This window comes from Phocoena phocoena, chromosome 13 (genome assembly GCF_963924675.1).
Source record: "Phocoena phocoena chromosome 13, mPhoPho1.1, whole genome shotgun sequence".
Classification (NCBI taxonomy): domain Eukaryota; kingdom Metazoa; phylum Chordata; class Mammalia; order Artiodactyla; family Phocoenidae; genus Phocoena; species Phocoena phocoena.
In genome coordinates, this window is record NC_089231.1 from 50,066,924 (window position 1) to 50,210,833 (window position 143,910).

At 41.7% G+C, this 143,910-nt stretch overlaps 2 protein-coding genes across 6 annotated transcripts in view; both read right to left on the minus strand.

Annotated features, from left to right (window-relative positions):
- Positions 1–16,285, minus strand: part of CABYR (calcium binding tyrosine phosphorylation regulated) — a 20,948-nt gene extending 4,663 nt beyond the window's left edge. The window contains exons 1-4 of one of the 5 annotated variants that reach the window (XM_065889814.1): positions 16,250–16,285; positions 13,631–13,803; positions 13,485–13,538; positions 205–552 (exon numbers count right to left, since the gene is read on the minus strand). In XM_065889814.1, the coding sequence (XP_065745886.1) occupies positions 205–552; positions 13,485–13,538; positions 13,631–13,778 (550 nt within the window). In that variant the 5' untranslated portion in view covers positions 13,779–13,803; positions 16,250–16,285. Of the gene's footprint in view, positions 553–13,484; positions 13,539–13,630; positions 13,804–16,249 lie in introns of those variants that run through there. The other 4 variants (XM_065889816.1, XM_065889812.1, XM_065889815.1 and 1 more) reach the window with 4 other exon arrangements.
- A 5,486-nt stretch (positions 16,286–21,771) lies between these two features.
- Positions 21,772–120,678, minus strand: TTC39C (tetratricopeptide repeat domain 39C). Its single transcript, XM_065889897.1, has 14 exons — positions 120,527–120,678; positions 73,985–74,033; positions 72,475–72,603; positions 70,097–70,211; positions 60,859–61,213; positions 58,850–59,018; positions 39,237–39,330; positions 36,790–36,897; positions 32,218–32,327; positions 31,078–31,201; positions 25,278–25,375; positions 24,043–24,147; positions 22,713–22,751; positions 21,772–22,161 (listed from the first exon to the last, which is right to left on the minus strand). The coding sequence occupies exons 1-14, from the start codon at positions 120,676–120,678 to the stop codon at positions 22,072–22,074; spliced, it is 1,737 nt and encodes a 578-aa protein (XP_065745969.1). The 3' UTR covers positions 21,772–22,071.
- Positions 120,679–143,910: the final 23,232 nt, after the last annotated feature.

A 143,910-nucleotide genomic window follows, 5' to 3' on the forward strand; every position in this document is an offset into this window, starting at 1 on the left:
TAGGTTCACAACCCAAATCTACATGGACAGATGTCTCGCTCAGAACCTGCACTGCGGCCATCTCTCCAGAATGCACAGGAGTGCCCACCACATCATCTTCAGCAGCCTCTGAGCTCAGCACCTCCTCGGGAGAAACGGGCATACTTGTTGCCACGTCCACCATTAAAATTTCAGAGTGATCCGAGTGAACCGAGGAAACATTACCTAACATCTGAGCAGCAAACTGAGCTGGGTCCACGGGGACATAGGCCAGCTCGGGCGAGACAGCTGCTGGCGACGGCGGTGAGGCTGGGGTGGCGTTCTCAGGGGCGGTCAGTTTCGAAGGAGCACGAGCTACTTCAGGGGCGCCCTCGGGCTCTGAGAGCAGCTCAGCATGAACTGACGGGAACTGCGTGGTTTTGTTGCTAAACTGCAGTGCAGTTATGTTGTCCTCCTCTGTGTCCGTAGATTTTTCCATCCATTTAGGTTCCTGGGAAACTGTAGATGTTCTTTCTGGCTCTTTCATGCATTCTGGTTTCTTCTCTTGTGCCATTCCTTCTGACCACTTCTCCCCTAAAAAAATGAGAGTTAGATGGGTTAATAAGTACTTATTCCCCAAAAAAGGAATTATGAAGAAAGCATAGGTTGAGCTTTCAAATGTCACTATATACGCAAGTACAAAAGAGTTTTGCTTTAGTTTCCAACATCTGTAACTTCACTGTGGGCAAAACAAAACCTTCCTGTCCTTATCCACTCAAAAGACAACTTGGTTCAGTTCCTTAGAAATAAATGACTCTAACACTCAGATACCACCTTGAGCTGGTCAGCGTCAGGGGAAAGATCATAACTGCCTAAAAGTAAGCAGAAAACGTCCATGGAAAAAGCTCCTGATCCAGACTTCCACACGAAACTGGGGAAAGAAAAAAACACTTCGTAACTTGGTAATGAAACAAATGCTGTCGTATGATTAAAGGCATTCTTCAGTTTAAGAAAATTGGTATATAAAGTTCAACTTAATGAACTGGAAAACTAGGGGACTATAGAATATTTTTACATTAGGAAACGTCATGTTTTCTATTCTAAAAATGGTAGCACCTGCTGGTAAGGTGTGATAATGCAGCCGAAGTACTGACCCAGAAGAGCAGCAGATAGACAGCTCTGGTTCCAGAAGTAGGGCTCAGTGAATCCTCAGGCAGGAGGAAAAAAACCATGGCTTAGAAGGTCAAGACAACTGATGACATCCAGAAACCCCTAGAGCTAGAAAACTGCTGTAACACCATCTTCTGGACTCAGCGTTCTGCTTGTCACACGTCTAACCTCATCAGACGTCTGTCACAGCTGCTTACTCTACTGAGGAGTCTCTCTTTGGGGAAGCATTTACCTAATATCATGAAATCTGCAGGAAAAGGAGAATTTGCCTTACAAGAACATACTTGCTTCAAGTCAAAACTTTGGAAACATGTCTTCATGGGTCCAGCTCTTTTCCAAAAAACAGTGTCCTCCAGGGTCTCCTTCTACATTAGCGGCTGATTTTTTGTAAACTCGAATCAGGTGTCTAATTCTGGACATGGATGCCACACAAACGCTCACATGCTAAGAAAAGTTTCAAAAAGACAGAAAAGCCACATCTACTCTTACCTCCCTCTGCTTCTAGAACAATGACCTCATTTTCTAACCAGCCACCTCCTCAGGACTTCCCCACCCATTTCCAGTCAAAGCCCTTTACCCACTAATACACTTGACTGTTTGTGCTGTGTGTAAAATACACTAGGCATTGTTGAGGATGGAAAAATTATTAGGACAAGACCTCATAAAGCTTAGGGGAAATAAGATATACAGATATTACCGGTTAAAAGTGCAAGTACTTAACAAGGGTACCATTTAAGACCTATGGAAGCTCAGAGGAGGAAAAGATATCCTCTGGCTGGAGGAATAAGGGAAATTTTGTTTAAATAAGCCTGGCCTTACGCTTAAGACTGTGTGCCCATCACAATGAGGAAAAGCCAGATAAACGTCAAAATGATAACTGTGAGCCCATCAGAGAGCAGAGTCACAAGGCAGTCAAGTGATCTGATTTCCAAAGAGTAATCAGCCCAAGGAGAGAAGGGCCACAGAACTCTCTCATCTGTGGCAGGGCCTGGAAACGTCACCACCATACCAGCTGGTAAGGTATCAGCTAAAATCTTAATGAACTGATGAAAGCCAAATGTGGGCTAAGATGTCTGTCTGGAATAGTCTGGGACTCCAGACACAAGAAGTTCACACTCACAGGCACTTTTGTGGAAGATAGAAGCAGGGTAGAAGGCCAGAGGGGAATCCTGTATCAACAGCAAACAGAGCGCTCCTTCCTACCCCTGGGGCAGAGGCAGGAAACACTAGCTCAAGACTGACCACAGATACGAGGCAGAGATTGCCGCAGACAACTGACAGGAACACTGAGAAAGCCCCATCCTCAATGCCTGGTGCAAAGATCACCTAGGTCAGAGAATCCCTGCCCCGAGAGCCCAGGACCAGCAAAGAGGAACAGCAGCTGCCCCAGGAGGGAGGGGCAAGTGTGGGGAGAGATGCCCTCAGTGAGGCCGGCTGGCAGGGAAGGCCGAGGGCAAGGTCAGGCACCCACCGCTAAAGGAATTTGAGGCCCGTGGAACAGTGAAGGTAGGAGAGCCACCACGAAGCCCAAGCCCAACTTCTCACTAGACTCACCTAGACACCTACACAGCAGTTCAAGGCCTCTACAACACTCTTTTCCCCCACAAGGACCTAAATTCCCCAAGTAATGATTTATTTCCCCTGAGAGTTTTCAAGAACCCAACCAATTTAGGGACTAGATCACTGCAATCCCTAGATTGCCTGCGTGGGACTCATGTGATACATCACTTACACGATAGGAATTCAGCTTCTGTGGAAAGGGCCACTTAGCCTTTTCAAAGTATCTCACAGGCTTGTCATACCTAGAGTTGTATCTAGGAGCTTAATCTTTAGGTTTAGTATTTTTGCCTCTAGAAGTCCCCTGTTAAATAACCATTCTGGAAAGGTAAAGCATTATATAATTAGGAATCATAACTCATCAGAGAATTTATGATGTTGCTTCCTTCCCCACAACTTTTTCATAGTAAAAAGGTGTATGAGAAGATCTGGGTTCAGTCCTGTGATTGAATAGATGCATGGCCAAGTCAACGGTTCTGAGCTTCAACCTCCTGGTGTGCAAAATGGGGATTTTAATTCTGACCTCACTGAGGTTTTGTAGAGATTAAATGGAGTCATTCACCTAAAAGTGTTCTATAAACTGTAAATCACATATAAATGGGGAAAGAATAAATCAACACCTAGTTAAAAAAGTTTTGAAATGTGATATCAAATTAAAAATTATAAGCCTCACATCTTTAAATCAGCTTTGATTAAAATTAATTGGCAATTTCATAATCTGGATGATAAAATGCAGGGTGTTTTTTCCCATTTATAATATATGTATTTGTTTATATACATATATACATATATGTCATATATACTATTTTTAATAGATATATTTCATCACTGTAACATTAAGTTGAGATCAAATACCTTAAGCTTTAACAGTGTTTTTGAAAATGTAAAGCACTAGATGAACCATTTGGTTTTGTTTAGAATACATGACAGAATGTTAGCAAACATACACAAACAAGTTATCACATAATTATATTGCGTTCCTGTTGATATCTATTATTACAAAAGGTAAAGAGCTTTTCTCTGATGTTTTAAGGTCTGTTTAACAGTTCCAAAGATTGCCGACTTGTAACACTGAGATTATGTTTGTGTAGAAAACTATTTCTTAAAGTTGTAAACTAGGTTTGCTATAGGTTGATCTTACATGTCAACCTCATGAAGATGAACTCAGTATGACGTCAGTAATCTGGTTTTACTTGAACTACAAAAAAAACAAAAAACTGCATGAACTCTCAGAATTACATACATCACTGAAGGCACTTCTTCCTCTAAAACATTTCTTTCTAAGTTTAATAAATGACTGATTAAAACTCACTGTAGAATCCTGATTTTCCATGAAACCAATCAGATAGATACATTCCAAGCATACAGTATTTCTTGGAATAGGCAGAACTCACGTGGAGACTTGGGGTGCTTGGGGCATGATCAGGGAAGAATAAGGAAAAAAGGCATGTCTGGCACTGAAGGGAAATCTGAAAGCTGTCCCAGACAAGAGGAGAATATGAAGCAGGACATAATAGGAGATGGGAGAAGTGATTAATAGGAGAGGGGAGAGGAGAGGACTGCAGGAGGGGAACTCACAGGAGTGCTTGGACTCAAGAATTTGAAGTAAGTTAGGTACATATAGTTTTAAAATTTTAAAAGAGAAGAAGATTCCAACTACTGTGTGTTGGAATAATATATGTATATATACCCCTGGGGCAGAGGCAGGAAACACTAGCTCAAGACTGACCACAGATACGAGGCAGAGATTGCCGCGGACAACTGACAGGAACACCAGTGACTATAAAGTAGGTGGTCTGTTTCTTTTCTCTCCTTCCTCTCTTCTCTTCCTTGTATTCATTCTTTAGTCACCAATCCTTAATTCCTATTATGTGATAGACACTGGAGAATCTCCTAAATAGTACAGTCTGATTAGGGTTAGAGGCACATAAACAGATGACAATGTGATCAGTGCAGTGACTGAAAGATGTATTGGATACAGTGGCTTTTAGGTAATTTTTGTTAAGCTTAAATGAGAAGGGGCAGGTGTGAAAGGGGCCCCGCACAACTGCCCCATCCAAGATGCCAAAGAGCCCCTGCAGAGTACAGGTGTAAACCAGCCCTGTGCATTCTGATTTCCCTTATCAGAAAATTTATCAGTCTCCCTTGGCCAATGAGACAGAAGTGGAAGTCTGCTAGACTTCTTAGATTTTACTTTTTTAATGAAAGAAAAAAGTATCATTGATGCCACCACTTCCTCCTCCTTCCTGATTTATACATGGATATAATGCCTAGAGCAGTGGCATAAGGCTACAAACAAAATATGCTAAGAATGATAAAGCAGAGAACCTAGATAATTGATGCTTTATTATTATAATATCAGCAGCAGAATGAACAGCACTTCCAGATATCTTGTTTTTCACTGCTAATCGGTTTTCTGTTACTTGCAGCTGAGTACTTTCCTAATATGAGGCATAAGTTAGAAGTTATAAAGCAGGGACTTCCCTGGTGGTGCAGTGGATAAGACTCCACCTGCCAGTGCAGGGGACACGGGTTCGATCCCTCATCAGGGAAGATCCCACATGCCGCAGAGCAGCTAAGCTCGTGTGCCACAACTACTGAGCCTGTGCTCTAGAGCCTGCAAGCCACAACTACTGAAGCCCGTGTGCCTAGAGCCCGTGCTCTGCAACAAGAGAAGCCACCGCAAGGAGAAGCCTGTGCACTGCAGCAAAGAATAGCCCTTGCTCACTGCAACTAGAGAAAGCCCACGCACAGCAACGAAGAACCAACACAGCCAAAAATAAATTAAAAATTAAATCTTAAAAAAAAAAAAGAGGGCTTCCCTGGTGGCACAGTGGTTGAGGGTCTGCCTGCCGATGCAGGGGACACGGGTTTGGGCCCCAGTCCGGGAGGATCCCGCATGCCGCCGAGCGGCTGGGCCCGTGAGCCATGGCCACTGAGCCTGCGCTCCGCAACGGGAGAGGCCACAACAGTGCAAGGCCCGCGTACCGCAAAAAAAAAAAAAAAAAAAGTTGTAAAGCAACGTGAATGAGGGGGATTGTGGTGTATGCTGCTTTTTAGATACCATGTCTGTTTTTATTCTATGAATTATGTATCCATTTTAATATCCATTTTCTCATTGGGTATTTAAATATGTTATCTTAAGATTTATCAAGGTGATCCGTTTGGATTTTCTATATCATGTCATCTGTGAATAAAGTACTTTTACTTCTTCCTTTCCAATATGTATACCTCTTTTTTCCCCCGACCTTATTGCACTGACTAGAATCTACAGCACAGTGTTGAATAGAAATGGTGATGTCAGACATATCTATTCCGGTTCTAATCTTGATGGGAGATCAAAATTCACCATTTAGTATAACATTAGCTGTAAGTTTCTATGCATACACGTTATCAGATTTAGGAAGTTCCCTTTTTATTTCTTGTTTGCCTATAAACTTCTTTAGAAGTATTTCTTGTAGAGCAAGTCTGATGGCAGTGGATTCTCTCAGCTTTTGTCTGCCTGAGAATCTCTTTATTTTGCTTTCATTTTTAAAGGATATATTCACTGGATATATATTCATTCTAGGTTGGCAGCTTTTTGCTTTTAGCACTGTAGAGATGTCATTCCATTGTCTTTTGGCTTCTGTAGTTTGTTAAGAAATCTGCTATTTGTCTGATTTTTCCCCAGAAAGTAATCTGCCTTTTTGCCCTGCCTGTTTTCATGATTTTGTCTTTTTCAGCAGTTTGACTATGATATACTGAAGCGTGGATTTCTTTGTTTTTATACTGCTGTGGGTTTACCAAACTTTTTGAATCTGTAGGTTGATGTCTTTCAATCAAATAATATTTTTCCATCTACTCTTTTCTCCTCTGAATCCAATTACATATTAGACCCTTTGATCATGTCTCACAAATGTGTCTTACACTCTTATTGTTTTTCTTCTTACTTCAATTTGGATATTTTCTATTGCCATGGTTTTTTAGTTTCTAATTCTGTCTTCTGCTAGTAAAGCCATCTAATAAAAATTTAGTTTGCAATTGTGAAATAACCATTTGTTTCTTATTTTAAGATTCTTACTCTGTTGAAGTTCTCCATCTAATGTAGTCCTTATGTAGTAATTCTAATATTTGGATCTTCTTTGGGTCTGCTTCTACAGAGTGTTTTATGTTTTAGTTCTTAATTATTAGTCACTTCCTCCCACTTCTCTGAATGAATGGTAGTTTTTAATTGTATGCTGGAAATTGTAAATGACACATTGTAGAGACTCTGACTATATTGTTTTCTTCTAAATGGTGTTGGTCTTACTCTAATAATGGCAAATCTGATCCTCCTGAGACTTCATTTTACATTTTGTTAAAATAGACATATTTCAGCTTTGTTCTTACTCCTAGCAGATTGTCTTTATTCCTAGGGTGTGACCTTCCTGGGGTCTCAACTGGATTGCCAGGGTTTCAGAAAACTCTCTTCATTTTGGCTGGGCCCAAACTCCAAAGCCTCCCCCAACACTGTACCACTTCTGAAATCCCTACCTAGCTTTCAGTCTTCCAACAGCTCTTCTCTGCTAAGCCTTCACAAGCCTTACAGTCCACACATGAGCACTTAGGAAATTGCCCCCCCACCAAAAAAAAGGAAATATTTTTGCAGACTTTTGGGGAATCCGTCTCTGCAAATGCCTCCTCTCTGGTGCTTTGTCACCCCAATCCCAGCCACATTAGTAGCTCCAAACTCTGCTTCTCTGTTCTCTCTTCCTGGAGAGACTTCCAATCTCTGCTTGGCCTCTATTTTCCTGCCCATGAATTTGAAAAATGACACTGGGGTGAATATGGGGCTCAATTTCTGTGAACCCCATTTCCCAAGAATCCAGACTTTGTTTTATATAATTTCTTCAGCTTTTACGGGTATTTATGATAGGAAGGTAAGTCCAATATTAGCTACTTCATCATAGCTGAAACTGAAACCTCTCAATTCCTCCTAGCACAGTATCTGGCAATGGATAGGAATTTAAATATTTGTTAAATGAAATACTGAATTGGACTTTAAGGATATATAGAATTTGAAAGAAATGGGAGGGAAAGGAACTCCTGGAGGGAGTTAGCATAAGCCAAAATCAAATGATCAAAATCAAAATTACTTTTTCAAAAAATGACAAGTTGTCAGTCTGGTGCATAAGGTCTGTGAAGATATGAAATAAGAGATAATTGCAAAGGTAGGATAGATTTAGCTCATAGAAAGCTTTGCATGCCATGGTCTTATAAAGGGATCAAAAGTTACCTACTATAACTTAGACATGCCAGAAAGCATTACTTTACTTTCTCTAGCTGATCTCAAATTGCATTAAAATGCTTACTTCCCAAAGGCAAAATTTATTTGGTCTTACTTAAAAATATTTGTCCCTTCCAGTTTAAAAGTCGCTTTGGGTTTATTATTCAGTCTTTTTGGGTATTGCTTTTTTTCAAAGGTTCTCCCCACTTCTGAAGAGGGGATCTGAGTGCTGTGGTGAGCTCTGGCTCTGATCCACATGTTGTCCTTCTCTGCTGGCTCTCAGTTACCTCTGGTAGAGGCATAACTCATACTGCCTGTGTTCTGGGTGCTAGTCTCTGACTTCACTGTATTTACTACTCAAGTTTCTACTTTGTGAAATGTGTGGCCTGTGTGCTTATTTCACTGAAGGACTGAGAGATTCCCTTCCTAATTTGGTCCTTTAGCAATTAAGGCCTAGCTGAAAGTTTATTTTATTCCCAGCTTCAACATTTTGCACTTAGATCTCTATTAGTGGGTTGAGTCACTTCACTTTTTCCCATCTGGATTACTTGCTGGTCAGCACTCTGGGACAATCTAAACACATCTGGATCCACTAAAAGCCACACACAGGCCATAGGACACAAGAAATATTATCTCAGTCTCATCTGAGAAACACTCTCCATTATTTCTAATCCATTGCTTCAAATGTAATTATTTTATTCAACCAGTATTTACTGAATGTCTGATCATGACAGTTACCACAGTGCAGGAGCTGAATGTAGCAGGTGATGTGCTAAAGGCAGTACCATGCTAACCACTCAGCTTCTGAGAGGCATGCATTCTTCTAGACAGCACCCAGGAATGCAGAGAACAAGCCACCTGCTTGATGAGTCTTAGGGAATTCTGATCATAAATTCCACCTACCTTCCTTATCACCAGTTTCAATGTCACCTAGCACTTTTCATGCACTACCCACACCCCAGCACCACAATCCCATTGTCAAGAAGGACTTTCCATTTCCCTTTCCTGTGCAGCAGGAAATGGCCTTATATCTTATCTTTTTTCCTCCCTCCTCTATGGCTTATATAAAGTAAAAACTTGATTCTGGTCATGTTAAGTCTTAAATCAAAACTCAGCTTCGGAAATTCCAAGAAAAAACAGGCTCCTGCAAAACTCTAAAGTGTTAGCTTTTTTATTACGAACTTTGGAAACTCAATACTGAGTAATGACTTCCTTGCTCCAGACTATATTTACCTTTTCCCTACAGTAAATTAATGCTTCAATGGGTAGAGATCAGCAGAGCAAACAAGAAAAAAATAGAGGTTATCTGAAATCAAGAGTATAGTAATTTAATATTTTTTAGAAGTACCCCTACAACACTAAAGAGTCTGGAACAGTATGGAGCTATCAGAGTTCCTGGATAGCAGAGTCAGATACTTAAGGAAGAAAGGTGTCCTTCCTTCATGTAACTGACATCTACTTGTGGCTCCTGACCTCACCTTGGCAGCCTGGTTTACCATCCTAGCTTTCCTGGTTTTACTTATCTGCTTCTTCCCCGGCCCCCTCCTCTCTTAATCCTGACCCTGTGTTTCTGTCCGTAGTCTGACAATCTGACCCCAGTTCTTGACTATACCATTTGCTCAGTGATTTATTTGCGATCTTTAGTATGGACAACTCCCCCAAGTGATTAATCTTACCACATCATTAAAGCACGAAGGACCTAAGCCCCACTCCCAACAACATCGCCAGATAATCACTACAACTTTTTTTTTAAGTCAAAAAAAAAAAAGTGAAAATTCTTAACCTTGATACAAATTACCACCCTGCCAAGGCAAACACAAGACTTGCAGAAATAAGAGGGTCCTTCTGACACAATACTCATCCCTGTTTAGGGAATCAGTATAGCCTTACTTGAAAAAAATGCCCAGGAAAGTACAGAGTACACCAGAGCCTCATAAAATTTAGTATGGATAGTCCTGAAATAGATTTCTTGTTTTTTTAATGAGTCGATAGCTACAAGTATGTGTAATGAATCCTATAAGGCATAAAAATAGAATTTGGCATAAGAAACTGAAAACATATGACTATCTAATATGAATATATAACTCAAGATAATATTTAATGATATGCATAACTGTTACGGTGCTACGTAAGGATTGAAACTGGGCTCAGTGATGAGCAGCAGTTTGTGACTCTAATTACTACTCTATGGCCATGCCAAGAACGTCCAGGGTCAGTTAGAAAAGTTAACAGGTAACTCAGTTGGGGATCTAGGTGGGCTAGGCCTTCTTGATTCTTCAAAAGAGGTGGCTATTTCCTGCCTCTTTTGGAAGCCAAGACAGGAATAACACTAGAAACTAGACTCAATTAGGCTTAAAAGGACGGAAGGTGATAGTGGTGTTGAGATCTCACCACTCTCGTGGAGAAACCACTGCCCTCTTCGTGGAGTGGTGAAAAGATCAGAATTAGTACACTCCTTCCTGACAGGAGGAAGAAGTGAAAAGTGGGAGATAATGTGGGGAAAGAGAACTGAGATTTCACTCCGAGTTCAAAAATTAAAGGTTTTTCTAGAGGGCTCCTAGTGATCCCTACTAATGAGTCCTACTACTACTAGGAAGATCTTCATGCACTAGGAAGATCTAAGTTTAGATCCCAACTCTACCGATTAATATTTTAGAAACTTACAAGTTATCTAATTACTCCCAAGCATCAGATTTCTCTTGAGTAAAGTTGTAGTGATGTTACCTACCTTATAAAGTTCTCTTAATTGACAAAACATATTGTAAATGCCTAGGACAAAACAGTTACTCAAAAAATTCCATTCCACTTCTTCCTTCTTTTCCTAGATATACTAAGTGGTAGAACTTGAGACAACAGTTTTGCCTTAAAATATTGCCTGAGTTTCTAAAATCCCCTCAATGATTCATGTGGATTAGTGAAGAAGCTCTCCTGAGAAGACTGAGAAATAGAAAAGCTTTCACTGATTCATCCAGTAGTAAGACCTATTTAATCAAGTTGCAGAAAAATACAAGAGGAGGATCCAAGAAAGTGTTTTACATGAGCTGCTTTGGAAATGAGCACATGTGGGTGAAACGCCACAATGGAGGCCTGGATAGAGCCAGGCTCTGGAAAATGGGAGAAAAGATGAGAGATGACAGAGAAGTGAGAAAAGCTGCTCTCGTGTCTGGTTCTTTTCCTCCTCCCTCCTTCATCACCTGCCTTTGCAAGAAAGTTTGAATGCAATGGGGAGATGGGTAAACACTATTGGTCCTATGATGAGGCCTACCAAAAATGGGGCTCCTTCTAGGAAAAATCCCAGAATGGAGGGTTTAAATAAAATAAATGGTATGTGCAGGATATACTTATCTCCATACTTTCCATGCATACGGGCAGCTTGGTAGTAATGCTGCTAGGCAGCAAACTAACCAGCTGGAAATAACTTTGGGGGATACATCTGATATCTGGGAGATGAGTGGGCACCAATGCATCAGGGATGGTAGTTTAGCTCTTGCTTCTATCACCAAGTTCTAATAACTGGTGCTGTCTTTTTTTTCCTGCTGTACAGCAAAGTGATTCAGTTATATATTATTTTTATATTCTTTTCCGTTATGGTTTAACACAGGTTATTGAATATAGTTCCCTGTGCTATTCAGTAGGACCTTGTTTATCCATTCTATATATACTAATGAAGAAGTCCATTAAGAAGCCATTTGGCATGACAATAAAAGGCAGACAAAATGAGCCCAATTGATACTAGACCGTAACACTGAATATATTTTCTGGTTATACCTTGTGTTACCTTCCCCAGCTCTCTGGGGAAGAACAAGCAACATTCGTTTCTACTCTACTGTCTAAAGAGCAATCTGTTTCTACAGCCATACTGTGAGTCTACACTATGTCAATTTCTTTGATATCTACAGTTACTGGAGGAGAAAGGCAGCAGTATCTCCTACCCCTTACCTCCATCGAAAGCATGGCTGCTCCATTAGTTCAGTCTGTTAATTTTGAACCCTGAGATTCAAAGATGTTACCCTAGCTGGACCAAAATCCACGTCAGTTTAGTCTACTTGCTAAGCTGAATGGTGGGTATACTCTTCAGTAAACAGATTAGCCACAAAGGCTACCACTTAGTTACTTACAACCATAAAGAGTCAGTGATAGAGTCACTGACTTTATCACCATTCTCAAACACAGCAAGCCTGCACAGCCAGTCCTCTCAAAGATAGCTCCTGGTATAAAGGACACAAGTACAAAGGCCATAATAACTTTGACCGCCTGGAAGATCAGGCTCATGGGAAGGGGGAGAGTGGTCAGTGTTCCAGCATTTGTCTGTATATCCTGCTGGTGGTAAGCAAATCTCAGACCTCTTTCCTTTGGTAAGCTGAGAATGCCATCAGGACCCTGCAGGGAAGCACCCAGACTAGACAATAAAATATTCCTAAACCATGGCGATTCACTCTCCTGCCCCTTGAAATGCTGACTCTTGCTATTCTTAATCTTGTTTTCTGTTTTGGGAGTCTCTTTCACTGTAGATCCAAACCCTCATGATTTTTACATTTTCCTAGGTCTACCCCTAATTTCTCCCTATCTTGGCTATGTTATCGATTAACATCAGTGGCAGAGAATAAAAGTGGCCAAAACTCACTGATCCTACCTTTACTTTTTCTATGGTCACTTCACAATGTTGGTCAGCCAATGTAGCATTATTTAGTTATTTCTCACACTCACCTTAAGTCACCATTTTCTCCACAAAATTCTTCCAAAAGCTTTTCTTACCGTTCTTTTAGATATGTGTGCCTGTCCTTGGGGTTTAACTAATATATCCTCTTCTGCTTATATTGATCTTCCCAAATGTTCATAGTGTAAACGTTGCCTTTTTCCTTTCTCCCCCCCTGACTTCTTCACTGCTCCTCCATCAACTCAGTTTCATGTTGTTATGTTCACATAAGATAGACATTTACACATATACACGTAAAACAAGTTTTTCTAAGCAGACATACAGCCTTACATCACAGGGACAGGCCAGAGACCACCTTCTGTGAAAAACTTATCTCTTCACTACATAAAGAGACTCTTGGAACAGAAAAGATGGTTAGTGACACCTAATCGATGTCCTGTCCTCCAAGCTGGACTGCACTTAAACCATCATGGGGAGAAAAAAAAAAGGGTGATTAACCTTTTCTACTAAAATAATCTTCCAAGAATAGTGTTTCTACAATGTTCCTAAGTGATGTGTCTCATTATAATTTGAGTATTACCACAAAATTCAATTCAAAGACAGGCAAATTGGAAAGGGCTTGAGTCATAGTTGACACACACTCTTCTAGGTCTCACTGTACCAAATGGTTTGCAAAAGAAGAGTGTTTCCTATTTTAAAATTTAGAATCCTCCAAAATGTCAGTTCTCAGATTTTTAAAAAAACTGATTCAATAATAAAAATAAAGCATCAGTGTGATTATTTAAACAGACAATATTTGTAAGCATCACTCTTAAGCTTAAATGTATGCTATACATTTAATGATGCAATAATTTATAACTAGATTTTTATTAAACTCTTACTACTTACTGTACTTACCTTTTATCTGATGAAATTGTTTAACAAGATCTTTTACATCCAGAGAATTATTTCCTAAAGAAATACAGGAAATCAGATACATAAAACTCCCAATTTAAAATGCTTTCTTTTTCAAAGCAACAAATATATAAAGCAATATAACAAACCTTCTCTAAACACAATAAGTTCTTTGAAATAAACTGCTGCAAACTGGGTGATGTTTGGTGGATTGGTCTTGAGTATGGCTCTGCTAACTCCCTCAAGCAGAGTCTTGAGGCCATAAGGTACGACAAGTCTGGGCCTTGCAGAAATCATTCTGGCGGGATGTCTGTAATCTCAACTATAATGAAGAAACACAAAGTCTTATAAATAGTATATAAGGTTTTTATTAAAAATTTACAAGTTAACTATAGCTTCTAAGAACAAATCTATCTCCTATGAAAATCACTAGCCTTAGTTCTAATCTCTAGGTATTTATTCTAGTAAAATGGGCTAATGTTAACAGTAGTTTTAAAAACAGAACTATACTACCGACAACTTATTATGTGCAGGTGAGCAATCTAGTACTGTTAAAGGAATCCAGGGGAAAAGCCCTGCCAGGAACTCCAGTATGATATTAAAAACAAAGAACAAAAACAAACCAAACAAAACCTGTTTCTATAAAATTCAGTAAATATTTTGTGCAGTAAAATGTCAAGAAATATAAATCGAGCTCATTTATCTGTGTCCAAGAAACAGCCTTCCAAACCATATGGGAACTGGCTTTTCTATACATTCATCAAATAGAGTTACAAAGTAGAATTTCTACAAGAAAATGTATTTTTTTCTCACTTTTCTAAATACATCCCCAGACACAGATCATCCTTAAGTATACATGTTTTAACTTTAATTTTGTTTTTAATATTCATCTGAGTAGTAACTTGTGGTATTATACCACCCACCACCATCCATACCTCTTTTCTCGTATCTTCCCTTAACCTCTGCCATAGTTTTCCTCTCTCCCTTCTTTTGGCTTTCTGGATTTTAAGTGGTACCAAGGGCATTGCACAGTCTTACCCGTAACTCTTAGCAGCAGAGATTGCCACCCTAAACTGTGTCAGTGTATGTGTGTCCTGTTTCATTCTAAAAAATTATTTAAGAGGGCTTATAAACATACACAAAGTAGAAAATTAAATATTTAAGGAACTCAGTTCAGTGGTTAAGGGGAAAAGTATGGTAGGAAAAATAGGATGAAGCCACAGGTAGTGTCCCAAGACAAGCCCCCTGAATTACCAAGTAGCCATCACATAATAGGAAATGGTTGGTTAAATAATTCAGGTTTCCTGAGATAAAAAACCAAATCAGTTGCTTGGGAGAATCACAGCTCTTCTGGGCACTGAGACCCAGGAGAAATTTCTCCTATGGGTCCTCATAAAGAGAAGAATAGTGTGATATAATGAACCATGTCCTCAACAATATCTCAATATTGTTGGGGCCAAGGGGCACTGTTTAATTACAGCAGTTATACAAAAGGCCAACCTCTAATTAAAAAGCAACTAATAGCAAAATGCTGAATATTTTAAAAGCACATTTCATCTTCCTAAAGGTCAGGAAAAAATGAATATCGCCAGAGCAAAACCTTTGAGAATTAAGGGCACTGTATTCGATCGCCTAATGAAAACTTACTATCAGAGTATCATTCAACAGGAGATTTACTGAATTAAACCATCTTTAAAAAACCAGTAGTGCACCTGTAGCAGGGCCCCATACTAAATGTTAAGGGACATAGGCGGTAATTATATGGATGATACATATTCACTTCATTTATATTTTATATATATATATGTGTGTGTGCATATGTACGTATATACGTGTATATATATGTCCATATATACATATATACACATATGTATTTTTAAGTACATCCGTTGCACCCCAGTGCACGTTGAAAGATGGGTCATGATTTGACAGTGGCTTACCGGTAGCCACGACGGAGCTAACAAAACACCCATTCTGTAGTCAGCAGTTGGTGCTACCGACCATGGGGAGAACGCCCACGCAGAGATCCTCGATTTGCCGCACCCCTCCCCCTCCCCAGGCTTTGTGAATGGTGCGGAGCCGTTTAGGGCCCCGGCCCCAGGGATGCGGAGCATCCTACGACGCAGCTCCTTACAAAGAGCTGTCCTCGACAAGATGAGACACGCTGTGACACCGATCCTCAACTACATCAACGGATAAAGTCACGAGTACAGACGCTGAGGGTTGTTTCAAATGACAGCTCACTAATTCTGCTCAAACTTCTCCTTGTGTGTTTGACAAAAACACATTTGTCAAACACTAACAGATTTTACATTCCCCACACCAAACCCGCTAACCTAGGGGTAACGCCTGAGCAGGAAAACGGTGCCTCTGGCTGAAGATGCGAGAATAGGGGCTTCGGGGCCACAGAAAACGTCAACGGCACCCACCACTCACTTCCTAAACACCTACGCTGGGGTCTGTGCTTGTTTTGCCGTTTGGCTGGCTTGGTGGAGGGGGCAGAAAGACCTGGGAGAGCGGGCGTCCAGATTCCACACCGACTAGTTCAGCGGTGGTGGCGGCGGACCCGCCGACCCACACCCCGTACCCGAGTCCCCCACACGCGCATTGGCCGAAGGTTGTTGCCTCACTGGCCGGTGTGGGCACCCGCCGACCTCCCACTCCGGGGGCCGCCACCCTTCCCGACACGTGAACCGTCCACCAACCCCTCCACTGCGAGGGCCTAACTGCCGCTGGGCCGGTGGGCCTTTTCTCCAGACTTGCCCCACCTTCTCCTTTCCGGCTACGCTCTAAATAGCTTCCTCCTTGCCCCCTTGCGGGTGGCTCCTGGAGAAACCCGCGCACCTGGCAGTGTCTTTTATACCTCTGGGGGACGTCACGCCTACGTCACAAAGCCCCGCCTTCTCGCTGAAGGCTCCAGACGGCCTCGGAAGGAGGCGGGGACTCGGCGGCCCCAGCCAATGGGGAACCGAAAAGGACAAAAGCCGGAACTCGGCAGACCACTGTGGTGGGCTTCGCCTTTTCCGGCAGAATACAAAGGGGCGTGGGAAACTGACGTTTCCAAACTGCCGGGAGTCAGTCCAGGCGACAGCCTCTCCGCTTTGAATCTCTCAGTCTAAAATAAGAGCTGGCTTGGAAAGAAATAGATTTACGGCAGTTCTATCTTACTGCCACCGCATAACACCACTCTTGCCACCCCCCCCTATAATCTGTTGCTCTCTAGTCACCTTTTTGAAGAATAATTTCTGCCACCATGTACACCACACTAGTACAACATCATGCAGCGCAGTACTTCCCTTGAGAAACTCGCCTGCCGAAAGAGAATCTGGCATTGATCCTGAGTCTTTCTGTCTCTCCGTAATTCTGGATCTTGCAATACCTCAGGCACGATGTGTCCTCCCAAACCATACCATCAGGGGCAGGTTGCAAAGTCGACGAGGACTGTGTATAACTTCAGCTCCGTTTCACCAAAGTAAAGGAACGCTGACTCCTTTAAAATACTCTGCTTTTTTACCCATTCAGGTTCTTATTTGTGCTGGGCATTAAATACCACCACAGTCACGATGATCAGACTCGTAAGCAGCTTTCATTGTCATCCATTTCCACATGTTTAAAAGGCAACAAGAATCACTGTAAATCAACCGTTAAATAACATCAGGGCATAGATCTGACAAAACATTTTTACGTTACAAAAAATTAAGACTTCCAGAGCACTTTGCAGCAATAGGCAATGTTGAAGCCCCAGCCTACATCTATGCCGCACACGGCATTTTGAGGATATTGATCCGTCCATTAATTATTACCGAGTGCCCATTATGTGGCAGACAAGCCCCCATTTCTCATGAAGGTTACGTTTTAAAAGAAGAAGGGCTTCCCTGGTGGTGCAGTGGTTGGGAGTCCGCCCGCCAATGTAGGGGACACGGGTTCGAGTTCTGGCCCAGGAAGATCCCACGTGCCGCAGAGCAGATAAGACCGTGCGCCACAACTACTGAGCCTGTGCTCTAGAGCCCACGAGCCACAACTACTGAGCCCACGTGCCTAGAGCCCGTGCTCTGCATCGAGAAGCCACCGCAATGAGAAGCCCGCTCACTGCAACGAAGAGTAGCCCCCACTCACCGCAAGTAGAGAAAGCCCGCATGCAGCACCGAAAACCCAACTTAGCCAAAAATAAATTAAAAAAAAAAAAAGTAAAGAAGAAATGCTCTCTTTTAGACTTTTAAGTGTGATGTTAGAACTGCAGATGGTATGCTTTTCGGTCCTCATCACTGCCCCCGCACCACACTTTGGTAGTGTAAACAAAAGTGAAATGAGGGTTTGGTTTATAATATATTTAACTATCAAAGGTGTAATGAAACTGAGCTAAGAACCCCAAATACAAACATTAGACATCCCATGTATGGTGACTTCTGGAATGAGACACACATACCCTTGTGTCACCTAACCAACCTTGGTGCGTCATCTTGAACGCCAATTAGATGTTATGTGCTGTGCCGAATACCTGTTACTCAGAAGGCAAGCCTGTACTCTTTCCACATTTCTGCAATGACTGTTCTGTTCAAGTTGCTCTGAAATGCAAACTGTTAACAGTGAAAACATCTAACAAAAAATTTTCAAACCACTATGTGCTGCTTTGATTTCTAGAACTCCTAGTGATTTGATGTGACTTTACAATCTTCTGGTCCTTGTGTTCAATCTCTTTCAGTCACTAGGGATCTAACTAAATTGCAAATCTACTTCGTTCTCCATTGCTCCCTGACCCTCCCCCCTTCAAATACTTACTCTATAGAAGTCCAAGGATCACGCTGTGACCTCTGTGTAACTACCTCATCTTACCATTTGGTTTCCACTTGACTTTCTAGAGACCTGGCCTGAATACACATGCTACCTGTCACCTCTGTGCCTTTGCTCATCAGATCCAAGGCCTGAGACATCCTTCCAGCCATCATTTTAACTTGACTGCATCCTTCTCCTCCTTTAAAAGTCAGCTCAGGAATCTCCTACTTTAGAAAACCAATGGGTTAGAAGCCTTTTTTTCAGTGGCCCCATAATATGCATAACCTTGCCATATGTTTGACTCTTCTCTCAGATTTACTAGATACTTACCAAAAGATGATAACCTAGGGCAATGTCTCTCTAATGTAGACCACCTGCATTAGAATTAGCCAAGGGCCCGTTAAAAATATCTTCCTAAGCCCTACCTAGAGCCTACTGAATCAGAATCTCAGAGTACAGATAATTTGTAAAACTAAAACTTGAGAGACACTAGCCTATGGGAGGAGAAAGTAAGTGTAATCCAGAGTTCAGCTAAGTTACAAGTGTGTTGCTTCTATTGAATACCCCAGTCAACTAGGAACTAGAGCTCAGCTCCCTTGCTAGTTTTCACACGTTAGCCAATTGTGTGATTTTTGCTCACTTTAACTGAAGGGGCACATTTTTTATGGACCAACTTTCCATTCTCTTGCTCCCCCCTCCCCTGTCCTTTTCTTTCTGTATTTCCTCTTTCTAGCTTCAAGTCCCCTCCCTCTACTATGTATCTTGTTGGGAGGATCTGGGCTTAACAAGATTTTTTTCCACAAAATATACAGGAAGGAAGGGAGGGAGGGACGGAGGGAAAGAGAGAGAAAGAAATACCAAACAGTACATTATGACTGTGTGACCATATACCTTCATAGGTAAATGAGCCATATTTGAATACCTGCCACCACAATCTGCTTAAGGAAGCAACCAACTAGGAAAGTTTACATGGCAAAGGCATATATGTATGCACACACACACGCGCGTATGTGTATATTTTAAAAATCATGTATGCATTGTCCTTTGAGTTGGCAGAAAGATAAAAGTGCAAATTCTCTAAATAATTGACATACGAGACAATAAATATTCTGATTTTCTGTGACATCTGAAAGTAATAACTCTTTACTCAAATACTTAGCTATCGTGCTGAAAAAGTAAAAGTAAAATCTTAAACACATTAATCACAAAGATGCATATTACATGATTAGTACTAGATGATGCCTCAAAGTGCATCAAATTATAAATGTGTTCCGAGTACATAAAATATACGTTAGAGATTTCTCTCATAGGCACAATCTAATACACAAATACATCTGACACTTATAAATTAGAAGATCCATTTGACAGCCTCCAAAACAGGAAAAGGGGAAGAAGTGATGCCAACATAAAAAAGCACACATAGATGCAAATAGTTCTGCTTATATGATTATTTTCTTCATCAGCGAGGGGTAAAGAGCAATTTACACCAAACTAGGTTTCCAGGCAGATCACAGTAATTCACAGGTTGGATAAGTCATAGCACGAAGGCCAGAACCATTATGAATTACTCAACTAAAAAAAATGTACTCAGATTTCAGTGAATCTAACAGTACAGTGTACTCACAGCGTGGTTTTGTTATTTTAGAGTCTTCAGAACCACTGTCTACCCCTTCCCTTCTCCATGCTTTACCACCAGGTTCCCAGAAAAACCACAGGGGCTATCCTGCATCAAACCTAGAAGAGACAGTTTATAAATGCACCTGTCCTATAAACATACTATTAACAAAGACTTACTGGATGGTGTTCTAATGGTGTGTGTTCGGTTAAGTGAACTGAACACAAACTTATTTGAAATCCTGAAATCTCTCTGGAGAAATAAAAGTTTTTAAAGCAGTTAATATAGGAATTTTTTTTAAAAAATTCTAAAGTATGGGGCCTTATGTAATCTCTCAATACTGAAAAACAGTTCAAGCAACATTTGAACTGAAAATTCAATTAAGTATGAACTCTGGAGCAAAAACTTCATGATTCTAAATGTTCCACAATCATAACTGAGAAGTTTGCCACATATACTATAGCCAAAAAGACAACAAAATGGCAAGAGGCATATTTTAAAGATTCATAACATTCTTCCCTTCAGCCTTGATGAAACCAGGTATCTAACATTTTTAGACGTAAATTTTTCCTTTCCGAAGGCATCTACTGATACCTGACTTCTGGGTCTTCCCGTTCATGAAAGTAGGACAGAAATCTTTTCTCTCTGGCTAGCATCTAAAATCCCTGCAGCAGTCAGGCTAGAAAGAAAGTCAATGTTAATAAGCATTTTGGAAGTGAGAAAACATGAAGATAGATTAGCCAAAATCAATGAGGAACAATCATTTCTTTTGAAGAAGTTATTATTCCCTCAAAACCAGATGAAGTAGATTAAGGCTGCCAACATTCTAGCTGCTCCTTCCATGTCTGTTTTGAAGAGAAATATTTTAAAGTACTGACGTCGCGTGAGATCATACTTCAGCTAAAAGGATATGTAAATAAATGACAGCCCAAGATGATATTCTTTATTGCAACGTAAATTTTAAGAAATAGCTAACCTTAAGATTTGAGCCAGGTTAGGCACACAATTATGACAGAAATTCTTAAGTGACTGAGGTATTTAGAGTCTTCAAAACCACAGGTGTGCAGTACTGAACAAAGAGGTAAATTAGGTGACAATAAAAATTAGCAACGAAGGATTAAAAAATAACTTTGAACTCTGTTTCCAATATCAATCACCTGAGCTAAGGGGAAAATGATTAAATCCTGGCGATAGACAGTCCAGTGAATCCTTCATCAGCAAATATTCTGAGGCAAAAGAATCGATGTTCATTCAAGAATAACCTTTTCAAGTAATTTGTTGAAAGATTTCCAAAAATTGGTAATTAGACAATTTATCATAAAGAAAAGGAAACACGAAAAATGTAGGTATTATTTATCCAGTCTATAGACTAGGTCTTCTAATAAATTAGCAAAATAGCTATACTTTCGGTTGTAAAACAATCTTCTGTTTGCTTTCACTTGACTGGCTGTCAAAGGAATAAAAGCGTCTGTCCTTTGAAACATTTTTGTAGACAATCTGGAGATAAGGATGACAACTTCAGCTGAAGAGTATTTGTATTTTAATAAGAAAACATGGAATCCTGGTTATTAACATATATATATATTTTACAATGAAAGAATATTCGGTCTGTGGTCAGAGACTTGCATTCTATTCATTACTCCATAATAACAGGAATAATTAATTGCGATAAGTCAATTAGCCGTTTTTGTGCCTGAGTTTCATTGTCTGGACAATGGAGACATCTGTGCTATGTCATTCTCAGAAACAGTTTGAGGATAAAGTAAAACACTAGAAAGCACTTTTATTTTTTCAAAACACGATATAAGTGCTATGTCGTGATACTGTTAATAATTTTACAGGTACCTCTTCGTGTTACCCAGTCAGATGTGTGCTTCAAGTAGGCATTCCTACAAGATTGCAGGTTGAATATTTAGTTGAATTTTATTTAAAAAATAATAAATCACAAAACTAAAATGTTTGAACAAGGTCACTTAACCCTCTCCCCAGGTGGTTAGTTATTATTACTATTATCATCATCATTATTACTTTTTAGCTATGTGTTTAAAAGAGGAGATCTTTAATACGTCAACCTAACTGAGAAAATGTGTCCCAGGCCCAGGTGGTTTTCAGAAGAAAAACTGATCTTCATAAGAGCTATGTCCTCTACTTTTAAAGTGCAGAACCTGTGTGGGGAGGGACAGAGCGGGAACTTCGGGTCTGTCACTGAGGAACCAATTCCCTCATCGAAGCCAGAGCAGCATGGATGCGGACGTGCAATCTGTTTTCAAAGTCGTAGCCAGAGAAATCCTCCTGAAAGACAAGAGAAAGAGAGTATTAGCTAAGCTGTCTGTAATACTGCAGTATTAATCACACCAAGCTTTGTACTGCCCCAAGTAAGATTCCTTACACTCCTAACAAAGGTTTCGCATTCACTTGATTTTTCTTATTTCCCAAACCTCAAGCTTTGTGTCCGTTTTTAAAATGTCAACTGAGCGTTATTAATGCTGTCTTTGGAAAATTTCCCTCATGTTATTCCTGGGACAGCAGTCTTAAGCTGGGCTCAGTGGAAGTTGCTGTTAGAACTTCTTAACTCAAGAACACAGTTATGAAATCAACAGTTATTTTCCCACTCAAATGAGAAGAGTTTTTATAAAGCAGGATGAGCAATTTCATAGGAGCTTCATGTGTAATTTCACTTAAAAATCGACTGCTCACTGATTCAGTTATCAGCTTCCCCTCCAGAAATACCAACCAAGACAATCATTTCACAAAATTTCTTGAATTCAGACTCCAGAGTACACTACAGAGGATAAGAAGGGTCACTGGAAAGAGAGAGATTGAGCATTTTTAGGCATTTTTACCTTTGCTTGAAGAAGGAGACTTCTGCCTCTTCCTACAGTCTATGAAGGTAAGAAAAACACATTATCTCTTAACATCTATATTTATATACACTCAAGCAGAAAATGTTATAATAGGAAGATATATTAATTCAAAAAATTCAGTGACATAGAGGGGAGTCAAGTGCTCATTCAAGCATACTGACTCAATTTTTCTTTAATATAATGCTGTTTACATGTTTACATTAAGGCATTACTTGATAAATAATTTTTCATAATCTTCATTATTATTTTATAAAGGGCTGTCATACTTTAGAAGAGTATAATAGTTTAAGATCTTACTAAAACACCCAAAATTGATGATAATTTAAGTTTATTTGAAGTCAGTAAGTTTTTTTGACGGCATTACTGATTGAGAATATCAACTTCATTTTTCAAGAGACAGACCAGTCTTCTTGTAGTTTATGTATATATTTTAAGGCTGCATTAAGAGTAAAAATTTCCTTAAAGAATATGGTGTTAGAAGTTTCTACCAAAATTCATAAAAATTGCATTTTCTATTTTGGTAAAATTAGAAATTCAAATGAAAAGAGTTACCAATTAACAGCCTATCTTTGGCAAGATAAGCTACATATTTAAGGATTAGGCTAGAATATTTCTGTTGATTTAGCTCAACTTTTAAAAAGTCCATATATTTGAAGGCTGACTTGAATTTACTGAAAATTCTAATTTTATACAGTCAATAGTATGTAACTGAGCTTCTAAAAGAAGGTACCAAGCAAATCCAGCATTATTAAAATTCACTTTTAAAAAAACTGCCCCACTGTGCTTAAAAATATGCATCTCAATGATGACCCTCAAACTTATAAGGTATTCTAAAAATTTTACACACCATCCTCATTTATTCTCACTACAATCATTATTGAATTGGCAAGGGAGGTATTTTTTATCCTGTTTTACAGATTAGGAAGAAGGTATGTGGTTAAATAACTTAACCATATCATACACTAAATAAAAATAAACGGCGGAGCTAGAATCACAATGCAATTCTGTTCTCTGAATAAACCACATTACATCATACCAGACCACTCTAGAAAAGGCAATGATTTTGCCCCAAATGAATTTTTGTCCCCAAAGTTACATTTATCATTCTAATTCCAGGAAAGAGATTACCTCCTTAAACACAGTGAGATAGGATTAATAGCTTCTTGGATTCATCCTATGTGAAATCAAGGAAAACAAAAAAAAAACCACTATGTTCAATTAACTTACTTTAAATGAAGGATGTTTTGTGCCTGTTCACTTGCACAGTTTTGCTGATGAGCATAATTTAAGAAAAGAGATAAGATCTTACCTCTGGTTTGTCTAACAGAAGACAGCCAAGTTCATAGCAAGCATATGGCTGAACATATAAGTTATTCTGACGACACAACTCATCTTTAACAGCTCGCTGAAAGAACTGAAAGTAATACGAATATTTTTGGAATTAATTCATTTCTCTACTTAGGCTCATTTTCCTACTTTTAAGCCTCATCACATCTTTAGGAGCATGTCTATTCTGTATCAGATTTTCTCCTTTTCTGCATCTTTGTTCCTTCCCATTTATTCTCATCCATATCTTATAAGTCCTTTACACACCTGTCTGGTGAACTTGCACCAGTATATGTTACCCATCAGTCAGCCCAATCTGTGCTATTTATTTTCCTAGTTGACACACCAGCCTCTTTTGACTTTATTGCAGAGAACATCTTTATCTGCATCTCCAAATCTGAACATTCCATTTTAATATTTAAGACAGAAAGTATACAAGCCAAGAACCATCTCTTGACAGGTGTCTTGACTGTATCTTACTGATACTTAAGCATATGACCTAAAATAAGCTATTTAGAGCTGTGTAATAGCTATTATACCCCACACTGAAAATTAATTTAAAATTATAATACAAGTGTATCAACACCCTAGCATTTAAAAGCCGAAGTCTGTTACTACAGTACATGAACTCTCTCAGAGAATAATCAAAATAACACCTGGATGTATGTTAAAAAAAAAAACAACCAAACAAAAAACTCAGAAAAATCCCTCCAACTACATTTGAAGACAATGAATGGTTCTTTTTCATGGAGTACGTTCGCAGAATATCTTAAGCTAACAACTTTCTAGACCTCACCTCAGTAATGCATCAATAATCTGCAGTTATAGAGGGAGGAAAAGTGGACACAGGCTGACATGCCTGATCATATTTGTATTTACCTAGCTAGGAGGCTTCACTCTGCTCCTTCAAAATTGTCTGCCTCCTCATTTCTTCCTCCTCCAATTGAGGCTGTCATCTTTGATAAACAGCTAGTGCCAGAAAAGAAGCCCATAGGTGAAGAAGTATTCTAAGGCTCTGAAGTCACATTAAAAACTAGTATGAACCGTCATCAACTTCTGGCATCTGAGAAGATGACCGTAATCAAATAAAGTGGATGAAACTCACTGCAGTGGGAGATTAGCTTTATGCAATGCTTTCTCCTTTTTCTTATTCCCAAGCGTATATGTAGGTTTTCACAGTTTAGTTTCCTTAGCCATGACACCACATGAACAGTTTACCTGGACAGCATCTTCTGAGTTCCCTAGACATTTGTGTATGGCACCAAGAAACAAATACTTTAATCCAACGACAGATGAATCATCCACTTCATGGCAAGCTTAAAGAGAAGCGAAAACAGCAGGAAGGAAATACATTCACTTAATTCCTTAAGTATCATCAAGAGTTAAGCATTTCATTGTTTAGAAACGTATTCAAGTTCAAACTGAGAACGTTTCCCTTCCTCATCCATCAGTGAGTATCTTTAGTCAAAGAAAGACAAGATATCAAACTTCATGGTGCCAAGAAGGCTCAAAATTGCATCATATTATTACTAGGTCAAAGAAGCCAATGTGAAAAGGCTGCATACTGTACAACTGCAACTACATGACGTTCCGGAAAAGGCAAAACTGTGGTGAGTTGCCAGAGGTCTGGAAGGTAGAGCACAGGGGATTTTCAGGCCAGTGAAACTATTCTGTATCATACTATCTGTAAGAGCGGATACATGTCATGATACATTTGTCAGATGCCATAGAATGTACGAAACAAAGCATACACTCTAATGTAAATTACGGACTTCCGGTGATAACGCCGTGCCAGTGTTGCTTTATCAGTTGTAACAAATGCACCGCAACAGGGGGGATGTTAATGGTTGGAGAGGCTGTGTGGGTACACATGGCGGGGGGGAGGTTTGAGGTGTGTAGGAACTCTCTGTCCTTTCTGTCCAATTTTGCTTGAATCTAAAACTGCTCTAAAAAATAAAGTCTATTGGTATCTTTCAGTTGCATCATATTAATTCAAAAAACCATGCAATGAGCACCTTCACATGTTTGTAGGAGGTACTGCACCAGTCTCTGAGAGGGCATCAGACTTGATCCCTCCACTTCGAGAAGCTTGCCATCTACTGCGGAGGATGGGCACACATGTTGGGAGGATAACATGGAAGTTTTCCAAGGAAATGAAAAGAGTGGAAATTGGAAACAGAGTGGAGCTAATACAGGAGGAAAAATAGTAATTACTTCTATGAACCAATAAAGATACTGAGATTTGAAAAGATTTTATAGAAACATACACATACTATATGTACACACATACACACATGTATATCACACACAAGTGTATGTACATGTATATATGTACATATGTGTGATATATGTGTATGTATGTGTATATGTAGGTATATATATATATATAGAGAGAGAGAGAGAGAGAGAGCACGCGCGAGCGAGAGCGCTCAAGGTTCCAGAAAAAGTTTTGGAAGTTATTGGAAGAGCTGGGTAGACTGACAAAGAGGTAAATGTGAAGAAGAGTCTAAACCTACAGAAGCAGGAGGTGCCTCAAAAACCTAGGCTGAAAATACCTCCACAGAAAAAGTATTCAAAAGATATTAAGGCAGTGGCAGTGTTAAGGAAAGGGGAATGTACTTCATTCATCCCCTCATTCATTCACTAATTCTACTCATTCATTCAATATTTATTGAGCAACTACTATATGACAGCAGTGACCAAAGAGAAAAAAATTCCTGCCCTTAGGAAACTAACATTTCGTGGAGGAGAGAGATAACACAAAAGACAGATAGGTAAAATAAGTGTATAAAGGAAGTGTACACACTAAGGTAAAAAATAAAGACAGGAAAGGGGATAGCGGTATGCATGTGTGTCAGAAAGGTACAGGTTAAGGCCCATTGAAAAAGCCACAGGTGGGTAAAGACCTGAAGAAAATGAGTATGAAGGAGCCATGTGGATATTTGTGGGAAGAGCTTTTGAAGGCAGAGAACAGCAAGTGCAAAGGCACTAAGGGCTGCACGTGCCTGGTGTGTTCAAGATCAGTAAGGAGTGCGGCTGGAGCCTGGTGAGCGGCGGGAAGTGTGGTGAGAGGCAATGGCAGTGGGGGCATGTGTACAGACCGTAGGCCACTCAATGGATCCAGACTTTTACTTTGAATAAGATGAGGCCACAGAAGGTCTCAGAAGTGAACCACCACCACATGACTTAGGTTTTAATAGGAGCACTCTGACTGCTGTGCTGAGAATACATGGTGACATCCTTAAAACGCAGAGGAAGAATGCAGTGGAGACGGGCAGGTTGGTGAGGAAGGGAATGAATGAAATTACAAGACAAGGATATAAGAATCCAGCTAGCTCTGCTGATGCAGGGAGTCACAGACTGACTGTGATAAGCTGAGTGCACAAAGCTGTGTGGGCCTGATGGGAAGAGTGTAATCAATGCAGATGACCTCTATCACCCACGATCAGGTGGTTTTTTTTCTCCTGGAACTTAACTATTTCTCTACAAAGATCTTCACCTGTTTTCTATATGACTGAGTCGATTTGGATCATTACTGCTTAACACTGGAGAATGAGATAATCTAATTAACAGCTCTCTTAACTGGATTTTTAGCAAAAATATTAGAGAATTATCTCATATTCACTCCAGAGCCCACCTCCCTCCCCAGGGCCACATCGTTGTTGTTTATTTTGACAGCGGGAAAGGAGCTCAGAGAATATTTAGTCACATTAAGTGATGATCGTTCGTGTACCTGACAATTACCATTTTATATTTGCATGTCTGTTTTAATTATCTCTAAACACATGATCCTGCACTTGTGCATTAAAAAGAATACCTAAGGGGCTTCCCTGGTGGTGCAGTGGTTAAGAATCCACCTGCCAATGCAGGGGACACGGGCTCGAGCCCTGGTCCGGGAAGATCCCACATGCTGCGGAGCAACTAAGCCCGTGCGCCACAACTACTGAGCCTGTGCTCTAGAGCCTGCAAACCACAACTACTGAAGGCCGCACACCTAGAGCCCGTGAACCGCAACGAAGAGTAGCCCCCGCTGGCCGCAACTAGAGAAAGCCCGCGAGCAGCAATGAAGACCCAATGCAGCCAAAAACTAAAAAATGAATAAATAAAATAAATAAATAAATTCATTTTTTAAAAAAAAGAATACCTAAAATTCCTTACTGGTCTTTTGAGTTAGACATTGGTAGATATTCCAGACTTGCATCAACAACAAGGGATGGGTTTAAAATTATGAATCTTTTTAAACAGAGCAGAACTTGAACATCTGAGAAAATTCTGTTTCCTTTCAAGTAATTCCCTTAGGAGGGTTACACACTTACCCTAATACAGGGCCTTTGCACACAACTTCTTTTGGAGTTGCATTACTTTGCTCTGGAATATCAACACTGACCAATTTTTTGACCTTTGAGAAGGAACCTTTTTTTTTTTTTTTTTAAATAAGCAACAGGCATCTGCAGGGAATTCTGATGATAAAAGTATGTGATTCAAGGGAAAATGCTATATTTGATCAAAAACAAGTGTGACTACAAAGAAATATGACAAATTTTATACAGCCACTAGTTTTGAATAAGTCCAAAATATTAATACTAAATCACTTTTGGAAAAGAGCAGCATATATGTGAATAAGAGTACATTTCCAAAGGTAACTGCTTTCTATAAAACCATCTCTTTGGATGAACAGTCAGTGGCATTTCATACCCACGGGTTCTGCATTCACGGATGCAACCAACTGTGGATCGAAAATATTCTGGGGAAAAAAGAAAATTCCAGAAAGCAACTAATTACATACTATTTACATTGTATTTGCAACTACATATATAGCATTTACATCGTATCAGGTATTACAAGTAATCTAGAGATGATTTAACGTAAACATGGAAAAGTGCATGTAGGTTATATGCAAATACTACACCATTTTATATGAGGGACTTGCACATTCGCAGGTTTTGGTATGTGTAGGGGGTCCTGGAACCAATCCCCCACAGATACACAGGGATAACTGTATGTGTGTGTGTGTTTTTTTTAATTAATTAATTTATTTATTTTTGGCCGTGTTGGGTCTTCGTTGCTGCACGTGGGCTTTCTCCAGTTAGGGCGAGAGGGGACTACTCTTCGTTGTGGTGCATGGGCTTCTCATTGCAGTGGCTTCTCTTATTGCGGAGCATGGGCTCTAGGCACACGAGCTTCAGTAGTTGTGGCTCGCGGGCTCTAGAGCACAGGCTCAGTAGTTGTGGCGCACGGGCTTAGTTGCTCCACGGCATGTGGGATCTTCCTGGACCAGGGATCGAACCCGTGTCCCCTGCATTGGCAGGTGGATTCTTAACCACTGTGCCACCAGGAAGTCCCTGTGTTTTAACACAGCACTCTCACCATGTAATCATTTTTCCAGCTGCATGGTTTAAATATCTTCATGCTCCCAGGAAGATGAAGCTGTGTGTAGAGAGCTGAAAGCTTTGCTAGTCAATGTGCCATCCTCAGACCAGCAGCAGAGACACTTGCTACTATGGGAGCTGGGCAAGTCACCTAACTGTTCCGAGTCTTGCCTTCCTCATTATAAAATGGGCACAACAATGCTGTCCGCCTTTTCTACTTCCCTGTGTTCCAGTGAAGAGCAAAGGAAATAATCTGCCAGACTATAAAATATCATTCAAATGTCTGCCATTATACCTTTAGAAGAAACGTTACAGTATTTCTTTTTTTTTTAATTTATTTATTTTTATTTTATTTATTTTTGGCTGCACTGGGTCTTCGTTGATGCACGCGGGCTTTCTCTAGCTGCTGCGAGCGGGGCTACTCTGTTGCGGTGTGCGGGCTTCTCACTGCGGTGGCTTCTCTTGTTGCGGAGCACAGGCTCTAGGCATGCGAGCTTCAGTAGTTGTGGCACACGGGCTCAGTAGTTGTGGCTCTCGGGCTCTAGAGCACAGGCTCAGTAGTTGTGGTGCATGGGCTTAGCTGCTCCGCGGCATGTGGGATCTTCCTGGACCAGGGCTCGAACCCGTGTCCCCTGCATTGGCAGGCAGATTCTTAACCACTGTGCCAACAGGGAAGCCCACAGTATTTCTTTAATAACCAGTAAAGCTTTATTTTACTAAAAGACTTATTCTCTCCATGAACTTCTCCTACAACTATAATAAAAATGACTTTATGAAGGTTTTATTACCATAACTTATAGTCTTATGATTTTTTAAACATATGAATCAAAAAGGTAGGTTCCCAATTATACTCCTTGGTGTCTACTCAAGAGAAATCAGTATGTAATTCCACACAAAAGGTCAGTACACTTATGTTGCACACTTATGTTTGTAGCAGCTTTACGCACGGTCGCTAAACACCCAGAAAAAAGCCAAGTGTCCCGTAGGAGAAGGAATAAACAAATCGTGGGACAGGTATAGCCATACGATGGAATTCCACTCAACAAGTGAGCGGAACAAACTACTGACACAGATACACGTGGGTGTCACAGACACTAGGCTGCACAAATGAAGCCACGCACTGAAAAGTACACACTGTCTGATTCCACTTGTACGAAGTTAAAACGTAATCTGTGGAGAGAAAAATCAGGACAGGGGTTGCCATGGGTGGGGCCTGACTGAGAAGGGGCGTAAGGGAAATCTCAGGGGTGGAAGAAATGTTCTGTGTCTTGATCATGGGGTGGATGCCACAGTGTATATATTTGTCAAAACTCACTGAACTGCATGTACGCTTAATATCTGTGCATTTTAATGGATGTCCATATGAAAAAAGAGGCTTCATGGCGGGGGGCTGGTGGAAACGTATGCTTCCAGCCACCCGCATGGCTTTAGGATTAACAACCCTGACGATCAGTGTGCATCGCCACACACTGCAGACAAGGCAAGTACATCTGTCCCTTCCAGTGCCTCCTACTTCCATCACCTAAGTGACAGAACTTTTTCAACCATCGCACCATTTGTCCAAGAATGACAGATTTGTACTCTCTGAATCAGAGATTAGTGACACACTGAAGGAACAAGCTGCCGTGCACAGTTTTGTTTTGTTTTACCTTGACTCATCCTCTGTAGGTTGGGGAGGGAGCAGTTGGGGAGGGCTTTCCACAAGTACAACACTTCAATGGACGCCAGCACGCACAGCGCTTTGGTTGGGGTTTGTTTCCGAAATCTCTCTGCCTGCAAGCAGTTGGAATGATTAGGCAACATGAGAAAAAAAGCAAATTCAGATAACAAAAGTATTTCAGAGACATTAAAAAATACATGGTTCATATCTGATGTGAACGGTCCCCTCCCGCAAAGTTAAAAATGAAAATTTCTCTCTAAATTTTGCTCTCCGGTTTTTAATATATTGGTAGATATGCCTTTCTCTTATTCAATTCAATCTACTATCAAGATCCAGGATATATTTTGAAAACTTTAAACTGAAATGAATCTAGTTTCATTCTAAGTCAAAGAAATTTATAAAAGCTGGGTGACAAATAATAACTTGATGGGTTTATATGGAGGATATAATACTAGATGCCTTTTAGTTGCGGTCTTATTGACGTTTTAGTTTTCTAATTAGTCCCAGTCCTCTCAGGGCCATTCCACATTACAATCTAGTTTATACTCACACTAAATCATTCAATGTTCATTCAATAAAAACTTACAACTAAACACATGGAAAATTCAGGATATAAGTTGTCAGGTAACCCATGGTAATTCAGCTAAACTGTATTCTTAAAAGTACAGAAGTAAATTAGGGGCTTTGTCCCTACAGTCCTGGGCCCTTCTGCTGGTATATTTGATGCACACTTCTGTTTTTTATTAGGGCAGAACGTGATGCTTTCACTATATGAGAACTAACAGTCTGTATCTCTTGCCCAGGTTCTGCTGATTTGCATTCTTCTGAGACTACCTAGCTCTTCAGACAGATGTTCTTCCTCTCTGGAGGCTCAGGAGCTCCACAGGATCTGTAATGTCTCTATCCATTCAAAGAAACAACTGCTTTAATGATCTGCAACCACAAACAGTACTTTGCATTCAGAGCAGAAGAATGACATGGGAGTACATTCTCTCCACAGTCGTGAACTGCATTTTGCATGGCATTAGGTTGCCAGCTATGCATACGATTTCTTAAAACCTGTCCAAGGTGGCAATGGTTGCAAATACCCATCGTAAATGACACACCAGATCAACAGGTTCCAACATACCTTTTTCACTGAGAACTGTTCAATCTGATTGTTCTTCCTTTTGAAGAGTTTCTGAACTTCTTTAAAGACAATCTGTGCCCCGTCCACATCACCGGTGGCTCCCTGACAAACTGTGAGAAACCATCGTTGTAATCCTTAAGTATTAGGGGGAAAATGCCACTAACGGATACCTAGGTTGATGATACTTGGAAAACGTTACCAAAGGAAAAAACGGGAGCAAATATTTTTAAAGACTGTTACACATGGGACTACACCACCCTGCTGATCGTCGTTCCACCGATTCAACAACTATTTCCCGGGACTTCCCTGGTGGTGCAGTGGTTAAGAATCCGCCTGCCAATGCAGCAGACACGGGCCCGATCCCTGGTCCGGGAAGATCCCACAGGTCTCGGAGCAACTAACCCCTGTGCCACAACTACTGAGCCTGCTTGCCTAGGGCTCGTGCTCCCCAACAAGAAGCCTGGGCAACGCAACGAAGAGTTGCCCCCGCTCGCCGACTAGAGAAAGTCTGCACGCAGCAACGAAGACCCAACGCAGCCCAAAATAAACAAAACAAAAAAAACTATTTCCCTGGCGCTAGGTTCCCTGAGCTTTGGGGTGGTGGTGGGGTGGGGACAGGTGGGAAAACTACAGTCCTAAGTCATCTTTGGGGGAGATAGTCTAGTCTTGAACATTAACAAAACCCCCAGATATTATCACAGACTACAGTCCATTTAGAGCTCATGTACTCGGAAAGTGGAAGAAAAAGGAATCTAGGCAAGAACACTTAGGAGCCAGGAGGATTGTGAAAGCCTCATGGTAGTAGAAGGATACCTCTGCACCTGGCAAGAAAGTCATGAATTAGTCCTACACGTTTACTGGGCACCTACCACCTACAGCCGCCAGGAAGAATGTGAAGAAGACACACACACGTTTACACCCAGAAGAAACTTAAATTTCAGCTGGAGAGAGAAGACACACAGTCCAGAGCTACAATGTATATAGTGATGAGAGCCTTGGGAGTCCTGGCACCAAAGTACTTTTGGAAAAGCTCAACAAGGGAAGGGATGGTTTCTTTCTGGAGTGATCAGGGCAGCTTTGAGGAACAAAGAGTCAAGCTGAGCCTTGGAGGGGGGTAAGATTTTGATGGTCTGCATGCTATCTTCATCCCACCCAGAGCCCCTGGCAAAGACGTAGTCGTATTTCCTTTGGTTCACCTGCTCGCTACCTTCTCCAAACTTCACACCAGGCTGCAGTCCCATCCCTTCATTGGAACTTTATCAACTACTCTTTGCTGTCCTCTTTTCAACTCCCATGAAGATGAATTCACTTGTTAACTTTTTGTTGCTTTTGTCTTTGCCACATATCGTTTTTCAACCCCCAGTTGGAATGTCCATTGATTTGCTAGTTCTTTCTTCTTTATTCGAGTAGTCCTACAACTGGGTGGTCCCATACTCGCATTTTGGGGCTTGGTCAAGCCAGGCACAGGGCTATGGCATGTCAGAGGATGGGCAGCTAACGGAAGGGTCAAAGAAGCACAAGCAGCAAGGTTTTCAGAAAGCTGAGGTCATCAAGGTGATGGGAAAGGCAGAAGATTTCTACTGGGAATAAGTGGGATTAGGCTGAATATTCAAAAGGAGAGATCACCCCCAGTTATAAGAGCAGCACTGCTCCAGATGTGGTGGCCTGAACCCATCCAAAATGACCTCATCGGTTGGGTTATAACATTTCAAAACCAGGAAGAAGTTCAGTGATCGTTCTGTAAAACAACTCCAATATATTATAGATCAGAGGATGTAGAGGTCCAGGAAAGTAAAAGTCTTGCCTGAGGTCACACAGTAGATCAATTAAAAAGAATAATTTCCGCTGCCCCTAGCCTGAGGTCTCCTCAGATAACTGATAACATTATTATATAGTCACATAGTATTAAAAAAAGAATGAGCAACTGTGGGTACACAAGAGAGTCATAAACATCAACGGTAACAGGATCTGAATCGCCTTTGCAGTTCTACAACACTAATACCTCAGATCCTGAAGAATATACACCACCTCCTCTCAGTACAGTTACAGACAGTTGCTTTAAAAGACGCAGATGTTTGAAAGCATGACTGTCTCTGATTTACCCTAAGTCTGAGACCTACACAGAACTTAGGATGCTTGGCTCATCCATTAAGACTAAGCTTTTCGGTTAACTTCTTCTGGGTAACATACCCAACAGAATTGAAAGCAGGGTCTCAAAAAGAACCGTGTCCACAGCAGCAACACTCACAATGGCCAAAGGGTGGAAACAACCCAAGCATCCACTGACAATGAACGGATAAACAAAACATGGTCTGTACATACAATGGAATATTATTCAGCCTTAAAAATGAATGAAATTCTGACACATACTACAATATGGATGAACCTTGAGGGCACTATGCTAAGTGAAATAAACCAGCTTCAATCAAGTCCACTTACCTAGAATAATCCAATTCACACAGACAGAAAGTAGAGCAGTGGTTGTTAGTGGCTGGGAGGGGGGAGTTATTGTGTAATGAGCATAGAGTTTCAGTTTGGGACAATGAAGTTGGACAGTGGTGATGGCCGTGAAGGAACTTAATGCCACGGAACCACACCCTTAAACATGGTTAAAATAGGGACTTCCCCGGCGGTCCAGTGGTTAGGATTCTGGGCTTTCTCTGCTGGGGGCCTGAGTTCGATCTCTGGTTGGGGAATTAAGATCCTGTAAGCTGCGTGGTGCGGCCAAAAAAAAATTTTTTTGTAATGGTTAAAATACATTTTATGTATATTTTACCATAATAAAAAAAACCTCTCAGCCATAAGATGAATAAGGTCTGAAGATCTAACGTATAACATGGTGACTATATGTGATCATACGGTATCGTAAAATTGAAATTTGCCAAGAGAGTAGAACTTAAATGTTCTTACAAAAAAAGAGATAAATATAAAAAAAGAAAGCACAAGGAACTAAGCCCCGAATGGTAGTGTTTCTGGTGGCTGAATGCCCATTTTCTCCGACACTGCCTGTAACACGTACCTGTCCTTCAGGCCAACTCAAATGACAGCTCCTGCAAGGAGCCTTCTCTGAGAGCTTGACAGAGTGACCTTCCCTCCCCTCCCCACGTACTCTTTAGGTGGAGCTCCTCACACATCATCTGCACGAAGCCCCCATGGAGAGGTGGCGCCTAGAGTCTTTCACGCTTTATCATCTGCTGCAACTGGTATGATCCTGGGATTTCCAATATCTGGAGAATAAATGCTCCTCTATACACCCACACCGTACCATTATTTCTTCATGTTCTATGCTCAACAACGATTAAAAAGAAACAGTTGCCCACAGTGACTACGTGGCCCCATTACACCCTAACGACCGCTGGGGGGTGCTGCAGCCTCTCTGTTTTCGTTCATCCACGTGCTGCGCACACCAAGCCTGTTACTTTCATCTGAGATGCCTGTGAGTTCTGTAAACCAACCCTTCAAGTATCCTAAGCAGCATACTGAAAATAATCCTATTCAAACATCAGCTATAAGAGCCATACGAAAACGGATTAATACCTGCGGGGCTTGCAGGGAGGCCTGTGAGTATAAGGGCCTTCCGTCCTGACTGCTCACGGACTGTAGTTTCAGAACATCCAGGACAGACACATTAGTCACCATCTTCTAATTCTATCTTATTTTAAAGAGACCAGTTAAGGGGATGGAATGACAGGAGACGTTTTGTTAAATCCAAGTATTCAGAGAAATAAGAAGATATTGAAAATAATGTTTGGATTAGCCTTAAATTTTAAGTGAAAGAATCACTTATATGGGTGTGTAAGGAGAGCTCATTGTTAGAGGCCGAAAATGTACAACTACCTGGGTCTCTTCAATCTCCACCGGGACCCTTCTGCATCACAACAGCACTTCATGTATTGTAGCTCAGGGCACAGACAGCTGTTTTGTCCGCCAGGTGGCAGCATGTCTCTATCTCTTCATTTAAGGGTTAAAAAGGCAATACACACTGATATGCCTATCAGACATTACAGTTGTTTCTGCTATAATGACATGCAGTGTTGAATTACCTTGTGTTCTGCAAAATCACACTGTAATTATAATAGGGTTAATAAGTAAAACAAGGTTGGAACAGACTACTCAAAATCCGTACAACTCTGTAACCAGGGCACTAACAATCTAAACAAAGACGTTAACACGATTTAAAAGACATGTTAAATTCTTTAAATTCCTAATAAATCAAAAATAGATTTGAGAAAATAAAGGAGAGCGGTAAGGGTAAGTTGAGGCTGTTTAGGACAAAAACAAAAAGCTCACAATAAGCATTTCCGGGACCCAGCATGTGACCAGCCCAGCCCTGAGGGGACGTGGGGAGGGGCAGGGCGAGCAGCACCGAACCACCCGGCTGTTCAGATGGGCTGGGGAGAGCTGCTCCTCAGCTGCTATTCACTTGTAGCCCAAAACAACACACGCTGTGGGAAACTGTGAAGAACACAACTTCTGCATCCTCTGCCATCACTCTCCCACCGGCCAACGCACGTCAGCTAATCTGAGACAGAGAAGGGCGCGCTGCGGCCGTGCAGACCGTGGTCTACTCACCAGCGGTTAAATAGGCGTAATAGCACTGGGACCACCGGGACTCGTTTTTTAGCCTCTCAAAGGAGTCAAATGCATCCTTGAAATTCAGCTCTATCATGCTGCACCAACCTGTGAAAGAGATATTTCTAGTACGGGACCCTAAGTAATATGCTCTACAGCCCATCTGTACGTTACAAACGTCTTATTCTGCTGACTTTCTCTGTGAGGGCTCCACGTCAACAGCCTGAAAACTTCCTAAGTATCTTTTCCCTCGTAAATATTTTCAATATGATGTTTTGAGTACACAAGGCATCTCTGATTTCACAACCAATGAAGCAGTAATAGAAGGGAGGAAAGTAAAAATTTCTAGGGAAACCGTCCAATTTGCCTCCCCCGGCTGGAGATCAACCCAAGCACAGTGGTTCTTCTCTCCCAAGAGCAGGCACCGGCGCAAAGAAAGAAGCGATGCCAGTAGATTACATACACAGTGACCATCTCGAAAAGTCTCACACGCTCACCTGTGCATTTATGATCACAGTCAATTAGCAACCTTTTCTGAGAATTGGAGAGGAAGCCAGTGAGAAATCAAGTACTTGCCACCCTTCCCTCTGCAGGGGCAGAGAAAGGACCCCACCTCTCCCAGAGCAAAACACTGTTAGGGTGGCATCCTGGGTGGGGTGGGGGGGGCAGCAGCAATAAGGAAACAAGGAATTTTATCCCTCGTTGTTACTAACGGTATCTCCCACCCACGGAGCCATCCCGTTGTGTGTCAGGCAGGCATCTGATGTAGTTCTTGTTAATCCTAGTGCAGTCTTGGAAAGGTGGCTGACGGCGTCCTCACCTGCCCAAGGAGAAAGCCTAAGGCATGAAGAGGCTTCGGGACTTGCTCAAGGTCACACGGCTAATAAGAGGGAAGAACTGAGGGTCGAAGGCCATTGCTCTCTCCTGCCCACGATTTGCCTCCATAAAAAAATTCTGTTATCCGCTGCACCATGAAGAAGTCGTGTCACCTTAGACCTACCATTTGAACTAGAGGGATGAAGGGGAGCCACACTTCCAGAAAATTCAGTGTCAAATTCTATGGGATATGATATGAAGTTGACATATTTTAGAGTAAACATTGGGGCTAATTCTTTCCATCCTAAAATGGACATCGGGATAAGATTTGAATTAAACGCCGCAACAGAGGTGGGAGGCAGCACCACAGCTGAATAAGGAGGCCAAGTCCTGACTTTGCTATTCCCACTTCCCCCCACCCCAACCCTGAGTTAACCTTCTGAAGTCCTTAGTTCTGGGTTTCGATATTTCCAAGATTCCTTCCGTTCTGACATTCTACCCTGCCACAGACCCGGAAACAGTGCACACATGAAAAAAGGCCACCATAATCATTTCACAATATATTCAGGTATCAAATCTTCATGTTGTACACTTTAAATACAATGTTACGTGTCAAAGGTATCTCAATAAAACTACAAGAAAAAAGATAACAGTGTCCTAAACAAGAGAAATAAAAGGACATCGAAGCTAGTCCCTTCAAGTCCTATACTGTTTCATCGGTTGTGAAATCAGAGATGCCTGGTCTTACTCAAAACATCACATTGATAATGTGTTTCACATTCCATTCCACATTATGGCTACTAACCAGAGCTCCAGCAGAGTTTACAGAAAAATACATTTCCCACTGGATCATACCTCATCTCCACTCCCTAAGCTACAACAGGCGTTTAAAACATAATACTGATTATTGGGCAGTTCTCAATCTTTTAGTTTGCACTCTTCTTTAAAAAAAGATTCAGGAAGACAATTATGTCTACAGCAGGCAAGCAAGTGGCAAACAAATGCCTCCAAGTCTGTCTATAAATTCCCCTCCAGGAGAGGAGAAGCAGGAGGAAGCAGCTAACATATGTGGCCAGGCATCCTGTCTGATGCTCATGGGGTCAATTTCATCTTAATTACACAGCTGCTCCCAGGGCAGGCGCCTGAGCTCCAGGGGCTACCACGAGGGTGAGGTCTCCAAGTTAGCTGGCAGAAGAGCTGGAATTGGAATCTAGGTGCCCAATTTTCTCCTAAGCCGTAGTTTTCTTCTTAGGTAAACATTGGTGGGAGGGAAGAGAAAACAGTCCTGAATTCTAATATCCAGTCCAATAAAATATTCACAAATGGTTTTTACTCAATTAATTTAAGTTTACCTATCATCCTAGAATCTAAATGTTATAAGGAGCAAAATATTAGAAAGAAGAAATGAGAATTCATTAAGTACCACTACTTGCGCTATGGTAACAAAGTCCTATTATTACACAAGGCGGCAGGCATCTCACAAAGACACAAACTGAAGAGCATTAACAATGAAAACGTGCACAGGAATGCGTTACCACTGCAGGACAAGAAGCTGGACGTTCAGCTGGACATGAGCTATTGCATTAATACTATTTCAATGACAAGGGGCCGGACAGACATTCGATACTTACCAATTTCATACAGACACACGTGTTGGATTTCTCTCTGGTCTACTGCAAGTTCCAGAGCAGTATGGAAGGAAGTCAAGGCACTGTTGATTTGACACTAAGGAAAAAACAACAACAGTTACTGGCTAAGATCTGTCATTAACATTACGAGCATCCTAGTTCACAAGCATCCTTTCCCTTGGTAGTCAAGCAGATTAAGCAGTAGAGAAGAGGGCGATGTAAAGGTTTCTGGGAAAACGCCCCCTTTCCCCTCACATGGTTGTGAGCTGAACAGAGCGCAGGCCACTCCTCCTTCTGCTCCGTCAGAAGGACCCACCAGTGAGGGCTCGGCTCACACCACCCTCTCCCACAGCGGTCTGTGCACACGTGCACTAGAACTTGGTGTGTGATCAATACAATGATTGGCTGATCTGGCTCCATGGTACAGGTAAGCTCGACAGGAGAGGGACTGCATCTCACCCTCCTGCAGACACCCACCGGGCCCAGAGACACTGGCAGTCAGCACTGCCTAGGGCCAGTCCATTAGCCCAGCCCCAGCCTCTCCCTGTTCCGGGAGCCCCTCACGCTCTACCACACAACTCGGTGATGTTCTCCGAATGCTTCTGGTCATCAGCCCTCTTCTCCCAACACTTCAGAAATTCTCTGAGGGTCCAGATTACACTTTCGACTTCTGCATTCATCTAGCACTGTCCAGAACCCCAGCAGACTCTCAAATGCCCGTCCCACCGTTTCCTGGTTAAATACATTTAGTGTTTCTTCCATGAAAGATCTCGTTCAAAGTCTGCTGATCTGATGCCACAAGCACCTGGCAAGAGCACCTAAAAGGCACCATCAGGATAAAAGGGAGGTAAACTAAACCGTAAATACAGCAACGACAGGCGTTAAGTATCACACATCAGCGATAATATAAATCCTAAATGTCCCAAAGATGCGACACAGCCTGCCCTCGCTGACACATGCCCAGGAGCGCTCCTTTCTCCCTCCCGCAGGTGCCAGCGCCTCTCTTCCCGCCCTCCACTCAGCCCTCCTCTCTGTGCTTCCCTGTGTGCCTCCTGCTGCTCCCAGGCGACTCCCTTTCCAAGGCCCCTGGCTGCCTCTTCTCCCCCAGGGCAGCCAGGTTGGGGGCATGAAGGGTCTTAGAAGAGGGGCTGCTGGTTTCCCTGAGACCAGACCCACCACGTTCCTCAGCTCCTTGAGTGATGCACGGTCACTGCGGGAGGCCCCAGGACTCCACACAGGGCACAGATGAGTCAGCAAGGAGATCGGCAGGACAGTCTGTGACTCAGGAACTCTGGAAGCCAAATGACTCAGTAACCACGGCCATGGCTGGACCAGTAACTGTTCGTGCCCCACAGTAACACTTCACTCTGCTATCAGCAAGGTTCAGACTGTAGCGTTCAATCCTGTATCACCACCCACAAGTGCTCGGAAGATACAGAAGGTAGCCACGGAAGATACACATCACTGTACCACTAATTCCTGTTCTCAACTAGCTCAACACCTAGTTGAAGGGAACCTCACAGGAATGAAACAGGCCTCCAGCTCTTAAGTCAGACATTTACACTGATTGTGAGCACACAGCCAGATACCAAAGGTAAAAGATCAATCTCTAATGAAAAGCAAGTATGTGTGTAGAGAGATCTGGACACTCATTACTCCCAGTTCTAACTTTCCCCTTTCTGGATCAATACTTCTTTCCCTGCATCACACATGCATTCAATTTAGCCTATTTGCACAGAAACCACAGGATTAGGGATTCTGCTTTTGCATGCACCTCCCCAGTTTCCCAAGTTAATGGCATTCAACTATCACCCCCAGGATATTTCCAGATGGGCCATCACTACCAAGCTGACCCCAGCTGGGGTTCAGTGCACGGCAGTGCAACGCCACGCTGCCCTTCAGAGGATAGAAAACTACTCGGTGAACATTTATCAGGCAACTACTGGGTGCCCAGGATGGAACTGGACTCTGAAGCCACCAAGATGAGTCAAAACTAAGCTCTGAATGCAAGAACAGAAAAAAAGAAGCCAAGTAATACTTGAATCAACGTTATTTCTCTTAACCCTTTCAAAAACTCTGAGATAGGTATGCATTAGTTCCATTTTCGGATGAAGAAACTGACGTTCAACAACTGTAAGTGCTCAGTCAAGCTCAGGGAGCTAGTAATTGACTAGTATTCAAATTCTGCTCCAACTGCATGCTTTCTTCAGGGAGAGGGATGCAAATGTGATTAAGCTAAGAATCTGGAGATATGGGAGAGTCCCTAGATTATCCAGGGGGCGTTAAATGCGATCAACAAGTATCCCTATAAGAGGGAAGCAGAGAGAGGGTTGACATAAGCAGAGGAGAAGGCAATGTGAGAGGATGGAGGCAGAGACTGGAGTGATGTGGCCGCAAGCCCAGGAATGCAGGCAGCCACCAGAGGCAAGAGGCAAGGAATGGACTTTCCCTAGAGCCTCCGGAGGGAGCGCTGCCCTGCTGACCACCTTGATTTGGGCCCAGAGAAACTGATTTTGGACTTCTGGACTCCAGAATTGTGAGAGAATAAATCTCTGTCATTTTAAGCCATAAACTTTGTGATAATTTGTTACAACAGCCTTGGGAAACTAGAACAGTATACTTCCTTAAAGATGAAACTGTGAAGAAAGTTCCAGGCTCTTTGTGTCACAAGCACTTGAATAGAACTGGGAAGTACTGAGACCACTTATGGAGCTTAAAGGCATTACCCCAGGAGCAAGCATAACTACAAAACTAATTCTACTTCTAGGCTGATCACTCATTAAGGAAGTACAATGAACAGCCATTAAATTAGTGGAAATATAGTTCCCTTTTCATCAAAACAATTCAGAATAAAAATGATCTATGGGAGTCTTTCTGGTTACAAATTAAAACATCCACAACCCAGCAGAGAAAAGAGGGTTATCCTCAATTTGATACTCGATTCCCAGTTTAATTTTTAAAGAAATACACATACCCTGAAGAAAATATAGAAAATGGATTAGTATGAAACCAAGAATTACTCCTATACAGGCTTTTTGTCTCATGAATTGTGCGCTGATACACTGTGTCACAAAAACTACTTGAAGCCTCAGTCTCCTTGCTGGTAAAAGGAGAAAAAAATGTTGGCAAGCTTTTATCTGCTTCCAGAAGAAGCCATGAAGAATAAAAGCACAAATCTTTGCCAAATTAAATGGAGCATATTTACTGCCAAATTAAAATCAGCAGGACTTACAGCTACAGCACTGTCACTACAGGGATACTGTGTGTTTTTCCAGTTACTTGGAACTTCCTGATAGGTGTATTCTTAGGCATTTTATAACACTTGTGGCAACTGCAAAAGGGATTTGTTTCTCCATTTTATTCTCCAAGTGAATGTTGCTGGTATGTAGGAAACCTGTGGATTTTTTCAAGTTGATTTTGTACATGTCACATTATTATACTCAGGGATTTTTATAATTCTTAATCTCTTTTTCTCTCGGATTTTCCAGGGAGATATTCAAACCATTTGCAAGTAACGATAGTGCTGTCTCTTCATTTACAACAGACAATTGTACTTGGGTAGGACCTCCAGTTAAAATACTGAATATTAAGCAAGCATAGCACGTATCCTTGGTTTATGCTAATACAATCGATGTGTATATGTTATTATACAGTATATAAAAGAATATGAAAAAGAGGATGTTTTAATGTTGCACCATGAAATACAGCTTGCTGCACGTTTTCAGTAGATGCCCATTTTTACCAAATAGAGAGATTTCCTTTCTAATTTGCTAGTCGTTTGTTTGGTTTTTAAAATCTGGGTTGGGTAGTGCATTTCATTAAATGCCATTTGGGTATCTATTCATAGGAGGGAATGGTTTTATCAATGACTTCCTCAATGCAGCGGATAACAGGGATACAGTTCCTGAGGCTGAACCACGAGTGCCTTTTTGGAATAAGCCTTACTAGGTTGGAATACAGCATTTAAGAAATACGTTGCTGGATTTGATTTGCTAATATTTATTTAGAATTTCTATGTTCAGAATGAAGTGGCGTTTGTTTAGGGCTCTCCCCTGCAAGTTCTGGTGTCAGAATAATGCCAGAACTTGGAGACTGGCAGAAAGTATTTTCATATTCTCTGTGCTCTGGGACTACGTAAATAAATAGCTCACTCTAGAGCCATACCTTCCAACTGAATAATTCATTTGTTTCAATTACTGTAATATAAATGTTTTCTTTTAATGGGCACACAGTATAATGAAGAATGTTAAATACTGGTCAGTAGTACCAGATTTCAGCGCCAACTTCATAACCTACACAATTTTGGACCTTAGGAAGTAATTTTTGTTTATACTCTCAGGGATGCTGAAATAAATGAATTCATGTGAATAAAATGCTCTTAGGAAAGGTACATTGTCTTTAAAACATAGGTATTGTCTATAGGTACCTTGGCTCCTGTTAACAGCATTGGGAAATAAATCACAATATTGTTTTCTAACTTTTAGGACCAAGACTTGCCGTAAGTAGCAATTCAGCTTCTCACAAATTATTTCAGAACCCTGGGAGAAATTCCAGATTTGTTTTTAATTAGTAATGTTTATTTTTTAGAGCAGTATTAGGATTATAGCAAAACTGAGCAGCAAACTCAGAGACTATTTTATTATAAAATAGATTTTTTAAGAATGAAAGAGTTGTCAGTTTCTCATAATTGTGTTTCTGCAAGTTTCTTATTATGTTTAAGAAAAAAAAATGCTATTTCTTAGGAATATATAATTTTACGACTGTTAGTTTAATTGTCAAGTACCATAAAGTTTTAAACCAGCTTTGTTCCATTTAATGCATTTTGCCCTCGATTTTTAAATTATCATTGCTGTCAATTTTTAAATTTATGTATGCCTGATATATTTTGTCTACTCTTTTACTTTCTACTTTTGTATCACCATTTAAATTTTTTTAGTTAGCTTGTATATTTATTTAGTTGGATTTGTCTTTTTTATCCTGATCTGAGAGTTATCTTTTATATAGCAATATGGTAAACATAAATGGATTTAGGTAACTAATACTTTTTATATTAATTTAACTTGTTTTTGTTCCCTTGACAGTTACTTTTTTCTTATTATACTATGTTTTGTTTGCTTCATCCTCTTCAGTCCTTTTTTTTGGCCACACGTTATAGGATTTTAGTTCCCCGACCAGGGATCAAACCCAGGCCCAGGGCAGTGAAAGTGCTGTGTCCTAACCACTGGACCACCAGGGAATTCCCTGCAGTCCTTTAGAAAGTGTAAGTTGTCTTTATAATTCTGCTTGTGGTCACATAGAGGTTAAAAAAAAAAAAAAAAACTAGAGAAATTCCATATTTTACCTAGCAGGTATAATTAGGAGCTGTTTGAGTTAAGATTCTACCACAAATATACAAGTGTGTGCTCTTGCCTGGAGAGACAGGGGACAAAGGAAAATGAAACATGTAATACAAAGGGATGGACAGACCATGGGCAACATTTTCAACCCAATTAAAAAAGATTAAGTTATTCTGAAGCTATTTCCACATTAATATATCTTTAAGGTCTTTAGAAAGTAAAGATCTCAAAGTACAAATATGAGGACACAGTAAGTATGAATATTTTTCAGAGTTAGCACCGTAATCTTGGGGTTACTAATGTTACATTCTGTTTTACTCAAAGATTTTCACTAGCAATACCAAGCCAAGAGGATTCTCTCAATTCAGCTACCTAGCAAAAGGTTCCATTTCTAGGGCTGCAAAAAAAAAAAAAAGTGAACATGGAAACAAAGCCAAGTTCTTTCAGGGGCCTGGCCCAGACTCTAGTGCCAAAGGGACACCAAGTTCCAGACTTGCCTGAATCTAAAATGCCAAGACTCCGCTTCCCAAGCACACAGTTTCTTTCTGTACCACCTCCAAGCTGCATTTAACATTGAATGACATCACTAACTCACAAACAAAAAGGTCTCAGCTCAGAGCCAGTCTGCTGGTATTCAAATGAGGCTGGTATCGCCTAATTCTGTGGGTTAAACTCCAGAGCTGACAGCACCGGGCAATGGCAAACTGAAGGATGTTCACCACTGCAAACATCGTTCCTGTGGACCCGGCCGCTGGGGAAAGCGCTGCCTGTGTGGATGGCGCTAACGTGCATTTGCTTTAGAGAATTTTCAGTTCTGTTAGACAAGGAAGCTTGTGAAACACAGGCACATTCCCTCAAGATGTGTTAAGTAACTGGTCAGCAAAGAGGTTGTCAGACGCAGGCAGAATTCCCAAGATGTGTTAATACAGTAAGTACTTAGCAAGTGGAGTGCGTGTGTGTGTGTGTGTGTGTGTTAGAAGAATGAAAGGGCAAAGAGATATACTCAAAAGACCAAATACACAAAACACACTACATAGTCAGAATACTAACTATACATGAGAACTGAATATCCATGAGGTCTTAAATCTGACCCCCCATTGTTGATGCCCATCCTGGCACCATGTGTCCTCTGCCCGAGAAACACCAACAAAACCCATGACGGTCCATCCATTTAATTAGCTGTGGCCAAGTGTACTCATCCCTGTGGGTTTCTGAACAAGTGTGTCACTGTTCCAGGGCAACTCGCACCTATGGGCCCTTCTCTCCTTGTACCCCCTCTCCTGCCAGTGAGGAAGGCTGATGAGCAGAGTGAGGCAGGACACTGCACATCGTGTACCCAGGACCCAGGTGGCATGGCCCTTCCACCCCACTTGCACCCTGTCCTAAGAGTGTTAACCCATGTCTACCTTTTCCCCCTTGCTCCCGGCTGTGTTTTATATTGATTTAGTAAGCTATGTGATTCGAGCCCGTTTTAATTTGGCCTGTGAGTCTTTCTGGTCTGGGACCTCTGGGAGAACCTGCCGGGTAATATATTTGGAGGCTACCAGGGTACCAGTGACATCTATGTGAAAAGAAAGAGGAAAACCCCAAGTGCCTGGGAGGAGACACTCTCATTGGCACTGCTAACTGTTATGGGTTGAACTGTATCCCTCCCCAAAATTCGTATGTTGAAATCCAAACCCCCAGGATCTCAGAATGCAATTGTATTTGGAGATAAGGTCTTTAAAGAGGTAATTGTATTAAAATGAAGGCTTTAGGGCAGGCCCAAATCCAATATGACTGGCGTCCTTATACAAGAAAAGGAGATGAGGACAGACGTGTGTGCATACGGAGGAAAGACCATGCGAAGACAGAGGGAGAAGGTGGCCGCCCACGAGCCAAGGAGAGAGGCCCTGGAAGAAATCAACCCTGCCCACCTTGGGCTTGGACTTCCAACCTCAGGACTGTGAGAAAATCAATTTCTGTTCTTTGTTATGGTAGCCCTAGGAAGCGAACACACCAACTAACTATCAGAGGCATCCTCTCTTCAGGGAGCCATTTGCCCCCTCTCCACCCTCATGTATGTGTTGGGAATGGAAAGGGTCCTGCTTCTCGGAAAAATCTTCTGGTCTCAGAGAGTATGAGTACCCGAGCGAAGCCAGGTAAATCACAGTACCCACCCAGCTCAACACCCACCCTGGAGTTTTTCTTACCAGTGATGAAGGTGAGCAGGTTTAGTCTCTGTCTGTGCAGGCACTCACATATGTGGTGCATCAGTTATTTCCTAAGTTATATTGTATAGTAATGTGTATAAATAGTAGACTACCTGCCCCAAAGGTTTTACCAATTTACATATGTGCCAACAGTTTATAAAAGGCCCATTTCCCTAAACTATGTTTTTAATACTAGCCAATCACTTTTCAGTGTTGTTTTAATTTGCATCTCCTTGATTGTATCCTGAGGTTCATATGATATTGGCCGTTTGTACGTCTTATTTTATAGCTTGTCTGTTTCGGTGCCTTGACTTTTTCTTTTTGTATGTTTATATTTACCCTTTTAATATGTTCTTATTTTGCAAGAGCTCATTCTAAATTAAGGATGCCAACACGTAATCAGCTGTTTCCTAGCTTTATTTTTCTTTTTTTAACTTTATCATTTTTATATAAGTTATTTTGGGGTCAATTCTACAAACCTTTTGACCAATGTATGATCGATCCTATCAATCTTTCCCTTAATGTTTTGGTTTTAGAGTTATGACCGCACAGTCCTTGATGGGGGATGATGGAGCTTTTACTACTACTATAAACACTGACTCTATGAATTCTGCATAATTAAGGAAAACTTTTCAAAATGCCATAAATATATGGGCTGCTCCCATTCTGACAAAAACCCAGGAGCTAGAGAAATAGAACAATCATTACAGCACAACTAAGTGGAAAGAGCGAGAGACCAGAGTGTTCATTCACTACACACACACATACGCACACGGCACACATCCTCTCTAGGAGTCAGGCACTGGTCAAGGCATTTGAGATAAACAGTGATCCAGAGAGACAAAGTCCCTGCCTTGTGGAGCCTCTGTTCTCCTTGTAATGTGGAGAGATAGACAAGGAGCAAATCGGGAAGACACCTAATGCCGTGTGTCCAATGAGGATGAGTCTCTGGGCAGACACGAGGTGGGTGGTAATAAAGGGGACAGGGTGGGCATGGTGGGAGCTGGTGGTGGTCAGCTACCCACAACCACCAGCCATTCATCTGGCCCTTGTTACTGTCTTGTACAATTGCCTTTTCATGCATTTACACTGCTAACTTCATAATTAGATTATAAGTTCATTTTGGGACACAAGCTTTTTCTAGTTCTCTTGGCATCCCCCCAGAAGGCCTTTTCCATAACAGGCTACAAATCTCTGATTACACACAAATAATGCAATAGCGTAGTAATGTTTTCAGCACCTCCACACAAATGGACAGCAACCCCCTTGGAAAATGAGTTATGTAACCAAAAAGAATAATGTACCAGCTGCAGGATTTCCTTGGTCTCTCGACAGTTAGGCACATGATTCTGACAAAAATTTGTGATGGAAAGTGCTTTATACTGAATTTACAACCAAGACAAGATTCTGTCTAAATAGGAAAATCCCTGACCAAGCACCATGTGCTTAGTTAGCACTTAGCTGTATCCATGTTACATTACTTAAAGCTGACAGGGAAGGCACTGTCCTCTTTTTACAGACGAGGACACAGGTTCAGAAAGCTCTGCCAGCCAGGAATTGGAAGAGCCCATGTGAGCTGAGCTACACTGTGGTACCCTTTAAAACGGCAGAGAAGGAATTTACGAAAGATAGCAGTACACTTAAAAGAAATATGTTTATGTTAAAGGCACGATCAAAGAATTTTAAACAGGGAAAACGATAATGCAAAGAATTAACTCAGAAAAACAAAGACTACAGAAATAGAGAAAAACGAGTCTACAAAGAGTCATACTACTCAAAATAAGACAGCAATTCAAGATAAACAGATAAAACTGGAAAACAGATGGAGAGGATTCATGTCCATACAGACCTTTATGAGAGAAACAAATCGAGGCCATAAACAGGAAAGTGACTTTGAAAAGTTTTCCTAGAACTGAATGATGTTCTCTGTGAAGGAAGTCAAATGGGCAAGCTGGTATGTGGGTTTTTCCAAAGAGGAATTAAAGACAAATTGTAAACAGCAGAAATAATGCCAGGTAGTTACAGTTCTGAAGGTTCAAAATCCATGACAAATTTTTTAGAAAAGCTTTGAGAAAATTCTTTCCTTTTAAAAAGTGTACAATTCAGTGGCTTTTAGTATATTCACAGAACCATGCAATTTGTAAGCTGGAAGAAACCTTAAAAATCATGTCGCCTAGTTTTTCTCAAGTGTGCTCTACAGAATGCTTCTAAGTCTCACAGGCTACAGTATGAAAACGAATTTTCCTGGCCAATTAACTTGGGTAAACACAGCATACTTGCAGACTCTATCTCCCTCGTGATGCAAAACGAAAGTCTCCGAGAAGCCCCAGGATATCCTGATTTCAATGCCATGGAACCTCTTTTCCTGGAACATGTATTAACTAGTCCATCAAATCAGTGCTCCCGGTAAGATGTTTCAGAAAAACACTGATTTATACCAACCCCCCTGATTTTCCAAATAAAGAACCAGAGCCAGAGAAGACTGGCTTAACTGAGGAGTCACTGCTCTTCCAAACTGACGTGTGAGTGACCATGCGGAAGTAGAGAGGGTTTTCACTCTTCACGAAACAGCCGACACCGCATCTTCAGGCTTTTAGTTCAGTGCTCATTTTACAATGCTACGCGCCCAAACCTGAAGGTCTGAAGCAGTATGACAACAAACTCCCACAGCTAACAAGTCCTCTATAAGAAGCCACAGAGAAATGAGGACTCGTACACGAAACAAAGAAACGCACAGATTTAGGAAACCAATGTGCCCACACATTGAGGGTCCAAAATCATAAAGAAAGACAGAGAAGTTCAATATGATACCAGGAGAAAATAGAGAATTTCACACATGAGCTCTGGACAGGGGTAGGTAAAAGTAGGGAACACTATTTCCTAAAACTAGCTCTGTGCCACCCGGCAATGGGAGTTTGCTGTACACTTTCTGTCCTCAGAAGAGTGAGGAACGAAGACATGAAAGAAACACTGCCTGCGTGGATATGTGAACCCACGTTCAAAATGGCAGACAAGTAAAATACAGTGATCACCTTTCCAATCAAGCATTAAGGAAAAATCTACCCCTGAATAAGCAAGCAGAAACGGAAAAAAACAAGAACAATAAACACAACCCTGAGAGCAAAGGAAAACAACATGTGTGCTTCATATACACAATTAAATATGAACAAGAAAGTCCTCTATGAGAAGGGAGGTTGGGATTGAGAAACAAAATCAAATCATCTGTTGCTGCTGGGGTCACCCCTACTCCACCCACATCTCTCCACCAAATGCTCCAGCCCCAATGAGCTTGTATCTCCCCATTATCTGGCCTTTTCTTGGATCTGGGCTTGAGTGCAAGCTCATCCCCCATGCTCTCACCTCTCACCTGCAAACTCCTACAGACTCTTCAAGAGCCAACCCAAATACCCCCACTCCTGGGTCATCTTTTCCAGCTGCGAGGGTTGCACCATGGGTGAGCCACACCATGGTTTCCCTTCCCATAGGCCTGTTTTTATGTTTCTCAAAGCCTGGCCACATCTGCATCTGCTTACATGCCTGCCTGCCACATGGTCCTGATCTCCCCCGGGGCATGAGCTCTGTCCCTGTGGCTGCTAACGCATCAGCCCCAGCAGCAGCCCCAGCAGGGCTGTGGTCTTGTCATTACACCGACAAGGACCCACGCTCAGAGCCCCAGGACAGCACGTGCCTCCCAGATTAGCACCTCCCTAAATCTCAACAGGGAAACTACGCCCAAGGTACAAACCAGGGGCCCACCTCAACAAGGAGAGAAGTGAGGCTTAAAGAGATTAAGCGTCTTGTCCAAGGTCACTCAGTCAAAGTAGAGGAGCCAGGACTCAGCCTGGGCAGTTGGCCTCCCGAGCTGAGCCCTTAGTCATGATCTGTATCTTATTATATCACAATATCACAGCCCCCCAAACACTCTCAGTTAACCAATGAAATGCAAGCTGAATTTCAAGGAATACAATCGAATCCCTAAACAAGAATACTAATACTTCACTATTCTAATAAGACAAATACGATAAAGCATTAAGAAAATGAACTATAAAACAAGCTAAATTAAGAAAAACTAGAAAGAAAATGGAAGTCGAAAATGCATTGATAAAAAAATCAAATCTCTCTCTATAAAAGCCCATATGATAATCTAAAGCCCAATCATAAAATTAAGAAAACACAAATTTATAAAAATACCACAAATAATAAAAATACCACATGTCTGGAAATAGTCATCATATGTTTAAAAATAAGTGGAAACAAGAAAAAGTAAAACATAAAACTAAGATGAATATAACTGTAAGTAGATGTCTTAAATTAAGATTCTTGAAGAAATAAGATAAATTATTAAAGAATTTCAAAAGGGTACTTAACAATGACTAACCAAAAAATACATTCAAATGTTTAATTACCTTAAGTGACTTGCTTCTCCAAAATGTAGAAAAAAATTCCATTAATCAACTCATTTTATTAAAAAGATCAGGTTTATTTCTAAAGCCCAAGAATAAGCTCTCCTGAATATTTATATTTATACTAATATTTAAATGTGTTATTTGCTAGTAAGTTACATATATGGTTTTTTGCACGTATATAATATTACATTTAGAATGTATATATATATATATATATATATATATATATATATATATATATATATATGTAACTTATCAGCAAATAAAAGCTAAAAAAGAACTGGGTTGAGAGAGAAGGCCTGAATTCTAGTTCCTCCTTAATCCAAAATAACTAAGTACACATGCACATACTTATTTTATCGGAACCCACGTTTACTATATATATGACAGGACAGATGCAGGTAAAAAAAATTATAAAGTAATGAGAGAAAGAGTGACATGACTAAATGAAGAGATATTCTCAGAAATGAATAAGAAATATTATAAATATCAATTAAGATTTCCCTATAGTATACAGAACCCAACAAACTGAAAGCTGAGTATATGTGAGAAACAAGTGGATAAAAATACTAAATAATATATATTTTAAAAGGCAACAGTGATGTATTTATTATATTTAAAACATAAAATCACAATTGTCAAAACCATGTAATATTTGTTTTAAAACATCTATAAAAGGTATAAAATAAAGATATTTCAAAAACAGATTGCATCTATCTTAAGGATTTAGTTCAATAACAGGAAGAGAAATACCCTTAAATTAATGTTACTATTCTTGAATCCGACAGGTATCAGAATTAAACCATACCCATCTCCACACGCAAAGAGGTATGAGAATATAAGACTTCTTAAAACATCATTTTACAATCTGAACAAAATAGTCTATGTGTCCCAGTTTGAGAAGATAAATTTTATTTCTGAAAAAATGAAATCTACAGTACTTTCTATCACAGGGAAATACTGGGAAATCATAGGGAAACAACTGTTAAATATCCCAACAATGGGAAATATCAAATTAGTAACACAATGGAAATCTAAATAGTTTCCATACCAGTTATTTACAAAAACTATGTTAAAACATGCAAACATCAGATCTGTAAGCAAAAGTGCCTGAAGTCTCATATGTGTATATTAAAGATCACAAAACAACTTGAAGCAAAACAGCTTAGAATTTCATTATTGCTGGGTTATTTTTATGAAGTTGCTTAACATCTTACAATAAAGTATTATGTATGTGTTTTAAAAAGAGAGGCCCCGCCTTGTCACCTGTAGCATGCAGAAGGACATGCCGTGACAACCCGGTTACTCACACGTGATTCAGCACTAATGTCACTGAGTAGCGGAATCGGTTTAGAGTATTACTGCCAAGGACACCTAACAATAGATCATGCATTTAACCCCTACCCTCAGGACCAGGGTTAACGTAGGCAAGGGAAAACTCATCCTCTTAGGCACATTTAGTGAGCTTAGGGATATAAATCAATGTTAACCTTCTACTTGCTTTTCAACCCAACAACTTGTAAAGATAGAGTTAAAAGAAGAGCAAATGTATTTAACCTACTAGCAATTTGGGTTATCATCTCATTTCAGTGAACAGGGTCATTAAACCACACGGTATGGATTTATCACAATGGAAAGTGAAGACAAATATATCCTCCACCTCTCCTACACCATATTAAGCCAATCTCTTATTTTGTGTCCTTCTGAGAATAAATGGTAACCCTATTTTTCCTGGTGCCTGAAGTAATAAAGAGAACCACATAGGTCGGAAGAGAAAACTACAATTAACAAAACTTCAGGGAATTGTTTCTCTTCCTGCATTGCCTTTTTCCTGATCCTATAAATAACAACATTACCTCATGCTGGCAAATCATGCTGTTCAGATACAAGAAGCAGGCTTGCTCGTCAACAGATGCAGAGAAACGCTGCCACCCAACAGCTCTGATTAGTCAATATGCCCCCGAGATGGGTGCATGGGCACAGGCCTCCCTGGGTTTGGCATTTCTGTGCTGGCCCCTACTCTCCATGACCCCCGCAGGCCTCCTGCCTCTTGTCTCTGTCTGATAAACTAATCACCAAGGGGATCAACCTTCACCTTTCTGTCCCTGCCACAATCATGAACTAAGGAGCTAAAAAGCAACACAGACCTCCTGCTCACTGTGGGGAGCACCAATGAAAAATGTAATTTCATCAGTAAAAGTCCAGAGAGAAAGGACTACAGCCTGAAATGATGAGTGGGAGGAAGATCCAGAGCCAGAACACACGCACACTGGGGTCAAAGCGTAAGGGCCTTTCACACAGAACTGTGCAGGTAATAGAAACTAAGGAGATGGCTGGGACTTCCCGGGTGGCGCAGCGGTTAAGAATCCGCCGGCCAATGCAGGGGACAGGGTTCGAGCCCTGGTCCGGGAAGATCCCACATGCTGCGGAGCAACTAAGCCCGTGCACCACAACTACTGAGCCTGCGAGCCACAACTACTGAACGCCCGCACGCCTAGAGCCCGTGCTCCGCAACAAGAGAAGCCACTGCAATGAGAAGCCCGCGCACCAAAACAAAGAGTAGCCCCCGCTCACCGCAACTAAAGCCCATGCCCAGCAATGAAGACCCAACGCAGCCAAAAATAAAAACAAATTTATTTTTTAAAAACTCACCTCAAAAAAAAAAAAAAAGAAAGTAAGGAGATGGAACACCAGGGTGACAAAGTAAAGGCCAACCATCAAAGCCATGCCTGCAGACATTATTCATGGGGAAAAGAAACCACATCCTATCACACATCCTGCTCAGAAGCAAGGACCGGGGGGAGAAGTACAAACCAGAGCAGACTGTGCAGTGAGAAAGTAGCATTTATCAGAGAGAACCAACAAGGCAGCTTTGAATACGAGAAAGATGGTATGAAAAGGCCACACACACACACACACACGGTGAAGTTCACTAGGACTCCCTCAGTGTGGCCTCAAGGCCTTGTGCACTCCCACTTGGTCCTCGTGAAGTAGGGCTTGTCTCCGCTGTAACTGAGGGGCTGTTATAGCACAGGGTCCACCAGGCTGAGCTCACGGAGCACAGGGGCTCAGCCTTCTCACCTCGCCACTCCAGCAATGAGCACAGACCTCATCGATATCCAGGTTCTTTTTACTTCCTGTAAATTTATTTAATTCCTTTCTTTAGAGTCACACTTCTTTAGCCAGCCCATCAGATTTCAATATCTGATTCGGTACCCTCCTTAGTAGGCCATCCTCTTACACCAAATGTCAAGACATTCTTGCACCATCTTCGTCTGCATCGGTAGCGGAAACAGGTTTAGGTGCCACCAAGAAAAGGAGACAGTCCTTGATAACCAGCTTCCTCTCTTAAAGAGACGCCGCCACTCACACTGATCAATGGACTTCCGGCCAACAGACTCATCTGTTCATTTGACAAACACACACTGAGGGCCAGGTCTTGTGCCGGGCCCACTTCTGCTCCTGAGAAGCAAATGTGCGGTTTTTTGATGCCACCATGCAGGATATTCAGAAAGTATGGGTCCAAGCTAGGAAGACAGTCTCAAAATAAGAGTTCCCAAAGTGCATAAAGTAACTTCATTAGAATATGTCCATCAACTGTCATTGTTGATCAATTGTCATTCAAATATTTGAGCGTTTAGAGACAGATAAGTAGACTAATATTAAAAATTAGTTTTATAACTAGTCACACCATACAAAGTATGTATACGAAACTATGTATACACACAAAACCAAGCATGTGTATCTGTATTTTACATACTAAATAGACTGTTAAAGCGGGAGGAGAGGGGAGTTGTGCAAATCTGTGTTGTTTAGAGAAAAAAGAGGAGAGAATTAAAGTTTATTAAAATGTAGACTTGTCCCTAATACCTTTAAATAATCAAGAAAAATACTCATTAATCACTTGTATGTTAACAGACTACCACTACCACCACTACTGTAGGTTTAATGGGATGGAAATAAATATAAAATTCAAAATTATAATTATCAATTCATATTTTAAAATGGAGGTTGCTATATAACCCTTGGGTCAACTTCCTAACATCTGTGTGCATTATGGAAATTCAGGGAAAAGTAAACATGGGTACGGTACAGTAGCTGTAGCCCCTCTAGCTACACATACGCATCTTACCCATCACAAGCCTAGCTCTACTGACAACTCTCAACACCAAGACAAGTTCTTTCTCCTAAAAAAAGAGCAAATTTGGTAGCACTACTTCCCAGGCTTAAGCACTCAGTAAGAAAAACAACAACCATCACACCAGTACCTGGATAGCGTTTATCACGTGCTAAGTATGGTGTGAACCCATTTATTCCTCACAGCAACATGCTAAGTCACATGGGAAAAGTCAACAGAGACAGGACAGGTAAGGAGGGTAAGACAAGAGGGTGGAGAGGGCCAAAGGTGGGGGTACTTCAGACACGCAGTGGGGAGAAGCAAAGGTGATAAAGAAAGAAAACTCTTCCTGCAGTCTGGCCAAGACTCCCGAAGAGCAGAGAAGCTTGGCGTCCTGAGATGCACAAGGATCCCGTGTACCACCGAAGGCACAGAACTTCACTGCTATGTCAAGTCAGGCCACAACACCGGGGAATAATGAAGACACAGCCACAAGGGTTATGCAAGTGGCAGGAAAGGGGTGGACGTGTTAAAGACCACCCTCCCCTACGGATTCCAAACTGTCCCAAACAATGAAGGGCAAAGTATGTAAAAAGCTGTTGATGACACTGAAAGAGAAAGTGGGCACCTGCACATGATTCGAAAATAACAAGGAAAGTGAACACTAACCAGCCCGTGTTGAGCTAGTCACCCTGTATGAGGGCAAGTTTACATGAAAGCAGCTGTGCAAACAACTTCTTCAGTGACTCAGAATCTAAAAAGTTAAGTGTGTCATATGATGCACCTGTCAAAATTAGAGCCCCAGACCATGTTCCCTGGAGCCTGTCCATAAAAAGATCTCAAGGCGCCCTCTCTCTAACCTAAATGCTCACTGAAAAGAAAAAAGGTTTTCTGTAAACAAATTCGTCAACTAAGCCCTGTGTGTTTTCATAAACTGAGTTGGGAGCTTAGAGGCCTTACAAAAAGCCTCTGAAGACCCATGTCACAGCCTCTCTGAGCAATTCTTCATCAGCAAATGAAGGATGCCACCATCTGATACCTTCCTACATGCTCACCTGGGAAGATTAATGAAATGCCACTGTCCAGGCACCGTAATATCTCAAGTTAGCCCTAAAATTCTGTTATCCTCGAAGACTTTGGGAAGAGCCAAACAGAAACAACTGTCACACTTCACCTGACCCTCAGGCCACAGCTCACCCGTCAAGAGCAGTAACAGGTCTTTCAGTCTTTTTTTCTTAAAACCAAGTATCAGTTGGGTAAGCAAGCTGCTCCATGACAAAGGAGTTCTAACAACCACCACCGGCACTCAGATTCCAACGATCTACCATGAAAGAGACTGCACGTCTGCTGAGAGCTATCATGGTCACTGTGTACCTCCCCAAACCATGCTTATAAAAATCCTCTGATGGCGCGTGGCTTCCTCATTTCTAGAATCATCCCAACGACAATGAATGACCCCTCACTGTTAGCATTCACTCCGTCCCTAATAGGGATGACTTGTGGACAAACTAAAATCACGCCAAATTGAGTTTTTGGAGAACACATAAGTTATTAATTTTGCTAAAAGTTAAGCATTTTTAAAAAATATTTGTTTATTTATTTGGCTGCACCGGGTCTTAGTTGTGGCCTGCAGGATCTTTAGTTGCAGCATGCGGACTTCTTAGTTGTGGCATGCATGCGGGATCTAGTTCCTAGACCAGGGATCGAATCTGGGCCCCCTGCATTGGGAGCGCGGAGGCTTAGCCACTGGACCATTAGGGAAGTCCCAGCATTTTTGTTTTAAACTAAAAAAGTAATGAAAATGGGAAGCATAATGAAATATAAATCCTGACTTTTACATTTCTATTTAACGGTTTCAAAACCCAACTTAGAGCATTCATTGATCAAGGGAGTGAGGGGAGAGACATCTAGTACATGCCTGAAGCTCTGGCCTCATTGCTGTGTTGTACACAACTGTAAACGTCAGGCTCTCACCCCCACTAGGCAAACCTCCTTTGAACACTAAACCTAGTATCTTCGAGTTCAGAGTTATTCAGAATGTCAATTGCTTAAAGGAAAGGCATTACACATCTAAGAAAGCATTTACCCTGCACCCAACTTTCATTTCAGAAAAGGTCACTCAAGTGAGAAGGTGGAGCCAATTAAAATGTTCCTTTTACGGGGTTACCTCCTCCTGCACAAACCCAAGGGAGTAGAGAAACCTGAATAGCTTGAACACGCTGCCCTACGTGCAGGACCGTAACCCTGAGCTTGAAAGAAAAACACACTAACAGCAGACTGGATTGCACAGCCGACTGATCTACGTTTTTAAGAGAGCAAGAGAAAAAAAGAGCAATGTCACTGAAGGTACGTGAGCCTGAATGCAAAGAAAAGCAGTCTCAAAGTAATAAGAAAAATGACTTGGACATGGGTTTAAATCAGTCAGATCCTGGAGAGCTTTCTGTGCTGTGTTTCAGTTGTAAATTATTAGTACAATCTTTAAAATACAATTTCCATAAATAAAGGTAAGGCGTCCTCGGATTTAAGAAGGCACTTCACGAAGGAAAGAAATTATTGGGGAAGTAATATACTCTCCACTGCCAACAAAAAATTAGTGAACGCGTCACCTCCTGTGCTCATGAAAGCATTCCTAGGCAAGAATCTTCCAAAGCACTTGTGGGTTTCTTCGACGGGTGTGCTGAGAATGCCTGGTTAACTGAGGGCAGAGGCTATTAAACCTCACACTGCTGCACCACTAGCTACTGGTGAGCCTGTGGGTGGCAGACCTCAGAACAGTCACCTCCTTTCATATGCATGATTAATTTCTTACAAAATTTTCGTTTTTCTTCAGATCCTCATGCCCTCAAGTAAGCAGACAAAAAAAAAAGAAATGCAAAGAGAAGCAGAACCCCCTCAAAGGCCAGGGCGTACTGCTTCTCTGAAATGAGACAGCCTGGCCTCACTTGCTGGGTGACCTCGGAGGTCACGTGAAGCCCGCTAAGATCCCTGTTTATCTTTCCTGTAAGATGCAAGGGGATGATTTTCTATCTCTGTCGCAGGCTTGTTCTGAGGATCAAATGGGATGGTGTGTGTGAAACCTCTGGCACAGGACCTAGACACATGCATGAAAAAGTAATACCGGCTACTACTATTTCAAAGCCTTTGCTGTCCTTGACATTTCGGGCAATAACTTGTGTATAAATCAACTGTCAGCCAGGATGAACATTTGGAAACAGATTATTAGTAATTCCAGAGACGGAAAAACAACGTATCTCATGTTCTTTGACTAAGACACTCCCAAGGGCTCCTGTGCCTTCAGCTCAGGGTGCAGCATCTCGTCTCATCAGCGCCAAGGAACCCCGGCCCTGCTTCGCCCACAGCTGCAGAACAGAAGGTAACTGACTAACACCCCGGGTTCCTGGAAGAGGCTCCCACAGCAATGATGCAACGCAAGGCACAAAAACAAGACGTTACTCGGCCCTATGACATTCGGGCTCCTTGTGATACTACCCCCCCACCCAAGTAAGAATTATAGATTCGATCAACAGAAGGCTTTATTTTTAAAAAGATGGGGAATGCACAGTACCTCTAATCGTTGTATGCGTCCCTTGAAAAACATAAAGAGGGAAGAATTTGGATAAGCAGCTTCTTTTTTGAGAAGAATTTCCTTCGCTTCATCCAGGCCTGCTTTGTTATCACTGCCATCCAGGGCAAAAAACGGGCGGACTACAGTATGATACCAGAGCAGCGCTAATCTAAAGGAAGAGGGAGAGAAACCGTGAGTGACGATGACTTTTCTTACAGTGTTGCCACTCTTTAAAAAAAATTAAGTGTGTGCTCTTCCAATACACACCCCTTCCAAAAAGCTCACTAGGCAGTCTCTGAAGAAGTAAAATCAGCATCGCCCCCCATCTTAGTTTTATCAGTATTTGGAAAGCCACAACTTTAGAGCACAACATATAAATCAGCATACTCCCATCGGGTAAGAGAATAAGGTCACAGAAGCAAGTAGCTCTTCTGAGGCTTCTAGATGGATTGCTGACGGTATCATTTATGTAAATCTCTGAATTCTACACCTTACTCGTCAACGTGTAAATTAGAAACAGTAATTGGTTACCATGAATTTACTATCCCCTTAAAATTACTCTTTGCATTACTTTTTACAAAAGGAAAATGTTTTCGCATTTCGTGTTCACAAAAGTTAGAGTGTAAGCCTCAGACTGAATTTAAGTATAGGAACCACAGGCAAAATTGTACAAAATTGGGTTAAAATAAGTGAAAGGACCGGATGAAGGGCCCTTTCTCTAGCCACTGAGGCTGTTCAATTTGAAAACCAAACAAATAAGTAAGTTACTTAAAATTCTCCCACTTCAAACGTGTCCCTTTCAAAAAAAAAAGCCACATTAAACTAAGTAACAAAATAGATTCCCTGGGATCGGCTTTAACCAACCGACAAAAATGTTTAACCAACACAATATTTTTATGTAAATGTATGCTTCCAGCATGTGCATAAATTTGGTCCTCTTCTGGAGATCAGACTAATTTACATTATTATTAATTGAATTCATTCCTTTCTCAGAAAATATTATTAAAAAATACAAATTATCCTAAGTTACAAATCTGTTAAGTCAAATTAATAAAGGACCATTGTGTAATATAATGAGTTTGTGGAGGCATGAATATTTTTGCAATAAAAAATTAATGACCTTTTTAATAGCTACCAGCTGATCAAGAGTTAACATCCAAATTCCTCAATACTGACATAAGCAGAAATACAGCACACTAAGGTTCTCTGTGATACCAAAATCTTTGGAAAAATTCTGATAAGTGGTGTAATATCAAAGGACATCCAGTATTTGATAAAATTATTCTAACTGCAAATGGTAGTAGATATTTACCAGACTGAAAAAAAATCACATCATTTTTAACTGATGAGGAAATGGGTGAATCCTTGCTCTGGATGGTTATAATGGCTTCTTCACACTTTTTGGTTTAAATAATTATCATTTAAGTTTAGTCTGAACAACAATAACTCAATTTAGTTGAACACCACAAACTCTCCAAGCCACATATAAGAGACCAATGGACCAACCAGAATCATCAAGGAAAATTACCCAACATGAGGATATAAGAATAGAAATTTCAGAATCACAGAAGAGTCATGAAATGTATATCCCCTTAAGTCCAAAAAGCAGGATTATCAATCTCAGTGACTGGTCAGGGTCACAAAAACTTTATAAATCATGATCACTCTGCATGTTTAAAATACAGGACTCAACCAAAAAAAAAAATTAAAAATTTAAAAAGAAAAGAAAGAAAATGGTCAAGATGGACTTTCCACAAAAATAAATAAGTGAATAAAAAAAATAAAATACAGGACTCATGAGACTTAAGAACAGTGCTCTGGTCTCTAAAGTCAACTTATAAACACCACCAAAAACACGGTCCTTGGCATTGCACTAAAAAACAGAAAGGCACGGCAGCATGTCAACCAACCAAGCATTTTACCTGAAGTTTCCTATAAAGGTTTTGATTGTCGTTCACTTACTTTCAACACTATATTATCTACCAAAGCATTGCAATATAGCTACTCACGTAGCTAAAGGGGCCTTCATGTCCTTACTTTCGCTTGCATACATCAGTGAAGAAAGCCCCTGTAGGCGGTCTCCAGGAAAACCCAGCAGGTTGATGATTTTGAGCAGGTTTGGGGGCACCATGGATATGCAAAGGTGAAAAAGGCCATATCCAAAGCTCACAGCACCTTTCAGTCTGTTTAGAGACTCCTCAGACACCCCTTCAGCCACAATGTGATTATCATTTGCAGCGTCAGAAGTCAAGGGCTCTTCCGTTAGCTTCTTCTGATACAGCTCCTGGAGGGCATTGATGTCCAAATAACATTTATTGTAAATCTTCCAGGCTTTCCTAAGGATCCACCCACCTTTTATATATGCTATAAAGAGAAGGGGAGAAAAGCAGGAAAAAATAAGTATTCAAAATAATTTTCCTACATTAATAATAAAGATATTGAAGAATGACCTGAAAAAACAAAATTTTAAAAAAACAATAAAAATTATTACCCATCATGAAACCTTCTGTTCTTCATATGGCTTAAATTCCTTACTTGTTGTCTGTTTCCCTTTACTAGCCTGGATGACCACTTGGCAAGAACCATGTATTATTTTGTTCATTGTATCGAGCCCCTCACGCTGAGGTGAGGGCATAGCATCTAATATCTGCTAAATGAATGAATGCAAGCATCATTTGAATCGGACTTTTTTCCCACGTATTCTGTGAAACCCTCTACCACATCCCTGAACTACCTGAACTATGGTGCTTTCCGGATAAAACTCTTAAATTTGCATACCTTGTGTTTCATCCCTCCTCAAGAGCAACTTCTAAATCTAAATTTGCTGCTAAATTTATACCCAAGCACCAAGCATGGCGACTTGCCAAAAATAAAACAAGCAAAACAAAACGATTAATATTTATCGGGTGAACAAATGTCCAGTTTATTAACAAAAATGTCATTAGCGTTAAATACAAAAATGCAAAGAATCCCCAATGCACCTCTATTCAATGCCTATTAGTGGCTTAACCGCACCTAGCGAGGCTGGGGGGCTTTATTTGGTGTGTATGACAATGGAGCTCCCCCACTGCCCAGCCTAGAGAGCTCCAGGGAAGGAGGGTGGCAAAGCAGAAGCTATTCACACCAGATTTTCACAGGGTGAAAATCTGTTGTTTTTAAAGCCACTTCCCTTTATTTCTGTTAGGCCAATTTTCTTAACATAGCCACCTTGAGAATGTGTGTCACAAAGGCAAAGGGAGAGATAAACCTGGGATTTACCCTGCTCCACGCCCCACTGGCCCCTCTCAGGTCTGAGTCCTCACCCTCTCCTGCGAACATCTTTCCCTTCTGATGAGGAAGGGAAGGGGGGGCGTCGATAGACCTGTGCTTGTCTGAGTGCATCACCACCACATATCTGGGGAAAAGGTCCTCCACAGGGAGTTTTCTGTAAAATAGTTCTCTAGTAACTATAGAGGAGAGCTTGTCCACTTGGCACCGTTACCAATAACGGTACTGATACTCTGACCTCAAAGCACAACAGAAGACAACAGGAACTGTGTACCAGGCTTCCAGGCCCTTTAGAACAGCAGGGAAAGAAGTGTTTTAATTTATTTTTCAATGACATAAAATATATAACATAAAATCTGATTTATAAAAGTCCAATCCCTGAATTGAAAGTGATCTAAGATTATATGGCACGTGCAGAAAAGAATTAACATAGCAGGCCTATTGCTCTCCTTTGAAAGGCCTGTTTACAATGTTGGCCCTTGGCTGGTATCTGGGAACTTGGATTTGGGAGGGGTCCCATCATTCCCAGAACCGGTAAGAGGAGCTCACTGTGCCTACAGTTCGTATGAACAATGTTTTATGTGGACACCTGCTTTCCTTCTGGAAGTTTGGGTATGCACCAGGCAGCGGGGTGCCTACATGGTCAGTCCCCAGTAAAAACTACAGATGCTGAGTCACTAACCAGCTTCCCCAGTTGGTTACATTTCACAGGTGTCGTTATAACTCACCGCCAGAAGGATCATGCGCATCCTATGTGGCTCTTCTGGGAGAGGACCCTGGGAAGCATGGGCCTGACTTTTCCTGGTCTTCGTCCCTGTGCCTCTTCCCTTTTCTAATTTTGCTTTGTATCCTTTCACTGCCACAAATCATAGCCATGAGTATGACTATCTTCTGAGTCCTCCTAATCACAGGTCTTGGGGACCCCTGATCCATTAACTCAAGCTACTATCTTAATTAAAGTATCAATTTTCTGGCAAACGATGACCGTATCTCCTATGGGATCACAATTCAAAACACAACCATCCCACAAGTTCTGGGTGATGAATGTCCTGTAGTCTAAGTGCACTGCAAAGATTGCTACATGACAGGATGAAGAAGTAAAATAAACCAGTCTACAAAAGCTTTGCTGGTGGGGGGTGGGCGGTACTATGTGTATAATTTATTGTTATAAAAGTAATACATATCTGAAACAATTTATTTTTATTCAGTTCAATTTAACAAAAATATTTACTGTGCTAATATTACTTTTAGGCACTGTTCTAGGAGAATCAAAGAGAAATAAGACATAGATCCTGCCTTTAAGAGGCTCAGTGACTTTTTCCCTCCTAAATGGAAGTATTGTGGGAAAAAGAGAGGTTTGAGAAAACCTAACCTTGACACTTCTTTGTATGCTAGCAAAGTGTTTAGGTGAATCCAACACACCCACAGACAAGAAAGGTGACTCTCACTTATGATCCAAAAAGCCAAAGATTGAATAGAAAAACAGAAAAAGACCAAGAAAAAGGAAACTAAAATATATAGTCCTGAGAACACAAAAGCAATTGAATCTAACTGAAAAGAAATAATAATTGGCTACAGATAAAAAATGAAATAAAAAGAGGAAAAGTAAAATTGCAAAACCCTAAAAATGTCAATGAGCTACTAAGTTCCTATCACGTGCCTAGGACTGTGCTTGGCGCCTGAGGGACACAAATGAACTATAAGACATACATCTCAGCCCTCCAAATGCCCAATAAAATTAGAAAATAAAAGTGAAAAAAATGTGTGTAACATAAGACTATATATGCATATGTTTATTTATATGGTCCACTGGGTCATACATAGAAAAACGAAAACAATGTTGAGATTATGAGTGAATTGCCCTTTTATTTCCTTTTTGACAGTCAATTGTTTTCTATGTAATAAGCACATACATAAATTTAAAAGTGCAAAAGAAGTATTGCAGGATTTCAGTAGAAAACTTTACTCCCTCCTGTCCCTAAGCCTAACTGGAAAATTAGAGGGAAAAACTTAACTCCACTTTATCCTGTATTTTCCAGGCTACTGTCACTTTACTGAGGACGCACTTAGGGAAATGCAGCATTCCAGGGGAGAGCAACAGGAATGTAAGTATGAAGGGACAGATGGAAAGCTGTTCAGAGGCAGAGTGAATCAGGGGACAAGCTGGGCCAAGGATGGGTGCAGGGATGATGCACCCAGTGGTATCCAGCTAAGGGAAGGACGCCTGCTCAGGAGAAGCAGGGGCTCCCTAAAATTGGAGTTAAAGGGACTAGTGTTAGGGAAACAAGCTGTAGTAATCCAGATCTCAGGTGAAGAGTTACAGAAAAGAATGGCAGCAATGGAAGCAAACATAAAAATCCATTAATGCCGACGGTTTCGAACTCAATTAACAAAAGGAAAAGAAAACCAACATGGTAAAAACCCATTTTTACAGAATAAAAATGAAATTAATTCAACATCTTTAATTTCTTGCCTAAGATAAGAGCTTAGATGTTAACATTTATTTTAAAAGCACATGTTCAAGTCTACAGTAACAAGCTTTAAAGCCCTGAACTTGAGCCAGGTAAATAGAACTCAAAGTTTTGACTAATCGAAGATTAGAAACTGAGATGTGTACAAAGTTAGGACCTAGAGAGAAACAGATTTTGTTTTTACCACTTTTTAAGTTCAACTCTGCACTGAAACAGGTCCCAGGACTCGCCCGACTCCATGTCCAAATGCGGTGACCGAAACATCTGAGCTCAGCCAGACTGCGATGGGAGGAGCAGAGGCTGCGTGAGGACCGGGTGGAGAAGCTGCGCTCTGGGCCCACAGCACCGCGGCCCCAGTGGGAGGGACACTTGGTCAGCTGATGCCCAGCAACGCGGCCAGGAGCAGCCTCTGCCCAACAAGCAGAGAAAACAGTTGAACGCTGGGTCCCCCAATCTGCACAGGCTCTCATAGGCTCCTCTGAAACGTCAGACATAAAACATTCAACCACCGTGACTGTGTCCCCAGAGGACTGCACAGAGAGCAGAAAACCACAGACCGTCCGCCCTCCCCTCTCAGGGGCAGCCTCAACCAGCCAGAGATGCAGGAGAGATGGGAAACCCTGTCCCCATAACGGGGGTGGGAGTCCTCCCCTAGAAAGGGCAAGAGTTGTCTGGAAAATGAAAATATCAAGTTCCACTAAATGGATCCTGGAATAAATTTTGTAAAATTTTTTTTTTTTTTTTTTTTTTTTTAGCAGGGATTGTGTCTGGTGAGAGGCCCTACCATAGCATTCTGTCTGTTTGCCTGTCCTGGATGAGGCTGGTTAGTCCTATAATGGAAGGGAAGTTCAGCCTTGGCTTCCTTGTGACCCACATAACAGACTTCAGAAGAAAAAAAAAAGATGATTTGGTTTTCACTAGTCAGCCCATCTCCTCATTATTACTTTTATCCCCAGTCAACAGACTTCTGATAGACTCACTTCTCCAGTCCCAACTATTCTTGGGGCTTCCTAGGGCTCAGTATCATGCATCTCATTCCTGAACATCACCCTTCCTCCATCCCTCTCTTTAATTCACATTTATGTACACACCATGTGTTAGGCAAAGGCAGCATATCAGGTGCCAGGGACACAGAGAAGACAACGGACTTCCATTCTCTATAACCCTGCTCAGGTTCAGGATTAGGGATCCTTGACCTTCCCAACAGAGTTGAGGAATTGCTCATTCCTTGTGCAACCTCTCCAACTAACTTACATGTCTAGTGGTGAAAGTATCACTCTGAATGAGAACTTATTTAGTCCCTTTTCTCCCCCACTAAACTCTCAGTAGCCTCAGGGCAAGAGCTACATCTCATTCATCTCTAGACCATTAGCATCTATCACCTTCCAGAATCTGACACATAGTAAATGCTCAATAAATGTGGAGAAAAATAAAAAGATAGCAGGTAGACACAGTCCCTGCCCTCAAGAAGTTTCCCATCTGTTACTGTGGGCAGACATGTAAGTACAGATGTGTACAGTTGTGTGACAACTGCTCTAACTGGCTATGCACAGGGTCCAAGCAGAGTAACAGAGGCCGTACGATGAAGTCAGTGAGGAAGGAGAACATGAAGGGAGTAGACCCAGGCTGCACCTGGGGAGGCACAAGAGAAAGACAAAAGGGGTTCCAAACCGAGAGGACAGCGCACACCAAGGCCCGAGGCGGCAGGGCCTCAGAGACCTGCAGTCAGCCCTGCCGAGCTAGAGGCGGTGGCGGCGAGGTAGGGGGCAGGTTCTTCCATGCCACCCAAGGAAGGAATCTGCACTATTCCTTGTAGGCGATGTTGCAGAACAGCTAAGTGTCTGAAGCACAGGTGTAGCAAGGTTTAGAAAGAGCGCTCCAGGGGCATCGTAGAGAATGTGGCCTCTAGTTTCTGGGCCATTGGGAGGCTGGTGGTGCATGTGATCAAATGAAGGTGAAGGGAAAACTGTGAGTGCTAGGAATTCAGATATGAAATAAGAAGCCCACAGCTCAGGTCCTGGTTCTGTCATCCCTGTGTAAACCTGTTCAACCTCAAACAAATCATCCAGCGTCAATGGCCTCACCTGTGAAACAAGGAAAACCCAATCTCATTTGAGGAAAACGTACTGAGCGTATGTTATTGTCAAGAATAGTAAGACATGGGGCTGATCTTCAAGCCCAAAGGAAATACAGGAAACACAAACAAGGTGCCAAAAGCCATCAAGTCGGTTTAAAAATAAATACTTTTTGTTACTAAAGTAATTCACATGTGCTCACTGCAAAAAACAACAACAACAACGGCCTTTGGATAATAGAGTAAATTAAAAAGTAGTACAGGAGGGACTTCTCTGGTGGTCCAGTGGTAAAGAACCTGCCTTCCAATGCAGGGGACATGGGTTCGATCCCTGGTCCGGGAACTAAGATCCCACATGCCGTGGGGCAACTAAGACCTCATGCCCCAACTACTGAGCTCACGCACCTCAACAAGAGCCCGTGCACCACAACTACTGAGCCCACCCACCCTGGAGCCTGCACACCACAACTAGAGAAGAGAAGAGGAACAAAAAACCCGCACACCACAACTAGAGAGAAGCCCACGCATCACAACGAAGAGCCCAAGCGTCACAGTGAAAGATCCCGCATGCCTCAACCAAAAAGATCCCGCGTGCCGCAACTAAGACCCAACGCAGCCAAAAATAAATAAAATAAATAAGTAATAAATAAATCTTTTAAAAAAATAGTATAGGAAAATAGAGAGAGAGGATGGGGTAATTCCCTATAAAGAAATTCAAATGAGACAAAATACAGGAGCTTTTTCGAAAGTCAGAGGACTAACAAATTCACACAGACTCACTCTTACCTGGAGCTCAGGTGAGTGTGTACCCACACCCACTTCTGGGCCACCTAATCAAGGGGTGGGGGAGGACCACCTACAACAAACATCTCCAAGGAGGGGTTGTTCCAAAACAATTATCCAACAAAGTTAAGAAACGGATCCCAACAAAGAGTAAATTTTTCATAGTTTTATAACCTAGAGGGTTTCTGAAAGGCAAATGAAGCACATTTTTAGTTATGTCTGTTTGTTTGAGACAAATACTGAGCTGTTCATAAAGCAAATGACCATTACATGTGTTTATTAGAACCTGAGGCTTTCATGTCTGTCAATTTCCTTTCACTATCAATATTACATTCAATAAATTATATGGCATCAGGAAGAACCAAGAGTGCTGTTAAAAATCTATGATATGTAAAGCAACTATACTCCAATAAAAATTACTTAAGTAGGGCTGCCCTGGTGGCTCAGTAGTTGAGAGTCCGCCTGCCGATGCAGGGGACACGGGTTCGTGCCCCGGTCCCGGAGGATCCCGCATGCCGCGGAGCGGCTGGGCCCGTGAACCATGGCCGCTGAGCCTGCGCGTCCAGAGCCTGTGCTCCACAACGGGAGAGGCCACACAGTGAGAGGCCCGCGTACCGCAAAAAAAAAAAAATTACTAAAGTAAACAAAACACAAAAAAATCTATGATAAACAGGATTAAATAGCTGATTAATATCAACTTTTTAGGAGAACAGGAAAAGGTCACGAAGGTAATTTGTGAAGGGAATAGAGTTTATGGGTAAAATATAAAATTAAGTTCCGCTTCACTAAAACAACAACAAAAAGCAAAGCAAAGAACATGGGACTGTCCAAGAGAAATCGGTTAAATAATTATGGCACATTCACATGATAAATTAATGCTTTTAAAATTATATTTTGAAACTGTGAGCTATAGGAAAAATATGTGAATTATAACCTAAAAGGGAAAAGTAGGATACAAAACACCACAGATCCAATTTTTTAAAGAAAGAGAAAGAGAAAAACAGAACATTTGCAATCAAGAGTGATTTTCTCCAGGTAGTGAGATTAGAAATGACCTGCTTTTTCGTTATTTTATATTTTCCAAATTTTCTAAAGCAATATTTAGTAATTTTACAATCAGAGTAATTTTACAAATAAACAGTACTAACTAATGATTCTGAATTTCATGAGGGCAGGGACCATGGCCTGGATTTGCTCATGGAACACAGTGCTTAGCATTGTATGTGCTCTATCATTACTTATTGAATGGACCCATGAATGAACATGTGAAGGACAGATTAATAGAAAGTGTCCCCGATATCCTTTACCCTGATTCCCCAAACATTTTACTACATTTGATTTATCCTTTTCTCTCCACAGGTATTTTCTTAATGGCTAAAATTAGGTCCTTAGAAAAGTCCTTGAGCCTCAGGAAAAAGTAGTCCAAGATCACAGAAAACACCAGAGCTCCTGTCTTGACCAAAGAGGTCCAGCTCTTCCCGCTACTCTTTTACATATACGTTGAGTGTGGCACTCCAAATGGGGGATTTTACATCACTGTGTTATAGAAAATTCACATGAGCTTTGAGCCCTCAACCATATAAGTAAGATAGTCATTGGGAGAGTCCTGAGATGAGACTTAAAGAGAAAAAAAAAATTGGATCAAAAGGAAAAGACACAGTACAACCATAAAACACATTTTAAAAGAAGATAATTACAAAAAAAAAAAAAAAGAGAGAAGATAATTACTAGGAAGCCCACATTTTGGAGGTCACAATAAAAGTTAATTCTACTTCTGACTTGAGCCAAAGAGAAGAAACAAAGAAACCTCAAGTATGAGATGGAGACAGAGAGAGACAAGAAAGAAAAAAAAAGGGACAGGAAAATTGGCTGCCGGTAATCCAGAAAGAAAAGTGTATGTTACGACTTAGCAGAAACATACCCTTTTTCATCTCAGGTTTGGAAGAAAATGCTTTTCTCAGTGTGAATTTTAGTCAATTTCCTTTTTGAATTTTCACTCTTTCAAGTAAATCCTATCTACCAAAGAGGCAGGTTTCTGCCATCAGCATCAGAGACATAAAACCACATAAAAGGAAGAATTAGTGTCAAAGTGAATCTTACAGCGAGCTCTGAGAGCCTCAATTCCAGTCTATGCTACTCAAGATATTAAAGCTACAAAATCCTGGAAAACATCTGTCTTGGGCAAACTAAGTAAGAAATCAGTTTATATTCCTCATTAAGGGTTGTGAAAACGTAAGTCATTCAAGTACCTTAGCAAGTCTTTAGTACGCACTCAGGCCTTCAATAACAATTTTCTGAGTAACTTAAATTGGTTATATTTCACTTTAAAGGGTTATTATCACAACTTGATTCCCACAAGGAAAAAAAAAACATCAATCTAAGGCACTGGTAATATCTCTAAGTATGACAGACTATCTGGATACAAGAGGACGAAACAGATTTTGGAACTAAAACTTCTCTACTAAACACACATTAAGCACTTGTGGTTTCAATTTCTCAAGTAATAAATCAGGATCACGTCCCAAAGAGATGCCACATGTTTTCAAAGACTGAAATACGAGGTGTTCTCAATAAATAAATTAATTAATAAAAGGTATTACCAATTGTGTCCACTGGATAGCAAAAGCCATTAAAAACAATGCTTCAGCATACCTGACAATTCTTGCTTTACAAACGAGAGCACAGCCAAGTAAACTTGACAGTCAGCTATGATTATCTGCCTCTGAAGCCGGTCAACCATAGAGGGGGTGGATTTTCGGACATCAACCTGTTTGGCGGGAAGAAAGTACACACCAATAAATCACACTCAAGAACAATATTCCTTCCAAACAACTATTACTTTATTGTGCAACACAATTTCACGCAGGGAGTGTGAAACAGCAGTTGCTGAAATCCAAGACCAAATTTACACTCTGAGCCTGGTAGTTCTATCCTCCCCCATTAAGTCCAGCTTTATTTTGTTAACAATACATTGATGAAGAGGCTTGTAACTCAAAGACAAATACTCTAAATTACAGACACTGAGTTCATGGGAAACATGAAAGCCCACACACAACTTCAGAGTTTTACCTTTTTGAAAACAACATAAGTTCTTACTTATCCAAAATAAAAAATCACTGAAGGTACAAAACGTTGCCCCAGGTAAACAACCCGAAAAGCCACTTTGCAGCCATCTGCCTTCAGGAAGGACCTATAGTATTAGGGTTCATTCCTTTGGTGCACACAACCGAGATGTGAGGGTTGGAAACTGATTACATGTTAGTTAAGGAGAAAACACCCTGGAATTAAAAATTATCTTTGAATGAGTCACAAATTGAACTTGAAATTTAAGTCATAATCTCTAAAGTTGACTACCTCTATAAAATATGAAAAAGTAAAACCCCACTTTTTAATAAGATTTTGGTTTTCATCGTAAAGAATGCTAAACGAAGAAAATTCGCTCTGAAATGTAACAGTGCATTCCTAAACTTGAACAAAATAGGTTAGTTTTCATATGCTTTCACAGTGATATAAGAAATGACAGGATTTTTCCAAATATGACAAAAGTATACATAGTATACATGACAAAATGGCTGGCTTCTCTTTTTTCTAGATTAGCAGAATTCACCATGGTCACTGTTGTTCCTGATCTAGTTCCAGCACCCACTACCCTGTTTGCTTAAGCAAATGTCAATCTATTGATGCTTCTGTTTTCTCTGCTTGTAAGAACATCTACTCTGCAAGGCTGTTGGAAGGGCTAATGAGATACTGTATGTGAAAATGCTTTTTAAATTGCAAGGACCCATTACAAATGTTGATTATTAACGTGTGTGCTGGGCCTGGTACTAGATACTGAGCACAGACATGTAAATTAGCTTACAGTCTAATGAGGGAACGCTGACACCCATGTAATGCAGTAAATGCTCTGAAGGATGAAGCACAAGGAACTATGGGAACCTGTAGGAGACACACTAATAGGCTTGGGGGCTCAGACAAGAGTCTCTGGAGAAAATGACATCTAGGAAGAACTAAAGAATGGATATGAACCAGGTCAAGAGGCAGACGAATGTTCCAGGCAGAGGAGAAGTCAGTGACAAGTCAGCTACATTAAGGAGTTTGGATTTTAGTGCAATGGCAGTGGTAGGGGGCGGGGACACTGAAAATGAAATCAGCGATGTATAATTCACATCTTAGTGACTGTATTTTGGAGAAGAATTACAGAACAGTGAGCCTGGAGGCAGAAACGCCAGTGAGGGTTTGTCTTAGGCAAGTGGAGATAGTGGCTGGCCCAGTGCATTGGCAGGGAAAGTAGATGAATTCAGGACGTATTTAACAAAGAATCAACGGGACTTGGTCACTGACTGATGTACAGTTTGGAGAAACGAGAAATCAAGGAGAACTGTGGCTCTTCTGGAGTGTCAGGAGACAGTACTCTGGGCCCATCAGTGGCTTCCTCATGGCTGACACCATAAGCAAGAGCAGAGGTGAAGCCACCTGGAGTGACATAAAGGAGCAAAAATGACAGGTGGCTTTTCCTGACTGTAACCGACAGACTGGTTTGTCAACTAAACAAGTGACACATGTGACTCCCCTGGGTGCTCCAGAAACATCAGAGGTAGGAGGATGCCTCTCAAAGTCTAGAACTTTTGCACTGAAAGGTGAAGAAAAATCAGGAAAAGTGGATTATGATATCATTGTGACTTTATTTATAACCAAAGGCTGGGAAGCCCTGGGCTTTAAAAGGAGGTAACAGCTAAATTCCTGAATTATGCCAATGCAACGTATCTGAAATACATATATGAAAACCTACAAAAGCCCTTGCAGCATGGTGCACTGTGGAAGAAGATAATTTTAAGATACCGAAAGAGTATGCACTGAAAAGCTCTAATGATTAAAGGGGGTTCTATTGCTTTAAGAAACACGCTTTACATAATCAAAAGCTGTAAGAAACATTTAGTGCTTTAGCCATGTTCTAAACACCAAAACCAAGTAAATAAACAATGTTCTAAGCAAGCAGCACATAGTTCATAACTTAAAGACATAGTACTTACATTCTTCTTAATTTTATTCTTGATAGTTTCAATTACTCCAACCTCTTCACTTTCACACAGCTTTTCTGTGGTTTTTAAGTCATCACATGCCAACTGCATTTTTTCTTCCTCAAATGTCATCATGGCATTCTTCCAAGAAAGAAATAAGGAAAGAATGAATCAGTAAGTGTCTGAAAATTTAGGCCAATTTATTACAACACAACTCCAAACTAGGGGGGAAAACCATCTAAATGATTTATTGACAGTAAAAGAATCAGAATGTTACAGCATACCCTATGCATTAAAAAAAAAACAAACTATCATCTCAATATGAAATAAGAACATACCTCTATTACACCAGCATGAAAAAATGTATGGTAACAAATGTCCTTGCAATTACTGTTCTACATTTTTTTTTGTTATTAAACACAGTAACGAAAAAATTATACGATTTCTGACTGGTCCACTTAATTCAGTTTTTAGAACACAGCCTCACTGAAAGCACTTTCTACCCACGCACGGATCCCTGGGTTCATCAAGGACAGCACAAAACGCTAATGAAACATCAGCTAGTAGGTACTACTTTGAAAATTATCAATTATCAATCTTTTCAGGGACAGCAACTCCAACGGGCTCACTTTTAAAGAACTCATTTTTTATTGTCCCCAGTGAAAAATTCCACTGACAGCTTGTTTCCAAGCACCTGATCCTGGTAGATTTTTTCAGGTCACATTTGACTGGTAGAAATGATCCCTTGCTTTGTGACCACCAAGAGGGGTGGGATAGGGAGGGTGGGAGGGAGGCACAAGAGGGAGGGGATATGGGGATATATGTATACGTATAGCTGATTCACTTCGTTATACAGCAGAAACTAACACACCATTATAAAGCAATTATACTCCAATAAAGATGTTTTTAAAAAAAATCATCCCTCCTTTGCTGAAAACCTGCTACTTTCTCCCAGAAGAACTGAGGTTTCTGAGATGAACAGGCTACAAGGGCAGAGACAGGACACCAGGTTCTTGGAAGGACCTAATTAAAGGCATCCAATTTTCTACATTGCCCAATTTATTTTAAAACCTAACTGCAACCTGTTCTCTCAATTCCTAAATATTAATATTCAAAAATGCAAAAGTAACTGATAAACTTTAAATCTGCTAATTTAACCTGTCTTCTGATCCACATTTATTCAATAATTTTAAAGCAAACCTTTATTATCCAAAGTCTGACTTTTTTTTTCTTTTCAACTCTAATGCATTTTTAATTTTTGGAAAGGTCTTTCAATTATATTTTTATTTTAAAAAGGATTTTGGTTGGAAAAAATATAATGCTCTAGAAGATATAGGCATTTAATCTTTAAAATTAGGGAAGGGTATCTCATAAGTGTTGGTTAATAGGCAAAAATTTTATTCCAGTTTTAAACTCTAAAAGGTCTTCTACAATAGTGTATCTCTACAGCAGGTAACCACTAAAAGACATACATTATGTATTTGTTTCCCTCCCACCAAAACCTCTTCCCACATACACTTACCAAAAAACTGACAAAGCTGGCTCCAAAACTCATTAATGGGCTACGATTTCTGTTAAGAAAACAAAATAATTTTTATTGTGAAATTTTATTTTAAAAGCATTTGACATATCAGGATCACTATATATTCCCAATAATTGGACAGAAGTTGTTAAGGTCTTCAAGCCAAATTAAATTACCCTAAGAAAAAGTAAAAGAGGCAAGAAGTTCACAGGTCTGTCCACCAGGATAGAATCTCCCCCCGCACCTGATTCTTCAAAGCAAAGAGAACAAGGAAGTCACATTATAATTGAAATTGCTTTAGTAAACCAGTCCAACGTCTGAAAACACGTGGCTAAAGGAAGATGATTAATATTCTTTTTTTTTTAATTTTTATTTATTTTTTTTGTGCACGCCACATGTGGGATCTTAGTTCCCCGACCAGGGATTGAACCCACAGCCCGGGCAGTGGAAGTGCAGAGTCTTAACCACTGGACCGCCAGGGAAGTCCAATATTCATTTTTTGTTTAATTTTTATAAATTTTAAAAATTGAAGTATAGTTGATTTACAATGTTTCAGGTGTACAGCAAAGTGATTCACTTCTATGTATATTCTTTTTCAGATTGTTTTCCAGTATAGGTTATTACAAGATATTGAATATAGTTCCCTGTGCTATACAAGTCCTTGTTATCTATTTTATATGTAGTAGTATGTATCTGTTAATCCCAAATTCCTGATTTATCCCCCCCCTTCCCCATTTGTAGCCATAAATTTGTTTTATATGTCTCTGAGTCTATTTCTCTTTTGCAAATAAGTTCATTTGTACCGTTTTTTAGATTCCACATACAAGTGACATCATGATATTAATATTCATTTTTTTAATGCAAAACATGTTCAAAACTTTCCACACATAAATTAAGTATTATTTTCAGAGTAGATCAAAGAGTTTTACCACTAAGTCAGACCTGGCAAACTCACTTATCCCATCCAAAGAACTTTAAGAATACCTCCGTGGAGTCAGTCATCACCCTGCTGTAATATACAATCATTATCCAATTTTATATGTAAACCAAAAATATGAAGCCAAGTCAAAGTAATACTAATTCAAAGAATATAAAAATATAAACATTCTGCTTCAAATTCACAACCAGTACAAAAATCCAAGTCTCTGTAGATGGCACTAAAAGGGAAAGCAAGTTGTAACTGCCTTCTTAAAAATAATCGTACTGCTTTTGTTATTATGTAAATAATATATGGTCATTATTTTAAAAAAGCCAAGAACAATGTATTTAGTCAATCCCCTACCGGAAATTTAGTTTAAGTCCAAGGTGACCATGTGTGTATTTGGTGGAGGTGTGTATGGGAAGAAGGGAGTGTACATTTAGATGGATATATGCATACGTACGTACACACATATACCGCACGCTCAGATGAACATCTTTGTACATGTAATTTGCAAGGAGTCCAAATGTATTTTTGGGATAAACTGCTAGAGGTAGCACTGCAGGGTCAAGTGGAATGCACATCCGTTTTTTCCTCTTGGATGGTGGGGGTTATGTTGGGGGCAGGGGCAGGGATCAGGAACTCAAATGATTTGGAATGTTAACCCTCTGCTACAATTTTTTTCCATCTGCTTGGGACCTACTCAAACTCTACAGTGAAGAAGAGCTTGTTTACCCCCACTGCATATTAAACCTCCAAGAATTAGGAAGGTATCGTGACGGGTCAAGAATCCCACACCAGCACTCACACCCGTGAACCAGCTCCAACAGCACCTCCGCAAGCACGCGGCCCAGGCTCCATCCTCCCAACTCTGCACCTGATCAGACGTCAGTTCTCCACTCCAGGGCTCTCCCCGGACATGCCATTACAGGCTTCTACCCGCTACATTATAACCTGGGCTGTGTATGAAGGTCCCCTCTAGAATGCTCTTTTCTGCCTCTTCTCCCTCACCATTATTCCTTACACACAGCAGGCATCCAACAAACATGAGTCAGTGAAGGAATGAAAGAGCTCCGCCTTTCAGGAACGTTTCAATCAAGAGCTGATCAGCCCAGCTTCCCCGTCTTTGCCCGCTCCGCGCTTACACCTTAGCCATTAGCCATCTGAGAAATGAAAAGATGCTGAATCGAGGGCCTAGTGTTGCTACATTTGCTTCTTGTTCTGGACTAAAATTAGGTTTCTGAGAGCCCAGGCTATTAATGATTCATGATGCACTCGCCTAGCCCTTAGTACTTCACATACTATCTTCTCATTTAAGTGACAAATCAGCCCAAGAGAAACATTTTTCCCTCCTTGAGGTACTGTCTCCATAAACCCCAGGGCACCTGGGTGCATTAGCCACTCGATAATGAACTGACAGGGAAGCAGGAATCCTCATGCTGCATGTTACCTGGTGCTGTAAGAGCTTCATCTAACAAGGTTCACTTGTTTCCTTCACCTGATTTTATTTTTTTAACTCAACATGACCCAGATGATCCTACATTAACTCACCTCCTCTAAATCAATTGCAGCCCACACATGTGTTTCCACATAAAACGTATTCAATTTGGAGATTTGGGAATGTTTCCAAAGAGTACAAGGATCATTACTTCAATCAACACTGATGCTGGGGGGATCATTACTTCAACACCGATGCAGGGGGCGGAGAAGGAAGAGGCTCACACTGGGAACCAATGACCAGCACAAGGGTGGAGGCGGGGAGCGAGGTATCAGGTAAAGGTTGAGTATAAAGGTAAGCATTAGAACCAAAAGACAAACCTTTCTAAATACCAGAAGTTACATAAAGGGGATGGGGGGCAAGTGAAATAGACCACATCGTGAAAACCTCACTTATTTAAAAGAAGGGAGGATCTAAATTCATATACATACATGCGATATCGAAAAAAATAATGGTAAGTTAACCCATAAACATGTTTTTTAATGGATACCTACAAAGTGAGGGAGGGACAGGGAAGAAGAAACAAGGATAGAAACGAACCTTCTTTGTATATACCTCTTGTTTTGTAGATCTGACTTTGGAACCATGTAAATACTGTATGTCATAATATCAAATTTTAATAATGCGATCCCTAAACATTCAAATGTAAAGTGAATTACATGTACCTAAATGCCAACCCAATTGGTAAAATAACCACACAGAGTAGAAGTATTCCAAACGACTTTAAAATACAGTAATCTGACAGCACATCCCTATTATGAAATACCCTTAAAAAGACCCCACAAGATTGCAAAACAAATTTTTGTTTTCAGTAATCATATTTTTACCAGTCAAGTTGGTACCATTATTCTACAGCTGTTGGGTATGTAGTTTGTGATAAAACAATGCCTAATTACGTTGGTGGGTTTTGTTTTGTTTTTGTTTTTTTTGCGGTACGCGGGCCTCCCACCGCTGTGGCCCCTCCCGTTGCGGAGCACAGGCTCCGGACGCGCAGGCTCAGCGGCCATGGCTCACGGGCCCAGCCGCTCCGCGGCATGTGGGATCCTCCCGGACCGGGGCACGAACCCGTGTCCCCTGCATCGGCAGGCGGACTCTCAACCACTGCGCAACCAGGGAAGCCCACGTTGGTGTTTTTTGAAACCAAGGATTTTGTGCACAGGAAAAAGGATAAAGTTAATTCAAAGCCTAGAAACAATGACCACCCAGTAGTATTCAGCATGGTCCGGCACCCTCTCTAAATACATTAAGTAAAAGATCCACAAAGAGATGGCTAATTCAAGCTCAGGGGCAAGAAATGTTCAACAGCCTTGAGCACTGTGTTATAACAAAGCAAGGAAGTTTAAAAACTACATTAGGCTCTTGAAGAGGTTCAAGCCAAAGATGTAACAATTTGATCACCAATGAGGTAAAAACAGCAATGGATTGAAATATCAAATAATTTAAAACTGTAAATTCATAATGATACTTTTTAGTTAAAAAACAACTCAACAACTCACTGGTTGCCTATGGAGGATCCTAGAGAACCAATTCATTATTTTGAAAACTGTTAAAAAACGAGAAAGAATAGCATTTACCACACCTTTTCTCAGAGTAACCAATCCGATGTGGGGTGGATCTCTTTAAAAAATGTCCTGGGCTAATAAATGAAAAGCAAATGACAGAATCAGAGTATCTTGTTTTGTAGCTGCTCCTAATCAATTAATGGATACGGACAGTGATCATAAAGACAGGGGACAATATTAAACTGACACCATCAGCAAAATCCAAGCTGTGGGAGATTCTACAGGACAAAGATGCTAGTTTCTTCAATAACAATAAAAAAAATATAAGAGTCAAAAGAGACTGAAAGGGAGCTTGTAAAATATATATAAAACAACTGGGACATAAGAGACATAAAACAACAAATATCCTACATGTAACCACAGACATATACATAAACACATATAGACACATACACTAGCAACAATTAGAAAGCGAAACTTTAAAAATTATCTTTCACAATAGCATGAAAATATTAATAGCTAAGGGTAACTAACAAAAATGTGCAACACTTCTTCACTGAAAACTCAAGACATTACTAAGGAAAATGAAAACTCTAAATCAGCATTTTGCAACAGTGGCATTCTTCATATTTGGGGCCAGATAATTTTGTTGGGTGTGGGGGTGGGCTGCACTGTGCACTGTAGGATGTTGAGTAGCATCTCTGTCCTCTACCTACATGACGACAGGAGCACAAGCCCCTGCCTCCGCCCACCCCACCCCCCAAGGTGTGACAACCAAAATGTCTCTAGACACTGCCAAATGTCCTACCGGGGCAAAATCAACCCTGGTTGTGAACCAGTAACCTAAATAACGAGATATACAATTCTTATGGATTGGAAGACTCATTACTGCTGAGATATTATCTTCTCCCATGCATCTCTCCAATGCAATCTCAAGCAAAATCCCGGGGTGTGTGTGTGTGTGTGTGTGTGTGTGTGTGTGTGTGTGTGTGTGTGTGTGTGTGTGTGTGTGTGTGTGTGTGTGTTGACAGGTTGATTCTAAAATCTACATGGAAAAGCAAAATACTTAGAATGGCCAAATCAAATTTAAAGAAGACCAACAAAGCTGGAGGCCTACATTACCCAATATCAAAACTTAATTAAAATTAAGCATTCCTGGTCACTCATAAGAGACTGAAAAAGGCAAATATACATATCAAACAAAGAGCTCATCTTGAGAATACATAAAGAACACCTATGAATCGGTACAAAATGACTGGCAACCCAGTTAAAAAAAAAAAAAGGGGGCAAAAGTCTTAATAGGCACTTCACAAGAGAGGACATCCAAAACTTAATAAGCATATTAAGAAGTGCTGAAAAGCACTCATTATCAGGGAAATACAAACTAAAACCAAAATGAGGCACCACTATATGCTTATCAGACTGGCCACAGTTACAAGGATTGATAATACCAAGTGGTAACGAGGCTGTGGAGTAACTGAGTCCCAAACACTGCTTAGCACAATCTACTAAAGCTGTGCGCCTGCTCCACTAAAACTCATCCACGTGCCCGATCTACTGAGCACATGCCAAGCGACAATTTAGTAACTTCACTCCTAAGTAAATATGTACGACAGAATTGAATTATTATGCCCCTAAAAGACACGCATGGTTTTTAATCGTCTTATCCTTAGTAGCCTCAAACTGGAAACAATTCCAATGTCCATCAACAGTAGAACAGATCAAATAATTGCAGCATATTCACTCAGTGAAATAGTTCATAGCTATGAAAAAGAACTACTGCTAAATGCAAAAACATGAATTAATCTCACAGACGTAACGCTGAGTGAAGGAGGCCAGACACAAAAGAGTTATACTGAATGATTCCATTTATATGAAGCTCAAAACCACTATTCTGATCACTAATGATGACAGAGTTCAGAACACTGGTACCATTGGGGGGATACTGGGAGCCCAAGGAAGGATGCTGGAATGTTGGAAATATCCTTTATCTGGTTGTAAGTAGTTACACTGTGATATTTACATATGTATACAGTCTTATACAGAAAGTTTTTCCTTATGAAAAAGAAAAAATTAAAAAGAAAAATTAAATCAGATAAATGATCACTGATGGGTATTTGATTATATTAATGAATTAATATTAATTTTTTAGGTACAGAAGTGGTATTATACTACATTTTAAGGACTATTTTTTTTAGAGGTGTATATGATAGCATTTACAAATAAAATGATGACTGAGATTTGTTTCAAAAATAATTTGAGGGCTTCCCTGGTGGCGCAGTGGTTGAGAGTCCACCTGCTGATGCAGGGGACACAGGTTCATGCCCCGGTCCAGGAAGATCCCACATGCCACGGAGTGGCTGGGCCCGTGAGCCATGGCCGCTGAGCCTGCGTGTCCGGAGCCTGTGCTCCTCAACGGGAGAGGCCACAACAGTGAGAGGCCCACGTGCCGCAAAAAAAAAAAAAAATGCTCCCCAAAGATGATGTGTTTTGAAATCCTTTGATGAGAAGGACTCTAATGGTCACTGCCATAGTCTGCTTTTTGAAAATGAAACACCAGTAATGAAATGGCTTAAAATTTTCTCTCTGTATGAAAACTCTCCCAAAGGTAGGAAAATTTGAAAATACAAAGAAGCAATGGATGGTCTTTTTCTAAATTTATGAACATCGCCATGGAAATTTTAAAAAACAAAGCTTCTCCAGCAGATTAAAAATTGGACTGATGAAGATTTTGTTTCTTAAAATACTGTGGGAGGAAATGTACACATCTGATTCTCAAAGGAATATTTTTCCATTAAATAAATGGGCATAATTACAAGAAGACAGTCCCTAACCAAATGTTTCTTCAAATGTAATTTTATCCCCCAAACATAGTGGCATTTTCCATTTTTCTGAAAATGTTCTATATTCATATAATGTTGACTTTTCTCCCCTTCAAATGTGTGGGGAGGCTGGACTTTGTATATTACCAAGGAAATCCAGGGCCATGTGACCCTAATCAGTCCATGGTAGTCACCTCATCTCACTGCAGCCCTGAGATCTCAAAGCTGAGGACTGAAGAAACAGTCACCTAAATCCACACCCCCTACCCTGACTGCTCTTAAAAGGCCTGTGCCTTTCCTGTGACCCATGCTGTTTTAATAATCACGGTCCCAGAGGATCACGGGGGTCAACTTCGTACAATCACCGATCAAGGCATCATTAAATGCTTCTCCAGAAGCCTCACACCATTCCTTCAGAAACAACTTTTGCTAACAGGACAAGTGATATCCTCTGCTCTGCCTAATATTTCCAAAAATGGGCTTTAAGGAGACTAAACTGATTCAGTATTTCACTTTTCTTTCTAAAAGTAAAGTAAAATAATGTCAACAGAAGAAAAAAGCTAAGTCCATGAAGCCATTCATTGCACCATTATCCAGAATAAGGAAAACCTGGGTTTAAAAAACAACTGTCTTCATAGAGGAAAAGCTTCATGACATTGGATTTGGCAATGATTTCTTTGCTATGACACCAAAGCACAGGCAACAAAAGTAAAAATAGGTAAGTTGGACTACCTAAATGTTTAAAATAAAACATTTCTGTGCAAGAGACATAATCAACAAAGTGAAAAGGCAACCTATGGAATGGCAGAAAATATTTGCAAATCACACCTGAAAAAAGAGTTAATGTCCAGATTATATAAAGAACTCCTGCAAGTCAACAAAAAAATCAAACAACCTGATTAAAAAGTGGGTAAAGGACAGGAACAGATATTTCTCCAAAGATGATACACAAGAGCCAGTAAGCACATGAAAAGATGCTTAACAGCACTAATCATTAGGGAAATGCCAATCAAAGCCACGAGATGCCACATCACACCCATTAGAATGGATACTATCAAAATAGCAGAAAATACACAAGTGTTGGCAAGGATATGGAGAAATCAGAATCACTGTGCACTGTTGGTGGGAATGTAAAATGATGTAGCCACTATGGAAATGGCTCCACAAAAAAATCAGAAATAGAATTACCATATGACCCAGTAATTCCACTTATGGGTATATACCCAAAAGAACTGAAACCAGGAACTCAAACAGATTTTTGTACACCCATATTCTAGCAGCATTATTCATAATAACCAAAAGGTGGAAGCAACCCGAGTGTCCATCGATGGATAAACGGATAAACAAAACGTGGTGTATATATACAATGAAATATTATTCGGCCTTAAAAAGGAAGGAAATTCTGACACATGCTGCAACATGAGTGAACCTTGAGGAAGGACATTATGCTAAGCGAAATAAGCCAGTTACAAAAAGAAAAGTATTGTATGATTCCACATGAGGTACCTAGAGCAATCGAATTTAGAGATAGGAAGTAGCGTGGCTGCCAGGGCCTGCAGGGGAGGAGAGAATGAGCTGTTGTTGTTTAAGGGATATAAAGTTTCAGTTTTGCAAGCTGAAAAGAGTTATGGAATGCACACCAACTGTGAATGTACTACACACTCAACTGTACTCCTAACAATGGTTAAGATAGTAAACTTTGTTACGTATATTTTACAATTGAAAATTTTTTGAAAATGGAAAGCAGTCTACAATAGAAAAAAATGACTCATTAAAAAAACCAGATGGAGGGCTTCCCTGGTGACGCAGTGGTTGAGAGTCCGCCTGCCAATGCAGGGGTCACGGGTTCGTGCCCTGGTCCGGGAGGATCCCACATGCCGCAGCGGCTGGGCCCGTGAGCCACGGCCGCTGAGCCTGTGCTCCGCAACGGGAGAGGCCACAACAGTGAGATGCCCGCGTACCGCAAAAAAAAAAAAAAAAAGAAAAAAAAAAACAGATGGAATATTATAACCTAGAAAAATCCCTGACAGAATTTAATATGAAAACAAAAGCTCTATGTACACTCTGTTCCAATATGTATAGACAATAAAAAAATGAATATTTGTTGTGAGGGGCAATAAGATTAAAGGTGATTTTGTCAATGATAAACGTGTGTACACGGCGGAATAAACAGTCACGACTGAAGCTACACTACTGATCATCACCTCTGCCTCAATAACGTCACCATAGACATTCTCTCCACACTCAGACATCTTTTAGAGAGAAAAGTGCATCATTTAAGTCAATTTACTTGTTCTAAATACTCCCTGTGATTCAGTTGTTGCTTTGACACAATTTCTCAACAGAATATATCATCCAGGCAATCAAACAGAATAATGGGGTGACTCCATAGCAAAACAGTCAAAGCCTGCTTACGTGGCAGTGAGTTATTCACTTAGCGACTAGCTGTGCCCCGCTGTGGCTCAGAGCACCATTAACAAAAGGCTGATAGAGAAATGCCCCAAAAGAAGGAAAGAAAGACACTTAATATATGAGGTTACTCCCCAAACAGTCTGATTTTCCAAAAACAAATGCAAATGATTTGGGCATTGCTTTTTATATTACCTATATAAGCCTTGTAAATAAGATTTTAAATGCATCCCTTTCAAAATAAGAGAGGAAGCCAGTAGGACATCAAAAAGAACACATTTTCTTGCTATTTGAACAAATTATCTTATTCAAAATTGTGTTTTCATTTTTAATAGTGAAATCTTCCCTCTACCTAGCTAACTCCTCCCTACACTGCTAAGAAAAATAATAAATAAAAAGCTCTATAGTAAGGAGTTTATAATAAAACCGAAGCTAAAATCTAAAACATGAAGTCACTATTACCTAGATTAAGGCTTGAAATGTTTAAATTTCAGGGGATGCCAACCACCTGAATGCAGACCTCACTTGATTTGTACTTGTGGGTCCTGAACGATTGGCTCAATTTTCACTGTCCCGTGTTTCAAGTTCTCTAACTTGGAGTACACTGTGCTATCAACAGGGAAGATGAACGTGATTCTTCTGCGATGACTTGTTTTCCAAATATATTGATCTAACTTTTTTTCTTTTTTTAAACACTACTCAGAAATGGGGAACTCTCCCGGTGAGCTACGTGGAGGCTTCAACCCTCATCTGAAGATGTTGCAGCGATAATACAGACTAGGAGGTCTGGCCTCCCTGAGCCGAAGAGCATAAAATTCTTCTCGCTCACTGACTAAAGAGACGGAAAGTTTTCTCTCTCCTCACACCGTGAAAGCAAGGAAGAACAGCAACGTTCTCAGCACCTCATTCTTGCACCATGCATTCAACAAACATGGTTAAAGAGGGCATCTGCCGTGTGCAGAAAAGGATAAGCGTCCTCAGAAGCGATGAAGGAAAACTCCAGACCATAAGTGTAGAAAGAAAAGTTCCCTACTCCCTCAGAGGGTAGCCGAGGAAAATAAAATGTGAAGTGATTTTTCTTGACATAATTTATAATAGTTAAGAATATTTTTCAAAAGGAAAATCTAATTATTCGGAAAGCTTCTTAGTTAAAAAGTACTACAAATGCTTCTTTTACGTATTATATACAGCATCCCTAGGTCACATATATGATTGGAGAGCATCAGTGGAATGTTCCCTTTGGGCTTGTTACAAATTGGAACATAAAATTCAGTATGTTTTTTCTAGAAATAATCACTTCCATAGGAATCCCAGTGGACCTATTCACTCAGCATTCACCAAGTATCATCCTCCCAAACAGATTTAAGAGTTAGGTACCCAGGTCCATGCATCCCACTGATCCACATCTTCTACTTCTCCATGATAAATTTCCAATTTTAAAGCAGCTTCCCATAGCCCACAGCCACCTCTGAGCCTACACAGGGAAGGACTGAAGTGTCGAGTTTATCCAAGTCAAATGGTTAGGACAGCGATTAAGAAATCAGGCCCAACAAAAGCAATACAATTTACTATCAGAGAAATAATGGGGGGTTTTCCAGGCTGCTCTTTGTTTCCATCAACAAAGTTATCCAGGAGAAAACTAGACTTTTCTTTTTAAAAAACAAACAAACAGATCTTTAATTTGAAAATCATATACCCAAGTCATAACCAGATAACGTTCTGCAGTTTAAAAGAAAGTAAATGAAAAGTGACCTCTTTTATACATGGTATTATAGGAAAAACTCTAAAAAGTTGTTTCATTCATCTGTACAAATTATATACGCTGATGATAAAGTATACAGCAGGCACCGTGCTATGCACTGGAGATACAAAGAGAAACACTCATAGCTCTTCGTGGAGCCTACACAGTCCAGTTTGGCTGCTAGAAACATTGCAGTAATAAATGGTGACAGAAAGTGGGTAGACCGTCGATTTTATTCAAAGTCATCCTTTGTCACCATACTTTTCATGGATGAACGAGGCTTCCTCGAATATCGGATCTGATGAAATCTAACAAGGGCTACTTGCCAACTTTGACTTCCACCTTCCCTTGTGTTTCTTAAAAGAATATATTAATAAGCCTTTAACCACTCTCTATCGCATCTCTACATTTTAAGTCTCTGCAGCGTGCTTACTGTTTGATATTTATCTCATTATTCATTTACTTGTTTGAATAAATGAAAGCTCCCCAAGGTTGGCACCCCACCTTTGCCAAGTGCCACTATCCTGACCTCACAGGACAGAACCCAGCACATAACTGGCCCAATCCACATCTGTCTAATAAACCAACCACCCATCTCCTATGAAGTCTACACTTCATGACACTTCATCTGATGGACCATCCTCCACAGGTTCCAAAAAATTCCCAGAAATGAGATCATCAACTTGAGCCCATTAAAAACTCTGCTTTCACTAAGAAAAATAAACGTGCTTGTTTCCTTGATCAGAAGATAGCAGTGGTGAATTTCATAGGAAGGCTCTATTCTTACTTCTCAGACACAATTCAAAGTGTGATCCTCGGGCAACGCATTATCTCAAGGACAGCATGTGTCTAAAAACATGGACCGTGGCAGTCATTCAGTTTATGACTTGATTTATGAGTGTTTGGAACAGGTCCAGGGTTCGGAGGTGTGTTTATCATGTACCCATCCTTCTTAGGGATTTTAGAGTCTCTAGTGCTTCACCAGCCAGCCCCAGGGGCACCCCACTCAGCTTGGGGGTATCCCCAGGCCAGGAAGGCCACCAGTCCCCAGGGAGTGGTGCGTTCAGCAATGTTTGCACTCACAGCCACTGCAGTGGCTGCTTGCTTTTGTTACGTGGACTGCTTGTGATGTGGCCTTGCATCTTACCAGAAAATAACCTTGTCATTCACTGCCCAGTGCCAAGAAGCCATGAAAGCCTCTCACTGGAAGCAGTGAAGCCATCAGCTTACAGTAGGGACTTCTGGGGGGCAGGCTGAGACTCTGGAACTCCTCCCCACATAGAGGCAGAAGCAGCAGGAGCCTGGGTGGTCTGTCTCTCCCCACAGCTTGAGGTAGTAGTTATCTACAGGTTAATACAACTAATGAGCCCCTCTCCGCACCACTGAAAAAATAACTGGGCCCTTGAACCTGACTTCCTATGGATAACTGTCACATGGAAACTTCCTATGCACAACCGTTTCAATGGATGCATTTCTAGGACATCCCTGCATTAAGAATGCATCCCCTGCACATGGCAAGATACCCCTCAAAGCCACTGTGGTAATTTAAAATACAGACTGGTTCTACAATCGCGTGGCAAAAACAGGACTTCACTTCTTAGGCTCGTCTCTGGTATCCTGCAAAGGAAGAGCTGGCAGATTCAGGGGTATGTCTTAGACTTGGGGTGGAGGGAGATTTGGGAAACAACTACAGAAGAGAAATGGTGAACAGGGACAGAAGCCACGGAGTGCTTGGCCTGGACCGGGAGGCTGGGGAGTGGAGGGCTACCCTCCCAGAGTCCCAGGTGGGCCCAGCACCCCTACAGCCAGGCCTGTGAGGAGGGAGATGAGGAAAGACCCAGAAAGCGAAGTGAAAGCCAAGGAAAACAGTCTGGCCCCGAGTCCCCCATCTTTTAACTTCCAAATGATTACTTGAGTTAGAATTCACTGGTCTAATGAATATGACAGACTATGTAGCATGGTGATATTTAGAAAGTAAAACATCTACATAAAAAGTCTGTCTTGAGACAAAAGCAGGGACAATTTTTTAAAGTTTCCGGTTTTTTTTTTCCATTTTTACTCTAACCTACAAAATTTCCAAATCATGATAAAAACAATGAGAAGGGACTCTCATGCTCTCTTGCCTTGGGCTTTGGCACACAGGGTTCCCTGACCATCCCTTTCCTCAATGGATCCTGTAAATCCTCTGGGCTTTGGTCCAAAAAGGTGCTGGCTCCAGACCACCCTTCCTGGTCCCTCAGGTCAGGCTGGAGCCCTTCTCTGGGCCGGCACTACTCCTTAGCCTTTGCCCTTCAGAATGCTACTCACACAGTAGCACTGCTTTTCCCACCGAATGGTGCCTAACACGGGGCTTCCATCTAGAACGCCATTCATTTGTTATTGAATAAATGAGTGAGTGACAGAGTAAGTGACAGACTGAGTGACTGAGTGAAGGAGTGACTGAGTGGAGGAGTGAGTGCAAACAAGGAAAAGAATAACTAAAAGAAGGCAGAGAAAGTGGTATCTGTATGTTCAGTTATGTGAAGGGTGAAACTGTATTTCTTTTCATGTTGTCAAGCTGTTTTACTAAGTGAAGAAATGTATTAAACCATGGCTGGCATACAGAAGGTAAAATGTAAGTATTTACTGAATGAGGGTAACAAATAATGGATTGGTCTACGAAAGAAAAGCGTAGACCATACCTAAGAAGCTACTGCTGACAACGGGATTAATACTTGCATAGTCTCTGGAATATACAAGATGCTTAAAATGATTTCCTGCCTTTATCGTTAGCTCTCCTTAAAACATTGCTCTACAAGTATATATCATGAATTGTTCACCTTTAGGACTCTAAAAGTTATTTATGGTGACATTATAAAGGCAGATTCTGGAACTAAGACTCCTTTTATTAATTAATTATAAATTTTCTCTTGAGTTGGCAAAAATCTTAAGAACTACATGATCATGTACTGATATGGTCATATTATAATTGTATTTAATTTTTAACAATTTGAAATTTAAATAATTACATGTGGTTTTCACTAAGAATATAGTCTACAATAGGAAATACAAATCTGTTTTTTACCCACATGCTTATAGTCAACCAAAGCCCCAACAGAACTCCCTGCATTTGAAAAGCCCACTTAAGACAAAACCAAACTCAAAACAGCAATCACTGATACTTCCCATGAAAGTAGTATCTTAAAAGACAATTCCTGTGATGATTGTTTTTTTAACAAACAGGATTATAGTGCACAAAAAGAAAGCAAGAAAGCAATGTTTACTCAAATGAAGTTACACTAAAACTAATTGCTATTCCAGAAGAAGAGAGGTAGAAAAAAGGTTGCCTCTTTTAACCAAAACTTTATATGTAATTCAAATGTTTATCACATCATTCTTTTTAAAACAACAAGTAATTCAAATCAGAATGGCAAAGCCCTTTAATTGCCTACTCATACTGGCCTGACTACTCATACCTTCAGGCTGTGTGCAGCCTTGCATAAATGAAAAAGGGCAGTATGTAAAAACGCCTCATTTGTTTAAGGAAGTCAGAATAGGGTACTTAATTAACTTTAAGAAAATCAATTCACTCTCACAAGCCCTTAACTGCTTGTGCAATTATCTATTATGTCTTACAGTTTATCAAGTACTTCAAAATTGCAAAACTTTATAACATTTTGCAAAGTACATGTATTTGTTTTCTAAATTCACTGGTTTATTAGCCTCACACAAGTTATTAAACTATAATGCTATATTTTTTATTTCTACTCTAGTAGAGGCACTATCAGAGTACAAAACCATACAAAAAGTAAGAGATAAAACCTATCTACAAGAGATTCTATTCAAAACAGAATGCAAACATTTTTCACCAGATTAAAAATGCTGTGCTGATATTTGGGAAAGCTACACAACAGATAAAAACAGGAATAAGAGATTACTACAAGCAACTATATGCCAGTAAAATGGACAACCTAGAAGAAATGGACAAATTCTTAGAAAGGTACAATCTTCCAAGACTGAACCAGGAAGAAACAGAAAAACATGAACAGACCAATCACAAGCACTGAAATTGAAACAGTGATTTTAAAACTTCCAACGAACAGAAATCCAGGACCAGATGGCTTCACGGGCAAGTTCTATCAAAGATTTAGAGAAGACTTAACACCTGTCCTTCTGAAACTATTCCAAAAAATTGCAGACGAAAGAACACTCCCAAACTCATTCTATGAGGCCACCATCACCCTGATACCAAAACGAGACAAAGATACCGCGAAAAAAGAAAATTACAGGCCAATATCACTGATGAACGTAGAGGCAAAAATCCTCAACAAAATACTAAATATCTGAATCCACCAATACATTAAAAGGATTACACACCATGATCAAGTGGGATTTATCCCAGGGATACAAGGATTTTGTCAATATCCACAAAGGAATTCGTGTGATACACCACATTAACAAGTTGAAGAATAAAAACCATATGATCATCTCAAAAAAAAAAAAAAGACAATGTATCAAATAAACATGGCTAAATTAATAAAATGGTGTTCCATTTTCATACACTTTCCCTGTTCCTCTGTAGGTCCTGCCTCCAATACAGAGCTATTATATTTTATAGTGATCTCTTATGATTCCAAATATTAACAGTGGGTGATATTTATTTCCTTCTTCAGTAGTTTTATCAAAGTATCCAATAAAGCCTCATATAAGTGAGAGTTTGGTTGTTTTTGCTGTTGTTGTAGTTAAAACGCACACAGGCTTTCCTCTCTGTACACCATCTGCCCCTCTGCTACAGGAAGATATAAAAAAGGAAGAGAGGGAAGGAGAGAGGAAGAGAGGGAAGGAGAAAAGAAAAGAAATACTATACCATAGTCTAAGACTGATATGGATGACGATTTTTAAGAAAAAAGTGATATTAAATATAAAGTTGAATACATTTTATAACCATAAAAAACGATTTGTGAAAAGAATTCTCAACTTAAGAAAATATAAATCAATGTAAATATACATCTGATTCAACTGTGGGCTTTATTAAACTAATAAGATTTTCAGCAGAGCGGCATGAATGTCCTGCTGAAACTCTACATAAGAAGAAGCTGATATTTAGAGACAGCTAAATAGCTCAGTAAATTATGTGACATAAGTCAAATAGGTTATTTTAAAACAAAAAGAAAACACATTTAAATGGATTTTTTTTCTGAGGAAGCATAGCTGACATATTACTTTGCCCATGTGCACTCAAATACACAACACTTAACAGTGACTGATGGGAATGAAAATTGGTGCAAACCTTTTGGAAAGTTCTGTATTTTTCTATTGATCTTTTAAGAGACTTAAAATTATTTCTAAGAATCTACCTGAAGAAAAATGAAATGTAGAAAATTATTTCTACTCAAAGATGTTCATTATGCCAGAATGAAGACAGACTGTTAGACAAATTGATATATTTACCTAGCAAAATATTATTTTACCCCCGAAAAGTATAAATAAGGAAGTGCTTGCTCCCATGTGTTTGAAAAAGCATGGGCTCTAGGAAATGGCCCTGAGTTAAAACCTCAGCTTGATTGTGAACTGACTGTGACCATAATCAAGCTACAAACTCTCAGCCTGTGTTTCCTCATTTGAAAATCTGATGTAATTACAGTTGACCCTTGAACAACAGGGGGGTTAGAGGTGCTGACCCTCTGTGCAAAAATCCGAGTACTGCTCTCCCTGCCTCAGAAACAAAGAAATTGATAAATGACTCACTCAAGGGCAAGAAACTAAGAGTTTGACTAGAATGAGGACGCAACCCTAGTTCTTTTGATTCAACATACTGTGATCTCTATTGAACACAAACATTTCCACATATTTAAAGATCTGTAAAATGAAAATTCAGGTACTGTATTTATTGAAAAAAATTCATATAAATGGACCCACGTGGGTCAAACCCACATCATTCAAGAGTCAACTGTATACTGCTCTATATGGGTATAATAAGTAAACGAGAAAAGTACCTAAAATGCCTTGTTTGAAGCCTGGCATGCAGTAATCATGCAATAATAAATCAGTTACTCTGTCATAAATGAAAAAGCAGAATACAAAGTAGTATGTGCAGTATGACCAACTATGCAAAAACATTCACAAAAGGAGATATTTTGAAATCTTACCTATGGGTAGTGGGAGTAAAGAGTGATTTTTCTTCTTTCTACTTTTCCTTTCCAATTGTCAATAAATAAGCATTTATCTCCTTTACAATCTCAAAAGTTTTTAATTTAATCACCATAAGGCATAGTTTTAAAATGTGCATCTAAAAGCAACATAAAATACTCATATTTAATTAATTTTCATCCATTTACTTACTCAAAATATCACAAATATCTTTTGAGCACCTATATGCGCCAAACACTATTCCAGGCACTGAAATAAGACCCTTTGCGTGAAGGTGATGTTCTGGAGTGCGAAGACTGACAGCGAACAAATGCACATCTATTGCCAAAGCATCAATTCTACAGGGGAGCCTATAAGCACTTTTTAAATGGTATTCTTGGCATTTATTACAACCTTTCAGTAAACAAAACTTAATATATCAAAAATATTTTGTCTGTTTGTTTGGTTTTTGGCTGCACTGCACAGCATGTGGGATCTTAGTTTCCTGACCAGGGATCAAACCCGGGCCCCCTGCATTGGAAGCTCCGAGCCTTAACCACTGGATGGCCAGGGAAGTCCCATAAAAATGTTTTAAGTTGTAAAATTTGTTTTAAAAGTCACAAGAAGACAGCATGCTGGAACAGGGCTTCTCAAGCTTTACTCTGCATTCAAATCCTGCCTTAAGTAAAATGCAGATTCTCATTCGGGTGGTCTGGGGTGAGGCCTGAGATTGCACCGCGGCGAGCCGCTTCTGACCAGCAGAATGACGAATCACCACACGCTAGATTCTTCTCGCATCACACTTTATTGGAGTACAGCTTGGTTTCGGGCGGATGGAAGGAAGACCCCGTACGCTCGAGCCTGTCTGCTTATATAAGGGCTTAAGGACTCGTGTAAGTCCCTGATTCGTCCGTATGGTTATCGTATTTCGCAAGCCGGGCTTTGGATAGGCCACTGCTTCAAAACCTGATTAGCATATTAGGTGCATACGCCCTAGCGGCATACTTAGTGCATGCGTAATGGCTATCCAGCCGCGCCCTACATTGCACATTTTAACAAGTCCCTAAATGATGCTCATGGGCCCTGAATCACATTCTGAGTAGCAAAGTCTTAGAGGCACCGTTAGGATTTTTGCTCCAACAAAGTGGTTTAAGTTGACAATGCTGGCAGACAGGGTCCTGCTAACTATAATACTCTATATTCTAATGTCAACCTTTTAGAAAGGAAAAATCGAAGACATCGCTAGTACCTCCTCCCAGAAATAAGGAATTATTGTATTAACTAAGGTCTGCTTTGCTGAACCAAATTTAAGCTCCCATTCCCAAAAGTATTTCAGTCCTTCCACTACGATGGCCAACTCTTCGTCCTCTCCTGGCCTCTGAGAGCTGAGGGTCCTGTCTTTCTGTTCCTCCCCTTTCCTGTTCCCTTCACACCAGCCTCCACCTCGGGCCTCACATCTCATGCTGGCCTCCCCCAGACTCCATTCCACACAAAACTGCCGCAGAAGCCACCTTCCCTGGGGATGCTGTAACGTGCCATCTGCCCTGACCAGCGGCCTCTGTCCATCGTGCATCAGAACAAACTCCTGCCACACTGGACCCTCACGGTCCCCCAATGGTCGGGCCCTCACCAGCTTTACGTCTCATTTCTCGGCTCTAGCTCCACACATGTGCAAGCCCTGAACCCCCCTCAATCTGATCGTCTCCTCTCAGCTTGCTCCCACCTCTTCTTCACGCTCGATTCCAATCCTGAAGACAATCCAGGTTTTTCCATGGTGCCTCCCTGTGACCTGTGCCCACACCATGTCCACAAAATGAAACCAGAATTCCTAGTTTACGCCATGACTCCAGCAAACTTGGTTATGAAACACACACACACGCAAAACTTTTTTTTCCGTCAACCTCCATTACAGCCGTTTCATTCCCACAGGTGAAAAATCCAACAGCTGGAGGTAAAGAGACTTTTGGCAAGAAGTTAACGTGCTGTCCTGACTTGAGATGCTGGACGTCAGAGGTAAATAAGCCTGTGAGGAATTCCTTGAAACACTTTGCAGGTGCAAAACCACTTCTTCAATCCTGAGCCTGCTGTGATCAACTTAATGCCACACACCTCAGATCTTCCTCCCATCGCAAGAGCTCCCCGCAGGTGCACGCCTGCATCCCTCTGTGTACCCTTGCTCAGGGACATCTATGGGCCTAGGGGTTATGGAGCAGGACCAGAAATCATCAGTAAGCTCCGAGAATGAGATGGCATGAAACGCGCATGGAAATGCTGAATATGGGACAGCATGGAAGGCTCCTCATGTCTAGGGCTTTGTGTAAAGTGGCACGGCCCTAGCAGAGCCTAGCAGGTGTCTGGGACACTCCAGAGCACCTGGCCTCCCACCCCAGCACGGGGCCTCGGTGTCTCCTGCCCAGTACATGCTCAGAAGGCTCGGGTTTTTCCTCCATTCTCTTTCATTTTTCAGTGTTGACTAAGTGCTCTATAACTTGCTTCTCTAAATCTTCATGTCTAAGATGGGGAGGAAGGAAAAAAAGGGTATCACTGAGTAGTTTCTGATTCCACTCCTTCTTTCAACATATGCTGCTTCTGTTGAATTTAAGCTATTTCTATAAATTTTACTTTCTACTACTCTTAGTTTGCTTCATAAGTGTCTATCTTTCATACATGTAATGCTGTATAACCCCAGCGAGACGCGAAATTTCCTGAGGACAGAAACCATGTCTTATTTCCCCCATATAATTTCATTTATTTTATCATCAACATGTGCTGCTCTGCAGGAACTGCACACAGGAAGTTTTATGAGAGGCACGGTCCCTGCTCTCAACTGCTCACAGACTCTCCCACAATGCCTCAGTACACAGGTATGGTCAGTACACAACTGGCTAACTGGAAAATCCCTGCGACCTTAAATGCCATTAGGCACACCCCTTACTTATGCTGTTTCAGTATAGAGAGTGTATTTTTGTTTTAGTCTTTTTATGTCTTAAAACTAAAATTACATCACATATATATATATATGTGGCCCTGCGAGAGAGATTTGGCAATATATATTAACACTGATTCTTCCAACAAATAATTCCACATCTAGACACATAAAATACCCAGATAATGTTTTTCACGTCACACATGTATAAAGATGTTCATTAAGCACTGTTAGGGACCCTAAAGAAATGGAACTCACCTAAATATGTTACTGGTAATGAACAAGTACATCATCTACTTATATGATACAAACATTATGCTGAACAGTTAAAAAGATTACATTTGACATATATATCAACATGGGTAGACTTCAAAAATAAAAAACTGGGTGAAAAATACAACCTGCAAAGGATCCTCATTATGTACATTTAAAAACACAGACATATATGTTGTTTATGGAGAGAAACGTGCAACAAAATGTGTAAATATGAATGGAAAAGACATGCCAAGCTGAGGACAGTGCAAAGGATCCTCATTATGTACATTTAAAAACACAGACATATATGTTGTTTATGGAGAGAAACGTGCAACAAAATGTGTAAATATGAATGGAAAAGACATGCCAAGCTGAGGACAGTGGGGAGGGAACCAGGGAAACTGGCAGTGGTTGGAACACAAAGGGGATCTTAACTATATCTGTAATGTCTCATTTCTCTAAAAAAAAAATCTGGAGTGGTGAGTGAATATGACAAACGTTAGCACCTGTTAATTCTGAGTATGAAGGACAGCTCTAATGTTTATAATAATACTGTACTTTCTGTGTGTTTAAAATATTTAATAATTTAAGAAGAAAAAATGATAGCGTGTCCCCATTCAAATTATTAAAAGCTTTGATCTCTCTCCATCGTTAAAACAACTAAAGCAAACCAGGAAAACAGATGAGAGGGAAGAGGTCACTAGGATATTTCCCGATTACTCGCTATTCCTATCTTAATGATGAAGGTCAATATTGCTGCTGGACCATACATGCATCAGAGAACTTGTTACATCTTATGTTTGCTAGGTCTCTTTTGAGTGGGCAAACAGTACTCCTGGGCCGCCCCCTGCACTGTTAACCTACCACTGAGCCACTGGCTGGGTGCTCTGCCACTGCCCAGCCACCCACCAGAGCTCCATCAAATGCAGGCTCTCTGCAAGGGGAGCCAAGCGTTCTCCAAAGCCAAGCACGTTCTCTTCCTGTGCTAGCTAATCAATGCTAATCCTGTCACCAAGGGAAAATAACTGAGCTTCTGCTATAATGGACTACATGTGCAGGTTGTTTTAGAAGCTACAATTAGCTGTGCTTTTAGCATTGCCAGAAAGTAGGTGGGCTCATTTTGAAGCAGTGATCATTTTCACTGACAGCATTAGTTATCTAAGAAGTTATAAATTATGAAATGACATATAAATCTGAATTTCAAAAGGAAACACTTCTACTCATCTCTAAGAATCCAACAGTCCCTTGGATCGCCCTTGGATTCTTTTCTTGAATTCGATCCATTTCATTTCACTACTGTATCTAATGAGAAATTCCACTAACACCAGTTCCATTTTAAACTCTCATTGTAGAATGTGTCCTACAAGCTACATTTTTTTGTGACTGCTATAAACAGAATCAGAAATTTAGACTGTAGCCCAGGAAAATATGGTACTACCCTCTGAAACTGATGCCTACAATTGTCTCGTTTATATATGTGCACACACACAAAATACACACACAGTAGCAACTCAACCGATCTCTACTCACCTACATCTCCAGATTACCCAATATTAGAGGGAGAGAAATAGATGCTCCTCAACTACCAAACACTCCAGCTAGTGGGCTCTTCTCTGGTGTTTACTGAGAGAAGGGCAGTAATTGTACCCAAACATGTTTGTGCCTGTTCATTTTATTATTGCAATTATCAAATTCATTGTTTACTGTGTAAATAGATGAAATAAGAGTACAAAAAGTGTCATATATATGAAAAGTAATTAAATGCTTTGAAAAGACTGGTACAGGCATATGAACTTTAAAAGCTCCTTTAGGATTAGCGAGCACGAGATAATTGTAAGACCAAGAGCTTCCCCTCAGAGTGCTCTGCCAATGACTTCACTCTCTGGCTCCTCTTTAAAGACCCTGATGCTCAAAATCACAGGCGTGCTTTATAGGTGAGGCTTATGGAAGAAAGCCCACTGAGAATCCATCAGCAAACTCACGAAAGGCAAGGCATTGGCCTTACATCAAAAGTCAGAACATAATGTTTACTAGATGTTCTTTCAGTTTATAATCCCTTGCTTTAACTGACTTTCTAAATTAAATAATCACTAGTGATGCATCAAGGTCCATAAGAGGCCTCTCCAATACACCGATTTAGCTACTTCAAGTCCTTTTCTGATATTCAGTACTACATACATTTCTTTCCCAAGAGGGTTAAAACACTTGTTATAACGTTTCCCAGTTGATGACAAACTGGTGAAGAAATTGTTGCATTACTTAATCCTTCGAATGTGTTCCTTTTTCTGTATTTCTTCTCTCTCAATGGCAGCAACGTCTAGTTAGTGACCTGGAACATTTATAATTCCTCCCCCAACAACCAAAAATCAAATGAAAACCAAACAGTCCTGTTGATTCTACCTCCCCTTTCTCATGGATTGCCTCTGCCCTCACAGCCCCCGTGTGGGTTATGACAATTGCTGTGTAACTTCTCTAGCTCCAGATTAACTGTGTATACCGCGCTCAGTGTTAGCTTTTGGAAAACAAAAATCTTTCGTCACTCCTCTGCTCAAAAACCACCAATGGCTTCCTACTGCCCAATGGGCAAGACTAGTAATCTGGGGTTCTGTATAGAACACGGACCCACCTACTTCAATGACATCAGCCTCCATCATTGCTTCTAATACACCCTCTGTGTGCAGCCAGGGAGAAGCTGAATACAGCACAAGCAGAGCCAGAGGCTGCTCCACCCGCCCGAGTGCCCCTAAGCCACCTCCCTACTCATCCTCAGGGCACCTCCTCTGACACTCCCCCAATTCCCAGAGCCCTGGGTTCAAGTCCCAACTCTGTGAAGTGAGTGATCTTGAAAAACAATTTAATTCTGCCAAGCATCAGTTTCCTCATCTGTAAAATAGAAGGAAATGATAGTTCCTACCTCACAGGGTCAGAGGGAGGACTGAGTAATAACATGAGGCAAGCACCTGGCACACTGTAAGTCCTCATCAAGGTTTGGGATCCTTGTCGTTATGGACTCAATGGTATCTTCCTCCACCTGCCACCAATTCACATGCTGAAGTCCTAACATCCAGTGTGATGGATTTGGAGACGGGGCTTTCAGGAAGTAATTAAGGTGAAATGAGGTCATGAGGATGGGTGTCCAATCTGAAAGGACTGATGACCTTAAAGAGATTCCTCTCTCCTTGTATTCAGAGGATAGGCCACACAAGGACATAGTGAGAAGGGGACCATCTGCAAGCCAGGAAGAGCTCTCACCAGAACCTGATCATGCTGGCACCCTGATCTTGGACTTCAGCCTCCAGAACTGTAAGAAAACAAATTTCTGTTGTTTAAGCCCCCTAATCCATGGTATTTTGTTATGCAGTCCTAGCAGACTAATACACCTGTTCTTATTTCCCTTCTCAGGATGTGACTCCATTTAAATTAGATACTGTGTGATCTTCCTCACCAGACTGGTACTTCTTTGAGGGCAAGGAAAGGGTCTCTTCCTCTTAGGACCTGCCACAGTGGTTTGAACACAGTAGGTAGCCCATAAATGTTTAATTTATAAATGAAAATAAGAGGAGTTCGATTTTAAGCAAACTTTACCCTTCTAGGGTTGAACTGCACCCTTCTGGTGCTGAACTGTAAGAGCTAAATGTCATCACTAGACTTGCATTTGACTACTCAGAGAACATGGATGTGTAGTATAGCAATGGTCACTTTTTTGTTCTATTTTTACTGACCCCAAGCTGAGGCCCCACCCACAGGGAAATCTCAGTATGTAGCCAGTAGAAGGAAAAGAGATCAAATGTCTTTTCTCTTGACCTGATCTCAGGCACCTGCCTCCCACAGGTGCACATCAATGCAAAATGCCACAGCCCTTTGTGAGCTCCTTGAAGTGCTGAGTTCACAAAAGCAACCGTGCCACCAGCTACACTCTACTACCATCATACATTTGTACTTAATTTTGTATTTGAAAAGGGACTGTACCCAGTGTCTAAGTGCTAAATGTTACAATAACCAGTGAACACCACACAGAATCTCCAACATATGCAAGCTTTAAAACACGTTAGAAATACCAACTCGTAGTCTTACCTAATCTTCCCAGGGAGACACTTTATCGGAGACCAGGCAACACTACTTTGCAATACCCCAGACAAATCTCCTATCACAAGGGATTCACACACTTGAAGAGTGAGGGATGCATGACACATAGAGCAGGACCCCCAGTAAAACTCATGCTTGAAAGGAAGGACTATTCATGCATCATTTACTGGCTGAGCACCTACCACATGCCAGACATTAGGCTAGGTGCTGGGGATACAACAGTGACCAAATCAATGTTCTTAATCTCAAGGAGCCTAGTCTAGTGGAGGGAAGTATTACATTAGAGAATGCAGGCAGTGCTCACTTTACACAGCAGTGCAAGACCCCAAAAAGGACCATGCATGCTGAAACATGCAAAATCATCTTAATAATAAATGGGAAAAATTACAATTGTCCTGTGACCTTTAAATTTTTTTTATCAAAACATTAAACCCACAGTGAACATCATACTCAATGGTGAAAGACTAAAAGCTTTTCCTCTAAGATGAGGCACAAGACAAGGGAGCTCACTCTTATCACTTCTATTCAACATAGTACTTGAAGGCATTCAAGATAGAAAGGAAAAAGTAAAATTCTCTATTTGCAAATGACATGACCTTACATATATAAATTCTTACATATATAAATTCTGAAGTTCTGTCACAGGAGTGAAAGTCCTGAGCTCCACATCAGGCTTTCCAGCCTGGGGGTCTAGCAAAGGGAGGAGGACCCCCAGAGCATCTGGCTTTGAAGGCCAGTGGGGTTTGATGGCAGGAATTCCACAGGACTGGGGGAAACAGAAACTCCACTCTTGGAGAGAGCACACAAGGTCTAGTGTGCACCAGGACCCAGGGAAAAAAGCAGTGACCTCATCAGAGGCTGGGCCAGACCTACCTGCTAGTCCTGGAGGGTCTCCTGCCGAGGCAGGAGTGGCTGTGGCTCACTGCAGGGACAAAGACACTGGCAGAGGCAGCTCTGGCAAGTACTCATTGGCATGAGCCCTCCTGGAGTCCACCATTACCCCCCAAGGCCTAGCCCCATCCAATAGCTTGTAGGCTCAAGTGTTGGGATGCCTCAGGCCAAACAACAAACAGAGCAGGAACACAGCCCCACCCATCAGCAGACAGGCTGCCTAAAGTCTTCCTGTGCATGGCCCTACCACCAGAGGGACAAGACCCAGCTCCACCCACCAGTGGGCAGGAACCAGGCCCTCCCACCAGGAAGCCTGCACAACCCTCTTAGACAGCCTCATCCACGAGAGGGCAGACAGCAGAAACAAGAAGAACTACAACCCTGCAGCCTGCAGAGCGGAAACGGCAGTTACAGAAAGTTAGACAAGATGAGTATGTCCCAGATGAAGGAACAAGATAAAACCCCAGAAGAACAACTAAGTGAAGTGGAGATAGGCAAACTACCAGAAAAAGAATTCAGAGTAATGATAGTGAACATGATCCAAGATCTCGGAAAAAGAATGGAGGCACAGATTGAGAAGACACAAGAAATGTTTAACAAAGACCTAGAAGAACTAAAGAACAAATAGAGATAAATAATAACTGAAATGAAAACTACACTAGAAGGAATCAGTAGCAGAGTAACTGAAGCAGAAGAAGAGATAAATGAGCTGGAAGACAGAATGGTGGAAATCACTGCTGTGGAACCGAACAAAAAAGAATGAAAAGAAATGAAGACAGTCTAAGATACCTCTGAGACAACATTAAATGCACCAACATTCGCATTATACATGGAACCAGGAGAAGAGAGCGTGAAAGGACCTGAGAAAATATTTGAAGAGATAATAGCTGAAAACTTCCCTAACGTGGGAAAGGAAACAGTCACCCAAGTCCAGGAAATAGAGTCCCAGGCAGGATAAACCCAAGGAGAAACATACCAAGACGCACAGCAATCAAAGTGACAAAAACTAAAGACAAAGAAAAAATATTAAAAGCCAACCAGGGGAAAGCAGCAAATAGCATACGAGGGAATTCCCAATACGAGGGAATTCCCATAAGGTTATCAGCTGATTTCTCAGCAGAAACTCTACAGGCCAGAGGGAGTGGCACGATATATTTAAAGTGATGAAAGGGAAGAACCTACAACCAAGAATGCTCTACCCAGCAAGGCTCTCGTTCAGATTTGACAGAGAAATCAAAAGCTTTACAGACAAGCAAAAGCTAAGAGAATTCAGCACCACCAGACAACCTTTGCAACAAATGCTAAAGGAACTTCTCTAAGAAGAAAAGCCCACTACTAAAAAAAGAAAATTACAAATGGAAAAGCTCACCAGTAAAGACAAACATAAATAAAGGTAGGAAATCATCTGCATACAAATATGATATTGAAACTAGCAATTGTGAGAAGAGGAGAGCACAGATGCAGAACACTAAAAATGCATTTGAAATTAAAAGACCAGCAACTTAAAACAACCTTGTTTAGATACAGACTGCTATATCAAACCCTCATGGGAACCACAAACTGAAAATCTACAACAGATACATACAAAAAAGAAAAAGGAATCCAAACACAACACTAAAGTTAGTCATCAAATCACAAGAGAACAAAAGAGGAAGGGAAGAAAAAAGACCTACAAAAACAAATCCAAAACATTAAGAAAATGGCAATAGGAACATACATATCAATAATTACTTTAAAGGTAAATGTATTAAAAGCTCCAACCAAAAGACACAGACTGGATGGATACAAAAACAAGACCTGTATATATGCTGTCTAGAAGAGACCCACTTCATATCTAAGGACACATACAGACTGAAAGTGAGGGGATGGAAAAAGGTATTCCATGCAAATAGAAATCAAAAGAAAGCTGGGGCTTCCCTGGTGGCACAGTGGTTGAGAGTCCACCTGCCAATGCAGGGGACATGGGTTCATGCCCCAGTCCGGGAAGATCCCACATGCGAGCAGCTAGGCCTGTGCGCCATGGCCACTGAGTCTGCGCGTCCAGAGCCTGTGCTCCGCAACGGGAGAGGCCACAACAGTAAGAGGCCAGCGTAACGCAAAAAAAAAAAAAGCTGGAGTAGCAATACTCAGATAAAATAGACTATTACAAGAGACAAAGAAGGACACTACATGATGATCAAGGGATCAATCCAAGAAAAAGATAATAACAATTGTAAATACATATGCACCCAACATAGGAGTACCCCAATATATAAAGCAAATACTAACAACCATAAAAGGAGAAACTGACAGTAACACAATAATAGTGGGGGACTAACACCCCACTTTCACCAATGGACAGATCATCCAGACAGAAGATCGATAAGGAAACACAGGCCTGAAATGACACATTAGACTAGATGGACTTAACTGATATGTATAGAGCATTCCATCCAAAAGCAGCAGAATACATTCTTCTCAGGTGCACGTGGAACATTCTCCAGGGCTGAACACATGCTGGGCCACAAAGTGAGCCCTGGTAAACTTAAGAAAACTGAAATCCTATCAGTCATCTTTTCCAACCACAATACTATGAGACCAGAAATCAACTACAAGAAAAAAAACTGTAAAAAACACAAAGACGTGGAGGCTAAACAATATGCTACTAAATAACCAACAGATCACTGAAGAAATCAAAGAGGAAATCAAAAAATACATAGAGACAAATGAAAACAAAAGCATGACTATCCAAAACCTATGGGATGCAGCAAAAGCAGTTCTAAGAGGGAAGTTTATAGCAATACAATCTTACCTCAGGAAATAAAAATCTCAAATAAACAACCTAACCTTACACCTAAAGCAACCAGAGAAAGAACAAACAAAACCCAAGGTAGTAGAAAGAAATAAATCGTAAAGATCAGAGCAGAAATACATGAAACAGAAACGAAGAAAATAGAACACACCAATGAAACTAAAAGGTGTTTCTTTGAAAAGATAAACAAAATTGATAAACCTTTAGTGAGACTCATCAAGAAAACAAGGGAGAGGGCTCATATCAATAAAACTAGAAATGAAAAAGGAGAAGTTTCAACAGACACCACAGAAATACAAAGCATCATAAGAGACTGTGATGAGCAACATATAACTATGACTATCTCAAGCAACTCTATGCTAATAAAATGGACAACCTGGAAGAAATGGACAAATTCTTAGAAAGGTACAATTTCCCAAGAATGAACCAGGAAGAAACAGAAAATATGAACAGACCAATCACAAGTACTGAAATTGAAAATGTGATTAAAAACTTCCAACAAACAGAAGTCCAGGACAAGATGGCTTCACAGGCAAATTCTATCAAGCATTTAGAGAAGAGTTAACACCTATCCTTCTGAAATTATTGCAAAAAACTGCAGGGGAAGGAATACTCCCAAACTCATTCTATGCGGCCACCATCACCCTGATACCAAAACCAGACAAAGATACCACAAAAAAAGAAAATTACAGACCCGATGAACACAGATGCAAAAATCCTCAACAAAATACTAGCAATATGAATCCAACAATACATTAAAAGGATCATACACCATGATCAAGTGGTATTTATCCCAGGGATGCTAGGATTTTTCAATATCCACAAATCAATCAGAGTGATACACCACATCAACAAACTGAATAAAAACCATATGATCATCTCAATAGATACAGAAAAAGCTTTTGACAAAACTCAACACCCATTTATGATAAAAACTCACCAGAAAATGGGCATAGAGGGAACATGCTTCAACATAATAAAGCCCATATATGACAAGCCTACAGCTAACATCAACCAGAGAAAGAACAAACAATAGTGAAAAGTTGAAAGTATTTCCTCTAAGATCAGGAACAAGACAAGGATGTCCACTCTTACCACTTTTATTCAACATAGTTTTGGAAGTCCTAGCCATGGCAATCAGAGACAAAAAAGAAATAAAAGGAATCCAAATAGGAAAAGAAGTAAAACTGCCTCTGTTGGCAGATGACATGATACTATACACAGAAAATCCTAAAGATGCTAACAGAAAACTACTAGAGCTCATCAATGAATTTGGTAAACTTGCAAGATACACAATTAATACACAGAAATCTGTTTCACTTCTATACACTAACAATGAAAGATCAGAAAGAGAAATTAAAGAAACAATCTCATTTACCATCACATCAAAAAGAATAAAATACCTAGGAATAAACCTACCGAAGGAACAAAAGACCTATGTTCAGAAAATTTATTATAAGACACTGACGAAAGAAATCACAGATGACAGAAACAGATGAAAAGATATACCATGCTCTTGGATTGGAAGAATCAATATTGTCAAAATAACTATACTACCCAAGGCAATCTACAGATTCAATGCAATCCCTATCAAACTACCAATGGCATTTTTCACAGAACTAGAACAAAAACTCTTAAAACTTGTATGGAGACACAAAAGACCGTGAATAGCCAAAGCAATCTTGAGAAAGAAAAACAGAGCTGGAGGAATCAGGCTCCCTGACTTCAGACTATACTACAAAGCTACAGTAATCAAGATAGTATGGTCCTGGCACAAAAACAGAAATATAAATCAGTGGAACAGGACACAAAGCCCAGAAATAAACCCATGCACCTATGGTCAGTAAGTCTACGACAACAGAGGCCAAAACTATACAATGGAGAAAAGACAGTCTCTTCAATAAGTGGTGCTGAGAAAACTGGACAGCCACATGTAAAAAACATGAAATTAGAACACTCCCTAACACCATACACAAAAATAAACTCAAGATGGATTAAAGGCCTAAATGTAAGAACAGATAATATAAAACTCTTAGAGGAAAACATAGGCAGAACACTCTATGACATAAAAGACATCACAGTAATATCTTTTTCAAGCTGTCTCTTAGAGTAATGGAAATAAAAACAAAAATAAACAAATGGGACCTAATTAAACTCAAAAGCTTTTGCACAACAAAGGAAACCAAACAAAAAGACAACCCACAGAATGGGAGAAAATATTTGCAAATGATGAGACTGAGATTAGTCTACAAAATTTACAAACAGCTCATGTAGCTCATTATCGAAAAAAAACCCAATCAAAAAATGGGGGGAAGATCTAAATAGACCTTTCTCCACAGAAGACATACAGATGGCCAAGAGACAGATGAAAAGATGCTCAACATTGCTAATTATTAGAGAAATGCAAATCAAAACTACAATGAGATATCATCTCACACCAGTCAGAAGGGCCATCATCAAAAAGTCTACAAACAGGGCTTCCCTGGTGGCGCAGTGGTTGAGAGTCTGCATGCCAATGCAGGGGACACAGGTTCGTGCCCCAGTCTGGGAAGATCCCACATGCCGCGGAGCGGCGGGGCCCGTGAGCCACGGCCGCTGAGCCTGCATGTCTGGAGCCTGTGCTCCGCAACGGGAGAGGCCACAACAATGAGAGGCCCGCATACCACACACACAAAAAGAAGTCTACAAACAATAAACGCTGGAAAGGGTGTGGAGAAAAGGGAACCCTCCAAGACTGTTGTGGGAATGTAAACTGCTAACAGCCATATGGAGAACAGTATGGAGGTTCCTTAAGAAAATAAAAACAGAGCTACCATATGATCAAGTAATCTCACTCCTGGGCATACAGCCAGAGAAAAACATGGTTCAAAAGGATACATGCACTCCAGTGTTCACTGAAGCACTGTTTACAATAGCCGAGACATGGAAGCAACCTAAATACCCATCAACAGAGGAATGGATAAAGAAGATGTGGTACATACATACAATGGACTATTAATCAGCCATAAAAAAGAATGAAATAATGCCATTTGCAGCAACACAGATGGACCTGGAGATTATCATACTAAGTGAAGTCAGACAGAGGAAGACAAATATCATATGGTATCGCTTACATGTGGAATCTAAAAAAAAATTATACAAATGAACTTATTTACAAAACAGACTCACAGACTTAGAGAACGAACCTATGGTTACTAGGAGGGATGAGTGGTGGGAGGGATAGACTGGGAGTTTGGGATTGACACGTACACACTACTATATTTAAAAAAGATAACCAGGGGCTTCCCTGGTGGCGCAGTGGTTGGGAGTCCGCCTGCCAATGCAGGGGATGCGGGTTCGTGCCCCGGTCCGGGAGGATCCCACATGCCGCAGAGGGCGGCTAGGCCCCTGAGCCATGGGTGCTGAGTCTGTGCTTCTGGAGCCTGTGCTCCACAGCAGGAGAGGCCACAGCGGTGGGAGGCCCGCGTACAGCAAAAAAAAAAAAAAAAAAAAAAAAAAAAAAAAGATAACCAACAAGCACCTACTGTACAGCATGAGGAACTCTGCTCAATATTCCGTAATAACCTAAATGGGAAAAAAATTTGAAAAAGAATAGGTACATGTATATGTATAACTGAATCACTTTGCTGTACACCTGAAAGCAACACAACATTGTTAATCAACTATGCTCCGATATAAAATAAAAATTTTAAAGATTTTTTTTAAATGGCAGATGAATAGAGACTGCTCCACAAAATATATACAAATGGCCAATAATCACATGAAAAGATGCTCAACATCACTAATCATTAGGGAAATAAAAATCAAAACCACAATGAGATATCACTTTACACCCATTAGGATGGCTAATGAAAAAAAGTTAGAAAAAAATAGTAAGTGTTGGCAAGGATGTGGAGAAATTGGAACCCTTGTGCACTGTTGATGAGAATGCAAAATGGTGTCACCTCTATGGAAAACGGTATGATAGTTGCTCAAAAAATTAGAAGTAGAATTATCCTATGATCCAGCAATTCCACTCTGGGTATATACCTCCCAAAGTTGAACACAAGGTCTCAAAGAGACACGTATACCCATGCTCATAGTAGCATTATTCACAATAGCTAAAACATGGAAGCAACCCAAGTGTCCTTTGACGATGGATGAATGGATAAACAAAATGTGATACAGACACACACACAATTCTGCCTTAAAAAGGAAGGAAATTCTAACACATTTTATATCATGGATGAAACTTTAAAGACATGCTAAGTGAATACGCCAGCCACGAAAGGACAAATACTTATGATTCCACGTATACGAGGTTCCTAGAATCATCAAATCCAGGGAAATAAAATGGAAGGGTGATTGCCAGGGACTGAGGAGAGGAGGAAGTGAAGAGTTTAATGGGTACAAATTTCAGGTTGGAAAGATTAAGTTCTGGAGATGGATGATGGTAACAGCTGCACAACAATGTAATCTTGCTTAATGCCACTGAACGATACTCTTAAAAATAGTTAAAAATGGTAATTTTATCTTATGTATATTTCACAATTGAAAATTTTCTAAACCTTAAAAACTTACTATCAGTTATAAATGTATAGGAAAATTAAAAATAGGAAAATTTACATTCACTTAGTAGCGTGTAATTGAAAACATTTAATGCTCAGAAACACTGAGCATTAAAGTGTTTTACTTCTCTGTAAAATATGTATCACGAGTGTTTGAACAGCACTTGCTTTCTTTTTGTCATATAACTCATGATGCAGAGGGAGTATTTTTGCTACTACGCCTCGGTGAACTGTCCTCTTTCTTACCAAGTCTGGATCAGCTTCCAACATCGTAGCCTCTGTGCTTTCAACGTTGTGAAGTATTTCTGAGATGCCTGTAATGTGAAGTTTTACATTCATCACCTCCTCTGGGACATCCTCATCTTTTCCCTTACAACCACTCTCCTCCTTTGTGTTGCTAAGCTCGCCTCCACTGGGCACCCGTGGGAGTCTCAATGGCAGAGACAACAATCCCAGGTTAGCTATTCCTTCTATAACTCCATTCGTATTTGATTCAAACTTCATTTCCAGCATTTTCTCTGATGCACTTTCATCTTCGTTGGTCAAATCCCTCTTTCAAACAGCCGTTTTTGTAAAATGTCATGTGGGTTTATCACTATGAGACCAAGAGGCAACAACAATATACTCTGCTGTCTGTGTGGGAACTGAATAAGGGATGTGCAGTGCTCAATGACAGGCAGACTCTGAAACAAGTGATGGGACTGGCCACTGATGATGATGTGCATCTGTTACATCCGTGGTGATCTGTGGGCTGAAGAGCTAGCAGCTTGTGCACAGTTACTCACAGTACACACACAGGTGAAACTGAAATGTGAACCGTGTTTTGGGGGGTACTGGTTATTTAACTAACCTCTGGTAACTGAAATCCATGCATATTAGAACCAAGCAAAGCAAGTGCTGTATGTGTATAATTACAAACTGAGGTAAGAAGCCCAGAGGAAAGGAACGTGATTCTTAGCGAATGTTCAAGAATCTGAAAGAAGTCAGAGTGACTAGAAGTCAGAGTAAGGGAAGGGCACAGCCATGCAACATAAGGCTACAGAGTGACATGACTGATCAAAGTGTTGATGTTTTAAATGAAGGTTAATATCGATTCTAAAGCTTGTTAAAATGAAAATCATTGTCAATTTAAAGCTATTTTACTTTTCCATTTTTACATAAACCACCATATGAAAAGAGGAGCTATAAGCCTATTTTGTAGCATGAGTTTCTTTGGCTTTGTACAGCCCGAGCCTAGAAGCAACACAGTGAAATTATTTTAAAATATAAGAAAAAAAGGATTAAGCAGTAAATGGTCAAGGGCCAAACGAGGCAGGGCCAAGCCATACCACAGAGATGCTGTCCTGATCCTGAGAGTAGGAGGAGGTTATTTTAATTTCCTGGGACTGCTGTAATAAATTGTCACAAACTTAGTGGCATAAAACAATAGAAATCTTTTCTCTCCCAGTTCTGGAGGCCAGAAGTCCGAGAACAGTTTCCCTGGGCTGAAATCAAGGTGTGGGCAGGGCTGGGCTCCCTCTCGAGGCTTTAGGGAGAATCCATGCGTTGACTACTCCAGCTTCTGGGGACTGCCTGCATTCCTGGGCTTGTGGCTGCCACCACTCCAATCTTCATGGCTAATGTCTTCAAATTTCTTCTCTCTGCTCTGTTTTCGTGTTTTCAGAGCAGTCTTCTCTATGCGTGTAAAATCTCCCTCTGCCTCCCTCTTACAAGGATATGTGCGACTGCATCTATCCAATCCAGGAGGATTGGCTACCCACCCAAATAATCAAGGATAATCTTCCCATCTCAAAATCTTTCACTTAATCACGCCTGCAAAGACCCTTTTCGTGGCCATCTAAGTTAACACTCAGTGGGTTCCAGGGATTAAGATATGGATATCTTTTGGAGGACCATTTTTCAGCCTACCACTGAGGCCATGAAAGGGCTCTTAGCAGAGGCAATATAATTAGACACAAAAAGATCATTCTGGTGGGGGTGGAGGAGGGACAGAGAGGAAAAGAGGAAGCCAACTGGGCTCTGCAATTGTCCAAGGAGCGGTGGCTTGGACGAGGTGGTGGTGAAGAGAAGTGAATGGACTCAAGAGATACTCAGGAAGGAAAACTGGCAGACACAGAAGGTGAGGAAGAGAGGTGCCTAGAGGACCTCCAAGACTTCTGGAGTCTATAACCTTGTTGCAAGTGGTGCCACCCATGGAGCTTGGGAACATCAGAAGAGCAGATGTGCAGGAGACCATGAGGCTGAAGAAGGGACCTGCAAGACTGCTGGGTGACGCCAAGCAGCACAACAACAGAGTTCTTTTCAGCGGAAGCAGGAGAAACAGCATACGCTCTGGGGTTGGGGCCAGATCTCCCGCTCAAAATCTTTTTAACTTGGGTGCAGTAAGACTTCGTTTTGTCCCAAGCAAAGTGACAGTGGTAATACTTATCCTCAGCGCTGCTGAGAGAACCGGGATTAAGGGTAAAATTCACGAATCACAGCGTGTATTGACGGTAAGCACTGATCACCCGCTTGATTACCATTCACTGCCGTTCTCTGCCTGATCAGTAATGCAAGCAAAGACCAAGTCTGCTGTGTGACTATGTGACTGTAACACTTCTTACTTTATTCTGATTCCTCTCTAGCTTTGCTAATTCGTATTCGTTTATTGCTAAAGCCTGATGCTCATTTAGAGTTACTGATGTATTCTGAAAATAACTCATCAGGCTAAATAAAGTCAATTTTTTCTACAGTTTTTCTAATTGTGTCATTAACGTGTATCAAATATCTTCCTAACTCATCAGTATTTAGTTCCTTCTCTATCTTAAATCATACAAATAGATAATCAACTCAATCATCTCCCTTCTACATTAACAGCAGATGGAACCAGCATCGATAAACAATTTAAAAAGAGATCCTCCAAACTAAATATTATCAACTAGCTAAAAAGCCTTTCCAATCACCTGTTCAAAAAGGCTTATTGTTTTAAGTAACAAAATTGTGTTTTCATTAATTTTCTCATCTTTAAATTATCACAGGGTCCTTTTATTATGTGTGGAAATAATCCACAAACTGCATGAACACTTTGAGGATTAAACACACTCGGCTGTCTAGACAAGGAATTCAAACACTAAGTTATCTTAGATAATCACTTAGAAATTTTAGGAGATTTCTCTATTTTTCCGTTAAAAAGGCATTTTCAAAGTGAAACTAGAAACTTATTCTTCATAATAAAATTTTAGTAAACTAGTGCTCAGTTAACAACTCTGAACTTCATAAGAAAGTGTCTCTCACCAAAGCACCTACTTTTTCCTTTAGTTTTCAGTGGAGCATAGAGCAGGAAAATTTCATTTGGGTTTAGTTCATTATTCATAAGCTTCCTTAACTATAAACTTAGACTTGAACTGAATAGCTCCTTGATGAGGTTTTGTTTTACTCTGAGATAAAACAACATTCTTCTATCAAGAGAAAAGCTCACAATTTCAAGTTAGCCTCAACTACCCTCTCTCATGAGCCCAGCTCTGATCCAAGATGCCACAGAAGGGATACAAAAACCACTCAAACCATTCTGTCATTTGTTGCTATTTTTACATTGGTAATTGCTCCAGAACAAGAATACATTGGAATTTCACCACAGCAGGTCCTGACACTTGGCTAAACTACTTCAGACAGCTGTTTCCACTCTCCCATGGCCCTTCCCTCCTTTTTCTCCCTGTGATATTTCAAGAGGAGTAATTTCCAGCTCAATGTGTAATTTTAGTAATTCAAGGTAATGAGTGTCTCACCAATCATCAATACACAAAGACCGAAAAACTTGTGGATGCCCGTGGTTGAGAGCTGAAGCAAATGGCATTCCAGATATAAACTCTTGTTCTTTTCTGAGCAATTAAGTTGTTGCAAACCTTGCTATTGTCCAGGAGACAACCAATTTCTCCAACAACTGCAGTCCTACAAAAGCCAGCCCCATTTCGCCTTGGGTAGTTCAAGAGTCACAACATCAGATAAGTATGCAACTGATGGATGCAACGTGATTCTTTACTTTAGACCCCAATAAAGTTGAGGGTGAGCATGATTTACAAGACACAAAGATATCAAGTTCCTTTTTGCTCCAGAGATGAGCTGACAACACATAACTAGAGATTTTGCAATTCACTATTCAAAATGAAGGGGGTAAAAGCACTTGAAGCCTTGACAGTGACTCATCCTGGAAGCCGTCCCAAAGCAGCCATGCAGCATGGATTTCCATTTAATCCAATTGCCCCTCAAAACCCAAGTTTCTGTCATTTAGTAAATTCAACTTGGATTTGAATACAAAATATCATTTTCCCTCATTTTCTGTCCACTTAGAATAGTACCAAAAATTTTACTTGACAGAGATAAAGTGATACAAACATTTAAAAATCTGTTTATCTGGTGAATGACTTACATCATTGAAGTAAAACCTGAAGAAGGGCTGCTGTAGCCATGAGGCGAGGAAGTGAATTCCAAAGCAAAAGGCGTCTATCTCGATAAGGAGGCCAAAGTGGGAAGAACAGCAAATAATGCTTATTAACCATGGGAACCCAGAAAGAGACGCATCGTGCTCAGATTCACGTCCTAGAAAAGCTCCACTCAGAAGGAATACAATGGTGCAATCAAGCATGTAAAAGACAGGTTGAGCTAACACGTACTGTGGGATGCAGTTGATGGCGTGGCTGCGGCTGGAAAGACACAGGTCCTGCATGCTGGCTCCGCAATGAGAATAAAGAAGGGAAGGGACCCCAGTGGTTCTCCATCCCCCTGGAGGAACAGAAGAACCTGCACTGACATCCCTTCCTGGAGCTCTAAGAGCCCTAGAAGCAGCCGTGTGTGACCTGGAAACGCTGGCGTTCCGAGGCAGCAACCGGTGAGGCCAACACTGGAGGAACCCCGCGGTGCGCTCTGCCCTCGCACCCAGGGTCACAGACACACCGGGGGCACTGCCTCCTCCAGCACGTACCCTCTGCAGCAGCCCTGCCAGCCGGGGCTTGCCTCCCCTTCCTGCTGCTCCCAGCGGGCCCAGGATTTCAGCTGCAGAGACTGAACCTGGTCTTGAGCCCTACACCTCAAGCCTAGTACCTCTCAATGGAGGTGTTCTGGAAATCTGTGGTGGCCATTTTGGGGTAACACAATGACGGCAGCAGAATGGGCCAAGGACCCCAGACGTCCTCAATGTGCAAGAGAGTCCCAAGTATCACCCCATGTCCCACACAACCTCTGAAGGTCTTTCCATTATTTAGTTCTAAAATCCACCGCCATTGACTTACAAGCACAAAATCATTCTGTCCTTGTTTAAATATACCCTTTCTCAAGATCTGTTCACAACTGTAGAAAACCATGTAACAGCCACACTGCTTGCGGCATCTGAGCTGCCAACACACCACAGCTACACCAGCCCGCGCCTGCAGCTCTCACATGCCAGAATTTCAAAGGGATGCTGAAAACTCCTTTACATATATTTAAAGCCAAGTTATTAAAGATCCATGAAATACTGGATACCAAGGATTTTCATTAATAAATTTCATTTTTGCCATCTATTAAGAATCGGTAGCACACTGAAATTTATATCAGGAGAACTGCACAGAGAATTTATTTATTTGGGGTTTCTTATTTTTCTACCTTACTCTGATACTGTCCTCAGGGTGACACACCTCCCACCCCACCCTAACTTCCCTATAAACTTTTTCCAATTCATCCTCTAATCCTAGAAATCTATTAAGGGCTTTGGTCTCCAAAGTACTGGGTTTGGGGAGGGATTTAAAGATGGGAGATCTGTTTTCTGAGACACTTTGTCAGCACACATCCCAGGTCCTAACGCTGTGAATTAATTATGCTGACAATAACCTGACACAGGCAGCCAGGTTCATTGCAAAAAATGCTTCCTTATTTTCTCCACGTCAACAGTCCATGGTTTGCCTTGGCATATCATGCTACTTCGCTTAAGGCTGTTCCCCGGTTTTCTCTTAAGAGACAAAGAAGTGTCGTCTGTTACCTCTTTTATGTCAAGTGTATCTACTCTCTCCTTTTTCTCCTACGGAATGGCTTCTGATCGTCTCTTAAATCCAAATTTATTCATTGTACACAGGTGCAAGCACCTAACTAGTTCATCTTCTGATGAAGGTGTGCTGAGCATTTACATTTTGAAATACATGTAATTTTGTGTTATGAATTTCTTTTTACTTCTCCTTTATGATACTATTTGGGCATTCTACTGACTTTTAGACATTATACGTGTGGGCAGGTCATTTCATCTGTCAGTTTCATTTTAGGATCACAGAAAGGGAATTACACAATATTATATCTGTTATAAAGAAAGGGCATTAGATTTGAGAGAGTCGAGAGCCATCCATCTAGAAAGCTTCCCCTCCCAACCTCAAAGTTCTTCCAGAGACCAGTTCTTCCTGAAATTCAGGACAGGGATTGTGGAGTCGAGAAGCTAGACTCCTGCCTTCTCCTGCCAGAGAGGCAAGTAACACCAGCATGTCATGCCGCCACCATCCGGGGTAACGCGGAGCGCTGGGGGAGGCTGATGGGAGCAGGGGAAGGGCTGGCCAGTGAGGGAAGGCCTCTGTCTGGCCAGAAACAACATGGGGTGGAGGAAGGCCAGGTTCAGCTGAGACGCACGGCCACTTCAGAAGCAGGAGACCTCATCAGAGCCTCCGATTTCCCTTCGATGGCACCGGTCAAGACTGGCATGTGCTTGGCGGCAGCTCTGCTCCCCGTCACCCCACACTATGCACTGGGCAGCCTGGATGCACCAAAGGGAAGAGGCTGAAGAGCCAGAGAGGAGTCCTGCCACCTGCCTATGAGAAGCTGAGCATCAGTTCAGGGGGTGCTTGGAGCCCCTCCACTGGGTCCAGACACGTCCACTGCACCTGAGAATGTAGGAGGGGTTTGAGGACTCAAGGCTCCTGAAGGGCACTACCCCTGGGCTGCACGTGCAAATAAAGGGGAGCTGACATGCCTATAAAACCTCTTGGACCCCACATTACCGCAGCAACCTCAGGAAGGTCAGGACCACCCGACGAGAAGTCTACCCACCTCGGCCCTCTCGCCCAGACAGGCAGCCGTGTAAACGATGCCCATACATCACGGTGCTGGATAAAGCGGCGGAAGGATGCTGCAGGAGCGCCACCACCTCTCATGGAAATCTGAGCTGTGTCTTGAATGACCAGTCAGAACTAGTTAGATAACACAAAAGTCTCCAGCATGACTAACTTGGAAAGGACCTAGAAAGAGGCGGGAGGGAGGCAGGGAAGCAGACAGGACAGATGAGAGCACACCCTATGCCAAGCCAAGACCTCGGACTTCATCCTGAGGCCAGCTGGGAGCCACAGAGCATCTAAAGCTCGGGTGACACACTCCCCACGGACAGGCCTCTCTGGTGGTTTATCAGATCGCCTGTGGGTATCAGAGTGTGGTTTGCAGATTTCTGGGGAAACTAACCCCAAAATGACATTAGCAGCACACAGGTAAACTTCTCATAGTGTAAGAGCTACAGAAGCGAGGTAGCGTAGTGCTGTGGTTAAACACTCAGGCTCTGCAGCCGCACACCCTGGGTTCAAAGCCAGCTCTCCCACTTACTGTGAAACCTTGGGCAGGTCATCCAATGTCACTGTGCTTCCCCCCAGCCCCCTGTAAGAGGGAGGTGACAAGAGCACCCCTCACAGAGCTGTGGGGAGGATAAAGTGAGGATTAACACACGGGGAGTGCTGATGTGTGGCCTGGCACAGAGAAAGTACCACCTAGTATTTACCATTACGTGTTTATTTTTGATGCATCATTAGGAAAAATAAGTTACCTAAACCAGTGATTTCACAGATATTACGGCTCAGATAAGACTGAGTGTTAAAGTGACTCTTTCTGCAGCAGATTTAAAGGTACTAAGTGAGCAATGCCTGCCCGAAGCAGGGACACACTTCTCACCTTTGTGTCCTGCACACGGTGGACCTTCTCTAAGGGCTTTCTCCATCATAACGGACCGTTTTCCTATAAGACAAGAGTAACTCCCTGTTGTATATCTATTTCTTGTGTTCTGAAATTCTTGAGCAAGAAGGAAGAGATGGAGAAAGCAACCTTAGCTTAGGGGGAAAAGGGCGGAGACGGTCAACCAGCAACCACCTTTACACACAAAGAAGAACCCAGTCCCCGTCTTCAAATCAGACGTCAGAAGTCACTCACGCACATCTAGACAGCAAATTTACGAACCGCTTTCTAGAACATGTGTCTGTAACTACGTGTGGTGACAAATGCTAACTAGACTTATTGTGCTGATCACCGCACAATATATACAAACATCACATCATCACGTTGCACACCTGAAACTAGGGTGTTGCATGACAACTGTACCTCAAAAAACACACGTGCAAAGTCACTTGTTCAGAAACTGGGATGCATTTCTCCGAATAACAAGGCTTCAAGTGGTGACTAGATCCTCAGGTTAGCCCACAAAGACCTATTCAATCCCAAACCGGACCTCTGTGACCAGCTGAACAGCATACTGCAAATGTAAGGGACGGAGTAGGTGGAGGGAAAAGTCTAAGACGGAGATGAGTTCCTCCCCGAGTAACCCCAGCCCCTTGCACGGGGCAGAGGCGGTGCTAAACCAAGTTTTGAAATAACAGCCGTCTACTTTCTGTGCTTCTCTTATCCTCTCTCCTCTCCTGGAGTCCTCAGCATGGGCCTCTTCAAATTCCGCCCCACCCCCCCGCCCCGCTGTTGCTGGGTAAGTAGGAGGGTGACCCTGGCAAAGGAGACTGGGGTGTGAAAAATGGGATTTCAGGAGCTAAAAAAGTCTGTGCAAACTTAGTCTGTGTCTAAGCCCTGAAACACAATGGTGTGTTTGGGGGTCCACAGGGTGTTCCGTGTAAAGAGAGGAAAGAGCACCTCAAGCCATCCCACCCCCGCGGTACAGGTGGTCACTTTTTTCTGACAATTTCCTATATAAACTCTCCCGTTATCCTAAAGGCGGCTGCAGTTTTTTAAAAAAATTCCAATTAAGCCAAATGAATCTTTAATTGGGATCTTTTCAGACAGTGCAATAGTTGGGGGGAAAAAATCAGCCTTTTTCCAAACACACTGCTGAGTTGAGGAGGATGGAAAAGGGCAGCAGCTGAGTTTCCTCCTTGCCGCCAGTTCCCTACACCATTTCCCGCTTTCCCGGGCTTCTCCTCTTCCTGCATTTCTGCACCTATGGACTCGCCAGGGACTCTGGCAGCGAGGCCCAGGCACCCGGGCTCTGGGAGCAGCCAGATCATGCAGGAAACAAGGGCAGCCCGCAAGCTCTCCCTAGCGTCCAGAGCATCTGACACAGTGCTGGGCACACAAGAGGCTCCGACGCCTACTGGCTCAGTTACAAAAGCCTTTTGAGTTTTTCCAGGGAGAACTACGGTTTGTACCAGGGGTCATCAAACTCTTTCTGTAAGGGGCTGGAGAGTAAATATTTTAGGCTTTGCAGGCTGTAGGCTCTGCATAGCTATTCACAGAGAAGATACATAAATAAGCAAGTCTGGCTGTGTCCCAATAAAACTTTATTTACAAAAGCAGCCAGCCAGATTTGGCCCATGGGGCCTAGTCTGCGATCCCTGGATTATACTGAGCCATCTCTATGGTAAGACTGGCTCCATGATCAACACGCTCACAAATAAGGCCACGTGTCATACTGCTTGGTCATATGTACCATAAACTGTGTTAAACAATTTAGGATCCATACATTCATTTTAAACATACACGTTACCATGAATTTTTCTTGCTTTTTGTTTTTAATACATTTTTGCCATTTTTATACTTTAAAATAAAGTGGAAAAGAAAAACATCACAATTCGTAATACCGACTATGCACTAATTCTATATCAAGGCCTCATTCATGCATATTTATCATCAGTGATCATTCACTTTAACCATTACATGCTTTTTGTTTGAGTTGACAATGACCAAACGGGGCTTTTTAATAATATCTACAGCCAGAAAGTTGTAGTTATGTTGGCAGAGGTAAACAAAGCAGATGTTTTAGGGTCAGTTAAAGCAGATGGAGATGGTGACCTGAAGGGGAGGAGAGACAGGAAATGCCACACCTATGAAATAAGAACCACAAAGCTCTTTGGGCCAGGAGCTCCAAATGTCTTCTGTTCTCCTCAGAGTTCAGTGTGTTTCACCTCTACTAGTCCTTCCATTAAAAAAGTAGTATCTCAAGCCAAAAAGAGAAAAAGATGGTGACATTAGGATCCTGAGGCCCAAGGAGCCAGGTGTTAATTACAGATGTGACGGCCACACTGTGAAGGATGACGGTCATCGGAGAGCATGAGTTAACTAAACACCCTGAAAGGCAGAGCTGACTCCCAGCAAACATGGATCAACCAGCGGATCTGAGAAAAATCAAGTGTAGAAAAACCATCCAACGTGACAATCATATAACACTAATAAGCTGGCAGCTCTCACCCCCCTTCTCCAGAAGCCATTTCACACCTCCTCTCCTAGAGTTCCAGTTCCACCCACCTCCGCTCACGTTCTCCTCCCTCCCCTCCCCCACCCCAACTCTTTCTCCTTCAACTTACTCACTTTCACCTCATCATGGCGCTCAGCAACAGTTCCTCTGGAAAATTTTCCTTCAAGCTGGGCTACACATTCCTTCTCTCCAGTCCTACAGGCTACGTCTCCCAGCCTCCCCACTGGCCAATCTTAACCTGCACCTCAACACCTAAAAACCTATTGCCTGTCTCGTGCACATAACCACAGCCTATCTTTTATCACGAGCCTGAGTACCTACAGGTCTGAGTGTGTGTCACACACATGAACGTCGTTAACAGTGAGAGTGTGTATGTGTGTGGGAGATGGAGTGAACACTGCTGAATGAGAGCACTGAGCACCCCCCCCCCGACCAACACGAGGAATGTGATTTCAGATGGTCAGGATCACGAACTTACAAAGGTATATCCTTGGGCTTAAAGCAGCACCACTGTACCCCAACCTCTGGGAACACATCTCCCAGTGCATGATGGGGGCTGAGCATCAACAGGCAGCAGTAGTTACACTACTACTATAGTTACAATGGAAGTGGCAGCTACATTTTGAAATCCCAACTACGGAGTCTCATATCTCAAAAGAAAGCCTCTACTGTGCATGTATTTTTAACTCCTATATGTACAATATCTGAATTATACAATCCCAGCTTTCCACGAATTCAGAATGGCCAAGTAACCATTTCTCATTACGTAGCTGTTGGGGAAACTTTTATAATCCCAGTAAGGTGGCAAGAGAAAGTGACCTTCTTGCTTTAAGTTTCTTAAAGTGTTATTGTTACACTAGGCACAAAACGTTTCTACTGTTAAACTAATGATAGGATTCTGGAATTTTTACTACAATGGGAAGCGTGGTGACAAAAGAATCCTAAGAAAAGAGATCATCTAATTGTTCTATCTTCTGTAGAGAAACTGAGCTAGAGGTGTTCCTCAAACACTTACGAAGTCACTGCTGGGTTTTCCAGCTGGTCATTTGACTCTGGAACTGCAAGAGAAGTATAAGTATCCCAATGCATAATAGGACCCAAGTCTTATCAAACACATTATGTGAGGCTAACTTTAAATAGAAAGGCTACCTGCATTCGGGACATTGTGTCTTCTGTTCAAACTATGCCATCAAGAAGAAAGAACAAGAGTAGTGAGGAAGACACCAGGCACAAAAGCTAGTGTTTATTGAGCGCTTACGCGGTGCCAGCTACCGTGAATTCTTTTAATACTAACCACCACCCTACAGGTGTGCGCGATTCCCATTTTATAGGCAAGAAAGCAAATTGAGAAACCAAAGTCAGCAGCTACGAAAAGTGGACAACCAGGATGGCCACCCTGGTTGCCGGACAGCTGATAGGATTAATGCTACCACTATCCACTCCTAAAAAAAAGTTTAAGTTGCTGGAAAACAAGGTCACAGGGCAAATTACAAAATATAATCAATTAGGCAGGACAGGCAGGAATGGTTTAAAGAGCCCTGGATTTAGAACCAGGGCTTGTGTCCTGGGCCACGCTAAACACGGAGACTTGAGTGCCTCGTTACAACACTGTCATGATAAAGTACACCTCTCTCTTTTGTTGTCAGTGGAATAGTGAGAATATAAGGGAATGTGCCTGGCACTGTGCTTAGCAGAGAAGACATACTACAGTATCTTGTTCTTTTATCCTCGGTTCCCATTTCAAAATATAAGCAGACAGCTACAACTCCTAGCTATCCAGCATAAGCCCCTCACCCCAGACCCCTCCCCCTCCCCTCAGCCCCAACGCCCACAGAGAAACACTTTCAAGGTGTATCTTTCCGCCCTTGCTGTGAGAAGAGCTTTCCTAATGCTCAAAATTTGCCCTCTACCAACAGTGCATACAGAGGTGTCTAGATGAGGCAAAATGACTTAGTTCATGCCTTTCAATATATGGGAAGCATGACGTAGTAATTTAAGTACGTTAAAGCAGTTTAGAGGGAAAAGAAGATCATTAAAATAAGTAACAGAACATTTCAAGGCAAGAAGTGATGAAATATGCAAGCACCGTGTCTTGATCAGCAACTGAAGAAAATAAACTTGACTCAGACTTTCTCCACTCCTCTCTGATACAACATAAATGCCCATGTCTTTAAAGAGTCAAAGCACAGTAAGTGAAACTTTTTTTCATGAAATACATTCTCAGATGGCTAAAATAAGCTACAGGAGACACTGTGAGACGAACGAGTCTTTTAAATCTATCCTCTGGAAATCCTTGATGAAACTCTGGCTTGAAATCAGACTGAATGCTTTAAAAATAAAATGTTCTGAATAAAGCTAAGAAGTTTCCATTTGCAGATTTTTTTAAAAAACTGATTTAAAAGTAAAATGTCTCCGTGAAAAGTTTATAGTTGTGAGATACTTGCTTTGCCATTAAGCATGTGGAAGCTCCCACCGGAAGAAACCACCATTCTTTTAAGTCTGAAAACTTCAGGCGTCTGTATCCCACCGTTCCTCATTTGCTCACAGACTGTGGCTCTCAATCACAGCTGCACATTTGGTTTGGTCCTCTAATTCCTACCAAACCACCGGCTCTAAAGAAATGCAGCAATTGGCCCTTAAACATTTACAGGGAAGCTGCTAATCAACATCCTTGAGTCTTGTCAACACTAGAAGGACAAATTACAAACTTGCTTCCTAAACCAGAAAGCGGATGCTTCTGCTCCCCAAAGAAACTGAAGGCTCCTCCCACACCCACGAGAAAGCAACCAGGTTTTAGTTCTTTTGCTTCATTTTTAAAAAGAGGAATAAAAAATTAACTGAACACACGTGTGCTTCCTCCCACTCTCCCGTATATTTAGAATCCCTCCATTTTCTTCTACCTTTAAAGTTAGAGAAATCCATCATAAATTCGCTCGCTTGAAAGGCATTAGCAACTCATTTTGGGGACTGAGTTTCAGAAGAAAGGCAGAGAGAGGAGAGTAAGAGTTCGGCTGATTTTTTTTTTTTAATTCCTGCACGGCCAGGCAGTTATACATATCTGTTTTCAAACAAGGAAAGCGTTTGCAATGCACAACAATGCAAAGTAACGCGAGGCACAAGAAACAGGCACGATGGCTGGTGCGGTCCGTGTCACAAAGGCAGCACGCTAGCCGGAGTCACAACCCTGCAAGTCCCGGGCTCGCGGCTGCCTCAAATCGCATCCGGTCCCAAGTCTCAAAGCCAACGGGCTCCAGACCCGGCGGCGGGGGAGGCGACCCATGAGAGATAATCGGACAAACACCGGACGCCCCTCTTGGAGGGCGAGGCCGAGAGAAAGTGAGGGAAGAGAGCAGGAGCCGGGAAGACACGCGGCAAGTCCCGCGGAGGGAAAGGACCACGGAGCAGGGGTGGAGGCGGAAGGGGAGATGTGGCAGAGGCGCCGGCTGCAGCTCAGGCAGAGGGACAAGACACGGGGAAAGGCGACAGGGCGAAGGATCACTGACCGACGGGAGGGGGAGGGGGCTTCTGGGACGGGCCGCAAAGGGAAGCGCGCGAGCCGGCCCCGAGGGGCGCGTGTCGGGCGGGGGAACGAGGCGCGTCAGTCACCTGTATTGTTTGAAAAGCTGGTCCGACTCCCTAAAGCCGTTGTTGAGCAGCATGTTGATGCCGGCGAGGGCCAGCTCCGCGTCCTGCAGGGGCGCCGCCGCCGAGTCTCCGTCGTCCCGCCGCCGCGGCCGCTGCTGCTCCGAGCCAGCCATGGGCGCGCGAGGCTCTGCGCAGGGCCGAGGCGAGGTGGGGTAGCAGCTACTGCGGCCCCCGCGCGCGCCCGGAGCCCGGCTCTACCTGCCCGGAGCGCGCCGGAGCGGGCGCGGGGGAGGGGCGCGGCGGGCGGGGCGCGGAGGGAGGAGCCCGGGTCCAGCTGCAGCGCGGCGGGGGATGTGGGCGCCCAGGCCGCCGCGGGGATTACTCAGCAGCCGCCCGCCCGTCCCCTCCGAGGCGCGCGGCTCGCGCCGCCACCAAAACGGAATCCGTTTCCGGGTGTCTCTACCCCAGCGGAGCCGGGGCCGAGCCGCTGCCGCCCCCGCTTCCTGCAGCCCTCGCGCGCCGCCCCGGGCCCTCACACCGCGCCCCTCGCGCGGCAGCCCGGGGTCAGCGCGCCGAGCCTGCCCGGACACGCGCGAGGCCCCTAGGCCCGGCCCTTGACCCCCCCCCCCCCCCCGCCCTCCAAAAGGGCCGGACCCGGGAGTTGCAGGGAAGCTGGAAAGGGCAGACGGGTTCGGAGAGCGGACAGTGAACTCCGCCCGGGCCGCAGCGAGAGCGCGCCTCGCTTTTGCCCCGAGTGACTGAAACCCCACGCAGGCGGCGCGCGCGACCCGCAACTTTATCCGCACCCTTGGGCCGCCTACTAGCCCGCGGCAGCCAATCCTCGAGGAGGTGGGCGGCGGGGATGGGGCCTCCGGGCACCTGCCTGACAGCTGCCCCGAGCCCAGCGTTGAAGAACTGGAGCGGCGAGGTCCTGGGTGTGCGGCACCCACCCTCTCCGGCCCGCCACCAGCATCTGCGCGATGGGGCAAGGCGGCAAATGGTGGCCCAGATGGCATATACCTAAATATTTAGGAGTTATAAATTACGCTGTTGTGCGTTCTACTCTCACCCTGACAATTATGCTTTCTTACCAATGGAAGAGAAAAATAAGTGTAAAGCTGTGGTTTCCGTAGGACCGAATGTCAGTAAAACGCCAAAGATAACTGAATTTAGCCATTATTGACTAAATTCTGATGATGGGCTGGTGATGTGTGTGTGTGCGTAATATTAGGGAGGAAAACAATCCATAAATTGATTTTTGTCATTTTTCCATAAATTAATTTTTCTCACCTTTGTCTTAGCAAAATCACTATGTATGTTGTTACAATCAAGATTATGTTATTCATGTCAAATTAAACCACCTTTCTTAAATCGTCGTAGTTCTTAAAGTGTAGTTTATTAAATTCAATTTGGAGAAACTTTGCCAAAACATTTACAATTGTAAATTACAATCGAAATTGTCTTTAAAAATTAAAACGATGTTCAGGTTTCGAGATAACCCATGAATTGTAAATATCATGTCCAGCATTATAGTGGGATCAATAAGATAAATGATCCCAGAAAATATTACAAAATAATATAATTTCATCCTGTAAGTAGCTATCACTTGTTTTGTGATTTGTGCCATTCCTTACATGAATATCTCAATCCATACTATATTCCCAACATTCATCTATACAAATTTAAGAGTAATGTGAATTCTTGTCGCTCCTTAGCTGTTGTGTATAACTGTTGCATCTGGAGCCACAAATTAGAACACCAAAAGAAGCAAGATGATGGATGATTCTCAGCCCTGGGAAATAATACTTTGTAAGGGAGGAATCATTGCCTTCATGTGCTCTGAGAAGGATATGACAAGTTGACCAATTTTTTTTTTAATCCAAGCACTACTGGATTTAAAATAGTGTTAGTTTCAAACATCAGCACTGCCACAGGTTATAGGTTCCATTGAGCCAGCACTGAGAGCCAGATCCCCAGTGATAGAGGTGCCTATGTGTTCCTTAATAAATGTGTGTGTGTGTGTTTATGTTGTGATGAGCAGGGCCCTCTAACATGGGTCTTAGGTACTATACCGTCCATGGGGCTCACGTGGGCCTCTGGCACAGAAAGGAACCCCACTGGAACATACTGCCAGTGGTTACGGGAGCTGACAACATGCCCAGTGCTTACAAGCTGCCTGAACTTTGGATCTGTGGAACCATCCACCCCCAAATCCCTGAAACAATCTAGTCAACAAGGGAGGTAAACCAGGAGAGCAATACCAAACTTAGCAGATAGCCTGTACTCCCCCAACTGGAGAAGGGTGCCTCACACAGTTCTCTATGTCCCTATTACTTGAGGAGAGGGGGGGAAACAGTCAAGGTTGATGGCACCATGGGTGTTGTTAACAAGTTGTTCCTGGGACCCTGCAGCTGAGGATGGGGGGAGGGGTGAGCAAAATCAAAGCCATGTTTGTGGGGCTAGTTCCATCTCGAGAACCTAGCACAATCAGTGACGCAGACTCAGTGAAATTAAACTGTTGAAAGACTGAGGCAAGGTCCAGTGCAACTTCCCAGCACCCCATAATAGGCAAGGGAGGGGCAATATGGATAGAGGATAACTCTGCCAGGTAATATACACCAGATATGTGTCACGCTGGATTTAACCACATACCAAAACAATTAGATTAGCAGCAGGAGCATGAATGGACGTTTTCAAATATTTGCTCTGTAATGAGGGACACAAAGAGGATTCAAAACGGGCCCCATGATCCTGAAGGGAGACAACACACGGACCAGTAATTATGCTTGCAGCTGTAGTTGGCAATGACACCTGCCCAAGGTTCACCTAGCAGGTGGGGAATTAAGGCTGATTGTGCTTTCTTCACTGGATAATAATGGCAGCTAATGATGGATATTTACAGGGTCACGGTGTATATTATCTACAAAAGGAAAAGAAATCTAGATTACGAACACGTTAGGGCATGATGCACTTGAAATTGTGAGACTTTCAGCACCCTCTGCAGAACTAATGCAGTCTTCAGTGCATTTTCCTCTCAAGGGGAGGAAAGAACCTATTTTCCTTCCATAGACCTCTTGTGGGCATTGTCAGTACTTTGTGTCTCCTCATGAGATTTCATTATGAAAATGAAACTCCAAGTTCAAATGATCACTGAAAAGGTGTAGACATGTGTATTATCCTTTACACGGTAGATTTTTTTTTTTTTGCGGTACGCGGGCCTCTCACTTTTGTGGCCTCCCCCGTTGCGGAGCACAGGCTCCAGACGCACAGGCTCAGCGGCCATGGCTCACGGGCCTAGCCGCTCCGCGGCATGTGGGATCTTCCCAGACCAGGACACGAACCCGTGTCCCCTGCATCGGCAGGTGGACTCTCAACCACTGTGCCACCAGGGAAGCCCAGCATGATAGATTTTTTTTTAATAAGGTGTCTTGGTTGCAAGTAACAGAAAAACCTGACCCAAATTGGCTCAGAATAGCAAATGTACTGATTCATGAGTGGAGTTTTCCAAAATGAGGCTGTCCAGGGCTGAAACACTACGACTAGGACCCAGTTTCTCCCCCTGTCTACCATTTTGGTGCTTGGTGGCTCTATTCTCAGACAGACCCTCCTCTCCTGGTCCCCAAACAGCTGGAAGCTCCCATGGCTGCCTGCTTGCCTCTTCACATCCAGTAGGAATGCTTAACTACAACAAAAAATCCCCTAATTGAACCACATTGGCTTTGATTGGCCTGACTGTGGTCAGGTTCTCATTCTTAAACCAATCAGTGTGTGTATGTGTGAGGGGGGGAGGGGAATGGCATTATAATTGAATTTAGCCAATCAGAGCCTTCTCCAGCATCTGGAAGGTGGAACCAATTCCCTCCAAACTCCTTGGCTGGGAAATTCCACATCTATTAGGAAAAGGAAGTCAGGAAATGGATGTCAGAAAGACAACCAGCAAACATCCCTTAACCTTGTCCTTCCTAAACATGTTTTGGGATTTTGGAATTCAAATTATTTAGTAATGCTAATAACCATGCCTTAATGTATCTTTGTAAATCTGCACTACCAATTGAAATAAAGACAGGTTTCCGAATGTCTTGGAACTCTAAAAAGGAGGAGAGCTGGGAAATTAATGTCACTACGTTTTCATATTACTCTAGCTTCGATATCAAACTCAGTCTTTAACTCTACTGAAGATTTAGTCGGGTAGCCTTGTGAGGGTAGATCTAGTTAACTGCTTTTAATTAGAAGGCAAATCAGGTCAAGGGTTGATATTCAGAACTTTGTGGCAGGTTCCTTTCTTTTCTGCTCACAGGTGTATCACCAGCTTGTCTCTAAGGAGGGGAGCACCCATGGGGGCCCATCTGGCTGTTTCTCCAGCAGGATGGATGTCTCCAACAAGATACTCAATGCTGCCCTGCAAACTACAGCAGTGACCACGGAGCAGGAAACCGTTCCCTTCTCACTGTATACCTTCTCATCTGTCTTTCCCCAAATCAAATACCCAATGGACCACAGTGGGGGCTTAAACAGGTGTTTACTAGAGTTTAGATCATTGTTCTGCTGCTATCTAGATTCCTCCCCTGGCTGGCTCAAGCAGTGAGGCCTCTTGTCCAAGCTCTTGATTGGGATGTGTCTTTGAGTGGAAATTCAGGTCCTCTCCCGGTCTTCAGAGGCTCTCCCTCTCCCTCCCTCCCCCATTCCTTTTGCCTTTCTTCCTGCGTCCCTTCCCTTTAACCTCTCTGCTTGCTAGTCACTGGTTCTTGCTGTTCCCCAATCTACCGTCCCTCTCTCCTCCTTACAGAAATAATCAAGGCTCCCTGTCCCTTAGTCCCTCTCATGACTTGAGCATTCTACAGCCTCTGGTGAACATCCATGGCTTCTCTTCTGTCTGCTGACTGTTGCTCTATAGAGGGAGAGGTTGTCTCTGATTTCAAGGTCTGTGGGTCTGCTGAGTCCTGCAGGGGGGTTGGGGGTGGGAGGCGGAGGAGCTCTGGTCCTGTGGATGAGGGAGGGGAAAGGTGCCAAAAGGTCCGGGAGTGCCCTGGTGGGTTTTCTCCTGGAGTACCTAAAACCAAATATACCTTCCACTGTGATTAATTTCTATCTGGAATCCCCATTTTAATCTAAATAAAGAAATTATTTGCCTTCACTTCATTTAACGTTACCCATTTCTTACTAACAATCCTGGCCTTATTATGCTAACATTAAGCCTTTCCTACACTAACTGACAACACATGGCGTGGCTCAGTTCTCTCTAACCTCTATGCTTCTCCCCTGACTAGAGGAGGGAGGGGACTCCTTTCCACTCACATAACCACGTATATGAATCTGTTTAAGTGGAAGCAGCAGCGGCTCATCACTGGCTTCCCAGAGTGGATTTGTTCCAAATCATAAAGTGTAGTCAGATTCACTTGGACTGTCTAGAGCACACAGTAGGTGCTCAATCCCTGTTTGTCAATTGTATGGTGAGTTGGAAGTGTAGGGAGATGGAGATTGGGCTTAAATCATAGACTATGATTTGGGTTCTGTAAAGCATTACCTTTGTGACGTGGGGCAATTTTACTTAACCTCTTTCAGCCTCAGTTTCCCCATTTATGATATGAAGACAATCAGTAGCTTCAAGGCAAGTAGCTGCAAGAGTGGGCGCATGAATAAGCTGCAATAGCAAGATGCTATCTGAATCCATACAATTAGTTTTCTAATATTAATGAAAGCCAGTGGATCCTTCTGTTCTTATACTGTCAACGGCATTATCTTTTTTCCCAACAACATTATCTTGAAATATCCAGCTACAAGAAAACCTCTGCAATTAAATAACCAAATACGTCATACGGAGATGATTAATTTAAACCACTTCTAATATAAACAGCATATGTTTGCTATTTTAATGCAGCCTGAGGAAGAAGTGCCAATTTTCTTCAGAGGGTATAAAAAGTATAAAGTAAAAATATCTAGGTCTTAGAGTTCTTCATTTGGGTCTGAATTGTGTTTGCTTTAATAACCCATTAATATGTTTTTGACACTGCCTGAATGGCTGGACAAGGAAATCTATAATATTTAGTATGAACGTTTTAAAAATGCATCTTCTATATATCCTGTGTAACATGTTTTGCAGTCAGCTATGGTTGGTTTATCTTTGCAAGAAGAGACACGTTGTTAATATAAAATAATGCCTTATTCATTTAATCACTTGTGTTTTGCTCTGGGGTTAAGTTAGCAATCTGGGTGTCCCAGCCGAGAACTCAGCACCACTGAATTCCCCGTGGTAAATTAAGGAACTAGTTGAAAAAGTTTTCTATCAATGTGGGTAATCCACACAGGTTTTACTTGTGCAATGTATGGACACCACTGAGTAGGGTGCCCTGACATTCTGGTTTTCACAGGGCACTCACTGCACGTTCTCAGAGTGTCAGAACAGGGGGAAGTGCTGGCAATATTTAGACAAATATTACAAGGCTTCTCAACACTGAGGATAAAACATATAGCCAGATACACATCCATAGTACAATATGGTAAGTATCATAGTAGACCTCACTATAAAGTTTGTCAGAATCCATTTAGTTCCTGGATTTGCTCCTTAAATGGTTATAACAGATGTTTACCTTATGAACTGATATTCACTGATTTTCTATTAATTTGTTGATTCTTTACCCCTTCAGAGTTAGCATATGGGCCACATTGGAATACCTCTATCACTAATTTATAGCTAGTCCTTGATTTTTGAGCCCCCAAATAGTATTACCCAGTTTGGGTTCCCCCATCAGTTATCAAAGGAAGCTAATCACTTTCTGATTACGTTCACATCTTTCTTCAAAAGAAGATCCACCACAACTGAAGATATTTGTAAGAACCTGAAAAGGGACTTCCCTGGTAGCGTAGTGGTTAAGACACCATACTCCCATTGCAGGGGGCCCGGGTTCATTCCCTGGTCAAGGAACTAGATCCCACATGCATGCCACAACTAAAGCGTTTGCCTGCCACAACTAAGACCCAGTGCAACCAAATAAATATTAAAAAAAAAAAAAAGAACCTGAATACAATTTTGAAGACAATTCCAAAACAGGAATTAGATGAAAAAATAATATCTTAAAAAAAAAGCTTCGTATGTAATGGAGAAAACATCCACTACAGTATATAACATTGGATATTTGATTTAAAAGATTCTATTAAACAAGCTCACTTCCCTATGAAGAGTACACACACACACACACACACACGCTAAAAAATTTATTTTGAAAATCTCCTATAATTAGAAAACAGTGATGGCTGCACAACTCTGCAGATATACTAAAAACTATTAAATTGTACATTGTAAATGGTGAATTTTACAGTATGTAAATCATACTTAATAAAGCTGTTAATTTAAAAAAATTTTAAATCATTCTAAGTGACAAAGTGAAAAACAGTAGGAGAAGGGAGTTCATGTTTTGAATCTTCGATTTCATATATCTGGGGCAGAAAAAAAGTTTATTATTAAAAAAGAAGAAATCTCATCTTGAAGAGTGTCCATAAATTAGGAACGGATGCTGGCTACCATCACAACACACCTGGTGCTGGGTTAAGACTTTACATATGTTGTTCCACTTAATTCTCAAAGTAACCCTGTGAGGTGGGCTTTATCCCAAGTTTACAGATGTGAAAACAAGTGCAAACAAGTCGGATAATCTTCTCAAGCCCATGCAACCCGTAAGAGTTCAAGTGAGGTGTAAACATGGGTCTTGTTGCATAGAGTGGGTCTTAGTTGTTAAAGTAAAACCTAGTACCTGCTGAAGGCCTCAGTGAGGGAGTACACACACACACACACACACACACACACACACACACACACACACACCATTGTGAGTTTCATATGGCCATTATTATCATCTCTTCCTGAAAGTAAGAATGTGACTTACATTTAGAAGGTATTTTGAATACAGGCAAATATATGATCTCATATGCGATCTGAGTCAGTAAAACTGGGGTGGAGCCCAGGTGTCTGCATTTTATTGAAAACCCCAGGTGAGTCTAATGTCAGGGAACAGCCCTAAGTGAAAGAGTCATCCGAGTGACAACTCTGGAAGGCAGAGAAGCTACTGCTCATCTCTGTGTACATTTCTTACCCGTAGTATATGTTTCAGAAATATTGCATGAATATGAAAGTGTAGCTTAATGTATGATTTTGATGGTAAATCATCTTTATATCCTTGGATATGAACAGTTGTGTTATTAACCTGAGGATAAAGGTATATACTTAGAGTTTTAAAACAAAAGCGTGTCATGTAATACCTTAAGAAATTCTGTGCATTTCATCAGCTAGGGGTTGATACATCTGGAGTTGAAAGACACACTGTGCAGAGGGTAACCAAGCAGAAGAAGACAGGCCCTCATTAAGGAGAAAAGGAGGATGTGGACACCGAGAAATCACTTAAATCCTAACTCTTGACATTTATTTTTAAATGTGGTTGTAAGAGAAGACTCAGAACATTCAGCTGTGTCATGGCTAAAAATACACATTTCTTCACTTCTCCTCACCTTCTTCACCCTGCCATCTCCTCTGAGACAAAAACAGTGAAAACAGGGGGATAACTGTGAGATGGAAAAGGGAAAATGAGAACCAGTTTATATCCACCGATAGGGAACTGGATGCCGAGATACCACAGGGACTAGTTTCCTCATTCCCCAAATCGGGCCAAAGAACAACAGCTTTCTGGGCTCAGGATCAATCTTCTTTTCTTCACCTTTCTGAAAGGAAACCACCTCTAGTGGGAGGCCCTTCACCTCTGCCCAATAGCAAAGTTATGGTTTCCACGCCCCTGCCCCACTAGACTTGCCTGGGGAACAAAAATGGCCTTGTGTAAATAAAAAACGCTTTCATTCCTCCAGACTTAAGATAACAATTCTATTGTTTTTCTTTGTTCAATTCAGTCATTCAAGCAATTCTAAAAACTATTTGCCTGTGAAGAGCTCTTTTTCACACATGTCATACCAATGGTCACAGGTCCACTAGTGATTCACTCCAAGAAGGACACTACATAAATTGCAGGTTATCCCAGATGTTGTCTAAGATGAATTAATTACCGGATACTTCACAAAGACTACCATATTTTTCTTAGAACAAGGACCCATTCAGTTCAACAGTATGTGCCAGCCACCTTCGAAGGAAAGGGTGCAGCTGGATACAGGTGCTCGCTCAGGGACACCGGGACTCTGCTTCTCTCTACAAGTTGAACTTTGTCTCTCCTGCAGTGCGACAGAGGGTAGCAGGGCAATTCTTCATTCTGTAGGACTGTCCTGTACATTGCCAGAGTCTAGGATTCCCGTCTCCCAATGCCAAAAGCACCTCCCAAGCATTGTAACAACCCAGGATTCCTCATACATTAAAAAAAAAAAGTGCTGAGAGTGGTACTGTCCCCGTCTTGAACCATGGCTCTGAGGTATAAGCAACTCAAGGTCCTGTTTGCCAGATTTGAGTTTTCTCTACCACCACCAGCCTTTATAACTAAACAGACGCTGGCCAATTCAATCTCTATTGACTTTGAGCTAGTAACCAACACAAGAGATCTTCTCAAGTTGTCTTTAAATCTAGATCCCACTCCCCACTTTTAGCTTTCTTCTGTCAGCATTGGTCTCCACACTTGCCCATTCCCAGAGGAAGAGAGACCTCCCTGTCCAGTTTCCATATAGCCATTGTCAAGGATGGTTCTGTTGCCTGAGTCACATGGCAATCCCTGACCCAGTCACTGGAGGACAGAATACTCTGATTGGCCAGCCTTGGTCATGTGGGGAGCAGCCAGGAGGGTAGAGCATCCTGGTTAATAGCCCCATAAACAATGAGGAGAAGTTGTTTCCAAAGAGAGAAGTGTAGGCCGGCAACTTATATCTACCTCAGAGAATGAATAAACAACACAATATATTACTGCACACCTCACCCTCCAATGTTCCATTCCATAATAAAGAAAAAAAAAAGAAACATTTTAAAACCCTAAAACCTCCTCCTACTTCTTCCAAAAATGTTGATGGATTTGGAAAAATGATCTACTTGAGTGGAACCCAAGAGTAAATTAAGCACTTTATTCAGTGTTTCTTTAGGACACTGATGATGTAACTGATTTGGAAATCTCCAGAGTGTGTTGGTGATGCTGGGGGCAGAGCTGTGAAGAACTGAGGGACAATGAGAAAACTGTGGTAGAAAAGGGGCTGGGGGAAAAGGTAAGGAAATCAAAGGAGAGTCTAAGGACTTTACTGAGAGCAGAGCATCAGTAAAGCAAGGAGAGAATAGAGGAAAGAGAGGAGAAAGAGCAGGTAGACAAGGAGAGATGGTGGAACTCCATGATACACAGTTTAGAAGGGTTGGTTTATCCTGGGAAAGCCAAGAGGCTGAATATCTAGAACCAAGCAAGAAGTCAATCATATTGATTCTTGAACATATTTCTCAATATCCACAACCAAGGGCACAGATCCAGTGGCCTGAGGTCAACAGTTTCTATCTAAACCCAAACTAGGTCGACCTGGGGCCCCAGGAAGACAAGAACCTGCTTCTTCAGAGATTCAGAATCTAATAGAAAAACAAATAAGGGTAGACTACAGGGGACCAGCAAAAAAGACAGTATCACCAGTTGAGGCTGGTAGAGGAACTTCCCAACTAGGAGACCATCAAGGGTCATCCAGAAGACACTGAGCCTGGTTTCGTGTGTTGAACCTTAGTCAAGATAACTGAGTGAAGACAAGGAAACTCTGTAAAGGTTTTATCTCCAAATTTTCTTGTTTTTCAGGCGAGTTCTAGAGTTAACAGATTCTCAGACTGGAGGAACACAGAGGTCGTTGCACCAGAAACCTCAGTTCCTGATCCAACTCTGGGCAGTTCTGTTGACCGTGATCAAACTGCTTAACCTCTTTCGGCTTCAGTTTCATCATCAATAAACACAAATCACAATAAAGTCCCTGTTTATCTCATAGGTAAACACAGGCTGCTGTGACATCCAGGGGACAGGAACAGCTACATAACTTGTGGGGCCCACTGCAAAATGAAAGTGTGGGGTTCCTTGTTTAAAAAGCATGAAGAATTTCAAGATGACAACAGCAGAGCATTAAACCAGGCTTCTGAGAGCAGAGCCCTGCGTGACTGTACATGTCCCAGCCCTGCCAGGTGGGATAATATACATCAAAGTGCCTTAGCAATCTACAAAGAGTTCAGCAGAGTGGTGACGATTTTCTTTCTTTTTTTTTCTTTTTCCTTTTCTTGATGCTCCAGCATTATATTAATTTGCTAGGGCTAACAAGGAAATTTATTGACTCTCAGATCTGGAAGCCAGAAATCGAAAATCAAGATGTCGGCAGGGTTTGCTCCTTCTGAGGGCCGTGAGGGATGGCTCTATTCTAGGCCCATCTCCTTGGCTTGCAGATGGCTATCTCTTTACCTTGTCTTCCCTCTGTGCATGTCTCTGTGTCCAAATTTCCCATTCTTATGAGGACACAAGTCATATTGCACTAGGGCCCATGCTAATGACCTCATTTCAATTTGATGAGCTCTGCAAACACCCTATCGCCAAATGAGGTCACATGGTGACGTACCGGGAGGTTAGGACTTCAACATACGAATTTGGGAGGGGGATACAATTCAAGCCATTACAAGCATCACCCCTTCTCTACTACGTTGGAGGCATGTCTAGTGGTATATAGTCTCATGGGGAGGCAGTGGTGTTGGGCCATGGTAGGGGGACAGTTCTGCCACCGTAACAGGGGTGCGCGGGCCACTGTTTCGGCTAACTGGTGCAACAGGTCCCGCTGCCTGTTCTATGACCCACTCTCCAGTCTCTGAAAGCTCTTAAATGTGCACCCAATAAATTCCCTTCTGACTCAAGAAAGCTGGAGTATGTTCCTGTGGCTTGCAACCAAGAAACCCGATACTCAAACACTGCCTTAAAATTGGAAACAGTATTGTATGGGACCCGAGTTCTGTGCCCTGTCTCCCACATTTGCTTGGCCCCTTCTGCTGGCTGGGCCCTGACTGCTAGCTTCCCACTGTGGCCTCATCTCTGCCACCATGGGCACAGGCAGCCTCCCCGAGGGCGAGGGCCAAGGGCTGGCTCCGGCACAGCTGGTCCCTTGTCCACCACGGGAACGGCCGCAGCCCTGCAGCCAGACCCAGGCCTCTGAGGAGCCTGCAGAGAAGCTGGCTCTTCCTGCCACTTGAAGGCTTACCCCTGCCACCTCGCTGAGGGCACAGAGGACGGCTGTCCCACAGCTGCCTGGGGAGGAGGGGTGACAACTGGAAGTGAGGGAGCGCTGAATCCCCGTGGCACCAGCTTTGACCAGTGAGAGTCAAGAGACAGAGGGAACCGGCAGATAAACTCCGTGCCCTTCCTCCCCGTGACCAACAATTCCAAGATGTGGTGGTTCCATCTGACCTCTGCACTGAGTCCTGCCGGCTGAGCGTCAGGCATGGTTTTCGTGGCACGTGGCCTGTGCGGTCTGGCCTCCACCTGCATTTGCTTCCGTGCTCTCCTTTCCCCGTCACTCTTCCCTTCTGGAACAGAGCCTTGCACCTTAAGCTTTGCTCCAGGCTCTGCTTTCTATCCACTTTGATTCCCAAAGACCAGTAGCAGCCTTGCAGGAAGCCTTTGGTTTGGAACCTGGGGAGGCAGAGGAGGAAACCATTTCCTCACACCCGTGTGCCCACAGCTCTCAACTTACCCGACGCTCAGGGACACGGCACGCTCGAAGGCAGGCAACTGGGGATTACGAACAATAACCCTGGGTATATTATGAAAACACCAATTATGTCAAAGCCACTCAGAGAACTGAGGCCATCATGCAAGATGATGCAGGATGTCAGCTGGGACACAAAAGAGCTGTCACCTGAACCAGCCATGCGCAGGTGGCTGTGAAAATGGGGCCAGGGCCACACGTGTGTATTTAAGGGTGTGGCTTATTCTCCCCTAATTACAGGTTCCTGAGGAGCAGGATAGAAATAATTTCTTACTCTGTACAGTAGTTACCGCCTCAGTGCCCCTGAGAGCTTCACTCCCTCCACTTAGAACCAGCTTGATGTTTACAGTACACATTGCAGTGCTGCCCCAGAGAGATCCTTAGCAATGCAACTTCCGCGAAGCATTTTTTCTGGCTACACAAATGGTGGCCCGTTAGGCTATTCAGAGCTCTGTAGATATATTTATAAATTCTTAGTGCTTTTTTTTTTCCAATGAGGTTTAAGTAGGTCTGAAAAAATTAATAAAAACTGGAGTTTGGGACAACCAAGGACAAAAATAAGAGGGAATTCCAGAAGGAAAAACAGTTCTGTCATCTACTAGCTTTGCGACCTTGGGCAAATGACCCGACCTCTCTGAACCTCAGTTTCCTCTTCTACAAAATGGAGAATATAATAACCTGTCTGTAAGTTGTTATAAGAATTAAGAGAGCTAGTGTGTGGGAGAAGTCTAGCACATAATTAGCGCTCTGTAAATGTTAATTATTGTTATTAACGTCATTGATTACTACAAATGATTACTTCTCAACACAGAGTGAGATTACAGGTGAGAATTGCTTCTGGAATACCAGCATGGAAGTATGCAAACACCATCCTAGCTCTCTCGGTTCCCAGGGTTTCTGATGGAGAACACACGTTTCTATGCCCAAACTGGCTCAAGGGAATTCCTCTTGAAACCAATTTCTTAGGAGAAGGGCATCCACCCGTGCCCTGAAGTGCCCTCAGTGGAAAGTGGGGCCCCTAATCTTCTCTGACCAAAAGGCAGGTCTCAAATTTTTGATAGCACAGGAACCACCTGTTCTATATATGCAGAGTCCCAGGTCCCATTCTTAAAAGTTCTGATTCTGTAGGTCTAGGGTTTGAGACCTGGGAATTACCATTTGACACATGTGTGCACATGTGCAGGCATGCACAGTACACGCACACCATGATTCTGAGGCAGAAGGTATTATACTTTGTCCATATTTCCACAATTATCCTTTGGAGCTCTCAGACACCCTTCCAGCCCTGTGGCGAGCACATGCAAAGAACCTGAGCTCCCGGAAAACACTTCCAGCTCCCTTCCCGGGGACTGCAGGCATATTTAATCGTCCCATCCTGACCATACATGCCTTATTTTAAGGTTACCACAGGTGCGACAGCTTAAGTTTAGCGTTGACACCACACAGAGACACTATGAGACAGTGCCTCCCAAACTGAGCTGCATATTAGAAATACCTGGAGAACTTCTAAACCTGCCTCCCACCTGCCACGTCCAAACCCAGCTGAAAAATGGGGCAAAGACCTAGAGACATTTCACTGCAGGGGATATACAGACGGCAGATAAGCACATGCAAAGATATTCAACATCACTAGCCGTAGAGGAAATGAAAATTAAGCCACAGTGAGCTATCACTATACACCTATCTGAACGGCTAAAATAAAACATAGTGACGATACCAAATGCTGGCAAGAATGTAGAGAAACTGGATCTCTCATACGTTACTGGTGGGAATGTAAAATGGTACAGCGACTCTGGAAAAGTTAGGCAGTTTCTAAAAAACTGAACAGATAATGAACACATGACCTAGCAGTTGTGCCCCTGGCATTTACCCCAGAGAAATGAAATCTTATGTTCACACAAAAACCTTTATACAAATGTTCTTGGCTGCTTTATCTGTAATAGCCCCAAACTGTAAACCACCAAAATGTCTTACAATAGATGAATATTAAACAGATTACATCCCAATGATGAAGTACTACCTAGCAATAAAAAGTAACGAACTATTGATACACACAACTTGGATGGGTCTCAAGAACATTATGCTGAGTGAAAAAACCAGTCTCAAAGGTTACATACTGCAGAATTCCATTAAGATAACATTCCTGAACTGACAAAAGAGATGGAGAACAGATTAGTGTCTGTCGGAATGGTAGGGAAAAACAGGGGTACTATATAGGGGTAGTGCAGGGTGATCTCTGTGAGGAGGGAATAGTTCTGCATCTTAATTACAGTGGTGGCTATACAATCTACACGTGTGATAAAACGTCATGGAATTATGCACACACGTTACACTAAGGCCAATTTCCTGGTTTTGATACTGTAACTACAGTTATGTAAGATGTAACCATTAGGGGAAACTTTGCAACCTCCTGTGAATCTAAAATTATTTTAAAAGAATAAGGAAAAAATCTCCCGAGGCCCTGGATGCTCCCCAGACCAGTGAAATCAGAATCTCTGGTGACAGATGGGGTGGGACAAGTCCAGGTGCCAGCACGTGGCAAAGCTCCCGGGTGATGACCCAGTGCAGCCAAGGTTGAGGCCGACTGTAACAAGGCATCTCATAGCTTCTGCTGCCACTAATCTGACATCTGCTAAGCACTGTGCTCGGTACAAACAGTCATCCAATGTACAGCAGTGCAATGCGGGCCAACACTGGTTACATAATGATGAGGCTTTCTGAAAGCCCTGAATCTGGACCAGTTGATGGTATTTCCAACCCGGCAATGGGAAGTGCAGGGCAGATGGGGGCTGAGTGGCAAATGGTATTAAACTAGGCTACAGAAGACCCTGGGTTTCATTTCCCTTTGTTCCCCCAGATTTCTGGACAAATACAAAATGCTCTCTTGGTTTTCTATTTGAACTTCACAACAGATTCCCTAAGCGTTTGTAAAACATCTGCCGACCACACTGATGGACTCTGGCACAAGATTTCAGAGCTACAGACTGGTTTCCTTTTATTACTATAATTGGTTCCATCTCTGTAACTTTTTCTCTATCATCGTACTGTAAATAAATGAAAGCCACTGCACAAAACAAAGTGACAGTTCTTGAGGGAAACATATTTATTTTTCTTTTTGTATCTTCAGCCAAAATATCTAAGGACTGATCATGAAAACAAAGAACACTTTTTGCACTGACTGTCTTCCCGATTTTAGCCTCCATTTACTTCTCGCTGTTTTATTGCCACAGCTTCATATTGGTTCAGAGATTCATGTACCTAATAGTTGTAAATGCTTTCCAAAATGAACTTCTCCAGCTGAATCTCAGATAGGAAAGCTTTGTTAAGTGTAATGTCTCATTTAAGATTAAAATGAAGCTTTCTGGCTGAGTCTTGGTGAAGTCATACGAGTTACCAAAACCTCTGAGGTCAAACTGTGTTCCTTTCCCACTACATTTCCCCATATAATTAAACTGGTGTATCATTTTTAAAAAGTGGATTTCTGGGGCTTCCCTCGTGGCGCAGTGGTTGAGAGTCCGCCTGCCGATGCAGGGGACACGGGTTCATGCCCCGGTCCGGGAAGATCCTACATGCCGTGGAGCGGCTGGGTCCGTGAGCCATGGCCACTGAGCCTGCGCGTCCGGAGTCTGTGCTCCGCAACGGAAGAGGCCACAGCAGTGAGAGGCCCGTGTACCGCAAAGAAAAAAAAAAAAAAAAAAAAAAGTGCATTTCTGGTTTATAATATGAAGCGCCTTTAAATAATTATCCAGATTGGTGTTGCTAGTTGTGACATTATTTAAATATTTATGAAAAGTGAACTTTGATCTGCCATTTCACTCACAATAGTTCAAGGAGAGTGGAAGATTAGATTCCAAACCTCACAGCTGGAGGGATACATTTTGCTCTTTATATAAGCTTTAACTGGCATTCACAGTGAACATTCGGGTCATTTTTATATATTCTCAATCAAGTAAAGGGTCAAGAACTATAAGTGGGGGTCTACTAAATTATTTGATGTCAACATAATTCATAATAGACACATTACAAATGCAGTGGGCATTTGATGGATACACATTTAATATGTGCAGACATTATATTATAGTAGATATTTTCTGTTAATCTGATGTGAAAGCATGGTTAATGCAACCCTGCATGAGAACCCATGGAATCCTGTAAGGTCTGGTATTTGTTCAGATATTAGCAGAGGTTTTTAAGAATGGCACTGAGGGGCTTCCCTGGTGGCGCAGTGGTTGAGAGTCCGCCTGCCGATGCAGGGGACACGGGTTCGTGCCCTGGTCCAGGAAGATCCCACATGCCACGGAGCGGCTGGGCCCGTGAGCCATGGCTGCTGAGCCTGCGCGTCTGGAGCCTGTGCTCCACAATGGGAGAGGCTACAACAAGTGAGAGGCCCGCATACCGCAAAAAAAAAAAAAAAAAAAAAAGAATGGCACTGAGAAAGTCTTGTCACATTCTGTGAAATCCATTCTGGAAGCATTTCTTTCAACTACACATCTTGTCCATTTCATATTGAAAGGCCTTTTATCATGTCCTCATGTCCTTTTATCATGCAGTAGTATTTTAACATCAAAGATGAACGTAACTAGTGCAATGAGATGCGTGATAAGAACATAAAATGAGATAAGTTTGATTTTTCTTAACAGTCATGCTTTCTCACTAAGCCACTATCACAAAAGAAACTTGGGATTTCTTAGGAGCAAGACAGGAGGATTCTTAGGACTCAACCTCTCTGAGCTGGATTGCTCCTCCAAACGACACAGTGAACGCAGCTCAGGGGGAGCCAGGTATTCAGGAAGGACAAGGAAAGAACCTGAAAATAAATTCAGATATCTGCCACTATCTTGACAAAACTCTCCTTTCTATTCCTCAGTTTTGCTCAGAACATGCTTACATCATTGTGGTTCACCTAGATGTATTAGTGGGATTGGGAAGGCTACGTGTCTCTTCTGTGCTGCGTGCCCACGAGCGCAGTGGTTGAAGAGGTCGGCTGCGGGCTCCACCTCTGTGCACTGCACATCGGTCTGGCCCACCTGACAGGTACTCAAGAGTCAGCCTCGGGAGAAGCAGGCCGTGCTTGTTGAGCAGGTTGCTGCACTCCAAACACAGAAATGTCAACTGCACGTTGACATTTCAAACTACCACTAATTCGAAAACACAGAAAAGCTGCTACAATTAGGGGGCAGTGGAGCAATGCCTTTCTTGCTTCTGGAGAGAAATAAAATGACGGCGAGGCAGCGTATTGAGTTTTCTCGGCCACTTGTATACACACCTTTTTAACTTATTACAACGTGTGATTATATATTTAGTTTTGGATCTACCCTCTCCCCATAGGCCTCATGAGGGTAAAGACCATATGTCTGTTTTGTTTACCATTGCACACACCCAGGACAATGTATGAACTCAGGAACTATTTGTTTAATGAATGGATGACCACAGTGTTTCATTTGTAGGAAAGAACTTCCAAATATATTTTCCCCATTCACTGGGACCTTATTCAACCAAGTTAACTGGATACTCAGTACAACCTCTACATTGTTCATGTTGACTTACTGGGCCAGACGTGGGGGAAATGACATAGTGGCTATTAATGTTTCAGGTAAGGCATGATGGCAAAAAAAGCTTGCATTTAAAAAGTCATAGACAAGGAAGCACCCTAGCTGGTAATCGTTTCCATTTCTTCGTCTCTCGAACGTTCTACACTTATCTCAGTCTGACTGGGCATATTCCATATCCAAATAATAAAGACTTCTTGGAAAAGAGATTTCATTGCCTCCGTAATTTACTCTAGTACATAAAAGTCTTAAAGATGACTCGACTGCCACACTGTTGGCACATAACAGATGGTAAATAAATATTGTTGTTTTTGTGAATTGAACTCTGCAGTGGAAAATGTAAATTGCAGCTACTAAATATATGGTGTGAGTTACAGCCGCTCTCTTTAATCTCTGTTTTTAGTTCAGTTGTGTTTGCATGAGTTAAACTGCTTTCCTTCTAGCAACCAATTTCCATGCAGCTTTTTACCAGAGGCAAGCATTCTCCCAACCATTTTGATTTTGCCCTGCTCAGCATTTTGAGGTAGATGGCTCCCAGCATTAAGTCAAATTCTGAGTCACTGGCTGGACCGTTGGTCCAGGACCTTTTGCAGGAGAGGCCTTGATAAGTGGTTCCTCCGTTTTCTTCTTTGTATTTGGAAGAAATACATACTCTTGCCATGTGCAGTGTTTCACAGATATCACCTCTTAAATAAAACTTATTGGAAAATCACATTTCTATACATCTTTGGTTAATGAACTTTTAAACCCATATAACTACTAAGCATGAAGTATTACTGTTACACACATGTTAAGCACTCCTAAGAGCCAGGGACTAGAACTACAGCTATTATGATGATTAAAGTGTTTGCTCACCACTTGGCTTAATACCAGAAGTGAAGGAGACATTGCCTCCTCTGCAGAGAATTATGTAGAAGTCATCTTGGTTAAGGCGAAGGGCTTTAGCTCTTGGTACAGTTAATTTATCTGGATGGAAATTTCCGTTCTTTCTACTTTTTCTCTTACAAATAAAGCTGCTGTGAACATTCATGTACATGTTTTTGTATGGACACATATTTCCTTTCCTCTTGGTTAAACACCTAGAAGCAGGATGGCTGGATAGTATGGTAGGTGTATGTTTAACTTTTAAAGAATCTGTCAGTTGTCTTCCAAAGTGTCTGTATCCTTTTCCATTCCCAACAGTAGTATATAAGAATTCCATCCTCACCTGTACTTGGCATGGTTAATCTTTTTAATTTTAGTCATTCTAATAGGGATGTAGTGGTATCTCATTGTGGTTGTAGTTTGTATTTTCCTAATGGATAATGATGTCGAGCATCTTTTCATGTACTTATTATCAGTCTTCTTTGGTGAAGTGTCTGTTCAAGTCCTTTGCCCCAGTTTCTACTGAGTTGTTTGTTTTCTTATAATACAGTTTTGAGAGTTCTTTGTATATTCTGGATACAATTCCTTCATCAGGTATATGACTTGCAAACATCTTCTCCCAGTCCTTGGCCTGTCTTTTTATTCTTTGGAAGAACAGAAGCTTTTAATTCTGATGAAGTCCAACGTACCAATTTGTTCTTTTTTGGACTGTACTTTTAGTATTGTTATCTATGGAATCTTTGTCTAACCCAAGGTTAAAATGCTTTTTCTTATGTTTTCTTATAGATGTTGTCTACTTTTAAGTTTTACATTTAGATCTATGACCCATTTTGAGTTAATTTTTGTACATTATGTACAGTGATAGAAGAAATGTTCACATATTGAGGTCATTCTGGTGTATACATGATTTAACTTAAACTTTATGCTAATTAGAACAGCCTGTTTTGTGGCCTGTCAAACATGCATTGCACAATCTGCTTTAATTGAAGAAAAGAATGCATTTAAAAAATCACAATGGAGTAACTGTGGTTCAGGCATCCAAAATGGAACTGGGTGGCCATTGTGGATGTGGTTCTGTACCCATTCCTGCATCACCGGGAACGTGAATTTCATGAACTGCATCAAACTCAAGTACACCACCGGCGATTCTTGAAACAATATCCACTAGCGGCTGCTGGCTGTAACCTGATGGTCTCAAGGTCTCCCCTTAGGACTGTGCAACCACTTCAGACCCCGACCAATCCTTGCTTAACAAGCACCCTCACTTCTTGCCACCTCCAATCCTAATTCCTGACAAGCAACTGAGGGGTAAATATTGTCTTTGTCTCCTTTTTATAGATGAGGAAACTGAGACACTGAGCCGTCAAGTGATAAGTCTAAGGCCATGCTCCTTGCTCTGGTTAAAGCGCGAAGTCATTGAAGTTCAGACTTTGACCACATATTCAATAACCATATTTCTTTTTATGGTAGTCAGTAGCATACTCGTCAGCAGCACTATTCCTTTTGAAAGAATTTGCCACATACTATGCAGAAGGCAAACCAAATAATCTGTACCTGAAAACAGGCTGCGATCTTTTTTCTTCCTAGAGCATCTTCTGGCAGAAGATAAATCCTCATAGATGTTTCTATTTTTATTCCAGTTTCCTCTTCTCTGTGGTAAAACAAAGGTTACCCTTCACTTTCACTGAGTACTCGGTCCTCTGATCCCTTTCTCTGGCTATCTTGTTAGAATAACCACCGGCTTCTTTCCCCTCAGAATTTTCCCTTCTGGTGCTGGCTCTGCTGTAGAAAAGGCTAGTCTAAGTTTTAGAGAATGGGAGATTTTACAAACCTCCCGAATTTTTTTTAGGTGCTTGAATTTCACCTGGAGAATGCAATTTGTTTCAAAGGACTTGTGATCTCCTCATTCATGCTATAGGTTTTCAAGTGCCTTCTATGTTCCAGGCTCTAATAATACAGCAGTGCACAAAGCAAAAATTAAATCATGCCCATAAGGAGCTTATATTCTAGTGGGGGGGGCGGGTGTGTAGACTATGAATAAATAATTAACATATAGTAAGCTAAATGAAAAGGATGAAAAACAAAGAACAAAGCAGAATTCAGTGTCTTTGTGTGTATAGCAACTTCATATCTGCCTATAATTGTTTCACTGCAACAAATAGGCATAAATTAATTGGGGCTTTTCCTGATCTTAGATCTAGGTCAGGTGATCCCACAAGAAAAGTTGAGAAAATTGCTTTCACTAATGTTTTATATTTTATTTACCTCTGTATTTTCACTTGCCTTGAAATGTTTTGTTGTAAACCATTTAGACTCTTTTTACTGAGTTTCCACAATCAGCCTGAAACTCAGTATTTGCCTTAGAAATATAATTGAAGACAAAAATGTCCTGGATCACTTTATCTCTGGGATATTTTTGCCTATGTTGGATGAGTCTCTTGAATGGTATTATTGTTCAAGTAGTAATTCAGCTGAGGGTAGACAAATGCTTACTTTGAGTATGTTCCTTCTTGGAGATTAAGATCTAGACTAGGTAAATAAAAGCGTTGTAAACATAAGTGTATCCAACCTTCTACTTTGTCTACTCAAAGTCTTAGGACTTCCCTGGTGGTGCAGTGGTTAAGAATCCACCTGCCAATGCAGGGGACACAGGTTCGAGCCCTGGTCCGGGAAGATCCCACATGCCGCGGAGCAACTAAGCCCGTGCGCCACAACTACTGAGCCCATGTGCCTAGAGCCCATGCTCTGCAACAAGAGAAGCCACCACAGTGAGAAGCCTGCACACCGCAATGAAGAGTAGCTCCCACTCGCCGCAACTAGAGAAACAAAGGAAGGAAGGAAGGAAGGAAGGAAGGAAGGAAGGAAAGAAAGATGAAGTCTTCTTGGCTAAAGGGAATCAGAAACTTGAGGTAGTTATCCAAAGAAATTTGGTAAAATTCCACTGATACTTGTACTGTTTCAGAAAATGATGTAAATAACAAAGCATCCACTACTGGGCAGAAGAGGGAACCCAAGAGGGAAGTCAGTGGTTGGTGGAGTTTGTTTTCAGGACTCTCCTCCACATCCCTCTTCCTCCATGCCCACGCCCTGCTGTCTGCACCCATGAAATGAGTGGGCACCTGTATTGTGACTGCAGGGGAAAGGGGCATTTGTAACTTTGTACCTGGCTGCCATCTGTGACTGACACTCAACGTGCCCATTTACTCAATCTCTGCTTTGCAGATACTGAGAATTCAGGTAACAAGAATAACATTAGCCAAAATACTCACAGGGTACATACTACGTGGTAGGTACCAGTCTAAGTACTTTACATATGTTAGCCCTCTTACTCATCACTACACCAATGAGTTAGGTACTATTATCATCATTTTGCAGCAAACCGAGGCAAAGTTAGCTTCTAAGTGGTGGAATTTGGATTTTACCCAGGCAGTCTGGCTGCTGAGTTTTACCTCGACTAGACAACGCTGCCTTTCAAACTGAAAGGTAAATAGGATACCACTTCTGCCCCTGAGGTGGTCCTACTGCAGCCAGGGAAACAGATGCGGTCATCCATGCATTTGTTCCTTCCTTCCTCAGTGTTTATTAAGCACCTGCTCCATATTGAGAACTATATCTCTTGAAGCTTATACCCTCTGCCCCTGTGGAACTCACAGGCACACAACCTACTACACAACGTGGCACATGCAAGATGAAGACATGGACGGAGTGTTACGGGAGCCTCAACTGGGAGCAATTAATAAGGTGTTGGGGGGAGTATGGAGGGCTTCCTACAGAATGTGTTTATTTGAGCTTCACTTCTAAGGATGGACTTTATATCTCCTGTTTAAAACACAACTCCTGGGAGACTTGACTTTTTTTTTTTTTTTTTGGTGGTACGTGGGCCTCTCACTGTTCTGGCCTCTTCCGTTGCGGAGCACAGGCTCCGGACGCACAGGCTCAGCGGCCATGGCTCATGGGCCAGCCGCTCTGCAGCATGTAGGATCTTCCCAGACCGGGGCACGAACCTGTGTCCCCTGCATCGGCAGGCGGACTCTCAACCACTGCACCACCAGGGAAGCCCTAGACTTGACATTTTAAGTTGGGTCAGTCATTCTACAACTGTGGCGATGCATTCTTTCCCGGACAGCAGAGGGCGAAGAGGACGGGTGAGCAGTAGATGAGAAAGAGACGTTATTGGCGTTGGCAGCTGGGGCCAGTGAGACGGGTCCCGCTGGGTGGAGAAGGGGAGGCAGAAACTTCCGGAAGAGATTTCTCTTGCTCCTCAATGTCCCATTTCTAACCCCTTCTCCAAATGGTCCTCCAGGGACCAAAGCTGTG

What these genes read in the sequence shown, in the direction of transcription:
- TTC39C (XM_065889897.1), bottom strand. Translation starts at nt 120,678, where the DNA reads ATGGCTGGCTCGGAGCAGCAGCGGCCGCGGCGGCGGGACGACGGAGAC. An exon ending in AGAATAAAATTAAGAAGAAT is followed by an intron (nt 70,212 to 72,474) that starts GTAAGTACTATG and finishes CCCGCCAAACAG; the next exon opens with GTTGATGTCCGAAAATCCAC. An exon ending in ATGAAGGCCCCTTTAGCTAC is followed by an intron (nt 59,019 to 60,858) that starts GTGAGTAGCTAT and finishes CTCTTCCTTTAG; the next exon opens with ATTAGCGCTGCTCTGGTATC.